Source organism: Hyla sarda, chromosome 2 (assembly GCF_029499605.1).
Source record: "Hyla sarda isolate aHylSar1 chromosome 2, aHylSar1.hap1, whole genome shotgun sequence".
Taxonomy (NCBI): Eukaryota; Metazoa; Chordata; class Amphibia; order Anura; family Hylidae; genus Hyla; species Hyla sarda.
Window position 1 is genome coordinate 435417223 of NC_079190.1, and position 121896 is coordinate 435539118.

Genomic DNA, 121896 nt, shown 5'->3' on the forward strand with positions numbered 1-121896 from the left:
AGATTCCACACATTAGGTAGCACAGATTCCCCACATTAGGTAGCAGTTTTCCCACATTATGTTGCAGCTTTCGCACATTAGGTAGCAGTTGTCCAACATTAGGTAGCAGTTTCCTCACATTAGGTAGCATAGATTCCCCACATTTGGTAGTAGTTTCCCCCCATTAGGCCGCAGGTTCCCTTGCATGTTCCCCACAATAAGTCAAAGTCTCCCCACATTAGATCGCTGGTTCAAACAAACCCCCCCTCCCTCCACACAAAAAAAAACACACACACACACCACAGAGACACACACAGATAGATAGAGAGAGAGACACACACACAGTCAGAGATACACACACTCACAGACAGAGAGACACACAGACTGAGTCACACACAGTCACACACAGACAGAGAGTCACACACAGACAGAGATAGCGACAGACAGACACACACACATACATACACACAGAGACACACACTCACAGACAGAGAGACACACACACACACACACACAGAGACAGAGAGTCACACACACACACAGAGTCACACACACAGAGAGTCACACACAGACAGAGACACACAAATAGAGATAGAGTGAGACAGACACACAATCACTTACCCATCCAGCGCAGCGCTCCTTCTCTCCGGCGCTCTGCGAGTGACGTCACGTCCTCCTGCGCGGCCCTGCGGAGTTACGTTGGGCCGGCGCAACAGAAGACGTGGGGGCGCAGGCCGGTTCACTGTGCAGGTGACGGGGGAGGGGAGGGTGCTTCTACTACTACGGAGACAAGTGAGACAGCGAAAAAGTGAGGACGGGGGGGAGGGTGAGGGGTGCTATTACAGAGGCAGCGCAAGTGAGGAGCGGGGGCGTACCTGGTGTCACCCCATCAGGATGGTGTCACCCGGTGCGGGCCGCACCCCCCGCACCCCGGTCGCAACGCCACTGCTGTCCGGGCATGCTGGGAGTTGTAGTTTTGCCACAGCTGGAGGCACACTGGTTGGGCAACACTGATTTGCAGTATTAGAGGAAAGCAGTCATGGGGAAATCCTATTATTCTCCGCAATTCACTGAAAACAGGTTCCACAAACAGTGAATATGGGGGAAATTTATCAAAACCTGTGCATGTACTCCGGATGCATGGGGGGAAATTCTTAAAACCTGTTTTGTTTGTTGACTTTTACCATGAAAATCTGTAGGTCCTATAGGAGCTGTAGACACAAAAGTACTCATATAAAAGTGGTCAAAGGGGTTGTCCGGTAAAATGCATTATTGTCCTATTACCCCTAGCCTGCCGAGAAAAAGAAACACTTTCAAGGGTGCGTTCACATGAGCGGATCCCCAGCTCGTATCATGCTGCGGATCTGCCGCTGAAGGACCGCTGTATGCTGCCTTTACAGGTGCCTGCTCGGAGCGACAAAAACAAACACACTACGCTACGAGCAAACACACTGCAATGTGCGATATACTCGCACATTGCAGCAGCTCTCGGCCTAGCAGCAGGAGCAGCAGCGATGTGTACGAGTACACAGCGCATGCGCAGCGACTCGCACATCGCTTCAGTGTGTCTGCTTGTAGCGGCGTATTGCCGCTCCGAGCAGGCACCTGTAAAGGAAGCATACAGCAGTCCTTCAGCGGCTGATCCGCAGCGTGATACGTGCTGGAGATCCTCTCGTGTGAACGTACCCTAAGGTGGATCCACAGTGTATGTTATGCTGCGGATGCACTTACGATGGACCCCTACAGTGTATTTCAGATGTGCCTGCTTAGAGCGGCAATACGCCGCTACGAGCAGACACACTGCGATGTGCGAGTCAATGCGTGCATGCGCAGTGTGGTAGCTTGGGGGGTGTAGGGTATGGGGAGTGTAGCTGTGCCGGTAATAAAGGGTGTTTGTTAACCCTTGCCATTCATGATGCCAGGGTGAGGGCTCCTCAATAAAGCTTTTCCTACCGTTGCCCTTCCCAGGAACGATAGGGAGGTAGATGATAGTGAGTTTAAGTAGGTAGTAATAATGGATTGTCCACAACCGGAAAGCTTCTGTAAACAGCGTTAACTTTACTGAAGATTTTCTGTATACTTCAACAACATAACAGTCTCTCATCAATACAGCTTCCTTTTGGAGATTGACAATGGTTGGGACTTTAGCTTTAAGAGTCTCTAGACTATTGCCCTGCTCCACTGCCTTTGGAGAATTAGTTGCGGTCCAGTAGTCAGGCTAGTATTAGCAGGAATTAGTATAAGACTCAAGATTTTTGGTTCTGCTGAGGCGGTAGGTTTTGAGGCCTAGCGTGTCGTTGAAAGTTGCATAGCACACCGTCCTGTTAGTCCACGAGAGCAGCAACCGAGAGCAGCAACCCAAGAGAGCGATAATTGGACGCATTTCCCTTATATGGGCAGGGGCTGGACTAAAGCTAATTGGTCCATACGGATGTCAATCACAATTACAGTTAATGCTGGGTATCACGTGACCCAAGGACCTCCAAAGGTCCTGCAACATACCATAGAGGTTACTAGCTTGGTCACAAGACCGAAGGTCCTGCGGCGCTGAACAAGGTAAGTACTATACATTCCTATATAATACAAATAGAATTACTAATATATACATTTATTACTATACAAGTTAAACTTAAGGAGAGGCGACTAGGGAATGTCCCACCTGAGGAACCCTATCTGAACGTAGTTACTCTGACTTTGGGGACCTCTACACTAGGTGCTGGATGCAATACAGTACCGGGACACCACACGCACCACATCACGGCTGCTCACAGCCTAGCTCAGGGAGCAGGGGGAGCGGCCGGGATATGGACGAGTACACCGCGCATGCGCGGCGACTCACACATCGCCGCAGTGTGTCTGCTCGTAGCGGCGGATTGCCGCTCCGAGCATGCACATCTGAAACACACTGTAGGGATTCATCATCCGCGGATACGCAGCATAAAATATGCTGTGGATCCACTTGTGTGAACGAGCCCTAACTCACCTTCCTCTGCTCCCTCATAGCTCCGGTATCTATGGAAACTATAGAAGGTTGTGTATCAATGCATATTGATGTTTTTCCACAAATAACAACATACGGTAGGGGGCGCTGTTGGAGTAATCAACCTTGTACCAGCTGATACTTCTCGCCTGCACAGACAGACACCTTCTAAATAGTAGGTTTTATATGCAAGCGCACTCTGTGTGAACAATACCACTACCAGCTTCATTTTTCAACCAGATAAAACCTTGTTTAAGAACAGGGACTGATCCACTGGAAATATATGATAAATATGACTTTCTATATTTCAGAATATAAAAATATAAGAAACATTTATTTTTCTTCTTAGCTTTGGTGACATAAACAGAAAACATAGTAAGTGATTTACAGTTTATTTAATTCATATACACAATGATGCCATGGTAATATAGATGATATCTTCATAAAATGTTTTTCAGGAAGACTAATGTAACTTGAAAATATTGTAACTTGGGACCACAATTCTATAGAAAGAAATATCATAAAAAATAAAATGAGACGGTAAACAACTACGAATCTAATAAAACAAGAATCAATCATAAGAACAAGTAGGTCCAATCTAGTAGAACAGCTGCATTTTTTATGTATAACAAATAAACACAAGGCACTAAACAGCTATGTAGCCATAAAAAGAAACAAATATTACTGATAAGACTGCAAGGCTAAAAAGATTGAGATCATTGTGTAACCCAAAACTGTTAAATTAAAGTAAATTTGTCATATTTAGGCTAGGCACATACACAACTTTTTTGCATTTTTTTGGGGGGGTGGGGGGGGGGGTGTAGAAAAACTACCCTTCATTTTTTACACCCAAGACGCAGTTTTTTTGTGCATTAGTGTATTAGTATAGGAATCGTTTTTCTTTGGTGTTTTATACCCTTCTTATTTTTTATTGCTAGTCATGTGATTTAATCATGTGATGGAAGGATTTTTATTAAAGAATTGGGGGAAGAATTTCCTGGCATTTTTTTTTTTCCTTTCATAAAAGTCTATGGGAGGAAAAACACCAATATTTCATGGAAAAAATGCAGCAATTTTGTTAAACTACCACTGAGCCTAAAAATGCCCAGAAAGGGTGAAAAAAAATGCCCAAAACTATAACACCATGTGGATCTGACATTTCATATTTCTCTACTGACTCCCAGCTAACATTTAACTTCAACGTTTCGGCTCGCAAAAAAACATGCGTTGAATATGTCAGGTTTTTCTTTTTTTTTTTTTGTGAGGGGGGTTGTTTTTCAAACAACACTTGTCTGTTTCCAGCCTCAAAGGCTACACCGCAGAAGTCAACAGGACTGCAGAGGCAGAATCAACTCCAATAGGCACCAAATAAGCCATGTGTGAACATCATCGTAAGCAGACATTTGTTACACAACATCTTCAGTAACAGTTGCGGAGATCTGCAATAATTGTATGGACAGCGATTGGTAAGGTAAGTATTCCTCCCGCTGAGTATTGAGGTGACCAGTGGAAAGGTGTGCCACTAATACTATGCCACTCTCAGATGGAAAATGTTTTACTGGGGGTACTAGATTACCCTCCAGATGGATCACACTCTCATTACAGGTGTTATGTACCACCTTATTTAATCCACTGATATTAATCGGTCTCCCTCCACTTATTATGCGTAATACCGCTATGGCTGGTAACTCAATGTGGAGTATAGACTCAGGTATTAGACTGTGGAACAATAGTCACCACCTGCCGAATTCCCAGTTTGAGTGGATATCAGCCACTAATATACTTTAGATTCCATATTGTGATCACTGAATAGTAAAGGACGCAATAGGGTTGCAATTATAATGTAGTACTGTCACACCCCGATATTTTGCCACTACATGTAGCTTTATCAAGTGGCCCCATTTATAAAGTGTCACCTTGACATCACAAATTTTTGCTCCAATAAGAGACTTCATATGAACCAACCAATACCAGGTCTCCATCTTACATATATGTCCCAATCAAAATCCACCATCATACAATTGCCGATCCTAAACCAATCAGCCTGTGTGTTGTTATTCACTAACATCACTCGCCATCTGTTCCATTTACCCGATATACATGAATACAATTGCTCCATCAGATGTCCAATCAGTGCCTCTTACTTAGTAAACATCCGTTTATGTCAGAAACCTTCAGATCTACTATGCGGCGACTCTTAAAGAGTAGCTCCCACCCTCCTTTTTTTTTTTTTTTATGTCCCTGCCCCCTCCCTGCCTTAAAAATTTTTTTCTAGATTAAAAAGGCCTTTTTGTCTGCCTGGTAGTGCGCTCACTTACCAGGCAGACTTCCTCAGCAGGCACGACGTCACTGATGCCTGCTGGGGCCGACACTTTTGCCCTTAGTACATCTATACAGGGTGCCTCCAGCTGTTTCACCACCACAACTCCCAGCTTGCCCTGACATCTATTGGCTGTCAGGGCATGCTAGGAGTTGTAGTGGTGAAAAAGCTGGAGGCACCCTGTGTTGAAAACAATAAGTTAGGGCCATGGCCGCGGTGCTACCCTGTCCCCCTGTCCCCCCCCCCCCCCCCCGTGTTTTTAGGGCCATGGCTACTGCGCTACCCTGTTCCCTTCTCCCCCCCGGTGTTGAAAACTCCGAACCCCCGCCCCCCCCCCCCCCGTGTTGAGAACCCCGCTCTCCCCCAACCCCCGTGTTGAAAACCCCGAACCCCGCTCTCCCAAGACATACCCTAGTGCAGAGTTCTGAGGCAGCAGCGTGTAAATCCCGGGAGGCGGGGTCAGCGTGTGAGGCCAGGGAGCCAATGCACTCTCAACGCTTGCTCCCACCTGTCTGATTGACAGGCAGGGAGCAAGCGCAGGCTGAATGAATTAGAACCGATTTCCCGGACGGCATCGGTCCGAATTCAAGTGTGACGTCACGCCAGCCTGCAGCCCGCCACTAGAAGGGAGACCCCTAGTGGCCGGTTTTCAAAATTAAAATAAACTATTTAAATAAATAAAAATTAATGGATCTATATTAGAGATATGTTGTAGTACATAAGTACTACAACATATCAAAAAAAAGTTTGGTGACAGTGCCCATTTAACTACAATAATGTTACCGTCACGTGATCAAAACAACTGCATGTGGTGGATGTAAACAAACTGACAGGTTAGCGTGTGCGCATGTGCCTACCTTGCTGGCGCGATCTCCAACTTCGGCCTCTTTTACTTACTGACGGTTATGCACAAACCTCTGCGCTCGCGTTTTGATACCCACATGGTGTATGTAAACAGAGTAACAACCTGCCACATGCGCTCTAACGCCCGCGATCTCCTATTAAGGTAGTACCTCTGCACTCACACACTAATCAGCTGTTTGAGCACTTAAATAAATTTATTTAATCACAATATTAGCCTTACACTTTCATCCTGAATACATTTCCACATAAGAGCTCACAATTGAACCTATATTCCGCTTTATTAGAAATGGAGTTTCATATGTGTTAGAATGGTATGCATCTTTACAATTATTCTAAATGAACAGCTATATGTTATAATACAATACAGTGGGGAAGGAACATAATAATTACCCCATTGTTAAATTGTATTTGAGGATTAACAATTCAATTGTATTTAAGGAGGGACTGATCCATGGGGGGCATTCTGCCTGACATCAGGAGAAGCACCACCCCTGACCTGGGGCTCTACACCAGCCCTGACCTAGGGCTAATGTTGGTTTGTCCCTTGAGGAACACAGATATTGATAGGGGGAAACACGTCGAGACTAATTTGTTGTAAATAATAATTGGGCTTGAGTCACTATAGATCACTTTATGTTGTAGTTATTTTCTATTAGTGGCAATTGTGTACTATAGGTCAGTCAATTGTTGAAAACCCTTAGGCTAGGTTCACACTACAGAATCTCCGGGCAGAAAATTTCCGGCCGAAGATTCTGAGTGCGGCCAGCGCCGACTAAATCAGTCGGCGCTAGGACCGCACGGACAATGCAGTCTCCACTAGACTGCAATGTGTTCCGTGAGTATTTCCGCCTGAAGAATGAGCAACGCCATTCGTCAGGCAGAAATTTCCAAGTGGATTTTCCTTTCACAAATTCCGAAGTGTGAATTTGTGAACGGAAACCCATTCACTACACTATACATTTTAGCAAGCGGAATTTCTGCCTGCAATTTCAAAGCAGAATTGCAGGCGGAAATTCCGTAGTGTGAACCTAGCCTTAGCGTTTTTTTCACTGAAAAAAAAACACCAGAAAAAACGCCAGTGCAATTTCCTGCATCTGACATTTTTTCTGGCCTTTTTTCTGGCCTTTTTGCATTTGAGTTGAAACTGCATTTTTGGCCCCTTTGACGTTTTTTTCAAAATGTGTTGGGTACAAAAAAAAAAAAAAAGGATGCAGTAAGGAAATTATTTTTTATAATGAAGTTTTAATTAGTTTTTAATAAAGTGTGTATCTGTATTTCAATTTTTTTCTCTATTTTATTTTTTACATTTTTTAGGTAGTACTACTACTCCCAGCATGGAACAGACTGCTCCATGGTGGGAGTAGTAGTACCTGTACTGATAGACATATCGCCTCGTGTGTCAATCCTGACATCCAATGCGATCGTCCATAATATACACTATACTCCGGCCAGTGATGTGAATAGAACATCAGTCATTCATATTTTCCGCCCAGAGTGGTGATTGGTCGGATGGTTGCAGCCAATCACAGCTCTCAGAGGGAAATATGAATGAGGGATGTTCTATTCACATCACTGGCCGGCCCGGAGTATTGTGCAGAGATGCGAGCGCTGTATAGAGCTGCTCCACATCTCTGCAATAGATAGGACGATCACAGCGGATGTCAGGAGTGACACTTGCTGTGATCAGGTACTACTACTCCCAACATGGAGCACGCTCTGTTCCATGTTGGGAGCTGTAGTACCTGCAGTTAAGGACTGATCACAGCGGATGTCACTCCTGACAACCGCTGTGATCCTTCTGTATAATGTATAAATGCGGCCGCTCTTCTATGGTCCCCTGCACTGACGTATATATACACCTATTCATATTTCCCGCAGAGAGTTGTGATTGGCTGGAACCATCTGACCAATCACAGCTCTCTGCGGGAAATATGAATAGGTGTATATATACGGCAGTGCAGGGGACCACAGAAGAGCGGCCAGCCCCATCTATACATTATACAGAAGAATCGCAATGGAACCCGGGGCGATCTGTCAATTAGTACAGGTACTACTACTCCCATCATGGAACAGTGTGAGTTCCATGCTGGGAGTAGTAGTACCACCTAAAAAATAAAAATAAAATAAGTGAAAAACACACACATTACATTTTTATAATTGTATATATATATATATATATATATATATATATATATATATATATGCTATATTTTTAGGTCCCTGCCCGCCCACATAAATGAATCCCTGTTTAAAAATTAATAAAAATGTGGTTGAAAAAAAGATAAATTTCTTTAAATACGCACCCTGGTGTCACGACATTCAAGGGTTAATACCACCAGACCCTACACTACCACTGCAACACCCCAGTCACCATTACTCTCCTGCTTCACAACAGTCATATATGCCTTTCTGCATTACATTTTTTGCCACTTTGTTTCACTTTCCGTGCAGACATTCCACAGACGGTGAAGCACCGGCAGGACCGCTTGGAAATGCACCATCTAATAGACGGCAATGCATTTCCTAATGGATATCTGCAAAAACATTAAACAGGTTCAATGTTTTTGCGGATGCCGGAATCAGATGTTGCTGCCGCGGAAATTCTGGCGTGTGAACAGAGCACTAGAATCCCATCGAAACCAATAGGACTCTGAGGCAGCGGAAAGTCTGTGCGGAATATTCCGTGCGGACATTCTGCCCAATTTTTGCCTGTGTGAAAATTTTATCAGTAAAAGGTTATTTTGGATGAGATTTATCAAAACCCGTCCAGAGGATAAGTTGCTGAGTTGCCCATAGCAACCGATCAGATCGCTTCTTTCATTTTTGAAAAGGCCTCTGAAAAATGAAAGAAGCGATCTGATTGGTTGCTATGGGCAACTCAGCAACTTATCCTCTGGACAGGTTTTAATAAGTCTCTCCCATATATGTACTGTGACTAGAATATTGGTTTTTAAATTGTGTTGCTGTGAAAAACTATGCCAGTGTTTCCCAACGAGTGTGCCTCGCTGCTTAGACTGCTCAATACTGCTTAGACTTAGACTGCTTAGACTGCTCAATACTGCTCTATAACGTCCTCTGTTCTGCTGATGCTTCTTGTTGTTTGCTATAAATATATATGGCAGTGTTTTCCAACTAGCTGTTGCAAAACGACAACTCCCAGTATGCCCGGACAGCCTTCGGCTGTCCGGGCATACTGGGAGTTGTCGTTTTGCAACAGCTGGAGGCACACTGGCTGAGGAACACTGAGCTATGCTGTTGGATCAACTTAAAATAGAGAATTTAGCGTGTAAGCTCATTCGCTAGAAAGCACTCTGCAATAAACTGTAATAAAAATAAAATAACAAAAAACATAGCGAAGCAATTAAATGAATTTGGGAAGTAACAAAGCAGCAGCTGAGTGCTAAAGAAGCCAATTTCAGTTTGTTATGTTGGCCTATTTAAAGCTGTCCAGTCAATCGAACCAAAATGTACATTTCCCAGTTGGTTAATAACATCTGCAAACTCTGATCCCAATTTATCAGCTGTTTTACCAAAGAAGACATAAAAAGGATGTAGAAAAAGGGGGGGGGAGAGAGAATTAAATGGGGGACCCCTATCCTGATGCTCGATGTGCCCACTTCCAGCACTTCCACAAGACTCTGCCATGTTGGGCAGGACAGCTCTTTTATGGCATTGAGGAATGAAGAGTTGTTTGAAATTTTACTTTTACAATTTTTATTTAACATTTTACTTTAGATTATGGGGGAGATTTATCAAAACCTGTGCAGAGGCAAAGTTGCCCAGTTGCCCATAGCAACCAATCAGATCGCTTCTTTTATTCTTAACAAGGCCTGTGAAAAGTGAAAGAAGCCATCTGATTGGTTGCTATGGGCAACTGGGCAACCTTGCCTCTGCACAGGTTTTGATAAATCTCCCCCATGTACTAAATATTGGTAATCTCATTTTGCTTTATTAATATATAAGTATGAATTTAATAATTTTTCCAATTGTTATTTTATTTCTTATTTTCTAATCATTTTGTTTTATGATAACCACCTATTATTATATTACGCTTGTGATACTTAATGTGATATAATGTGTTACTCTCTGAAATCTGCTGCACCCCTTCATGGGCCCCATAGCAATAATCCATCCTCCAAAGCCTCTATGGGAGCAGGGTAATGTATAGGGAGCTGTCCAAGGTTGCAAGTAGAATTTTTAATTAGTGAAGGAGGCGTGAGAAGGAGAGGACTTAAAGGGGTACCCCCGAAGAAAACAAAATGTATTCAAATCAGCTGGTGCCAAAATGTTATAGGTATTCGTAAATTACTTTTATTTAACTATCTTAATCCTTCCAGTATTCATCAGCTGCTGTATACTACAGAGGAAGTTGTGCAGTTATTTCCAGTCTGATCTCAGTGCTCTCTGCTGCCACCTATGTCCATGTCCAGAACAGTCCAGGGCAGGAGAGGTTTGCTATGGGGATTTGCTCTTGCTTTGGACAGTTGATGACATAGACGGAGGTATCAGCAGAGAGCACTGTGGTCAGACAGAAAAGAACTCCACAACTTCCTCTGGAGCATACAGCAGCTGATAAGTAGTAAAAGGATTAACATGATTTTAAACCCCTTAAGGACTCAGCGTTTTTCCATTTTCATTTTTTCCTCATCACCTTCTAAAAATCATAACGCTTTCAATTTTGCACATAAAATTCCATATGATGGCTTATTTTTTGCGCCACCAATTCTACTTTGCAGTGACATTAGTCATTTTACCAAAAAATCCATGGCGAAACGGAAGAAAAATTCATTGTGCGACAAAATTGAAGAAAAAATTTAATTTTGTAAGTTTTGGGGGCTTCCGTTTCTACGCAGTGCATTTTTTGGTAAAAATGACACCTTATCATTATTCTGTAGGTCCATACGGTTAAAATGATACCCTACTTATATAGGTTTGATTTTGTCGTACTTCTGAATAAAATCATAACTACATGCAGGAAAATGAATACGTTTAAAATTGTCATCTTCTGACCCCTATAACTTTTTTTTTTTTACACAGCTTTTTTTATGGGAAAAGGGGGGTGATTCAAACTTTTATTAGGGAAGGGGTTAAATGCCCTTTGTTAACCTTTTTTCACTTTTTTTTTTTTGCAGCGTTATAGCTCCCATAGGGGGCTATAGCACTGTACATACTGATCTTTTACCGTGATCCCTGCAAAGCCATAGCTTTGCATGGATCAGCGAGATAGGGGTTCGATTGCTCAAGCCTGTAGCTCAGGCTTGGAGCAATCAAACGCTGATCGGACACGACGGAGCAAGGTACGGGGACCTCTGCTCGCATCTAAGCTGATCGGGACATTTTATCGCGATAGTCCCGATCAGCCCGACTGAGCTGCTGGGAAGCGTTTACTTTCATTTTCAGTCTGAAGGGTCAATAGCACGTGGCACAATGATTGGTGCCACGTGCTGTTAGCCCAGGGTTCTGGCTATGAATAGCAGCCGGGACCAACCCGGTGTGATGCGGGGTCACGGCGTGACCCCGTTTTAAACACCGAGACCAGGCGCAGGGCGTACAGGTACGCCCTGCGTCCTTAAGAGGTTGAATAGAAATAAGAAAAAATCTGTATAATTTTTTGGCACCAGTTGATTTGAAAATATTTGCTTTCCTCCGAAGTCCCTCTTTAAGTTGAACACAGCAACATGGGGCAACATATGTTATGCTAGCAGTTAGGTATGTGGGTTGAATTATAATTTATAATTAAAGGAGTTATGTAGTGATCTCCTGAATGAGTCCCCGGCAGTCTGCTGGAAGGGGGCGTGCCAACCCCCGCACGGAGCGGCAGCTGACACGCCATCTCCACGTATCTCATAGAGATACATGGAGAGGGTGTGTCAGCAGCGGCTTCCTTCAGGGGATGGAAGGGCTGCTTTCGGCAGACCGCCGGGGCCCTGTTTAGGAGATCAAGGGGGTCCCAGCGGTCGGACAACTCCCCCCCCCCCTCCCCTCCCGCACAATCTATAACTTATCCCCTATCCTTTGGATAGGAAATAAATTATTTCTCACTAAAGAACTCCTTTAACCCCTTAACGACGCAGGACGTATATTTACGTCCTGCGCCGGCTCCCGCGATATGTAGCGGGATCGCGCCGTGATCCTGCATCATATCGCTTCGGTCCCGGCGCTCATCAACGGCCAGCACCTGCGGCTAATACCACACATCGCCGATCGCGGCGATGTGCGGTATTAACCCTTTAGAAGCGGCGGTCACCGCTTCTAAAGTGAAACTGAAAGTATCCCGGCTGCTCAGTCGGGCTGTTCGGGACCGCCGCAGTGAAATCGCGGCGTCCCGAACAGCTGATCGGACACCGGGAGGGCCCTTACCTGCCTCCTCGGGGTCCGATCGACGAATGACTGCTCCGTGCCTGAGATCCAGGCAGGAGCAGTCAAGAGCCGATAATGCTGATCACAGGCGTGTTAATACACGCCAGTGATCAGCATAGGAGATCAGTGTGTGCAGTGTTATAGGTCCCTATGGGACCTATAACACTGCAAAAAAAATGTAAAAAAAAAGTGTTAATAAAGGTCATTTAACCCCTTCCCTAATAAAAGTTTGAATCACCCCCCTTTTCCCATAAAAAAAATAAAACAGTGTAAAAAAAAAAAAAATAAACATATGTGGTATCGCCGCGTGCGTAAATGTCCGAACTATAAAAATATATCATTAATTAAACCGCACGGTCAATGGCGTACGCGCAAAAGAATTCCAAAGTCCAAAAAAGCGTATTTTGGTCACTTTTTATACCATTAAAAAAAGGAATAAAAAGTGATCAAAAAGTCAGATCAAAACAAAAATCAAACCAATAAAAACTTCAGATCACGGCGCAAAAAATGAGTCCTCATACCGCCCTGTACATGGAAAAATAAAAAAGTTATAGGGGTCAGAAGATGACATTTTTAAACGTATAAATTTTCCTGCATGTAGTTATGATTTTTTCCAGAAGTGCGACAAAATCAAACCTATATAAGTAGGGTATCATTTTAACCATATGGACCTACAGAATAATGATAAGGTGTAATTTTTATCGAAATATGCACTGCGTAGAAACGGAAGCCCCCAAAATTAACAAAATGGCGTTTTTTTTCGATTTTGTCGCACAATGATTTTTTTTTCCGTTTCGCCATGCATTTTTGGGTAAAATGACCAATGTCACTGCAAAGTAGAATTGGCGACGCAAAAAATAAGCCATAATATGGATTTTTAGGTGGAAAATTGAAAGGGTTATGATTTTTAAAAGGTAAGGAGGAAAAAACGAAAGTGCAAAAACGGAAAAACCCTGAGTCCTTAAGGGGTTAAAGGGGTACTCCGGCGCTAAGACATCTTATCCCCTCAATGCAAGCCTATGGAGGGGACGTGACAGCTCCCATAGGCTTGCGTGCCCCCTCCCATAGGCTTGCATTGAGTGGGCGGAGCGTGATGTCACACAGGGGCGGAGTCGTGACGCCACTATGCTCCGTCCCCGTGATCTCCAGTAATCAGACCCGAAGCGAGCACGCTCCGGGGGCTGATTCTATCGGGGTAGGGGATAAGATGTCTTAGCGCCGGAGTACCCCTTTAATTATACATATAATTCAACCCACAAACCTAACTGCTAGCATAATATTTGTTGCCCCATGTTGCTGTGTTCCACTTAAAAAGGGACTCTGGAGGAAAACAAATATTTTCATATCAACTGGTGGCAAAAAATTATACTGATTTGTAAATTATTATTTTTAAAAATGATCTTAATCCTTACAGTACTTATCAGCTGCTGTATGCCCCAAAGAAGTTGTGGGGTTCTTTTCAGTCTGACCACAGTGCTCTCTGCTGACACCTCTGTCTATGTCATGAACTGTCCAAAGCAAGAGCAAATCCCCATAAAAACCTCAAACCTCTCCTGCCCTGGACAGTTCTAGACATGGACAGAGGTGGCAGCAGAGAGCACTGATATCAGACTGGAAAGAACTACACAACTTCCTCTGTGGTATACAGCTACTGATAAATACTGGAAGGATTAAGATTTTGGGTTGATATATACACAGACCTGCCCCCCCCCCCTTTTTCCAATCTCAAATCGAGATCTTGGACAACCCCAAATTTTGGACAGTTTCATCATATTCATACTTTTGTCCAGATGGTCACTACAGAATTGGCCAAATTGCGGCCTAAGAAAGGATTTACTAATTTAACAGCTCAAGAAAGTCATGCACTTCGGGAATTGGAGAATAACAAACTAATAATAGTGAAGTCCTCCGATAAGGGGGGCAACATTGTTCTGATGAATAAAGAGGATTATGTCAGTATGGTTCGGATAAAGACACGTATTTACATCTAGAGAGAAATCCTACTGATCAGTTTGTTTGTGAATTAAAAGAAATTCTACTGGTAGCAAAAACGCAGAATCTCATTACGGACGATGAATTTAAGGTTATGTTTAACCCAAAACCGACAATAGCGACAATGTACGCGCTACCCAAAATACATAAAAAGAAGCATCCCACCGGGTCACCCAATTATATCTGGGAATGAAAACCTGACTGAAGGGATTAGTTTATATGTCGATCAAATACTGGCACCGTTTGTTTCAGCCTTACCATCTTTTATAAGGGACACCAGTGATGCAGTCTCCCGACTACAAGAAATCTCTTTTGTGCCTTCAACTTATATTGCCAGCCTTTATGTTGAGACATTATATACTAACATACGACATGATTTTGGTTTAAGGGCGGTTGGACACTTTTTATGCACGAGAGGCATACAATTCACGGATCACAATGATTTTGTTTTGACACTTTTACAATTCTTACTCACGCACAATTATTTTATATTCGACGATCACACCATGGGCGCCCAATTTTGCAAATTTATTCCTAGGGTGGTGGGAAGACACTGTAGTATTCACCGACACCTCTGTCAGATTCACTGAGCACATTTTATTTTGGGGTTGTTATATCAACAATATTTTGTTATTTTGGGATGGCACTAGCACATTATTTCAGGAATTTGTCATGGCACTCAACACTAACACAATTATTATGTTGTTCACTTCTGAAATCCACAAATCCACACTTAATTACAAATAGGGATGTCCCGATACCATTTTTTTTAATACCGAGTACCGATGCTTTAACCCCTTAAGGACGCAGGACGTAAATGTACGTCCTGGTGAGGTGGTACTTAACGCACCAGGACGTACATTTACGTCCTGTGCATAACCGCGGGCATCGGAGCGATGCCCATGTTATGCGCGGCTGATCCCGGCTGCTGATCGCAGCCAGGGACCCGCCGGCATTAACCCCTCAGGTGCCGGGATCAATACAGATCCCGGCATCTGCGGCAGTGCGCGATTTGAATGAATGATAGGATCGCCCGCAGCGCTGCTGCGGGGATCCGATCATTCATAACGCCGCACGGAGGTCCCCTCTCTTCCTCCGTCCGGCTCCTGGCGTCTCCTGCTCTGGTCTGTGATCGAGCAGACCAGAGCAGAAGATGACTGAAAACACTGATCTGTTCTATGTCCTATACATAGAACAGATCAGTATTAGCAATCATGGTATGGGGACTATTCAAGTGTAAAAAAAAATGTAAAAAAATGTAAAAGTAAAAGTAAAAAAAAAGTGAAAAATCCCCTCCCCCAATAAAAAAGTTAAACGTCAGTTTTTTCCTATTTTCCCCCCAAAAAGCGTTAAAAAAATTTTTATAGACATATTTGGTATCGCCGCGTGCGTAAATGTCCGAACTATTAAAATAAAATGTTAATGATCCCATACGGTAAACGGCGTGAACGAAAAAAAAAAAAAGGCCAAAATTCCTACTTTTTTAATACATTTTATTAAAAAAAAAATTATAAAAAATGTATTAAAAGTTTTTTATATGCAAATGTGGTATCAAAAAAAAGTACAGATCATGGCGCAAAAAATGAGCCCCCATACTGCCGCCTATACGGAAAAATAAAAAAGTTAGAGGTCATCAAAATAAAGGGATTATAAACGTACTAATTTGGTCAAAAAGTTTGTGATTTTTTTTAAGCGCAACAATAATATAAAAGTATATAATCATGGGTATCATTTTAATCGTATTGACCCTCAGAATAAAGAACACATGTCATTTTTACCATAAATTGTAAGGCGTGAAAACGAAACCTTCCAAAATTAGCAAAATTGCGTTTTTCGTTTTAATTTCCCCACAAAAATAGTGTTTTTTGGTTGCGCCATACATTTTATGATATAACGAGTGATGTCATTACAAAGGACAACTGGTCGCGCAAAAAACAAGCCCTCATACTAATCTGTGGATGAAAATATAAGAGTTATGATTTTTAGAAGGCGAGGAGGAAAAAATGAAAACGTAAAAATTTAATTGTCTGAGTCCTTAAGGCCAAAATGGGCTGAGTCCTTAAGGGGTTAATTCTAGTACTCGCCGATACCAAATACGAGTACTTTTATTTTAAAGGGAATCTGACACCAGGGTGACCCGGTTTCTGGCGCTGTTTACCGTATGATATGTGGGTACCGTGTTGTGTACAATGGAGGCGGCTGCTATGAGCCAAGATTTCTCTCTTCTTCATTGGACTGAACAGGGAATTTGCATTGGCGGCAAAACCAATGTCTCTGGAGCGTTTGCGCTGACGATCACATGGTGAGCAGCGGTAGAAACCGGGTCCCCTGCACTATCTACCTATAAATTCAAGTTAGTGCAGGTGACTCAGCAGTAAGATTGCCTTTAATAGTAGATAGTATCCCCTTGTAGGTAGTATTGATAGTTGCAGACATTAGTAGCAGCCCCCCTGTAGACCGCAGCCCCCCCCTTGAAGACAGCACCACCTCTTGTCCCCCTTGTAGACAGCGCCCCCCCCCCCCTGTGTCCCCCTTGTAGACAACAGCCCCCCCTTGTAGACAGTGCTCCCTCTTGTCCCCCTTACAGACAGCAAGCCCGCCCTTGCAGACATTGGGCCCCCACCTTGTAGACAGGGACCCACCCTTGTAGACAGCACCCCCCTACCCGTTTTAAACAGCACCCCACCCCTTTGTAGACAGCAGGCCCCCCACTTTGTAGACACCAGGCCCCATCCCCTTGTAGACAGCAGGCCCCCCTCCTTGTAGACAGCAGCCCCCCCTTGTAGACAGCAGACCCCCCCCCCCCTTTTATAGACAGCAGCCCACTTGGTACATAGTTTGTTTTCTGACAAACAAGAGGATATGTGGCTTAGATCAACGATTACAGGTTCCTATCCATGCGGAAATTGTTCATTGTGTAGATTGGTGCCTAAGGTTAAGGAATTCATCAATCCAATTGACAATCGTAAATATGTAATAAGAGACTTAATCAATTGTCAATCAGTTGGGGTAATCTATGCCGCCCAGTGCGGATGTGCCAAGCTATATGTTGGTAAGACCATCCAACAGCTTAGAAGTAGGATCTCCAAGCGTATTAGCACAATCCGCACTAGGGTGGATATACCCTTAGCTAGACATATGGTGGAAGTGCATGGAGCGGATTTGTCTAACCTCAAATTTTGGGCTACTACATGATTCAAGTTGGGCCCTAGATGAGGGAACCTAGATAGGAAATTGTTCCAGGAGGAAGTGAAATGGATTTATAGACTCCATACCTTGAGCCCTTATGGTTTAAATGAGGGATTTGCTTTTTCAGCATATATTTGATCTGGAAATTCTGCCAATTTATTTCAATATAATATTGCTTCAATTCGAATAACTGCCACATAAGCCAATAGACTGACATCAGTTGATGTCGGATTTACACCCACCCAGCTATAAAGATTTTCTCCCCAACCCTCCTTTCTTCCCCTCTTCTTACCTTTCAATCCTCCAAGTGTGATCATGGGCTGGTTCTTTTTGGATGATATAGGTTAATGACACTTATGTTGCCAGATAGTGTAGCATATAACGTTGTGATGAATTGTGAATTATGCATACAAATGTCTGATATTACCATGTTTGGTAAATGATAAGCGGGATGAATAATTAATAGGCAATAACACTGTGGATTGATGAAATGGGGAAATAGTGGGACTATTTATTGATTTAGTGCCAGAATGCATTTTTATATACATTTTTTCTTATTTATTCACTTCTTCTTGAATATATGCATTTAATTGAATAGTATACCAAAGATTCCAAATATATCATAATAATACCAGCCTATTGCAGAAATGCACTGTTTGATTGGATTCAGCCTAATATAGAGATGATAGGTTTAAGAGAATACACACTAATAGAACTTCTAAGTCCGTATGCATAGGTATGCGCGCAGCACACCACTGACATGACGAGCTTGCTAATGCAGACGTCGGGATTGTGGTGTAAGTATTTGTGCAGAGGTCACTGCGTAGCGCGTCTCTGTAGCACATCTAATAGAAGCTCCATAATAGACAACCAGAGTCTAAGTGCTGGCGCAGGGGTGATCGCGCAACACGTCAGGAATGTGCATGATCCAATGATGGTTTTAAATCCCCTTGCACAGCCTTTTCTCTCTCATTGCCCTGCGTCCTCTTGACAAAGCAACATCTGTAGCGAAACATGTCGAGGGAGCTGAGAGATAGAGTTTTTAATACAGTGCTTCTCCAAATAGCCCTTCCGTTGTACGTTGCAGGTACACATGGTGAATCGTTACCTGAACAACTGTGAGATCTGTAGAGCCATAGTGAATTACAAATAATGTATATGGAGAAGTGAGCACAATTTTTAACCCTTGTTTTTTGTTTGTGGCTTCTAATAAATATATTGTTTAGGGATATATGGGAAATAAAGGGCTTTAGTGTATCACCTGCTGGTGGTGATCTATAAGTAAATTAGTAAGTTATTTTTCACAGCACTATCACAGTCTGTGATAGTATGGGAACTATGTATTCAAGTGCAGTCACATGAAGTGTAAAAAAAAAAAAGAAAAGATGCTTCCATAGGATTCTCACTAGGTCATGCAGATGCTTTACATGCCTTTTTTTTATGTGTCTAGCATTTGTATTTGGCTCACAAATCCCTCTGTACTGCTGCTCCCTTATTCTGACACCCACTGCTCAGGAAGCGGAGTGTTTGAGCCATGCACTGAGCCTGCCTTCACTCACCATGCATTCACTTCCTCCCTGAGTCTGCTGTGTTGTGCTTGGTCTCTTTATCCAATCACTGCAGGCTGCTCTGCAACACCCCCCCCCCCACCCTCCCTCCTAGTTTTCAGACAGGAGTCTGATAAGACAGGAGTGAGCACAGAAGAGTGCAAGTCTCCCTCAGTTTACTGGAAAGGTTAATGTTTTGCCATGATGTACAACACATAAAAAGTTCTTTATTCAAACAGTTCCCATGGTTCCATCTCACAAATATATAGGGGTTAAGACAAGACCTTACAATCAAGGTACTGAGAGGGAATTTCAAAAACACACAAGAGAGAAAGACATTTGAAGCTAAAATTATACTTTTTTTAAATTCCAAAAACAGAGGACTGAATGTGGACTTTTCGCATTATCAAAACTTCCTATAACCTGTGCTGGATTGTCTTCTCCTTTGCATCTCACTATGTCGTGCATCTCTCCCATGCTTCCCCCTCCCTCCCCCTTTTTCTCATCCTTTTCTATGTAGTCTTTATGTTCCTATAGCTGGTCAATTTATGACCTATCTTAGTGTGAATTCTCCACATGCATTGTCTTAAAGTGTACCTGTCGTCAATAAAACTTTTTATATAATGTAGAGAAAACCATTATATGTATATTTGTAATATACATAGGTTAAAAAATGTTTATACTTTTGTCCCTGCAGCTATTACCTGTGTGTCTCTATGAGGAGTCCAAATACAGGAAGTGAGGGTGGGAAATCAGGGCTCTGTGTACTAAGAAAAGTAGGACAGTGTGCACTGAGGCTCTATAACACGCTCCCGGCTCACACATCAGGATGATTGACAAGCCAGGAGCCCGCACAGAGCCCTGCCTGTCCTGTCCTCACTTCCTGTTTTTGGACTCATCATAGAGACACACAGATAATAGCTGCAGGGACAGCCTTTTTTCACCCAAAAATATACACAATTTTCTAATCGATTTATATTATAAATATACATATAATAGTATTATCTACATTATATAAAATGTTTTTGTTGATGACAGGTATACTTTAACCCCTGCATAATTATGACATATAACCTGTCTTCTGCTTGTGAGCTTAAATTTGCTTTTGACTTGATAAAGGGAGGAATCCCGAAAGCTTCGCTACATAATTCTGTTAGTCCAATAAAAAAGGTATTACAAGATACTGCAACATTTTTTGATTACGCATCTATATATAGATTAGCATACATTTATTGGATTATATAATATTGTAGACTACAATATTTCATTCTAAAAATATACAAAAAATTGTCTATAGTAAATGGTATTTTACTCTATGTCCATATAGTGGAGCAGCCTTCTGCCAGAGGGCTCAAATGTAATGTGAACACAGCCTACGTTCTAGATGGGTTTTATTGAGTTAAAGGGGTACACTTCTATTAAAAAAATCTTAATCCTTCCAGTACTTATTAGCTGCTGAATGCTACAGAGGAAATTCCTTTCTTTTTGGAACACTGATGACATCACGAGCACAGTGCTCTCTGCTGACATCTCTGTCCATTTTAGCAACCATGCATAGCAGATGTATGCTAAGGGCAGCATGGTGGCTCAGTGGTTAGCACTGCTGCCTTGCAGTGCTGGGGACTTGGGTTCAAATCCCACTAAGGACAACAATAAATAAAGCGTTATTATTATTATAATAACCTGTGCTCGTGATGTCATCAGAGAGCATTCCAAAAAGAAAAGAATTTCCTCTGTAGTATTCAGCAGCTAATAAGTACAGGAAGGATTAAGATTTTTTTAAAGGAGTAGTCCAGTGGTGACTCAGTGGTTTACAACTTATCCCCTATCTTAAGGATAGGGGATAAGTTGCAGATCGCAGGGGGTCCGACCCCTGGGGCCCCCCGCGATCTCCTGTACGGAGCCCCGACAGCCCGCGGGAAGAGGGCGTGTCGACCTCAGCATGAAGCGGCGGCCGACACGCCCCCTCAATACAACTCTATGGCAGAGCCGAAGCGCTGCCTTCGGCAATCTCCGGCTCTGCCATTGAGATGTATTGAGGGGGCGTGTCGGCCGCCGCCTCGTGCGGGGGTCGACACCCGCTATCTCGGCGGAGAGCCGGGGCCCCGTACAGAGAGATCGCGGGGGGCCCCAGCGGTCGGACCCCCCGCGATCTCAAACTTATCCCCTATCCTTAGGATAGGGGATAAGTTTTTCACCACTGGACTACCCCTTTAATAGAAGTAATTTACAAATATGTTTAACTTTCTGCCACCAGTTGATTTAAAAGAAAAAAGGTTTTTACCGGAGTACCCCTTTAAAAGTGTATGGTATTACCAGTGGACTGAGTGTGATGCAAGGTACTCTGGACCCCCCATGACCATGGGCCTCTGGCACTGCCCTTATGCCTGAATAGTTACCCCCACCCTTTAAGTAGTATATTGTAAGTGATCTAAATTAAAGAACACCCCGGGATTTGATTTTCTCTCATTAACTATTAGCTAAATAGTTCCTCCTGGCAGTGGGTGTGATCCAAACACTGTCATTGTCTGAGCTTCACTACTAGTCACCAATTAGTAGCCCCCAAAAGTAGTTAAAAAAAACAACAAAAACTATTTATAATATATTAATAATAAATGTATTAGCTACCAAAATCTGGAAAAAGAAATGGTAATATGTTAATAAATAAAAATAATAACAACGATAAAAACCGTTTCACCACACAGTGTGCCTCCAGCTGTTGCAAAACTACAACTCCCAGCATGCCCGGACAGCCTTCGGCTGTCCGGGCATGCTGGGAGTTGTAGTTTTGCAACAGGTGGAGGCACACTGTTTGGAAAACCCTGCACAACTTGCTTTATATGTAAATGATATTTTTTTGGTACAAATACAGCATAAGTTTCTTTTCTATAGTGTCTATGAGTAACCCCCCATAAGGAATGCCAGTCTAAGAGCACCCCAGTGCCAAGGAAATGTCCTTATTTTGCCACCTAGTGAGCACGCCCATTAATAGTGCCAAAGAACCTCCTACTATATATCATCAGAGAAGCACAAGAGAGCACCCATTACCAGTGGCAGAAATTTCTACTCTCACTGTGCCAGTAAAAGAGCACTCTATCTCTTTGCCAGCCAAAGGTCACCCCATTATTAGGACCAGAGATTCTTCTTCTCACTGTGCCATCCAGATTGTACCCCACTCCCGATGCCAGGATATCTCCACTGTGCCAGCCAGAGAGCACCCCCATTATTAGTGCCAGAGATTCCACCTCTCACTGTGCCAACCACAGAGCACCCCCACTACCAATGCCAGAGCAAATTCCATCATAGCAGCAAGAACACCATATTATCCGTGCCACAAAAATCGCCACTGTGTCAGCCAGAGATTACCCCCATTATTGATTCACTGTGCCAACTAAAGAGCACCCCATGAGTGCCACTGTGCCAGCCAGAGATTACCCCCATTATTGATTCACTGTGCCAACTAAAGAGCACCCCATGAGTGCTGCTGTGCCAGCTAGAGAGCACCCTATTATTAATGCCAGAGAAACATCCACTGTGCCAGCCATCCCCACTATGAATGCCAGGGAACTCTCCCTCTGTGCCCGCCATAAGGTGGCACTGTTACCAGAGAATGAGACTCAGAAGTCTTCCAGAAATTCAGGGTCCATTGCAAAACTATGTGATGCCAGCCTTGCCAGCTACCCGACCCTGGCAGTGCCATCCGCCAAACGGAATACCATGACATGGGAAAGAAACGTTTATATCGGGACTACAGGAAACAGCTGTGCCTCTGACTACAAATCGGAGCTTGCACGCTGTTCTGCCATGCTGGGAGTTGTAGTTCCACAGCAGCTGTAGAGCCATAGGTTGCAGTTGAACAAAACTACAGAAGTGTCTGAGAGATGTGCAGGAGGCTCGTGTGTGAACAGCGCTTTATAGCAGGGTCCTATGTCATCAGCCCAAACCAGCAGCGCCCTATAGCAGGGTCCTATGTTATCAGTCCAAACCAGCAGCGCCTTATAGCAGGGTCCTATGTGATGAGTCCAAACCAGCAGCGCCTTATAGCAGGGTCCTATGTGATGAGTCCAAACCAGCAGCGCCTTATAGCAGGGTCCTATGTGATGAGTCCAAACCAGCAGCGCCCTATAGCAGGGTCCTGTATGAACAGCCCAAACCATCAGCACCCTATAGCAGGGTCCTATATGATCAGTCCAAACCAACAGCGCTTTATAGCAGGGTCCTATATGAGCAGTCCAAACTAGCAGCGCCCTATAGCAGGGTCCTATGTGATCAGCCCAAACCAACAGCGCTTTATAGTAGGGTCCTATATGAGCAGTCCAAACTAGCAGCGCTTTATAGCAGGGTCCTATGTGATCAGCCCGGACCAGCAGCGCTTTATAGCAGGGTCCTATATGAGCAGCCCAAACCAGCAGCGCTTTATAGCAGGGTCCTATGTGATCAGCAGCGCCCTATAGCAGGGTCCTACGTGATCAGTCCAAACCAGCAGCGCTTTATAGCAGGGTCCTATGTGATCAGCAGCGCCCTATAGCAGGGTCCTATGTGATCAGTCCAAACCAGCAGCGCTCTATAGGAGGGTCCTATGTGATCAGTCCGGGCTAGCAGCGCCCTATAGCAGGGTCCTATGTGATCAGCAGCGCCCTATAGCAGGGTCCTATGTGATCAGTCCAAACCAGCAGCGCTCTATAGGAGGGTCCTATGTGATCAGCCCGGGCTAGCAGCGCCCTATAGGAGGGTCCTATAGTACCGGGGGAGGGGCGGGAGCGTGTATTGACGCGTTTCCTAAACTCTGCCGTGTGTACAGTGTATAAGGGCAGGATCCGAGTGCACACTCCACAGCTGCTCCTCCTGACTGCTCCTCCGCCCCGCACATCACACATTGTGGATTACTGGATAGAGCTGCCGGAATCCTGGAATACGTCCTATGTCTCCTGACGCGGTGATGCCCGGATGGCACTGCGCCTCTCAGGGGGCATCCTGGCACAGGGGCACCTAAAGGGCTGACACCTGCTTGTCTTCTCTGCTCCTGAAACCTGTGATGAAGGTCGGATCCCTTGGTGATGCTCCTTAGCCCAGGTCCCATAAGGGTTTGGGATGACAAGTGAGATTATGAAGGATTCCACTGGGGACAAGAAGTGACAGGTGGGCACAGCCGGTACCCCCCACTCTCAGGACATATAAGCCTCCTTGTCATTGCTGCAGCTGACTGGACATTTCTCCCAAGAAGTTACAAGACAGGAGTTGACTCTTGCAACTCCCTCCTTTCCCAGCCACAGATGCCTGAACCTGTCTCCTTATGTGTTATGAACCAGTAGTGGAAATGAGCATAAATCCGGCTTACATAGCTCTGGAGGTGATCATTGCTGTCCTGTCCATTGTAGGGAACGTGTTGGTCTGCTGGGCAGTGGCCATTAACAGCACCTTGAAAAATGCCACCAACTATTTCCTGGTGTCCCTGGCAGTGGCTGATATAGCAGTGGGTCTGCTTGCCATCCCCTTTGCCATCACCATCAGCATTGGCTTACAGACTGATTTCCATAGTTGCTTGTTCCTTGCCTGCTTTGTGCTGGTGCTGACCCAAAGCTCCATATTCAGCCTGCTGGCTGTGGCTATAGACAGGTACCTGGCCATCAAGATCCCTCTCAGGTAAGAGGCACCTGTGGGGGCGGTGGGATGGGGGGAGAGAGGAGGAATGGCTTGTTCTTCACACTGTCATTAAAGGGGTTATCCAGGAAAAAACATTTATATATATATATATATATATATATATATATATATATATATATATATATCAACTGGCTCCAGAAAGTTAAACAGATTTGTAAATGACTTCTATTAAAAAATCTTAATCCTTTCAGTACTTATGAGCTTCTGAAGTTGAGTTGTTCTTTTCAGTCTAAGTCCTCTCTGATGACACGTGTCTCGGGAACCGCCCAGTTTAGAAGAAAATCCCCATAGCAAACCTCTTCTAAACTGGGCGGTTCCCGAGACACGTGTCATCAGAGAGCACTTAGACAGAAAAGAACAACTCAACTTCAGAAGCTCATAAGTACTGAAAGGATTAAGATTTTTTTAATAGAAGTCATTTACAAATCTGTTTAACTTTCTGGAGCCAGTTGAGATAGATAGATATATATATAAAGTTTTTTCCTGGATAACCCCTATAAAGTTGGGGAAACCAATAATTAAAATCATAGAATAATAATTATGGGCTGGAGGTAAAACTGCGTAGGACAGTGGTCCCCAAACTGTGGCCCTCCAGATGTTGCAAAACTACAATTCCCAGCATGCCTGGACAGCCGTTGGCTGTCCAGGCATGCTGGGAGTTGTAGTTTTGCAACATCTGGAGGGCCACAGTTTGGGGACCACTGGCGTAGGACATGTCACCAAACCTGATGTCTATGGATTCACACCAGTAGCAATAATGCTTATATTTATGGCAGTGATCCCCAACCTGTTGCCATCAGTGCATGATGTTTTGCATCAGGAGAGCCACAGGTTGAGGATCGCTGGTCTGTGGCGGTATTTCACAACCAGTGTGCCTCCAGCTGTTGCAAAGCTACAACTCCCAACATGCCCAGACAGACGAAGGCTGTAGTTTTGCAACAGCTGGAGGCACGCTGGTTGAAAAAAAAAACTGGGACAGAAAAGGTGTTTTATATATTATATATAAATATAATTTGTGTCTTTTAATAGCCAAATATTTTGCATTCATTATACATTTTTTTTATTTATCCATTTTCTTGTATTTTAATACCCAGCATGCCTAGACAGAAGGCTGTTCAGGCATGCTGGGAGTTGTAGTTGTCAATACCGGTTGGGAAACACTGATGTATAGTATCAGGTTCACTCCAGAAGCAATACTCCTTTTGTCTATGGCAGTGATTCCATGAGTCTATGCCATGATGGGAGTTGTAGTTTTGCACTAGGTGGAGAGCCACAGGTTGGAGATCGCTGGTATATGGCAGTATTTTCCGACCAGTGTGCCTCCAGTTGTGGTGAAACTACAACTCCCAGCATGCCCGGACAACATGCCAGGAGTTGTAGTTTTGCCACAGCTGGAGGCACACAGGTTGAGAAACACTGGTCTATGGGATAAGATTCACTCTAGGTGCAGTAATCCTCATGTGCCTCCAGCTGTTGCAAAACTACAACTCCCAGCATGCCTAGACAGACGAAGGCTGTAGTTTTGCAACAGCTGGAGGCACGCTGTTTGGGAAAAAAAACTGGGATAGAAAAAGTGTTTTATAATATATATATATATATATATATATATATATATATAATTTATTTATCCATTTTTCTTGTATTTTAATACCCAGCATGCCCAGACAGAAGGCTGTTCAAGCATGCTGGGAGTTGTAGTTGTCAATACCGGTTGGGAAACACTGGTGTATAGTATCAGGTTCACTCCAGAAGCAATACTCCTTATGTCTATGGCAGTGATTCCATGAGTCTATGCCATGATGGGAGTTGTAGTTTTGCACTAGGTGGAGAGCCACAGGTTGGAGATCGCTGGTATATGGCAGTATTTTCCGACCAGGGTGCCTCCAGTTGTGGTGAAACTACAACTCCCAGCATGCCCGGACAATAGTTTTGCAACAGCTGGAGGCACACAGGTTGAGAAACACTGGTCTATGGGATAAGATTCACTCCAGTAGCAATAATTCTCATGTGCCTCCAGCTGTTGCAAAATTACAACTCCCAGCATGCCTGGACAGCCGTTGGGAAACACTGGTCTGTGGTATAAGATTCACTCAAGAAGCAATAATCCTTATGTCTATGGCAGTGATTCCAGGAGTCTATGACATGATGGGAGTTGTAGTTTTGCTTCAGCTGGAGAGCCACAGGTTGGGGATCACTAATCTATGACAGCATTTACCAACCAGTATGCCTCCAGCTGTTGCAAAACTACAACTCCCAGCATGCCCGGAAAGCCAACAGCTGTCCAGGCATGCTGGGAGTTGTAGTTTTGCAACAGCTGGAGCAACACAGGTTGAGAAACACTGGTCTGTGGTATAAGATTCACTCCAGTAGCAATAATCCTTATGTCTATGGCAGCGATTCCAGGAGTCTATCACATGATGGGAGTTGTAGTTTTGCTTCAGCTGGAGAGCCACAGGTTGGGGATCACTAGTCTATGGCAGCATTTTCCAACCAGTGTGCCTCCAGCTGTTGCAAAACTACAACTCCCACCGTGCCCGGACAGCCAACGGCTGTCCGGGCATGCTGGGAGTTGTAGTTTTGCAACAGCTGGAGCAACACAGGTTGAGAAACACTGGTCTGTGGTATAAGATTCACTCCAGAAGCAATAATCCTTATGTCTGAAATTCACCACCTGGAGAGAAACAGGTTGGGAAATCACCGGTCTATGGTATCAGAACATTCAGCTTCAAATCATCAGAAAATTCATCAGATCTTCATTCGTTCTTGATCCTAACCATGATACGCATTTGGCTTCTGACAGATCAAACAGAAACAGCGATGCATTGGAAAAGCTGGTTGTACATATTTAGTGGAAGATTAAATATTTATATTTAATCGTTACATTAAATGTAACAAAACATCCAGTTAGTGTGGAGACAATCCTGTCCTGGTGGCAAATCCACTGTATCACTTAATAACAAACACTTATAGCAAGTGATGTTAAGATAGGTTGTAAATCAGAATAAGCCTTCAGCTATCAGGGCATGCTGGGACTTGTAGTTACGTTACACTGTCACGATTGATTGTTGTGTTTACAAAATATCCATTTAGTGTGGAGACAATCCTGCGCTGATGGCAAAACCGTTGTATCACTTAATAAAAAAAACACCATAGGAAGTGATGGTAAGATACATTGTAAATCAGCATTCCAGGACATGCTGATACTTGTAGTTCTTCAACAGCTGGAGAGCCACAAGTTAAAGACCACTGCTATAAATGAATGATCATTGGTGCTCGGACCGATGCCAGTCCCAGAGATCTGTAAACAGAGGTGCCAGTGGTGCTTTTATGAGTCAGCTGTGCTTATTTAAGATGGGAGAATCAAGTTGGCATTTAGGCAATAAAAGCTCAACCTGTTGTCTCTCAAGTAAAACTGAAATCATAAAGGCATGGTGCTCGGAGGAGACCAGCAAACCTAGAGGATCATACATTTACATCATATTCTATTGGTTTGTCTTGAATAGGTTCCATATCTTACACATTTATGCTGTGTTTTACAAACAGTGTGTCTCCAGCTGTTGCAAAACCACAAACCCTGAGCTTGAAAGCTTAGACTGCTCAATACTGCTGTATAACGTCCTCTGTTCTGCTGCTGCTTCTTGTTGTTTGCTATAAAGATATATGGCAGTGTTTTCCATCTAGCTGTTGAAAACTTCAACTTCCAGCATGCCCGGACAGCCTCAGGGGATCCTTGCTTGTCTGTCTGGGTAACTACCATAGACTTCAATAGAGGCACGTGTGAACATGTTAAAGGGGTACTCCGGTGTAAAACTTTTTTTTTTTTTTTTTTTATCAACTGGTGCCAGAAAGTTAAACAGATTTGTAAATTACTTCTATTAAAAAATCTTAATCCTTCCATTACTTATTAGCTGCTGAATACTACAGAGGAAATTATTTTCTTTTTGGAACACAGAGCTCTCTGCTGACATCATGACCACAGTGCTCTCTTCTGACACCTCTATCCATTTTAACAACTGTCCAGAGTCGGAGAAAATCCCCATAGAACACATATGCTGCTCTGGACAGTTCTTAAAATGGACAGAGATGTCAGCAGAGAGCACTGTGTTCCAAAAAGAAAAGAATGTCCTCTGTAGTATTCAGCAGCTAATAAGTACTGGAAGGATTAAGATTTTTTAATAGAAGTAATTTACAAATATGTTTAACTTTCTGCCACCAGCTGATTTAAAAGAAAAAAGGTTTTTACCGGAGTACCCCTTTAAAAGTGTATGGTATTATCAGTGTACTGAGTGTGATGCAAGGTACTCTGGACCCCCCATGACCATGGGCCTCTGGCACTGCCCTTATGCCTGAATAGTTACCCCCACCCCAGAAGTAATTTACAAATCTGTTTAACTTTCTAGCACCTGTGGATTTAAAGTAATAATAGTAATATGTTTTCCACCGGAGTACCCCTTTAAGCATCCCCTCCATTCATTTTACCCCTAAAATACAGTTGTGTGTTATTCCAGTTTGTGGGGTTTCCAAAGATAGGACCCCCACCCATAAACATTAGAAGAATATTTACTGAACCTTCTGATGTTTATGGCAGTGATTCCAGTCTATGAAATGAAGGGAGTTGTAGTTTTGCATCAGCTGGAGAGTCACAGGGTGGGGATTTCTGGCCTATGACAGTATTTCCCAATCAGTGTGCCTCCAACTGTTGCAAAACTATAACTCCTTCAACTGTCTGGGCATGCTGGGGTTGTAGTTTTGCAACAGGTTGGGAAACACTGATCTAATGTGTATGGAGGCGGTCCTCACTTAGGGGAAAGAAGGATCGGGCAGTTGGAGTTCACCCTGCCTGATCCTATTATCCTTAAAGCAAAGATGTGTTGTTGTTGTTATTATTATTCAATATTCTATAAGTATAACATTTTTATTATTATTAATAATAATAATAAAATAATGTGTATTAGTATAGGCGTTTTTTATTTAGCGTTTTATCCCCTGCAATTTTCACATTACACATCTTGTAATTCTTTCATCATGTGACTCAGGGATTTTCATATAGAATAGGGAGGAAAAAAACTAAACAAATAGCTAACATACATGCATAAATATTCATCTATAGAAACCTACGTGAACAAAAGAAAAATATAATAAAAAACAAAAAAAAAGTGCCATACTCAGAGGACCTGCAATTTAAATATATAAAGCCACTAAAGGGTGAAAAACACACACACAAGTAAAAACAAACAAAAAAACATGTAGGTCTGGTGTTTCATATTTCCCTATTGATTCTTAGCTATCATCTGGCCGCAGTGTTTTTGGTCAAAGAAAACGCTATGCCGCAAGTATGCATTATCAGTTTTCAGCCTAAAAAGCACACACAGTTCACCATAAATCACGCTTGTCTTCATGGTGATTATTGGCGCTATGCTTTTTTTTTTTTACAGGCGAAATTCATTTTTAATGCATTTTACCTGTAGGAACTGTGCAGCCAGCAACCACATTTTAAGGGTACGTTCACACGAGTGGATCCACAGCGTACTTTACTCTGCGGATCCGCCGATGAAGGACCCTCTGTATTCTGCCTTCACGTGTGCCTGCTCGTAGCGGCAATACGCCGCTATGTACAGACACACTGAAACGATGTGCGAGTCGCTCCGCATGCGCGGTGTACTCGCACACGTCGCGGCTGCTCCCCCTTCTCAGTGAGCCAGTCCGAGCGCTGCCGCGATGTGCGAGTATACTGCGCATGTGCACGGCGACTCGCACATCGCACTGTGTCTGCTCGTAGCGACATATTGCCGCTATGAGCAGAGGCACATGTGAAGGCAGAATACAGAGGGTCCTTCAACGGCAGAACCGCAGTGAAATCCGCTGCAAAAATCCGCTCGTGTGAACGTACCCTTATGGTAGGGTCACACGTGCCGTAATTTTCAGCCGCAGATTTTGCTACCCATTGACTTCAATGGGTAGGAAAATATAATACCTAAGACTGCACTGCATGGCAAAATAGATGCGTTTCTTTGCGTTTTCCTTTTGCCTTTCGAAAGTGCAACACCGCAGCATGTGAGTCCAGCTTACGTTTAAAACTTAGCTAAAAAAATGTTTTAAAATGTGCAAAAGAGTTAACATAGAATTCATTGTGAATTATACGTTTTTTTGTTATTTTCCCAAATTTGGATGCATCTTGTATGGTATTTTGCCCATCCCTTACTTCCTACGTTAACAAGGTTGCCCAAACCTAAATGTCACAGTGCTTGTCTTGTGGGCTTTGTCTATTATGTAGGATATACTTCAATTCACATGTTCCTGGAGATCACATGTGCCAACTATGAATAGACAATAGTTTAAATATTAATACCAGCATTTTATGTCGTTCTAGCCTAGAGGTGTAAAGCCCTGTAAAGAGCGCACACCCACTCATATTCCTATCTGGGATATGTGCGCCCCAGCCTTGAGCCCCGGATCTCTAATCCAAGACGTATGGGACAGAGATTGCACTGACAACAATCTAAAATAGTTTTTTAACCAGCGTGCCTCCAGCTGTTGCAAAACTACAACTCCCAGCATGCTGGGAGTTGTAGTTTTGCAATAGCTGGAGGCACCTTGGTTGTGAAACACTGATATAGACTTAGTGTACTGTAGTCTGCTAGTGACTACATTCAATCTGTTTCCAGAATGTATACTTTCTTTTGCAGGACTCATAGTAAGGCTAAGGCAACAATCTAGAGCAGTGTTTCCTAACCAGTGTGCCTCCAGCTGCTGCAAAACTACAACTCCCAGCAAGCCTGGACAGCTAACAATTTAAAGGGGTACTCCACTGGAAAACATGGCAGTGCACAGTACATTGTCATAGTCTGTGTGTGTTTACACCTGCTGGGTCTTTAAAGGGGTACTCCATTGGAAAACATTTAATTTTTTTTAAATGAAATGGTGCATGAATTTAGGACAGTTCCTAAAATGGACAGAGGTGTCAGCAGAGAGCACTGTGGTCAGAAGGAAAGGAAATTCAAAAAGAAAAGAACTTCCTTTGGGGAATATAGCAGCTGATAAGTACTGGAAGGATTAAGAATTTTTAATAGAAGTAATTTACAAATCTCTTTAACTTTCTGGCACCAGTTGACCTTAAAGAAAAAATGTTTTACAGTGGAGTACCCCTTTAAAGACCCAACAGTCTATGAAAATGTACTGTGCACTGCCTTAATGTGCATTATAATGCAGTGTTTTCCAACCAGTGTGCCTCCAGCTGTTGTAAAACTACAACTGACAGTATGTAGTTTTGAAACAGCTGGATGCACCCTGGTTGGGAATCACTAATCCAATGTGATCTCATCTTAATCACGTTTGCCTGGATAATGAATGGGATGTTGGTCAGAGACCAATATTTACAAAAAAAAAAAAAAAAGATAGCTCTTTATTCCCATAGGTCACTATCGGCTGTAGGAATCATGGTGATAAGATAGGGGTCATCCAGGTCACAAAGTGATCCCAAAGTATCCAATCATCTATAAGTAGATATTGTCATTGCAATCTGACCATCTCAGTCACACCATGCCCAAACCTGCTACGTGGAAATCCACATAGTGATACAATGTTACCTTGTAGTAATATTCATTATGTTTATAAAATAAACCCAGTTAGTCTCTATCACGTGTGCAATGTTTAGTATTGTTTGTTTATTCTACAAACTTATGACATGTCAATTAGATGTGTAATAAAGGTTACAACAGTGTATGCCAGGAAGATGGAACCCCCACCGATATGGAGAATGGGGGTTCTAGACCCCCTTGTTTCTGTGATTCCCAGATGCTAAACAACTTTCAGTCAGACTTGATGTATCTGAAGCCCTAATCAGCTTTTAGGATTTTTCAAATGTTACTACATTTCATATATGCTTTGTTTACGCAATAGAAAAGCATAATCCACTATACATTTCACACTAGGACAGTGTTTCCCAACCAGGGTGCCTTTAGCTGTTGCAAAACTACAACTCCCAGCATGACCGGCTGTCTGGGCATGCTGGGAGTTGTAGTTTTGCAACAGCTGGAGGCACGTTAGTTGGGAAACAGTGAACTAGGAGATTGTGTTTGGTTTATGAAAGTCTATCACTATAGTAGACAATACAATAGAGGACAGTGCACTGTGTATAGTAGACAATACAATAGAGGACAGTGCACTGTGTATAAAAGACAATACAACAGAGGACAGTGCGCTGTGCATAGTACATAACACAGTAGAGCACAGTGCACACTCTATATAGTAGATAAGGCTACAGTTACATATGCGGAGCCCGACTCCGGTGGAACTGGGCAAAAATTGCCACAACTGATGCCAGAAGTGCATCAGTTGTGTATCAGCTGGCATACATTGTTTGTGATCACAGGACAGGGGAAAGTAGCAATATGTGTTCCCATGTCTGTGCCAGTCCGGTGAGTCCAATCATCCAGCGTCCAAACTGAGATTCCGGATGATTGTGAACTATCCCATTCAAATAATTGGGATCAGTTCATCCATCATTTTCCCTCCAGTGCATTTTCTGCAGCGCTGGAGGGGGTAAAAAAAAAACTGATGACGCACATATGTAAAGGAAGCCTAACACAGTAGTGGACAGTGCACTGTGTATAGTAGATAACCCAAAAGAGGACAGTGCACTGTGTATAGTAGACAATACAATAGAGGTCAGTGCACTGTGTATAGTAGATAACACAGTGGAGCACAGTGCACACTGTATGTAGTAGATAACACAATAGTGGACAGTGCACTGTGTATACTAGATAACACAATAGAGGGAAGTGCACTGTTACAAATTGATCTGAATAGTCTGGAAAGTAGCAGATAAGGTTCAACACCGATAAATGTAAGGTTATGTACATAAGGAGGAAAATACAGGCTGGGGTTATGTATTAAGTTGGAAAACACTGGGGCGACTGACATGGAAAATTTACTTGTAGCAAACAGTGTCAGGCAGCTGCTGCCAAGGCAAATAAAATCATGGGGTGCATCAAAAAGGGCATAGATGCCCACGACAAGGAAATTATTCTACCGCTGTACAAATCACTAGTCAGACCACACATGGAATACTGTGTACAGTACTGGAAAAATAAAGATATAGTGGAGCTGGAGGACTAAAGGAGGGAGGACTACAGTACCCAGAAAGATTATCAGAATTAGGGTTATTTAGTTTAGAAAAAAAGAAGGCTTAGGGGCGACCCAATAACTATGTATAAATATATCAGGGGACAGTACAGAGATCTCTCCCATGATCTATTTATACCCAGGACTGTATCTATAACAAGGGGGCATCTTCCACATCTTGAGGAAAGAAGGTTTCTACACCAGCACAGACAGGGGTTCTTTACTGTAAGAGCAGTGAGACTGTGGAATTCTCTGCCAAGGGAGGTGGTCATGGGGAACTCAATAAAAGTGTTTAAAAGGGGTCTGGATGCATTTATGGCGAGTGATAACATTACAGGTTATGGGTATTAGATCTATAGAGACAGAACATTGATCCAGGGATTTATTCTGATGCTATATTGGAGTCGGGAAGGAGTTTCCCCTAGTATGGGGTAATTGGCATCAGCCTCATAAGGTTTTTTTTTCTTCTTTTTTTTGCCTTCCTCTGGATCAACAAAGTAAGGACACAATAGAGATAGAGGTTTGTCTTTTATCAGACGATTTTCTTTTTTATGTCTGATTAACTATGTCACCGTTATGAGAGTTTCCTTGATGATGATCATCATTCCTTCATCAGATGAGGATTTTCAGTTTTCCATTCCAATTTCCTGTTTTCAATTTTTCCTTTGTTGCTACAGTTTATTACCTTTTGTTCAAAAAAAATAAAATAAACCTCTACTAGTGGTCTTCAAGTCCATTTATATTGTTGCATTTGTTTGCTGTGAAGTTGGCATTATGTTATATATTATATGATAAGCTCCTCTGAGCTTCACGGTATGCACGGTATTCTTAGTGCATTATTGCAGAAGTTTTAGGGGTTTTCTAGGATTTAAAGATCTGCTGTGTTTTTCTATTCCTTGATATCCCCCTTTATCCAATAAACACAATGAATACATCTGACTTGGGTAGTGATTATATTGTTTATTATGTACATACTTCACCCCAGTGTTCTTTAAGCTGTGGCTCTCTGGAATGCTGGGATTTGTAGTTAAAAAAAAATAGCTAAAGGTCGTGTTCAGCCCCGCTGCGCACTCCCATTCTATCGGTTTACAGCTACCGATGTGTGAACAGCGAGACATTTTCGCATTTGTACCAGATGTGAACTCGCGTTGATAGTTCTCCAGCTGCACATGGAACGGGTCCTAGTGATGTTTGTTTTCCATCCCCAACTTCTGTTCTGTCATTTAAGATCTGACTTTTTTTTATTCGTGTCACCGGCCCCTGGTTGCTGAAAATTTCTCCAGATGTAGTCTTCTGGATGGTCGGCGGGAATTCTGCTTTGATCTGTTTCTTGTAAACATTTTCCAAAAAGGTTGTATCATGTAGAGGTGACTTTGTGCGGGGATGAATAGAACAATGGAAACTTAAAAAATGAAAATACGTTTAGAACTCAAGTATTATACAAAACCGCCATTCCTTATCGAGTAACAGGTTGAATAACATTGTAGACATAGGCAACGTTCACACGGGCGGAACTTCTGCGGTATGTCCGCACTGACTATTCCGTACGGACATTCCTCTGCCGCAGAGCCCCTTTGATTTCAGTGGGATTCTGCGGCGGCACTGTTCATGCAGCAGAATTTCCGCGCCAGATGTTTCTGGTGCGGAAATTCGGATTCTGGTGTCCGCAGAAAGAATAGTCAAGTCTATTCTCTCTGCAAGGAAATGCATTGCCGTCTATGAGACTGCACATTTCCGAGTGGTCCTTAGTCAAACATGCCGAATGTCAGCATCTGTTTCTCTTGCGGACATTCCGCACAATTTCCGGCCATGTGAACATAGCCATACTCCTGAGTTCCAAAGATCATCGATCAGATGTGGTCATTAGTAAGTTTGGTTTATTAAAGGGGTATTCCAGGAAAAAATTTCTTTTTATATATCAACTGGCTCCAGAAAGTTAAACAGATTTGTAAATTACTTCTATTAAAAAATCTTAACCCTTCTAATAATTATCAGCTGCTCAAGTTGAGTTGTTCTTTTCTGTCTGGCAACAGTGCTCTCTGCTGACATCTCTGCTTGTCTCGGGAACTGCACAGAGTAGAAGAGGTTTGCTATGAGGATTTGCTTCTACTCTGGACAGTTCCCGAGACACGTGTCATCAGAGAGCACTTAGACAGAAAAAACAACTCAACTTCAGCAGCTCATAAGTACTGAAAGGTTTAAGATTTTTTAATAGAAGTCATTTACAAATCTGTTTAACATTCTGGAGCCAGTTGATTTATATATACATATATATATATATATATATATATATATATATATATATATAAAAGTTTTTTCCTGGAATACCCCTTTAAAGTCTATGGCCGCCCCATGGGTACACCAAAGTATATGTCAGAAAACCTTTTTGAAGGAGACGCAAAGCATGTTTTTTATTTTAATTTTAGGAAAAGACTCTCTTTCCTTACTACGAGTCCTGCAAAAGAAAGTATGGGTCCTGGAAACAGACTGAATATAGTCACTAGCAGAATACAGTACATTCAGTCTTTATCAGTGTTTCCCAAACAGGGTACCTCCAGCTGTTGCAAAACTACAACTCTCAGCATGCCCGGACAGCCTTTGGCTGTCCGGGCATGCTGGGAGTTGTAGTTTTGCAACAGCTGGAGGCAGCCTGGTTGAAAAATACTGGTCTATATAGTTGATGGGCGTACCATAGGAACACTGAGATATATGTCTGAATGCCCTTATACTGGCAATATACTGTGAAAACATGAAGCAAATATGGCCGCACATAATTTCATTAGTCCACCTCCTCTCCCTCTGTATACAGTAACAGATTGTTGCTCAATGTCGCACGTTCAACAAGGCTTCCGCAAGCACGCTTTTGTCTACGGATCATGTAAAGCAAGGGTCATTGGGTACATACATTTCCCTTATATTACCATGTCAAATCAACCACTGGAAAGCGGCAGTCAGACCATCTGGAAATCATCTACGTCATGTTTTTATCTCTTTTTCATCTCCGCCTTAGCGAGAGGAATCATACCTTGGAATTTCATTGTGTTTCTAAATCAAAAGGCAAGTTTTCAAACAAAGAGAACCGACAAAGAGTAATGTAAATCAGAGGAGGAGCATGCAGAGGTGCCGCATAGGCTTCTTTCACACTACCGTCATGTCCCTGCATTTTAACAGCCGTTTTTCTGCTGCAAGAGGTCATGAAAATAACGGACATGTTCCATCCGTTATCACCCGTTATTTCATACGTTCTAGTCCGTTATTTTATTTCCATGTTCTGAGCATGCGCAGTACAAATAACGGATCATAGTGGACGTTAAAATAACGGACAATAATGGATGTGAAATGTGAACATCCCTCACCCGTAGACTTCAATGTTAACATTTTAACAGCCGTTATTCCACCGTTATTTTTGACGGGACAAAAATTTGAACATTCATCGTCTTTTGTGCCGTCAAAAATAACGTCCGTTAGTCATAACGGGACATAACTGGTGCTGCAGGACGGTCAAAAAATCCCATTGACAAGAATGGGATTTTTTGACGGACGTATTAGGGACTTTCAGACGGGAGTCCATGACGGGAGTTTTTGCAGGGTGACAACGGTAGTGTTAAAGGGGCCATGAAGAGGTGGAGCATAAAGAGGTGGCGCATAAAGAGGTGGTGCATAAGGAGGTACGGCATAAAGAGGTGTCACATAAAGCTCTTGGGGCCCAGTACTAAATCTGTAGCATGGGTCCTTACTATATATATATATATATATATATATATATATATATATATATACCAACAATAAGTCCAACAGCACTCACGGGTTCAAGTAAAAAACACAACAGTGTTTATTTAAACCATGTTCAAATGCAACGTTTCAGTGATATCCACCACCTTTTTCAAGCATGAAAAAGGTGGTGGATATCACTGAAACGTTGCATTTTAACATGGTTTAAATAAACACTGTTGTGTTTTTTACTTGAACCCGTGAGTGCTGTTGGACTTATTGTTGGAATTTATGGATGTGGTCTGCGACTGGGACCACGTTTCTTTCCTATTGCACCCGGATTACTATCTCAAGACTTACAGTGGTTGTGCTATCCTCCGCCATTTGGAAATATATATATATATATGATGGCTAGGCAGACAAAGAGCTATGTAAATTAGGGGTGCCGCATGAAAAGATGCGCCTGAAGAGATGCCCTATGAAGAGGTGGCACATAAGGAGGTGCCACATAAAGCTCTTGGGGCAAAGTACAAAATCTGTAGCATAGGTGCTTACTATATATGATGGCTAGGCAGACAAAGAATAATGTAAATTAGAGTTGGCGCATAAAGTGGTGCCGCATGAAGCTTTTTGGGCCCAGTACAAAATCTGAAGCATAGGTCCTACCCTTTATGATGGCTAGGCAGAGTTTCACCAAGCATGCGCCCTGCCTTGGCCAATGGTACTGACAGCAACAGTCAAGTGCTATGACCTCCACCAGTTTTGCATTCTTCAACTTAGGCAAAGTCCACACTACAGAATCACTGCCCGAAGATATTCCGGAGGGATATTCCGTCTTCTGTGAGCAGCGCTGAAATCCTCTGGCATTAGGACCGCGTGGACATGCGCTGTCACCGTTGTGGGAAATGTAGTCCACCACAGGGAATTCTGCTGAAAGAGGAAATGTGTTCATTCTTTCCGTGGGTCCAGAATTTTCACAGTTTGAACGTAGTAGAATTGAAAACAAATTTTAAATTTCAAATGTTGTATTGCGGACCTAGCCTAACTGGATGACTGATAAATGCTTTTAGTTGGAATGCTCCTTTAAGGCTAGGTTCACAATACGGAAGATTCCGAGTGCGGCCAGCCCCGACTTACTCTGTGTGCGCTAGGACCACGCGGACATTGCCGTTACCATAGACATCAGTGTCTGTGAAGCGGATTCCACCTAAAGAATGAACAAGACCATTCTTTTGACAGCGGAATTTCAGCATCAGAACGTCCGTATTGTGCACTGAGTAGCGGAATCCCATTGACATCAAAGGGACTCTGCTGCACCAGAACTTTTGACCAAAAGGGGAATTCTGGTCAAAAATTCCATAGTGTGAACCTAGCCTAAGAACCTCTTTAATATCAATGTTTTTTTTTAATACATATATTTACATATTTACTGTATAATTTGTATAACTTTGCCTTTTGCTTACTCTTTCTATTTACTGTACAGCCTTACTACGGACTAGATGTCTTTAAAGTGGTTTGGTGAGATCGGGGAAAAAAAAATCAAGTGGGGAAAATACCATCAAAAAATAAAAGGCCAATTACTCATCTAATACATCCCTTTCCATTACAGTGCTGCCGCTAGATCCCAGCAGTTTATTGTCCTCTGTGACCATATACTCACATGACTGCTGCAGCCAATCACTGCCCTTGGCGGTCTCATGCTGTAGTCAACTCAGACCTGTGATTGGCTGCTGCAGTCATGTGGGTTTGCAGGCGCGTAATCCACTGGAGCAGCAGTGCTGGAACGGCACTAGATTCATCAAGTCTTTTGTGATTTTATTCCATTACCTTAGCCAAATTTTTTTTAAAGGAGTACTCCACTGGCCAGCGTTCGGAAGTGAGTGTTCCCATAGCTGTTTACACGCTGCGGGGGGTTGGTCACGCCCCTTGTGACATCACGGCCAGGCCCCTCAATGCAAGTCTATGGGAGGGGGCGTGACGGAGTCACGCCCCCTCCCATAGACTTGCATTGAGGGGGCCTGGCCGTGATGTCATAAGGGGCGTGTCCAACCCCCATGGCACAAAAACAGCATTCGGAACATTCACTTCCAAATGCTGGCCAGTGGAGTACTCCTTTAAGGGAAAACCTGTGTAACTCTGCTTTGTACCTAAGCCTCTAATTTCACTCGAGTTTTAAGAGGTTTTCCGAAGAAAGTCTTTTATGATGTGTCAATGACGGCTGTGAACCTAGAGGTGTGATTGTTTGATAAGTCACCTGGCGGATGAGACACAGGCCGCTCATTGTGTCTGTTATTGCACACTTGTATTTGTAGAGTGGATTTATTATGGTTACCAATCTATCTTTATATTATTTCTCTTTTAGTTACACAAGTAAAATCACAGCAGGTGTGCTTGGCATGAAGGTGTTCACCACCGGCCAACAAGAGACATTTTGTACTTGCAAGCCTGATACATTACACCATCACACATTGAAGTATGTCTACTATTGCTATGTACGGTGTCCATTTTAGGACATCGTCAGTCGCCAGCCGTACCTCCGTCCTCCGTCAGGCAAAACAGCGTCCCGACTCCTCCCTCGGACCAATTGCCATCAGTTGTCAGCTGCAACTCCGCCCTCCCTCAGGTAACACAGCGTCCCGTTGCCCATAGCAACCAATCAGATCTGAAAGAAGTCATCTGATTGGCAACTGGTTAACTTTTCCTGTGCACAGGTTTTGATGAATCTTCCCCCATGGAGTGAGAAGGGGTGGGGGGGGGGGGGGGGGGGGTTGAAAGGTTGCAATTTTTTGTCAGTGGTTGCAATTTCTTCTCTACAGCTGGGTTTCCACTTTTTTTTAATGCCCACAAAAATGCCACAAATGCCGGGCTGCGTTTTTTGTTGAAAAAAAAAAGTGCGCCCAGTTGTTAGCTGCAAGTCAATGGGGATTTATGAAATTCCAGTGATTTTCAAAATTTTGAGACTATGGCTTTTATCATTTTTTTCATGAAATCTTGACATTGCTCTCCCATAGAAGTCTATAGAAATGCAAAAATGCCATTTAAAGAGCAATGTGGGGTTTGCATTGGCGTTTTCTTGTCTTTTTTTTTTAGGTTAAGAGGCCTATGGAAGGGTCACACAGTGCGCATCCGCAGCGTATTTCATGCTGCGGATGTGCCGATGGCAGTCAGAGAGACTGCAGGGTGAACTCCCTGCTGCGCTGGGGAGCCCTGTGTGTCCACTCGTAGGGGCAGATTCCCCGCTCGTAGTGGCGAATGGGCCCCATGTGACCCTGCCCTTAGGGTACATTCACACGTGCGTATTTTCTGCTGCAGATTTGCTTCAGCAGATTTCAATGGGTAGCAAAATCTACCACAGCAGACCTTCAGCAGAAAATACATGTGTGAACTGACCCTTTACGGTCCGTTTCCACGGGTGAATTTCCTGCAGATTTTCCGCAGCATAATTGGTGCAGAAAATCCACTACAAATTTTTGCTACCATTGACTTTAATGGGACAGCAGAAAATCTGCAATATTTGAAGATATGTAGATTTTCCACTGCCCCAGTCAATGGTAGTAAAATCTGCTACTGATTTTCTGCAGAAAATAAGCTGAGGAAAATCCACTGGAAATCTGCCCATGTAATCGGACCCTATGGTTACGTTCATACTATGGGAAAATTTTCCTGCATGAATAGCTTGGTACTCAGCTGGTAGTGGGATAATGGAGGATACAGATTTATTCTCATACTTGTGTACAAATACGTTCAACACAATTGTATTAAGCAGAAGTAATGTGCTTTTGTAATAAAGGAATAAAATGCAATACTGAGTTTTTGCACTTGTGCATGTACACATGCAACGTAATGCGACCCTTCAGACTTACAGAAAATGATATAGGCAATAATCATATGCTTATCATTGCCCAGGCCTGAGGCCACTTTCACACGGCAGTATTTTGGTCCGTAATCTGCATTCGTATTTTTAGCCAAAACCAGGAGTAGAAAATACACAGAGAAAAAAACTATAATGGAAAGATTTGCACTTTTTCTGTTTCTTGGACCCATTCTTATTTTTAGCAACCGAATTCTGATGCAAACTACTGACTGAAATACTGCCGTGTGAAAGGATCTTGCTTTAAATGGGTACGCCGATGGAAAACAATTTCTTTTAAAGGGGTTGTGCGCTGCCCTAATTTTCGGAGCTCCACTCACAGCGTCCGGAAGTTCATTACTCCGAACACTGTGTGCGGGCTTCCGTGTTCGCGGCCGCCGGGCGTGACGTCACGCCCGGCCCCTCGCACACCCCCTTGTGACGTCTTGCCAGCCCCCTCGTGACGTCACGCCTGCCCCCTCTACCAAAGTCTATGGGAAGGGGGCGTGACAGCGGCCGCGCCCCCTTCCCATAGACTTTCGTTGAGGGGGCGGGCAAGACGTCAAGAGGGGGCGGGCGAGACGCCGCGAGGGGCCGGGGCGAGACGTCGCGAGGGACGGGGCGAGACATCGCGAGGGGCCGGACGTGATGTCACGTCCAGTGGCTGCGAACACGGAAGCCCGCACACAGTGTTCGGAGTAATGAACTTCCGGACGCTGTGAGCAGAGCTCCGAAAGTCAGGGCAGCGCGCAACCCCTTTAAATCAACTGGTGCCAGAAAGTTAAACAGATTTGTAAATTACTTCTATTTAGAAAACCTTAATCCTTCCAGTACTTATCAGCTGCAGTATACTACAGATGAAGTTCTTTTCATTTTGAATTTGTTTTCTGTCTGACCACAGTGCTCTCTGCCATGTCCGGAACTGTCCAGAGTAGGAGCCAATCCCCATAGCAAACCAATCCTGCTCTGGACAGAGGTGTCAACAGAGAGCACTGTGATCAGACGAAAATAAATTCAAAAAGAAAAGAACTTCCTGTTAAGCATACAGCAGCTGATAAGTACTGGAAGGATTACGATTTTTAAATAGAAATAATTTACAAATCTGTTTAACTTTCTGGCTCCAGGTGATTTAAAAATAATTGTTTTCCACCGGAGTACCCCTTTAATAACCTAAAGCACTATAGGAAGCGAATGATAGCTTGTAACCTGGCCTGACAAGTGTGAGCAGTGTTTCCTAATCAGCCTGCCTCCAGAGGTTGCAAAACTACAACTCCCAGCATGCCCGGACAGCCTTCGGCGTTCTGCTGAAGGCACACTGATTGGAAAAAACTGAGATAAAAAGTGTGTGTATGTCACCTGGTAAACATATTACTTATATGTAAAAAAAAAAAATAAGATAGTTAAATTAACCCTTACCTACACCCTTATATAAAAGATGGGTTTTTGTTTCAAGTCCCATGCAAGTATATTGGACTTCCAGTACCTTACTCCACAAGCTCTGCTCTGCATCTCCTGGTAAATGTGTCAGTCCGGCTTGCAAGCCACACCCCATCTCACAAAGAGACGTCCACTGTGTAAGCCGCACCCCTTTTATTCTCTATCGGTCTGGCTTGCAAATCACTCCCAGTCCCATATGAGGATGGGACACGAGGACGGGATATGAGGTCATGACATGAGGACGGAACATGAGGACAGGACATGAGGATGGGACAGGAGGTTGGGACAGGGGGTCGGGATATGGGGTTGGGATATGACGACAATATATGAGGATTGAATATAAAGTCAAAAGCTTCCTCCTTTGTTGATTCTCCTCCCCAACAAGCATTAGGAAGGAAAAACCGGGCAACGCCGGGTACTCAGCTAGTATAAATATAAATATATGTGTGTGTGTGATTTTTATTACTATTTATTTAATATTATGTTATTTATTTTTTATTATATATTTATTTATTTCATTTATTTATTTTTCTTACTATGTGATTTAATGCCCTTATATTAAAAACAAAAACAAAAAAAAAACATTACTTTAACATGATAAATGAGTGATACCCTTGCTTGGAGCAGCGAACGGTATAATACTTGCCCTTTTTGTGCTGTTGTTTACATGCCATTATAGAACTATATGCATTTTTAATGTAAGTAGAAAGACCCTGTTTGTAAATTCAACGGGAGAAGAACGTTTCCTATTTGTAACTGTCGAGCCCCTGTCTGTTCTAAACCAGATGAGCAGTTTAACCTGATTATAGAGCCCTTATTCCCTGGAAAAAAATCTTAATCAAATGCTGGATGGTACATAAAAGATGTTAACAACCCTTTACAGTGTTTTTCCAACCGGTGTGCCTCCAGCTGTTGCAAAACTACAACTCCCAGCATGCCTGGACAGTCCGAGTATGCTGGTTATGAAAATACAAAAAAAACATAGAAAAAATGAATAAAGAAATTAATAAAGAAATAAATATACAATATATGTTAATATATTAAATATAATAAATATACAATATAATAAATATACAATATATAATATATACAATATATGTTAAAACACACACAAAAAATAAATAGAAAAAATTAATAAATAAATAAATAAATATATAATACATGCCATAACAATAAAGAAGAACTAAGAAATACAATAGAATCATAGTCGAGGCTGTGATTAACTTTAAAAACGCAGGGGCCGCCGAGAAATAGGGCACGTAGGGACGTCACTGACGTTGGCTGATGGGGAAAGGGGGGGGGGGACATTGTGACAGGGGGAGGAATGTGACAGGGGGAGGAATGTGACAGGTGGGGAGGAATGTGACAGGGGGGGGGAATGTGATGGAGGGGGGGTGTGACGGGGGGAGAATGTGACAGGGGGGAATGTGATGGGGGGAATGTGACGGAGGGGGGGTATGTGAAGGGGGAGAATGTGACAGGGGGGGAGAATGTGATGGAGGGAGGGGATGTGATGGGGAGAATGTGATGGAGGGAGGGGATGTGATGGGGGGAAGAATGTGACAAGGGGGAAGAATGTGACAGGGGGGGGGGAGAATGTGACAGGGAGGGGAGAATGTGATAAGGGGGGGAGAATGTGACGAGGAGAATGTTACAGGGAGGGGAGAATGTGATAAGGGGGGGAGAATGTGACAGGGAGGGGAGAATGTGATAAGGGGGGGGAGAATGTGACAGGGAGGGGAGAATGTGACAGGGAGGGGAGAATGTGATAAGGGGGGGGAGAATGTGACAGGGAGGGGAGAATGTGACAGGGGGGGAGAATGTGACAGGGGGGGGGAGAATGTGACAGGGAGGGAGAATGTGACGGGGGTGAGAATGTGATGGAGGGAGGGGATGTGATGGGGGAGAATGTGACAGGGGGGGGATGTGACGGGGGGGGAGAATGTGACGGGGGGAGGGGAAATGTGACGGGGGGGGGGGAGAATGTGACGGGGGGGGGGAGAATGTGATGGGAGAAGATGTGACCATGAGGTGAGAATGTGACAGGGGAGAGATAGAAATTACCGTATTTATCGGGGTATACCACGCACCGGCCTATAACACGCACCCTCATTTTACCAAGGATATTTGGGTAAAAAAAGTTTTTTACCCAAATATCCATGGTAAAATGAGGGTGCGTGTGTGCGCGTGTATACCCCGATATACCCCCAGGAAAGGCAGGGGGAGAGAGGCCGTCGCTGCCCGCTTCTCTCCCCCTGCCTTTCCTGGGGTCTAGAGCGCTGCTGTTGGCCCTTTTCACCCCCTGGTTATCGGTGCCGCTGCCCGTTCTGTCCCCCTGACTATCGGTGCCGGCGCCGATAGCCAGGGGGAGAGAAGCGGCGCCGACAGCCAGGGGGAGAGAAGGGGCAGCGGCACCCATTGCCGGCGCCACTGCCCCGTTGCCTCCCCCCATCCCCGGTGGCATAATTACCTGAGTCGGGTCCGCGCTGCTCCAGGCCTCCGGCGTGCATCCCCTGCGTCGTTGCTATGCACGGCGCGGCGCACTGACGTCATGCGCCGCTCCGTTCAGCGCATAGCAACGACGCAGGGGACGCACGCCGGAGGCCTGCAGCAGCGCGGACCCGACCCAGGTAATTATGCCACCGGGGATGGGGGGAGGCAACGGGGCAGCGGCACCGATAGTCAGGGGGACAGAACGGGCAGTGGCGCTGATAGCCAGGGGGTGAGAAGGGCCAACAGCAGCGCTCTAGACCCCAGGGAAGGCAGGGGGAGAGAAGGGGGCAGCAACGGCCTCTCTCCCCCTGCCTTTCCTGGGGCGGTATCGGCGTATAACACGCACACAGACTTTAGGCTAAAAATTTTAGCCTAAAAAGTGCTTGTTATACGCCGATAAATACGGTAAATTGGGGAGATGTGAAATAGGAGGTGGGCATAGAATGGGTGGGTAGTTGTAAAACGGAGGAGATTGGAAATGAAATGGCAGGATTTCACCATTTATTTATTATATCGCATCGCATATCGAAATCGCAATATTTAGACCCATAATCGCAATCACACATTTTCCCCATATCGTGCAGCCCTAATATACACATGTTTATTCCCTTCGTGTGTATTGGAACTAAACCAAAAAAGGGAGGAAAAAAAGCTAATTGGACATAATGTCACCAAACTCTAAAAATGGGCTGGACAAAATTATCGGTAGCCTTAACTTAATATTTGGTTGCACACCGTTTGGAAAAAATTACTAAAATCAGTCGCTTCCTATAACCATCAATAAGCTTCTTACACCTCTCAGCCGGAATGTTGGACCACTCTTCCTTTGCAAACTGCTCCAGGTCTCTCTTATTGGAAGGCGCCTTTTCCCAACAGCAATTTTAAGATCTCTCCACAGGTGTCCAATGGGATTTAGATCTGGACTCATTGCTGGCCACTTCAGAACTCTCCAGTGCTTTGTTGTCATCCATTTCTGGGTGCTTTTTGACATATGTTTGGGGTCATTGTCCTGCTGGAAGACCCAAGATCTCTTATGCAAACCCAGCTTTACAGTGTACAGTGCGACCCAAAATCCGTTGGTAATCCTCAGATTTTATGATGCCTTGCACACATTCAAGGCACCCAGTACTAGAGGCAGCAAAACAACCCCAAAACATCATTGAACCTCCACCATATTTCACTGTAGGTACTGTGTTCTCTTCTTTGTGGGCCTCATTCCATTTTCAGTAAACAGTAGAATGATGTGCTTTACCAAAAAGCTCTATCTTGGTCTCATCTGTCCACAAGACATTTTCCTAGAAGAATTTTGGCTTACTCAAGTTCATTTTGGCAAAATGTAGTCTTGTTTTTTTTATGTCTCTGTGTCAGCAGTGGGGTCCTCCTGGGTCTCTTGCCATAGCATTTCATTTCATTTAAATGACGACGGATAGTTTGTGCTGACACTGATGCTCCCTGAGCCTGTAGGACAGCTTTAATATATATGGAACTTGTTTGGGGCTACTTATCCACCATCCGGGCTATCCTATGTTGACACCTTTCAACAATTTTTCTCTTCCATCCACGCCCAGGGAGATTAGCTACAGTGCCATGGGTTGCAAACTTCTTGATAATCTTGTGCACTGTGGACAAAGGCAAATCTAGATCTCTGGAGATGAACTTTTAACCTTGAGATTGTGGATATTTTTCCACAATTTTGGTTCTCAAGTCCTCAGACAGTTCTCTTCTCCTCTTTCTGTTGTTCATGATTCATGTGTGGCACTCACAGACACACAATGCAAAGACTAAGTGAACTTCTCTCCTTTTTATCTGCGTTCAAGTGTGGTTTTTACATTTCCCACTTGCCCCAGGTGAGTTTAAAGGCACATCACATGCTTGAAACAATCTTATTTTTCCACAATTTTGAAAGGGTGCCAATAAATTTGTCCAGACCATTTTTGGAGTTGGGTGTGACATTATGGCCAATTTGTTTGTTTTTTTTCCTCCCTTTTTTGGTTTATTTCCAATAGACGCAAAGGGAATAAACATGTGTATATAGCAAAACATTTGTTACTGCAATCCTTTTCTGTGAGAAATACTTCAGGGGTGCCAACATTTACGGCCATGACTGTATGTATGTATATATATACTTTCTATCTCAGATTTTTTTCCAACCAGCTTGTCTCCAGCTGCTGCCAAACTACAACTAACAGCAGTTCTGGAAAGTCCAGGATTGCTGGGTATGAAAATACAAGAAAAATAAAAAAAAGGAATAAAGAAATGAATACATAATGTATGCTAAGTATTAGGGTATTAAAACACAAGAAAAAAAATATATAAATGAAATAAAAAAATAAAATAAATTATACTTTCTATTCAAATTTTTTCCTTCAGCGTACCTGTTGCAAAACTACAAATCCCAGCATGCCAGGACAGCCTTCAGCAGTCTGGGCATGCTGCTGGGAGTTGTAGCTTTGCAACAGCTAGAGGCACATTGATTGGGAAACACTGCTTTCCAGGGATGTCAGACAGTCATCGTGATAGACAATAGACAATAGCGCTGTTTGATTTTAATATAACAAGTGTAGAAACCAATAAAGCTTATGGGAATTTTAATCACAATAAGTAGTATATGGGAAATTAGGGTTCTTTTGGATTCCCAAAGGGGAATCTATTGGAAATAAATATATAAATGTAACCCTCCATATGCTGGTCTTACCAGGTATGGTGAAGACAATAGACAATAAACACTACTTAGTCTTTGATTGCTATTACCCATCTTGTCAATGAACTTGCGTAATTTGTGGGGAGCGAGCGCGCATGTTTTCTGATGGGAGATAAGTGTCTGTCACAGATCTGTGTAACCGCTTATCACAGGGGGGAACCCAACTAGGCAAAACCTTGCTTGCTGGCAGATGTTACAGGGCTATCTAAATGTTCTAATAAGAATTAGATTAGTGGTGGATAGAAAGGATCTACTAAAACAAACCTAATGTCTTTAGTCAACTTCCATGGATATATGAGGTTAGAAAAATACACAGATTACTTTTCTGGTGACAGCGCCACTCTTCAGTATAGTTTGTGTCTGTTATCACATCTAAGTAAGCACCATTCAAGTGAAAACCAAATATTTGCTCATTCTTCGTTAAGTAGTCAAGTGGGTGGAGCTTATCAGTGATTAAAAGTTTTCTGTGTTTATGTGCATACACACACGATGGAGCTACCAATCACTAAATAGCACAACACTGCCCAGTTATATATATATATATATATATATATATATATATATATATATATATATATACACTATTTTTAACAATTTATTAAAAAAAAAGGGGAAAGCTTGGATGCCATAACAATAAAGAACTAAGAAGTACAATAGAATCATAGTCCAGGCTGTGTCTCAGATGTATACCAGGATTTTTATTTTTTATTTTATTGCTTATATAGTGTAGTATAGGCTATTATTAGAGAATAATGTAGAAGTTCTTTTGTAAACCTTGTGCTTACCTGTTTTAGCTGATGTGGCATGCATTGGCTAGACTACATTTGGATTAGCAAATGCACAATGATGTGGGTTCTGTAATGAAGCCTACATTTTCTATGAATGCTTTGGCTGAGGGTCAGGTGTTTGATCATTGCATTTGTTCATATATTCAGACTGCTACTGCTGGAGATCACCCTGGCGAATTGAGGTCAATTCACATTACATGCAGTTAAGATACATTTCCTTATTCAAAGTGTGTTTTGTTTTATTAAAAATATTGCAATGAGGCGAAGGTGATTTGACCTACATTCGCAATTAAGGTGTTTTATAAAGATTTGTAGTTTTTGAGATGTATTCCCTTTTTTCACATGTTTTTACTGCATGTTTGCCGCGATTTTAAACAATCATGCTAACAATTTGCTAAAGATTTTCACAATTGCGGTACAAAATCCAGCCTCAGATGGTGATTGGCTAAGAGGTTGTCACTGCTATGATCATTACGTCTCAGAACGTGGGGGCCGGAGGGTTCACCAGGGAGAGTCAGGCCCTTTCCTATGGATAGGGGGGATATGTTTTTAATAGATGGATAGGCCCTTTAAAGGGGTACTCCGGTAGAAAACAATTTTATTTTAAATCAACTGGTTAAACAGATTTGTAAATAACTTCTATATAAAAATCTTAATCCTTCCAGTACTTATCAGCTGCTGTATGCTTCACAGGAAGTTCTTTTCTTTTTGAATTTATTTTCTGTCTGACCACAGTGTTCTCTGCTGACACCTCTGCCCATGTCAGGAACTGTCCAGAGCAGGAGCAAATCCCCATAGCAAACCTATACTGCTCCGGACAGTTCCTGACATGGACAGAGGTGTCAGCAGAGAGCACTGTGGTCATATTAGAAAAGAAATTAGAAAAGAAAAGAACTTCCTGTGGAGCATACAGCAGCTGATTAGTACTGGAAGGATTAAGATTTTTTTAATAGAAGTAATTTACAAGTCTGTTTAACTTTCTGGCACCAGTTGATTTAAAATAAATAGTTTTCCACTGGCGTACTCCTTTAAAGGGGTACTCCCCTGCACCAGCATCCAGAACATTTAGTTCCAAATGCTGAGTGCGGGTTGCAGGGGTTGTGACTTCACAGCTACCCCCCCTCAATGCAAGTCTATGGGAGGGGGCATGATGGACGTTACGCCCCCTCCCATAGACTTGCATTAAGGGGGCGTGACGTGACATCATGAGGGGTGTGGCCGTGATGTCACGACCCCCGCAGCCTGCTCCCATCATTCGGAACTAAATGTTTCGGACGCTGGGGCAATGGAGTACCCCTGATAACTACAATGAAGATGAGATAATGTACATTGAGATGAAATACAAGTGAAAAAGTATCAGTCAAGTATGTATCTATCTTTTGTCAAATGCTGTACTGAGAATTATACTTTAGAGCAGTGTTTCCCAACCAGTGCGCCTCCAGCTGTTGCAAAACTACAACTCCCAGCATGCCCGGACAGCCAAAGGCTGTCCGGGCATACTGGGAGTTGTAGTTTTGCAACAGCTGGAGGCACACTGGCTTCGAAACACACTTTCAGAGAACTTTACATTTGATACATTTAAATAATAGAGAAAAGATGTGAGTTTTCCTGGGATCCCCTTCACCTGTGATCCCCAGTTCCTTCTTGGATAGTTTCCACTCAGTATATCCGCTTATTATAATGCCGGTATGCTAGGATATAGGTATATAGGTGTAGATTTATAAGTACACACTCTATGCTGTAGGTGCATCAATCCTTCGAGCCAGAACGCTGCCGTTTATTATGAAATATTCTCTTACGTAAGCTAAGACACTTGTGTGAATCAGAGGTTAGGAAATGTAGACCGTAAGTGCTGAGCACATAAAGTGAGTATGTTCATTGCACCATGGAATTGTGACTAGTGGCCCTGCTCCTATGTGACCTCACAACTAGAAACATATAGCAATGGTGCTATAAGGACATATAAGCCCACGTACCCGGGATCTTATGTAGGACCTGTATGATATATGATATAGAGAAGTGCTTTCCAAACTGGGTGTCGCAACACATTCGTGTGCCAGTGGGGGTCCACAGGGGTGTCGCGGGACCATCCTGCAGCAGCAGTCGCTGGTCACTGCTCTTAAGTGGCCACGGCCCGTGCTGCAGATCTTGAACTGGCAGCTGGCACCAAGGTCACTTTAAATTAGTGAGTAGCACTGGCTGGCAGGAGGACGTCACCTGTCAGACCTACCAAGCCGCCGAGCCTGCAACTCAGTGATACTGGACATGTGAGAAATGGCGCAGAGGGAATCAAGGTGGTGGTGGTGGTGGGGGTTGTAAGTGACACTGGGGAGATCAAGGGGGGAGTGGAATGAAATCCCACCGGGGGGGGGAACAAGGGGGGATAAGGGGATGACACAGGGGAGATCAAGGGAAGGGGGAGGGGAATGAAATGCCACAGGGGGAACAAGGGGGGTGGGGGGTGACACGGGGGAGATCAAGAGGGAGGGAAATAAAATGGTAGAGGGAGTGATCACGTGGGGGGATGAATTGGTACAGGTAGGGATGAAATGGTAGAGGGGTGATGAAGGGGGTGAAGAAGTAGCAGATGGGGAGATTTAGTGGCAGAAGGGGTGATGAAATGGTACAGGGGGTGATAAGTGGGGGGATAAAGTGGCAGAGGGGGTGATAAAATGGCCAGGGGGTGATGAATGGGGTATTGAAATGGCACAGGGGGTGATGAAGGGGTAAATAAAGTGTCAGAGGGAGTGATGAAGTGGCAGAGGGGGTGATGAAGTGGCAGAGGGGGTGATGAAGTGGCAGAGGTAGTGATGAAATGGCACAGGGGGTGATGAAAGGGTAAATAAAGTGTCAGAGGGGGTAATGAAGTTGCAGAGGGGGTGATGAAATGGCAGAGGGGGTAATGAAGTGGCAGAGGTAGTGATGAAATGGCACAGGGGTGATGAAGGTGGTGATGAAGTAGCACAGGGGGTGATAAAATGGCACAGGTAGGGATAACGGGGGTTATGAAATGGCAAAGGAGGGATAACAGCCACATTTGTAATGTTGATACTGGTATGAAAAAAAATTGGAAAGCTCTGATATAGATTATATTAGGAAACACAGGGATCAGTCAACTATAAAAAAGGCAAATGTAAAGGGGTGGGATGTAGTAGACAGCTATGGAACACTCAATTCTTAAAGCTGACACAGCAGCTATTGTGCCCCTGGAGTGCAGTGGTTAGTACCAAGTAAAACTGGCCAAAGGAAGAACAACCAATAAACCAACAGAGTCACTGGCATTGAAGGCCGTTGATAGAAGTCGGAAGCGAAGGCTAGCCCGTCTGCTCCAATATTACAGATGAACTACTGTAGCACAAATTGAAGAAGTTACTTCAGGCTATGATAGAAAAGTGACAGAACACACAGGACATCAAAGCTGCTGTGTATAAGTATGTGCAGCAACAGAGCGGTCAGATTACCCATGATGACTCCTGCTACACCGATAAAAGCATCAATGGTGGACAAGTGAACATCAGAACTGGACCATCCAGCAATGGAAGTAGATGTCCTGATGTCATGAACCTCATTTTCTTTTACATCTTGTAGACAGATGCCATGAAGTCCAATGTTTCAGGCCTGTGTGATCATCAGCTCCAGCACGGGAAGATGCAGGCCACAGCGGGTTGCCATGGTAACTGTACCACCCAGTGCGCCCTTAGTCTCCCCATCCTGGAGCTGATCTTTGTACGGTCTTAACACTTTGGACTTGTGCTTTCAGGGAAGATACTGTATATATTTCCACACTGCCCCACAATATTGGAAACCTCTCGCTGCTAAAATAAATAATTCAGAGAAAAACACTTTCTTTAAGGAATTACCAATAAAATGGTTCTGTAATGTGTTCTGGATCCCAAATGCTCAATAAAGCACGATAAACATGTGGCTCCATAATCTCTTTTCCACTCCAGCAAAATCTGTGAAATCTCTCTCGACATCTAAAACCCGGTTAAAATGATTTAACATTTAGCCAGATGGAAGGTCCAAGTCCCATAGTGACTTAGACTACAGCTCAGATTGTGTGTCATTATATGCAGGTAATGACATTACTGCCTTCTTATCAGATGATGGGCCACCCAGTGCCAGGCAGAAGCCATAAAACCATCCTGTAATGCAAATCTATTATTTAGTATTTGTCAATATCTGTAGCATAGGAGGATATCTCGTTTATTTCTCACTTGCGGGGTTTGGCTTGTTACTGTATCTCAGAAGACCATTTATTTTTCATCGAATGATATAATCACATTTTATGTATGTGAGGAGCTATTTGACAACGCCCAGAATGAAATATGTTAGTGAATACTGTTTATCAGCGTGCAAAACCAATCACTGTCACCCAAGGATGGATACACCGCCGCTTCTGGATCCCACATATCTTATATAACTAGATCTGAGTGCAATGTTTACAGGCTGGGAAGGTTCAAAATTATCCCTTAACTCTGGCTAAATAGACTATTATATTATTTATAAAGAATTTTTTTCCATTTTAGAAAATAGTTAATATTTTAGAGGAAAGATGCAATAATACCATAAAGAGTGCTGTTTCCTTCAGACTCCGTAATACAAGTGCTTGCTGACTGAATAGGTTTGTGCTGGCTCAGATATCGGCCAGTGAGGACAATGAAGGTAGTGGAGAATGATGTGGGCACCAGTGTCATCACTAAATCTGTGTGCGCCAATGGGCAACCTAAAGTCACACCCTAACATTAGCTGGCATATTTTTAAAAGAAACACACACATTATCATCATACATGTCAATCAGAGGTGACATGCGTAAAAACATATGCCTTGAGGGACCAAAACCTTCATCTCTTATGTACCTAGTCCTGCTCTCATATGTACCTAGTCCTTTTGTCTTATGTACCTAGTCCTGATCTCATATGTAGCTAGTCCTGTTCTCTTATGTACCTAGTCCTGTTCTCTTATGTACCTAGTCCTGTTCTCTTATGTACCTAGTCCTTTTCTCTTATGTACCTAGTCCTGTTCTCTTATGTACCTAGTCCTTTTGTCTTATGTAGCTAGTTCTGATCTCATATTTAGCTAGTCCTGTTCTCTTATGTACCTAGTCCTTTTGCCTTATGTAGCTAGTCCTGATCTCATATGTAGCTAGTCCTGTTCTCTTATGTACCTAGCCCTGCTCTCTTATGTACCTAGTCCTGTTCTCTTATGTACCTAGTCCTGCTCTCATATGTAGCTAGTCCTGTTCTCTTATGTACCTAGCCCTGCTCTCTTATGTACCTAGTCCTGTTCTCTTATGTACCTAGTCCTGTTCTCTTATGTACCTAGTCCTGTTCTCTTATGTACCTAGTCCTTTTGCCTTATGTAGCTAGTCCTGATCTCATATGTAGCTAGTCCTGTTCTCTTATGTACCTAGCCCTGCTCTCTTATGTACCTAGTCCTGTTCTCTTATGTACCTAGTCCTGCTCTCATATGTAGCTAGTCCTGTTCTCTTATGTACCTAGCCCTGCTCTCTTATGTACCTAGTCCTGTTCTCTTATGTACCTAGTCCTGTTCTCTTATGTACCTAGTCCTGTTCTCTTATGTATCTAGTCCTGCTCTCATATGTAGCTAGTCCTGTTCTATTATGTACCTAGCCCTGCTCTCTTATGTACCTAGTCCTTTTCTCTTATGTACCTAGTCCTGCTCTCATATGTACCTTTTCCTGTACTCTTATGTACCTAGTCCTGTGCTCTTATGTACCTAGTCTTGTTCTCTTATGTACCTAGTCCTTTTCTCTTATGTACCTAGTCCTGCTCTCTTATGTACCTAGTCCTGCTCTCTTATGTACCTAGTCCTGCTCTCATATGTACCTAGTCCTGCTCTCTTATGTACCTAGTCCTTTTCTCTTATGTACCTAGTCCTGCTCTCATATGTACCTTTTCCTGTACTCTTATGTACCTAGTCCTGTGCTCTTATGTACCTAGTCTTGTTCTCTTATGTACCTAGTCCTTTTCTCTTATGTACCTAGTCCTGCTCTCTTATGTACCTAGTCCTGCTCTCTTATGTACCTAGTCCTGCTCTCATATGTACCTAGTCCTGTTCTCTTATGTACCTAGTCCTGTTGTCTTATGCACCTAGTCCTGTTCTCTTATGTACCTAGTCCTGCTCTCTTATGTACCTAGTCCTGCTCTCTTATGTACCTAGTCCTGTTCTCTTATGTATCTAGTCCTGCTCTCATATGTACCTAATCCTGCTCTCATATGTACCTAGTCCTGCTCTCTTATGTATCTAGTCCTGTTCTCATATGTACCTAGTCCTGCTCTCATATGTACCTAGTCCTGCTCTCTTATGTACCTAGTCCTGCTCTCATATGTACCTAGTCCTGTTCTCTTATGTACCTAGTCCTGTTGTCTTATGCACCTAGTCCTGTTCTCTTATGTACCTAGTCCTGTTCTATTATGTACCTAGTCCTGTTCTCTTATGTACCTAGTCCTGTTGTCTTATGCACCTAGTCCTGTTCTCTTATGCACCTAGCCCTGCTCTCTTATGTACCTAGTCCTGTTCTCTTATGTATCTAGTCCTGCTCTCATATGTACCTAATCCTGTTCTCTTATGTATCTAGTCCTGTTCTCATATGTACCTAGTCCTGCTCTCATATGTACCTAGTCCTGCTCTCTTATGTATCTAGTCCTGTTCTCATATGTACCTAGTCCTGCTCTCATATGTACCTAGTCCTGCTCTCTTATGTATCTAGTCCTGTTCTCTTATGTACCTAGTTTTGCTCTCTTATGTACCTAGTCCTGCTCTCATATGTACCTAGTCCTGCTCTCATATGTACCTAGTCCTTCTCTCATATGTACCTAGTCCTTCTCTCTTATGTACCTAGTCCAGCGCTCATATGTACCTAGTCCTGCTCTCTTATGTACCTAGTCCAATGCTCATATGTACCTAGTCCTTCTCTCATATGTACCTAGTCCCGCGCTCATATGTACCTAGTCCTTCTCTCATATGTAACTAGTCCTTCTGTAATATGTACCTAGTCTGGCTCTCATATGTATCTAGTCCTGTTTTCTTATGTACCTAGTCCTGCGCTCATATGTGCCTAGTGCTGCTCTCATATGTACAGTGGGGATCAAAAATTTGGGCATCCCAGGTAAAAATTGTGCATAATGAAGCCAAGGAAAGATGGAAAAATTTCAAAAAATGCATCAAATTACAGATTAGGCATTCTTATAATATGTCAACAAAAGTTTGATTTTATTTCCATAATTTACACTTTCAAAATAACAGAAAACAAAAAAATGGCGTCTGCAGTTTTAGTTTGGGCACCTTGCAGAATTTATAGCATGCACTGCCCCCTTTGCAAAGCTGAGACCTGCCAGTGTCATAGATTGTTCTCAGTCATCATCTGGGAAGACCAGGTGATGTCAATCTCAAAGGTTTTAAATGCCCAGACTCATCTGACCTTGCCCCAACAATCAGCACCATGGGTTCTTCTAAGCAGTTGTCTAGAAATCTGAAACTGAAAATAGTTGACGCTCACAAAGCTGGAAAAGGCTATAAGAAGATAGCAAAACGTTTTCAGATGTCAATATCCCCTGTCCGGAATGTAATTAAGAAATGGCAGTCATCAGGAACAGTGGAAGTTAAAGCAAGATCTGGAAGACCAAGAAAATATCAGACAGAACAGCTCACAGGATTGTGAGAAAAACAATTCAAAACCCACGTTTGACTGCACAATCCCTCCAGAAAGATCTGGCAGACACTGGAGTTGTGGTACACTATTCCACAATAAAGAGATACTTGTACCAATATGGTCTTCATGGAAGAGTCATCACAAGAAAACCTCTTTTACGTCCTCATCACAAAAATCAGCGTTTGAACTTTGCAAATAAACATATAGACAAGCCTGATGCATTTTGGAAACAAGTTATGTGGACCGATAAGATTAAAATGTAACTGTTTGGCTGGAATGAGCAAAGGTATGTTTGGAGAAGAAGGGGAACAGAATTTAATGAAAAGAAACTCTGTCCAACTGTTAAGCATGGGGGTGGATCAATCATGCTTTGGGGTTGTATTGCAGCCAGTGGCACAGGGAACATCTCACGAGTAGAAGGAAAAATGGATTCAATAAAATTTCAGCAAATTTTGGATGCTAACTTGATGCCATCTGTGAAAAAGCTGAAGTTAAAGAGAGGATGGCTTCTACAAATGGATAATGATACTAAACACACCTCGAAATCCACGGGGGATTATATCAAGAGGCGTAAACTGAAGGTTTTGCCATGGCCTTCACAATCTCCTGACCTCAACATAATTGAAAATCTATGGATAGACCTTAAAAGAGCAGTGCGTGACAGACAGCCAGAAATCTCAAAGAACTGGAAGACTTTTGTAAGGAAGAATGGGCAAAGATACCTCAAACAAGAATTGAAAGACTCTTGGCTGGCTACAAAAAGCGTTTACAAGCTGTGATACTTGCCAAAGGGGTCAGTACAAGATATTAACTCTGCATTCTGTTATTTTGAAAGTGTAAATGATGGAAATAAAATCTAACTTTTGTTGACATATTATAAGAATGTCTAATCTGTAATTTGATGCCTTTTGGAGATTTTTCCATCTTTCCTTGGCTTCTTTATGCACATTAATACAAATTTTTACCTGGGGTGCCCAAACTTTTGATCCCCACTGTATATAGGCAGAACCAAACCTATAGGCAGAACCAAACCCCCCTCCCCCACCCCATGTATATAGGCATACCCCCAACCCCCTTTCCACTCGATGTGTATAGGCAGGCCCCACCTCCCCTAAACTTAGGAGTCAGCAGCCTGGGCCCCTCACTGGACACTTATACCTGGAAATTGCAGACTGGACTTGCAAGATGTATGTAAGTTATCTACTTAAGTTAGACTATTTACATACATGTAGCGATAGCTGTGTTGTGGCGGGTGGACCCTTTCTGTGGCTGGTTCTTGGTCCAACTGATGAACGATAAGTCTGCCCCTGTCCCTACATCCTTTGTTTGAGCATGCTGGGAGTTGTAGTTCTGCAACAGCTGTAGCCACCTTAGTTGGGAAACACTGATTTAGAAATAGTAAACTCCTGAAGCCATGACCTCCTACTGTAAGTGAGAGTCTTATGAGAAAATGACTAGAAATCCCCTTTAGGGTACGTTCACACGGGCAGATTACCTGCAGAATTTCCGCAGTGTATTTGCTGCGGAAAATCCGCAGCAGATAATCTGCTACCATTGAATTCAATGGGTCTGAAGGAAAATCTGCAAAACTGCCTCTATTGCGGATTTTGAAGTCAGTGGTAGAAAATTCGCTGCGGAAATTCCGCAGGTAATCCGCCCGTGTGAACGTACCCTTAGGGTACTTTCACACGTACAGGATACTGTGCAGATTTGATGCACAGGATTTGTAACTACAGATTAGAAGCTGTGCTCAGTCATTTAGTTTACATTGAAATCTACAGCAGAAAATCCTGTGCATCAAATCTGCGCACCCTAAATGATAATTATTAACCTGGAAGGATTTCCTTGTGGAATGTAATCCTGTTTTATTCAGACTTGTTATTGTGGTGGCCCAGTATGGGAGGTGTTACCCCATACCCTTGCTGCCCTACAGGCAGCCTCCTTACAGTGTCCCCTCCCCCCCCCCATGTGAATATCTTTCTAATGTATTATACCGTGTAATGTGTTCAGAAAGCGTTGTCACTTTAAGACTGTTTACCATGTGACTTGTCATGTGATTGTTACCCAGGAGGTACCAGTGACCAGGTGATTCCAGGGGTGACCTATGGGCTCCCTGCTAGTCTCCCCCATATAAGCCCTGGGTGGAGCTAGCTTCCCTCTTTCCTTACAAGTCTTTGCTGAGGTCAAGACGAGTCCTAGAGAGTGTCCAGAGTAATAGGAGGCCTCAAGTCCAGTCTGCTGCCACAAGTAAGCCACAGTCTCAGTATTGTCAGTCACAGTCATCATTTGTCCAGTCAACGTGGCCTGCATTAAATTGACCCCATAATTGACCCCATCTACTACAAGTCCCAGCAAGCCCTTAAGGTCTCTGCGTCATTGGTCTCCTCATTGGGCCCTGGCTGAACTGTATGGACTTTACCATCGGTCTACCCTCAGTAAAGGTACTGTTTCCGTAACTTGGCGTCGGAGTCTTTATTACCCCCATGCCTAGCCCAGGATCTAGGGTTATACCTTTGGGTGGTATTGAGGATAAACCACGCCCTGGCATCACAAATACAAGGGGTCAATGCCATCTGCCCCTAGGGTAATTCCATCTGCCCTTTGCATCACACCCTCTACCACATTATTGCTCTGTGATATTTTATTCAGTTGTTAAATGCATATATATATATATATATATATATATATACGGTAGAAACGTAACCCAATCATTCTTCGGCTGGACAGACGCGCCGTCTTCGTGTAGCTTATTGTGTTAAGATCTGTTTAATAACCACAGAGTGTAATGAGGCAGCCCACGGAGGAGAGACCGATCAATACTGCGGGTCCAGCAGGGAGTGATGGGACAGTAATTGGCCGCATATTAAATAGGCTGTGGACAAATGATCACTATTAATCATTGATGGATTAGAACAAGGAGAGGATTAACTCAGCAAAGAATTTCACTCTGTGCTTTAAGCTCTGAGCTGTCCAATGACGGGTCTAAATAATATTGTGGTGTCCCGGTACCGTAGTGCATACAGTACCTTGGTAGGGGTCCCCAAAGTCAGAGTTCCTAGGAACCGTGGGGTCCTCAGTTCTAGTCTTCCTCTAGTCACCCCTTAAATAGTTAATATATGACTTAGGTAAATGTAAGTAAATGTATATAAAAAGTGTACTTACCTTGCGCTAGCGTCGCAGGACCTGCGGGTCACGTGACGAGGCTTTAGTCTCTATGGTAGGTAAAAAGGACCTTTGGAGGTTCATGGGACATGTGATACCCACAATGCTTTGTGAAGCTGATTGACAGATGGCGTGGACCAATCCTAGAACGGCCAGCCCCTGCCCATATAAAGGAGCTGCGGCCATTATTCTCTCTCTTGGGTTGCTGTCACTGAATGAGGTAGGACCTCCGCAACTTTCAACGACAATTACTAGGCCAAAGCCTTGCGGCCTCGGCTGAATTACACAGTGAGTTCTTCTAAATTTCCCCGCAATTATTGGCAAGGACCTTGGACCTAAACATAACCCTAAATCCAGCGGATCTGCGCATACTAAATCCCTACAAGCTAAAGAACTTACTAAAAGTCCCAACCAATGGTCAATCTAAGCTAAGCTGTTCATAGACTCTGTTACAAAGACTGTTCTTATGTTCGCATGTTACAGAAAATCTTCAGTAAAGTTTATGCAAGTTTTCAGCGAACCTCTGGTTGTGGACAATACTTTATTCAGCAAGCACCTATTGTCCTTGAGAAGGGTGGCGATAGGCCGAGACATACAGCATTTAACCCTCACCCTGGCATCACGACTGACAAGGGTTAATAGCACCCTTTATAACTGCTCGGAAATGCATCAGATGTCAATAGAATGTCCACCGGGAAATTTTCAGGGCAGACATTCTGATGTCTGAACATAACCTAAGGGTCTATTCACATGGCCGAATTCCGCCTGTAATGAAAGCCCAATACACGTCTATGGGAAGCCACACTGGGATGTGTGCGGAATCCCATAGAAGTGTATTGGGCGGAAATTCCGCCGTGTGAATAGAGCCTAAGGTTGTATATTGGACCTTACTTTCAGCCTTGTTTTCACCCATTTTTATATTCTATCACTTTATTAGTCTTTTTTTAATTTTTTTGCATTTTTATTTTTTGGTCCATTTTTCCATTTTTTACGGCTCAAAAAACATCCCAAAACACTCTTTACTGCCTTGTACACTCATAAAATGAAGTGCCTGCTTAATGGAACTTTCTTTTTTTTTTTTTTTTGCACTCTTTTTGGGTCACAGGGTTTCAGAAAACATCTGGTTAAGCGAATTGCATAATAGCGTTCGCTGTAGTGAAAAATAGGTATTATAAAATCTGAAAAAGATTACACAAAAAAGGAAATTTAATTTTTTGCAATTTTTTTTCTTTTTTGTCTTTATTCAGAAAACTGAATATGCACATAGCCAAAGACTGCAAAGGGGCTACAGTGCTAAATGAGCTCAGTGGCCCCTTCTTTTTGGGATCGGCCATGGGAACCTCACCAATCGTAAAGTAATGGCTTGCTGTGTGATGATTTTATGACGGTGGTCTCCAAACTGTGAACCTCCAGCTGTTGCTAAACTACAACTTCCAGCATGCCCGGACAGCCAAAGGCTGTCCGGGCAAGCTGGGAGTTGAAGTTTTGCAACAGCTGGAAGGCCACTTTTTGGAGACCACTGCTTTATGGGGATTCTCCTTTAATCCGTACAAGATGTTTTATGATAATAAATCTTTTGACGAATGAGTTTTCTGTAACTTTTCATATTTTCTATGGAAAAGTGTCTGCACACAGGTGGTGATGGCTCCATTAATGCCGATGTTGGGACCTGATCTCAGACGTCTCAGCTGCTGGACACATCTATTACTAAAAAATGCATTTACATAAACTCATGTTTCATTGAGGACTGAATTAGATTCACTGGAGTTGTGAGACAAGGGTATTACAGTCATCTGTGTTATTTCACAATGTGCAGTATCTTTTATATATCCATAATTGGCCTGGAATTACTCATTTTAGGCTTTTGACATTTAAAGCTTTCAGTGCTATAGAATTCGGATCCTGTGTATATATATATATATATATATATATATATATATATATATATATATATATCCATCTGTGACCCCTGTGAGATACATACTATAATGGTAGGGTCCCATGTAGCGTATAAGCAGCGTATTTTTCTGCGTATGTGCTGCTGCATATTTTCCTACCCACTGAACTCAATGGAAATACCTTTTAGATGAGTGTGTGGTAGGTGGCCGTGGAATGTGCTGTTAGAGGCGATCAGGCATTTTGATCTTTACGTGACATTTAAGAAATGAGGTTGAGAATGAGGTGACGTAGTGACCTGTAGTGACTGGTCAGTGAGTGGACGACCTTTGTTGGAGGTCAGGGATCCGACATTGTTCAGGCAACCACCCCGGATATGGGATCTATAGCAGTGACAAAGAGCAGATCGTGTCATTATATAGCACATATATATGTGTATACCCTTTCTTGTTTATCATGCGCCAGAGCGAAATTTGTGGAAAACATGTATACTGGTGAAACGCAGTGGTAAAAATATAAACATAATGGCAACACTCGGTAGTTTTGTTTGCAGGACTGTATTGCTCCTTCATTGCCACTGAAGGTTTGGTGCTTTTTTTCCTGTCACGTTCTCCACAGCGCTGCAGACATACACATAAAATAGCATACATAGAAAGACAAAAAGGTACCCGCACTCACCGCAAGGAAACAGCAGACCGACTTCTATGGCATCTCAGACAGATCCGACTTCAGGCTGACAGCAGGGCGCTCAGAATGGGGGCAACTGCTGACAAAGTTTCGCACGTACGGGGCCGGAAGAAGCGCGATCTGCGCGAAACTTTGTCGGTCTGCTGTTTCCTCCCGGTGAGTGCGGGTACCTTTTTGTCTTTCTATGTATGCTATTGAGTGACTTTGGGTTTCTTGATTCCCACTACCTCCGGACCCACAGGCATCAGGACTCTGCATTGCCATAGTGACAGAACGCTAGCCTCCACAGTACATGCTGACATAATTGGTCTTTCTCCACAGCAGTGCCCTCTAGCTTGTGTTAGTTAGTATACACATAAAATACCTGTCGGCCTAAAGTCTGGTGTAAATAAGATCCAGTTTTTTTACGATGCCACCTCTACATACAGGAAGATTACACCTGAGTATAAAGTATATGTTCATAAGATAGTCGGAACATAGTCAACAGTAGACTATTCTGATCTAATAAACCCAAGAGGCTCCTCATGGGTATATGCCATGGTTGAAATATTAGTGTACTGATGTATATTGGGAGATATGATTATTTTCCTGGTGTAACAAGGAAACTAACATGTTAAAATCCCTGTGACTCACATATATTTATGCTATGTATATGTTCATCTTAAAAAACGTTTGACATGTGGTAGGGATCTGCCAAAAGCTTTTATCGGTCTAGTTGATGGGACCCCGACCAATGATGAGAATGAGCAGGAAGATAAGTAGACGAATGCGCGCTCCTCTCCCCGCTCTGAGTCTTTGAGACTTGGATGGCCCCACATACTTACATTGTAAGCAGGGGCGGACTGACACCACCGGGGCCCCCGGACCAAAGAAAGCAAGGGTCCCCAGCAAGACTCCACCCCTGGCCCCACCTCTGCCCCACCCCTATTCCCGCCCAGTATGCATATGCATATTTGCCATAGAAATGAATAGGGGGTGCAGTGCGCTTGAGGCTATGGGGTACTTTGAGGGATGGTAATGCCAATCACCTTAACTACACCGAGGGGGAGATTTGTCAAAACTTGTGCAGAGAAAAAGTTGTCCAGTTGACAATAGCAACCAGTCAAATTGCTTCTCTCATTTTTCGGAGGCCTTTTCAAAAATGAAAGAAATGATCTGATTGGTTGCTATGGGCAACTCAGCAACTTTTCTTCTGGACAGGTTTTGATGAATCTCCCCCCAAGTGCCTTAAAACACTGAACACCTCCTTTTGGTGCCAACTTGGGATCTCTGTCTGTGATACCCAGTCCAACTTGGCTCCAGCCTCCACTCACCTTTAACCTCTTAAGGACCCATGACGTATGCATACGTCATGAGTCCCGGTCCTGCGATATAACGCGGGGTCACACGGTGACCCCGCAACATTTCGCGGCGGGCCCGGCGTCATAGTGAAGCCGGGACCCGCCTCTAATAGCGCGCGGCACTGATCGCTGTGCCGCGAGCTATTAACCCTTGGAGGACAAGCAGGCCCTGTACACTGAGGACACACGGGGCCCTGTACACTGAGGACAAGTGGGGCCCTGTACACTGAGGACAAGCGGGGCCCTGTGCACTGAGGACAAGCGGGGCCCTGTACACTGAGGACACGTGGGGCCCTGTACACTAAGGACAAGTGGGGCCCTGTACACTGAGGACAAGCAGGGCTCCGTACACTGAGGACAAGCAGGGCTCCGTACCTGAGGAAAAGCGGGGTTCCGTACCTGAGGACAAGTGGGCCCTGTACGAGCGAGCAGGGCGGTGGGCTCACAGTGAGCTCCGACGTGGATGCGGTGACGTGACCTTCGACGTGGCCATGGTGACGTAACCTCACGCGCCGCGGCGCCACGCCGGAGTTCTAAGCGCATCTCCCAGGCAGCCACTGCGGTTCTCTTACAGGGCTGCCGTGGCTGTTTGGGAAACAGCAGCCAGCAGCACCGTTCTCCGGGTCCGGGTGTGTGCCAGGCCTGGGTCTGGGTGTGTGCCGGACAATTAGATAACATTTTTATTTTATTTAATGTGGCAGGCGGCGGACAGCGGGACCTTTCCCCCGTCCGGGCCTTCGGAAGAGGGCCGAATGGACCGGCCTGTCAGTCCACCCCTGATTGTAAGTCTCTCCAGATTACAGGACACAAAGCCAGAAGAGAATGTGCTTAGCATAGTTTTCTCCTGGCTTCTTGTGATCGGTCGGGGTCTGAACACTCAGACCTTTAATGATCAGAACTTTTTATTGACATATAAGCTGAATGTGGATGTGTTTTGCATGGGGATAAGGGAGCCAAGCTGCTTCCAGACAGTTCTGGTCAATGTACTTATGTGAATTAATGGATTAAACACAACCGACGTGCACTATGACCTACTATATCCATAGCACAATAAACGCTGTTTGAACATACTGCCTTAAACTGGACGTATACTTCAGATAACTGTTGGATAACACTTACCACCTACACTCATTAGTGGTCATGCTAAAATGGACCGCTATTAATCTAATATGTATGGCCAGCTTTAGTCAAATATATATGGTCATAACATGACAATTAAGAAGAATAAGGTCCAATAAATTACAAGTTAAAAGTAGTTACAGATCTGTCTATGACCGGGTCATGAAATTATTATAGGTGGTGTTATGACTTCTGTTACTAATAACCAGGGACCCTAAGTGTTATCTTTGGCTTGAGCTTTGGCCGGTCACTTTCTGGCTGTTTCCGTCACTATCACTTAATTTCTATTTGGGGAAAAATATCTAGTTGTCACTGTCACTCAAAATATACACCACTTCTAGAAATCCCCATTCTTCAATGACCTGTATTTAGTGGTGAAGCAAAGGCTGAGTTACTGACTTATCCTCACATAAGTCACTGATCTGCTTATGGAGACATTCTCCAGCCAAATAACTCAATATTTGCTGAGCATATTAAAGGTTTCAGGAAAACAAACTACAGTACTACGTTCTGTAGAGTGTTAATGCCAATATAGCAAAATTCTACTAATCTGGATCAAACGGGGATGATTTTTTTTCCAAATTATAGGACTCATAAAAAGAAGGAATAAAAGTTTATGTGGGTGAAGATTCTCCAGAATATCCTGCGTCGACTAATTTTTAGTCTTCAAAGCGGCTTTGCTCAGCCATGTCTCTCTACACCATGTCTCCTTCATTTCCTGGTTATTCGATTTTCCCCTTCTTCTGTTGAATTCTGGATGATTTTGCATTTCCAGATTACAATTTTCTATGAGATTGTTATTTAAAGGGTACCTCTCATCAAATAAACTTTTGATATATTTTAGATTAATGAATGTTGAATAACTTTCCAATAGCATGTTAATGAAAAATATGCTTCTTTCTATTGTATTTTTCCCGATCAGTCCTGTCAGCAAGCATTTCTGACTCATGCTGGAGTCCTAAACACTCAGAGCTGCCAGCCTGCTTTGTTCACAGCCAAACAGGCTGTGAACAAAGCAGGCTGGCAGCTCTGAGTGTTCTCCTTTGTGAACAAAGCAGACTGGCAGCTCGTAGTGTTTAGGACTCCAGCATGAGTCTGAAATGCTTGCTGCCAGGACTGGTAGGGAGACCCCTAGTGGTAATTTCTTCAAAGTGGAAAATTAAATAGAAGCATATTTTTTTAATAACATGCAATTGTAAAGTTATTCTGCACACATTAATTTATAATATATCAAAAGTTTTTTTGATGAGAGATACCCTTTAAGTATGCCGAGCCTTTGGGTTTTCTAGATGAGTGCCAGATAAAGCTGAAATTTACTATATAGTCTAATGATAATTGATGCATAAAAATGTATTCATTGTCATTTTCCATGTATCAGAGCCATGTATAAACGTATAAAATGTATGGATCACAGATGAGTGTTAAATTGTTGGAGTATTGAATATGAATTATTGGTGTTGTGTGAACATCACTGTCTCAGTAGTTGTCAGAGCGGCTAAACAACTTCTGTTCGAAGCAACTCTCAAGTCAGCAAACTCTGAGAAGAATGAGGGAGATTAACAAAGATAAATACTACAACAGAATTCTGGCTTTGTTTTTGGCAAAAAAAAAAAAAAACTGGCGGACATGCCTTGGATTTATTTCATGCTTAGGAGTGCATTCACATCATGTTATCCGGTGACCTGATAAAGCAGAAGGATTTCAACTTCACCTGCTGCCATATCCCTACCAGACCCATGCAGGACCCCATTTATTTCAATGAGCTGAACGGAGTCCGCTTGTGACTCCGATTGTTTTTTTTTTCTGCAACAGGCGGTTTCGAAATTCTCCTGATGGATCCAGCTGCTGGAGGGACCGGGTTAGATAAGAACTATAGACAAAGGGAGACGGCGCTCCTAGTGTGATACCGTAAATAAACAAGGTACAATTTAAGCAATATTGCTCACCGATGTCGGTTGTACTGCGACCAAGTACAACAATGGTGTAGGCATAAACCCTATGTGGGCGAAACTCGGCAGCCGCTCCTGGCAACACGAAGTGAAGCAAAGACAGATCCCTCCAGGACAGCACAGGATAGAGCTGGCGCACAAGACTTCAAGGTAAAAACAGATTTATTTTACCCGGCATGCAACGCAGATGAAGCTGGTTATCCAGCGAAACGCGTTGCATGCCGGGTAAAATAAATCTGTTTTTACCTTGAAGTCTTGTGCGCCAGCTCTATCCTGTGCTGTCCTGGAGGATTAGATAAGAGACCTGTTTAGCGAGAAAAGGGATGTTACTTGGCGGGAAGTGGCATGGCACTTGAGATGCACTACATTGCATAAAATTGTGGCATGAAAAAATTGGTCTAAAGAAAGACAGCCAAGAGGTGGTACAAAGTTAGAAAAAAAGAGTTGGAGTATGGTCTACTGTGATAAAATTGACAGATCTAGTCTAGTTCCAAGCCATCTCACTGTATGGCAGTATTAATTAATCTGCTCCAATATCTTTACATGGTGATGGTCGTTATAAATATCCAGACTCTATTAGGTCTTTATCAACTTTATCTTAGAGTATGCGTATAACTGTGAAGGAAGACACTGGCTGCAAGTGTTTCTGTTTTATCTTAATTGCCCCTATTAAAGGGAATATAAAGTATGTAAACTTCCCAATATAAAACATTACATTGAAGACACAATGAGCCATTTTAAGAGGATTTGCCGGTCTTGAGAGGATCGAACATGGATATGGTGGTAAAACTAAAGAAGAGATCCTATTAAGATAAGAAACTAAATGGAATCTTCGATTAGAGGTCTAAATGAACGTACTGAACTGAGTGCATTATTATAAGATTTTTTGTATCACACAGTTGGTTTTAACATGTTTTAATTGCACTTACTTTTTGTTTGGATGGTTCCCATGTCAAGAGGGGAGGGATATTTAAATGTGTTTCCGGCTGTATGACGCTGTGGGCGAGTTGAAGCATATCCTGCGAAACAGCACCGTAGCCCCGAACGCACGTCCCCCTGTCTATCATCCACCCGTGTGCTGCACTGTTTGTACCCTTCATGTTTGAATAAAGAAGTGGTGAAGATATCGCATTTGGTGAGTTGCTCTGGTTTTTCTCTACTTGTTGAGACCGGAGCCGGTTACCGGAGGCCCCGGGGGAGCGAAGGAAGGTATGTACATCTTTATTTTTTTTCTGCCGGCAGTATGGAGGACAATTTTTATATTCTGGAATTCTCCTTTAAAATAAAATGAAGGCAAAATAAAAGTACTGTTCCTGTATCTGAACAGGATTTTTACAGAAGCCTAGTGTTTGATGGAATACAAATCATTCAAAATATAGACGATTTCCTTCTCCATCCGCCTGCATCATGCCACACTGTCTGTTTACAGGTTTCCTGTTGGAAAGTTGGCAGACAGAGAGGGGCCGTCAGCAAATTGTGCCGGGTTTTGCTTCTTTTTTCCCCTCCTGAATGAATATTTGAAAATGGTATTTATATATAAATATACAATATTACTGGTTTGTGAAGTTTCTGGATCAGTAGCAGAGGTTGTGGGTAAATTGCTGGATGTCAGCTATTTCGGCACACATTGATGTCGGTGGGGGGTCGTTGGTGACGGTAATATTTGACGTGTTCAGAACTTATTACTCACATCAATCAGTTATCTCCTGAATATGTGTCCAATGTCAAGGCAGGTTATTTCAGCTACAGGTCTATAATGCTGCTAAACAACTTGGCAAAACATTTTTGCTGTTTAGGTGATAGGAGCAGTGAAAGAATACAACCTAATAGTTAAATGTCGAATGTATTCATGAAGGGTGAGTCTGCAGAGACTGACAGGCTGCTGTTCAGTGTGTGTAAATACATAGTACACTGTCCTATGTACTATGTATAGGTGGGGGGAAGGTAGGGGGATTGCTACCTACATGAATAAAGCAAAATACAGTACCACGCCCCCTCCCATAGACATAAAGGGAGGGGTGTGGCATGACATTACGTCTCCAGTTGGGTGCGGTTGCTGCACAGAGATCACAGCGGGCCCCCCGTGATTAGGCATCTTATCCCCTATCCTTTGGATAGGGGATAAGATGTATTTGGCCAAAACTCCGCTTTAAGACCTTTATATCAGGTACCTATTGTACCTATTGTGACAGCTTGGACCATTAAAGTGTCCTTGTCATAAAACAGACAAGTCAAGAGTTTTGATCAGTTGGGGTCTCAGTGAGACCCCTAACAGTTTCTAGATATAGATGGGAGAATGAGAATGGGAGTCAGATCAAGCAGCGAGGATTGAAGTGCACAGCCACACTCTCTACCCTACTCGTTTTAATGATAGGTGGGGTTCTCAGTACTGAAACCCTGACCAAGCAAAACCTTTAACATGTATGTGTGAGTGCTGTTCTTTGTGTAATGTCTGTTTATCTGTATTTTGCATTTTTCTGCTTTGGGTCCTCTTCAGACATTGGCCCTGATTTACTATTGCAAACCCGATATGTTTTGTCGGGTTGTGCGCCAAATTCTGGCACACTGCGCCAGAAATTCTGTCTGTGCCAATATTGAAAAAGCCCTACTAACCTTCTATTTTACTGAGAAAATGGAAAAGGGGCGTGGCTGTCCAGGAAATTGGGCATGGTCACCAAAAAGGGGGCGTGTCACCGACATTTTCACAAAAACACAACATATTTACTAAGGTTTACACAGAAAATGTAGTGGATTTGAGCTGAGGAAAACCTGACAGATCAGAGCATGTGTAAAAAAAAAGCAAAATGTCGGAAAAAGTGCAAAATGTAGGGAAACCTTAGTAAATACTATGGAAAAAATTGTAGGGAATTAAAACCCACAAAGAAAACTAAACTCTTAGTAAATCCGGGCCATTATGTTTATGTCTGAACAGTTTCTGTGTTTATTCTCCCTGGTTTGGGAAGAGTTAAACTTCCAGCCCTTCAGCACTGGGAGTTTTTATAAGGCCTCTTCAGTTGCTGCTTTGGGCTGGTAAACACACCTGTTACTTTGACCAAGTTGACATTATGTTCACTATGTATCCTGAGTTTTAACCATGGTTATCTGTCCTATCTGCTATCTAGATTTTAGCTTGTTTTGTTTTAGTATCTCTGTCAGATTTTAGTATTCTTGTATTGTCCGTTCTGCATATGCTTTGTGTTTCCTGAGTCTGTATTCACATTGTGCATTTTTCAGTCCTGTTTTGACCTTGTTTGATCCTGGATCTCCTAGGATAGAATCCTCTTCTGAGCCTTGTGCTAATCCGTCTATCTAGGAGTGAGTTAGTCTTGTGGCTGTACCCATGTTTGCTTGTATTTAGGATTTTTGTTCCCTCCTTGGCTAGTATCCTGTTCACACTGTGGCGTGTGCCCCCTAGCAAGGAACCTATTTGGCTTTAGTATTGATGTCCCTACATGATTGGAGTGTGGTGTCCAATATGTCTCTTGTTCAGATTCCAGTGATTTTCTGACCTGTTTAGTGTTCTGACATTCAGTTAACCCATTCATCCCCTGCATCTCCTGGTTTTGTCTGCTGTATACACTTATCCTTATATCTAGCCTTGTTAATACTATCATATCTGCCATTAATCTTGATCCTGGTTCTCGAACTGTTTGTTAGTATGCTATATCCTGCCTGGTATATCTTTTTGTAGCTTTGTAGTATTCCTGACTTGTTTCCCAGCATGTACAGATTTGTTTGACTCTTACACCCATGCACTTTAGAGCAGTATAGGGTCCATCCTTGTGGTTGTTGATCCGTTGTTTAGGGTGGATATGCAATAGGAAGGGAGAGCTGTTGTAGGGACAGTTAGGGCTCACTACTCCCTGTTCCCTGCCCTCCTGTCATGACACTTTGTTTGTATGCTGTTATATAATGACAAACAATTGGCCTAAAGCATTGCTTAGAAGACGTGTCCATTCACAGATGCCTTAAACCTGTGGACAGTGATTGGGGATTGATAACATCTGTTGCCCAGTAGCCCAGTCTTTAGTGCATCCTTGTTAAGAGTATGTTCACACGGTAGAATTTCTGTGCGGAATTCTACCAAAGAATTTTGCCCGAATTTACTGCTCATTACTTTCAATGGGATTCCACACATACAGTAAAGTCCACCGCAATTCTGCAATTCTGTTGCACTAGCTTTTCTAAACAGATTTTTTTATGGGATTGCGGAAATTCCGCCTTGTGAATATAGCCTAATACAACTCATTTAGTCAATCCCTAACAAAAAAAAGTAGCTGTACTTACTTTTCAGTATTTCTGTAAGATTATGTCTAACTACAAGGGGTTCCTGGTGATGCCCATTTTTCAGTGCCAATCCCCTATGATTGCCAGTGTACAATATAGAACACTGCATCAAGACAAGTATACAATTCTATATTTCTCCCAGCCTCTTCGAAAAGCAAAAGACCTTAAGGACTTTGGACCGTGAGAAATGTTTTAATGTCAAGCATCTGAAATAAACACACCCTTGGGGAGCTATGGTTTACCCAAGACCACAAAGCTGAAACTTTCATTCACTCTAAGTTTAAACTGTAATGTAAACCAATAAATGCGGTGACACACAATATTACAGATCCAGAACAAGGCCGGATAGCTAATACAGAGAGCTTTGTATTGATCGCTCTATATATTGAATTACAGGTTTGGCATCCTACGGAGTTAATTCCTTTGGGTAAATGTTCCCGATAAGATTTAAAGGGGTACTCCAATTTATTTGAAATCAACTGGTGCCAGAAAGTTATACAGATTTGTAAATTACTTCTATTAAAAAAAATCTTAATCCTTCCAGTACTAATCAGCTGCGGTTTACTACAGAGAAAGTTATTTTCTTTTTGAATTTCTTTTCTGCCTGTCCACAGTGCTCTCTGCTGACACCTCTGTCCATGCCCGGAACTGTTCAGAGCTGGAGCAAATCCCCATAGCAAACCTCTAATTCTACAGACAGTTCCTGACATGGACAGAGGTGTCTGCAGAGAGCACTGTGGACAGACAGAAAAGAAATTCAAAAAGAAAAGAGCTGTAGTAAACAGCAGCTGATAAGTACTGGAAGGATTAAGATTTTTTAATAGAAGTCATTTACAAATCTGGGTCATTTTCTGGCACCAGTTGATTTAAAATAAATTATTTTCCACTGGAGTACCCCTTTAAGGCAGATTACACGTATAGTAAGTGTGTGGTCAGGTAATGAGGCCCTGTTCACTTTACGTTAGAGCACACTCGTGCTGTATGCAATGGAAAATGCTGGAAAAGTGTATACTATTGGCTTCCGCCGTACCAGGATATGATGTATACCTTATTTATTTATTTTTTTATACGATTTTAAAGACTATTATGTTTCTGTATTATGTTCCAAAGCCTAAGACTGTAGTTTCGCCCGAATGTTTGCAAGTGATTTGCAACATGCAAAACCTGCTATTGGCCATGTAAAATATTGATGCCGCCTTTGTATAATCTCTACTAATCAGCTTTATACTACCGTATAGCATTACAAAATGTTCATTCATACAGTGAGATTGCTTTATCTAGCATAGATTATATTGTTCATTTAGAAGAATTCAATGCAGCACCTTTAATGTTTTGTGGTATCCAAGTCATTGTTATCAGTGATAGAGTAGTACAGTGCATAGGGGTCCTTTTAGATCCTAGGTCTCCAAACTGTGGACCTGCAGCTGTTGCAAAACCACAACTCCCAGCATGCCCGGACAGCAATTGGCTGTCCGGGCATGCTGGGAGTTGTAGTTTTGCAACAGCTGGTGGTCCACAGATTGGAGACCACTGTTTTAGACAGACCCATTCACGATACAAGCGCCTATTGATTTATAGTGATATCGTATATTTGACAGCAAGGATAGCATATGCCATAGAATAGATGTGGTCACAGTTAAAGGGGTATTCCAGGCCAAAACTTTTTTTATATATCAACTTGCTCCGGAAAGTTAAACAGATTTGTAAATTACTTCTATTAAAAAATCTTAATCCTTCCAATAGTTATTAGCTTCTGAAGTTGAGTTGTTTTCTGTCTAACTGCTTTCTGATGACTCACGTCCCGGGAGCTGTGCAGTTCCTATGGGGATATTCTCCCATCATGCACAGCTCCAGGGACGTGACATCATCATTGAGCAGTTAGACAGGAAACTTCAGAAGCTAATAACTATTGGAAGGATTAAGATTTTTTTATAGAAGTAATTTACAAATCTCTTTAACTTTCCGGAACCAGATGATATATATAAAAAAAAGTTTTTGCCTGGAATACCCCTTTAAAGGAAGTGCAATGTTATCCAAACATTGCTCCCACAGGATTTGGTAATGGCTGAAAATGTGGATAGATTTAAAGGGAATGGATCACCTTTTTATTTATTTGTAACAACATTTAGAGATATCCTATATAGCATATAAATGGATTATGGAGACCCTGCTCCCCTGTATCCCGCAGCATAGAGGACATCGTAGAGCAGTCTATGCACTGGGGTGAGATTGAGTACTCCCTATAGGCTCCTTAAAGGTGTACTCCGGTGTAAAACTTTTTTTTTTATGAACTGGTGCCAGAAAGTTAAACAGATTTGTAAATTACTTCTATTAAAAAATCTTAATCCTTTCAGTACTTTTTAGCAGCTGTATGCTACAGAGGAAAATCTTCATTTTTTGAATTTCTTTGTTGTGTTGTCCACAGTGCTCTCTACTGACACCTGATGAAAAATCCCATAGCAAACCTATGCTACTCTGGACAGTTTCTGACACGGACAGAGGTGTCAGCAGAGAGCAATGTGGACAACACAATAAAGAAATTCAAAAAGTAAAGATTTTCCTCTGTAGCATACAGCTGCTAAAAAGTACTAAAAGGATTAAGAATTTTTAATAGAAGTAATTTACAAATCTGCTTAACTTTCTGGCACCAGTTCATTTAAAAAAAAGTTTTCCACTTTTCCCGTTTTAAGTCTTTCTGTAGTCTCTTTGTTTGCTTCTCCAGCTAGTCCTCCCTCTCACTTTTTAATTTTTAATTTTTTGGGGATTTGTTTGGGCAGCATGCAATCTGATCCATCAAGGAGTTGCTAGTTTGTCTTGCCTCTCAGGACAGATTTAAGCTGTTATTCAGAGTGAATGATGAGTTATGAAGGAGCAGGAAAGGAGCCTGAGAAGACAAGAAAGACACATTTTCTCTTATAAGACGTATTACAACATTTCTTATGTTCATTTCACTTGTACTATTGATTGATGTCAAGTTTGTTGAAACAACAGTGCCCATTTCATTTAAATGATATATGGGGTTTTTCGTACAGCCCACTAAGTAATTATTAAAGGGGTACTCTGATTGAATTTTCAAACTCAGTATTTTTCAGGGACCAGTTCAGGTTTGAAGTGGATTTGAAGGGTCTTCATATTAGAAATACCCCATAAATGACCCCATTATATAAACTACACCCCCCAAAGTATTCAAAATGACATTCAGTCAGCGTTTTAACCCTTTAGGTGTTTCACACGAATAGCAGCAAAGTTAAGGACAAAATTCACAATCTTCATTTTTTACACTTACATGTTCTTGTAGACCCAATTTTTGAATTTTTACAAGGGGTAAAAGGACAAAATTTTTACTTTTATTTGTAGCCCAATTTCTCTCGAGTAAGCACATGCCTCATATGTCTATGTAAAGTGTTCGGCAGGCGCAGTAGAGGGCTCCGAAGGGAAGGAGCGACAAGGGGATTTTGGAGAGTACGTTTTTCTGAAATGGTTTTTGGGGGGCATGTTACCTTTAGGAAGCCCTTATGGTGTCAGAACAGCAAAAAAAAAACACATGGCATACCATTTTGGAAACTAGACCCCGCGGGGAATGTAACATGGGATAAAGTGAACCTTAATACCCCACAGGTGTTTCACGACTTTTGCAAATGTAAAAAAAAATTTTTTTTACCTAAAATGCTTGTTTTCCCCAAAATTTTTAATTTTTAAAAAGGGTAATAGCAGAAAATCCCCCTAAAAATTTGAAGCCCAATTTCTCCCGATTCAGAAAACACCCCATATGGGGGTGAAAAGTGCTCTGCTGGCGCACTACAGGTCTCGGAAGAGAAGGAGTCACATTTGGCTTTTTGAAAGCAAATTTTGCTCTAGGGGCATGCCGCATTTAGGAAGCCCCTATGGTGCCAGGACAGCAAAAAAAAAACCACATGGCATACCATTTTGGAAACTAGACCCCTTGGGGAACGTAACAAGGGATTAAGTGAACCTTTATACCCCACAGGTGTTTCACGACTTTTGCATATGTAAAAAAAAAATTATTTTTTTACCTAAAATGCTTGTTTTCCCAAAAATTTTACATTTTTAAAAAGGGTAAAAGCAGAAAATACCCCCCAAAATTTGTAACACAATTTCTCCCGAGTACGGCGATACCCAATATGTGGCCCTAAACTGTTGCCTTGAAATACGACAGGGCTCCAAAGTGAGAGTGCCATGCGCATTTGAGGCCTAAATTAGGGACTTGCATAGGGGTGGACATAGGGGTATTCTATGCCAGTGATTCCCAAACAGGGTGCCTCCAGCTGTTGCAAAACTCCCAGCATGCCTGGACAGTCAATGGCTGTCCGACAATACTGGGAGTTGTTTTGCAACAGCGGGAGGCTCCGTTCTGGAAACAGTGGCGTACCAGACGTTTTTCATTTTTATTGGGGAGGGGGGCTGTATAGGGGTATGTGTATATGTAGTGTTTTTTACTTTTTATTTTATTTTTTGTATTAGTGTAGTGTAGTGTTTTTAGGGTACAGTCGCACAGGCGGGGGTTCACAGTAGTTTCTCGCTGGCAGTTTGAGCTGCAGCAGAAAGTTTGCGGCAGCTCAAACTTGCAGCCAGATACTTACTGTAATCCCCCGCCCATGTGAGTGTACCCTGTACGTTCACATTGGGGGGGGGGACATCCAGCTGTTGCATAACTACAACTCCCAGCATGCCCGTTGGCTGTCGGTGACTGCTGAGAGTTGTAGTTTTGCAACAGCTGTAGGCACACTGGTTATGTATCACTGAGTTTGTGACCTAACTCAGTGTTTCACAACCAGTGTGCCTCCAGCTGTTGCAAAACTACAACTCCCAGCATGTACGGTGCATGGTGTACGGTGACTGCTGAGAGTTGCAGTTTGCAACAGCTGGAGGCACACCGGTCGTGAAACACTGAGTTAGGTAAAAAAAAACTCTGAGTTTCACAACCAGTGTGCCTTCAGCTGTTGCAAAACTACAACTCCCAGCATGCACTTTAGCTGTTTGTGCAAGCTGGGAGTTGTAGTTATACAAAAGCTGAAGGTACACTTTTCCATAGAAAGAATGTGCCTCCAGCTGTTGCAAAACCATAAGTCCCAGCATGCCCATAAGGGAATGCTGGGAGTTGTGGTGGTCTGCCTCCTGCTGTTGCATAACTACAGCTCCCAGCATGCCCTTTTTGCATGCTGGGAGCTGTTGCTAAGCAACAGCAGGAGGCTGTCACTCACCTCCAACGATCCAGACGCTGCAGGTCAGTCCTGCCGCCGCCGCTGCTGCTCCTGGGGCCCCGATCCCAACATTAACGCCGGGGATCGGGGTCCCCAGCACCCGGGGTGCACGTCCCGCACCCGCTCACGTCCTCCGGAAGAGGGGCAGAGCGGGTGCGGGAGTGACACCCGCAGCAGGCACCCTGATTGGTCGGCCGGTAATCCGGCCGACGAATCAGGGCGATCGTGAGGTGGCACCAGTGCCACCTCACCCCTGCAGGCTCTGGCTGTTCCGGGCCGTCAGAGACGGCCCCGAACAGCCAGTAATTCCGGGTCATCGGGTCACTGGAGACCCGATTGACCCGGAATCGCCGCAGATCACTGGACTGAATTGTCCAGCGATCTGCGGCGATCGCCGACATGGGGGGGCATAATGACCCCCCTGGGCGATATGCCGGGATGCCTACTGAACGATTTCAGCAGGCATCCGGCTCCGGTCCCCAACCGGCTAGCGGTAAGGGACGGAATTCCCACGGGCGTATGGATACGCCCTTGGTCCTTAAGGACTCGGGATGCTATGTCCTGAAGAGGTTAAAGGAGTATTACCGTGGAAAACTTTTTAATTTTTTTTTCAAATCAACTGGTGCCAGAAAGTTAAACAGATTTGTACATCACTTCTATTAAAAAATCTTAATCCTTCCAGTACTTTTTAGGGCCTGTTTACTAAAGAGAAATCTAAAAAAGAAATGCATTTCCTGTGATGTCCGGACCACAGTGCTCTCTGCTGACCTCTGCTGTCCATTTTAGGAACTGGAGAAAATCCCCATAGCAAACATATGCTTTTCTGGACAGTTCCTAAAATGGACAGCAAAGGTCAGCAGAGAGCACTGTGGTCAGGACATCACAGGAAATACATTTCTTTTTGGATTTCTCTTTAGTATACAGCCCCTAAAAAGTACTGGAAGGATTAAGATTTTGTAATAGAAGTGATTTACAAATCTGTTTAACTGTCTGGCACCAGTTGATTTAAAAAAAAAAAGTTTTCCACGGTAGTACCCCTTTAAGCATATGTGAGTCCCTTCTGTTATTATCCTTAACAGGCACCAGTATCTATTGCAACTTATATAACAACGCTCTGATTTATTACAAAATAATTAGTAAAATAATGTGCAAGTAAAAATTTTGATAGATGTCTCTGTCTGTTGGATCGATGTCTGTATTCAGTCCTATCTAGGGCTACACAAGCTGTACATATAGCTCTTGGTCAGGGCTGATGCAAGGATTTTTGCCATCCCCTTGATTCTGCCCATTTGCCCACCTTTTGACACCCCCCCCCCACATTACTACTGGGGTGACACACTGTAACAAACCTCCTCCTCATGCTGCTGACTGAGCGAATGGTTCGGATGCTGGTTGTCTAACTTTCTTGTGGCACACAGAGCGGCGCCCCCCATCAAGACGGCACTCAAGGCGGCTGCCTATTTTGTCTATAAGGCAGATCAGGCCCTGCCCTTGGTACAACCCCAACAGGAACATATTTAAAAGAGCTGCAAAAACTGAACAAAATGTACTCCAAATTATCAAAAAATGGCGCTGACAGCCTCGAAGCCAGCAACGACAGTTCATATAAAGAAAATATTTATACTTCATATATGAAAACTGCTCAGAGAAAATAGTGCTCCTGGGCCCCACAGCAGCCAGTCCATGGCCACTTATTTTTATTATTTTTTGCTGTCCTGTTCAGACAGTGAAAGCCGAAAACTGAGATTAAACTAAAATGAATAGAGCACGCTTCATATCATGGCAGAGATATTATTATAAATGATTCTCTACTGAGCGCCCTTCTATCTGTTTAACACAACAGATACAAATAACCTCCTCTAATACAAGGGTGATATCTGGTAATGGGTTAAAAGGCTTCTCTATGGAGATTGGTTTGAAGCGCACGTTCAGAACACCATTAGTTATACTTCAAGGCCAGGTAAGCAAATATGTCAGAAATGTCTTGTGCTTGGTTAAGTAGTTTTCTCCCCTGAAGATAGCGAGAGGATATTGCAGAGCTCCCCTCTGAGGTCGCTAGCTGTGGGGGGCAGGTTTGAGTTGGATATTTGATGTGGATATATTGCATTCTACTGTATGAGTCTTGTTTGATGTTATATGACTTGACAGTAGCCTAAGGTTGGGTTTACACAATCAGAAGAACACACAGTTCTTATTTTTTTATAATTATTTTTTTTCTGGAAGTATTGTATTGGATCCTCAAGAGGGCAGAGGAATAGTGGGAAGATTTATCCTTGTCCTCTCTCTAGTATTTATTCTCTTTTTACAATGAAACATAGATACAAGCAGAGTATCAAATGTCAAGTGCAGAGAAGAGGACCGCTGGGGGCAAGGACAAGGGGCTTGTATAGCATAGAGGCAGACAATGAAGCTGCTATGGGGCTCTTGGAAATAGAGGGTCCCCTTTTGTTATGACAAAGTCCTATGCAAGACTCCCCTCTCCAGAAGGTGGCAGGAAAAGGCTTCTTGTGGATGGTAAAATTAGGCACCATAACGGGGGCCCATATTAATCCACCCTTTGGGTTCCCCTCTCACCAATTAACTTTAGTGCCTAAAGGAGTATTTAGGGTTAGGGGATAAGTGTCTGATTGCAGGGGGTCTGACCACTGGAACCCCCCCCCCCCCCCCACGATCTCCAGAACGGCGCCCCTGCTCTCCTCATGAAGGGAGTTGTGTTGGCCACTGCACAAGGAAGTTGACGACACACCCCTTCCATGCATTTCTATGGGAGCCAGAGATGCCTGAGAACAGCGCATGGGTTCTCCCACAGAGAGGAGCATACAAAAAAAAAACCCTGGGTGGGAACCGATAGATGAGGTGTTTGAGAACCCAATTGAAAGGCACTCACCTGTGAGTGTTGTGCAAATAGAGGCACAACACTCAGTACGCTCGATCAGGATCCCTAGGATAGTGGCTGCTGCGGCTTCCAGCCTCCAAGCGCAAATGTAGATAGAGAGATCCAGGAAAAAGGAGATGAATTGTGCTGCCAACAAAGCAAAAAGTTGAAGGTAGATAATTTATTACACAATTCAGGGATCCACGCAACGCGTTTCAAAGCCACTCTGGCTTTTTCTTCAGGCTCGGTGTGTCAGCCACTGCCTTGTACGGTGGTCAAAACGGCTTCATTTATTAAGATAGCCTGGGCTCTGTACGGAAGATCGCAGGGGGTCCCAGCAGTCAGACCTTCCACATTCAGACACTTATCCCCTATCCTTAGGATACGGGATACATTTCCCTAACCCGGAGTACCAGGGAGATAAATAGGCCTAAAGTGATGCATTTTGTAAAATTAAAAATATTTCCAATGCCCAAGCATTTCTGAAAATGTACTGTTTGAGATATATTACTTATATATGCTTTTGTTTTGGTTAACTGTATATTACTTGTTAGTCTCTACTATGTATGCAAGCACAGGGAATTGTGGGAAAGTATGTGCTCTGTTGCCTGGCAACAGCAGGGTCACAGTTCAGTGAGAAAACCAGAAAGTAATCAGATTCATGGGGGCGAAAAGTATCGGGATGGAGGTAATTTTAAAAAGGTATTTCAGGGAAAAAAAACTTTTTTTTTTTTTTTTCCATATCAACTGGCTCCAGAAAGTTAAACAGATTTGTAAATTACTTCTATTAAAAAATCTTAATCCTTCCAATAATTATTAGCTGCTGAAGTTGAGTTGTTTTCTGTCTGACAACAGTGCTCTCTGCTGACATCTCTGCTTGTCTTGGGAACTTGGGAGTAGAAGAGGTTTGCTATAAGGATTTGCTTCTACTCTGGACAGTTCCAGAGACCAATGTCATCAGAGAGCACTTGGACAGAAAAGAACAACTCAACTTCAGCAGATCATAAGTACTGAAAGGATTAAGATTTTTTAATAGAAGTAATTTACAAATCTGTTTAACTTTCTGGAGTCAGTTGAGATATATATATATATATATATATATATATATATAAAAAGAGTTCCCCCCCCCCCCCGGATAACCCCTTTAACAAAAAAAACTGCATGTTAGTCCGGTGGTGCACATCTGATTTTATCCCCTTTAAGGATCTTTATTAAATGTCAGCATTGTTACTATTCTAAGAAAAGATTATCTGGAATTTTCGTCTATTTGCATTGTTTTTTTTAATTCAAAAAAGGCTGATCATGTGAACAGTCCCCTATCCCAACATTCCCCAAAAAGTTATTATTTTATGCAGACTACGAAACCTAACCAGAGAGAAGATGTCAGCTTATACTAACAACAAGATATCCCTCCTCATACAGAGCAGATCAGAGTTTTCAAAGTCACTGGTTCTAGTATCCTCGGTATAGTATATTATTTTTAGGAAAATGTTGGTCTCCTATACAAACGCTGATATGTTAGCAGCATGTGGTGATGGTTATTATGTTGTTTCCAGCAATCTGCCAATAGGGCTGCATTTATAGGGCTTTATTTTACCCCACTGATCAAAGCTTAGCGCACCATATGGGGCATTGGCCCTTCGGCCATAACACGGACACTAAAATACAGATGCATATAACAAGGTGAAACCAGCTTTTTTCATAGTGATTCAGTTTTTTAGCACTTTTGACTGACAACATTGGGTTTCTGTTTTCGATTTTGATAAATGGCAACATCTGCATGGAATTTCTTCCCGGGCTTGTGTAGGTTTTCCTCCCAGACTCCAAAAACACAGTATTAGGTTCCAATCAAGTTTGCTCTAGTGTCGTTGGCTGACCAGGCATGGGAGTTGTTGTTTTGCAACAGCTGGAGGGCCCAATTTTAGAGACCACTGCTTTAGAGTGTATGTGACAGATGGGGAAGTTAGATTGTGAACAGGGACTAATGAGATTACAATCTGTGCACAGCGCCATAGAATTAGAATGTATTATTGAATGACAATTGGGTGAAATATACCAACAAAAAGTTTAGCTTATAGAGGAAAAAAGAAATGGCACTCACCAACAGAAGAAATATTTTTTTATTATGACTTGGGTTGGTGGATACAGACAGCAAACATGGGCAATGCCCAATTTTCAAATTACCTGCATTACTATTTTATTGTTTATTAATAATAGTTTTATAACCAAAACAGTTCAGTTATGGGCTGGGTCTTTTGATAAGGGGTTTTACACTCCGTATCCAGGGAATCATCCATTGGATATTCTGGGTTTGGTGTTCCTATGTTCCACGGCCTTAAAGGACATGTCCGGTGCCCACTTTTCTTATTTTATCCGTTCCGGTGCTTCAGTACAGGTGTTCGGTCCCCGGGCTGTATTCTTCTTACTTCCTGTTAGCCCGGCACGTCACACGGAGCTTCAACCTATCACCGGCCGCAGCAATGTCCCGCCTCGGCCAGTGATAGGCTGAAGCTCCGTGTGACGTGCCGGGCTAACAGGAAGTAAGAAGAATACAGCCCGGGGACCAAACACCTGTACCGGAGCACCTGGGGAGCGTAGGCAGACAAGAGAAAGCTTATTTTCTTTTTTTTTTTGCAGCCCGGAACGGATACAATAAGAAAAGTGAGCACCGGACATCTCCTTTTAATAATGATGTTGCCATAGGGGACGTTTCAGAAGTTGCCTCCCTTTCTCGAGAAAGGGAGGTAACTTCTGAAACGTACCCTATTACTTGCTCGCCTTCCAGCAAGCACTTCCATCAGCCCAAAAGAAAGCAACTCGCGATGGCCAGGAACGCTATGGCCCGTATTGGCATGAACATGTTCTGAAGACACCGCGCTGAGTTTAGTGGACTGCAATCTATCCGCACTGGGTGATTATTCTGTTCTGTATCCTGCACACAAAAATTATGGATAAAGTGAACATTCTATCGCAATCCCTGTGGATGTGTCTTTTCTTAATATGAATGGGTCTATGGAGCTGGGGAGACGGAGTCTCTAGCCAAGATATAAGGGGGCCACCCAGTAGTGCATTACACCTGCCGTCCGTTCATAATTGATTGTATGTGTGTGGTACCGGCCTGGTTAACTTTGCTTTTTTGCTACCGGTGTATAAAAGCTCATAGCAACCAGACATTTCTTTTGTTTTCCAACCAACCGAGGATCCAACTCTTCCTGTAGGAACCTGTTCCACTTTCTATGTGCTCTGGTTTTCATACATGAGGCCGCCTGTTTGCCTTCACCTTGTGACAGAACATTTTATAAGGCATTGAACGTTCTGCTCTATAGAACTTCGTACCACGGTATTTCTCCCAGGATTAACAGATCGTGGCTTCTGGTAATTGTTCGACAGCAGGGGAGGATAGCGTTTTCACCTACTGTCTTGGCTGACTATGCAGTTTAATACTTTATCAGGATTCACTGAGTAGACATTGAGCAGATCCCATCCAGTTTGTGCCGGTCGCGTTGCCCTCCATTGCACCTAATGTTCTTTTCAAGCTGAGTGCACTATTAGTAGGTTACCTCATGTTTAGTGTAACATCTTCTTCGCTTCACTGATCTGAAACAAGACCGGTCCTCAGTTCTAAAGACAAGATAGCCTCTGTGCAGCAAAGGAAACATTCAGGCGGTAAGAGGCAGCCTCTACCTTTTTAAAGCAAATAATCTTTAGTCAGTGCCCTATACAATAAAATACATCTACAGCGTCAACAGGTGAATCTTAACAAGACCACAAAATACTTTACCCTTCAAAATCTTTCCAATGAGAGATCTCCTTGTAGTACTAAGCAACCTTTACAGAGCATTTTTCTCTAAAATCAACAATTCGCCAAACATTCCTAGACAAATGTTCCTGACATGGACAGAGGTTTCAGCAGAGAGCACTGTGGTCAGAGAGAAAATAAATGAAAAAAGAAAAGAACTTCCTGTGGAGCATACAGCAGCTGACAAGTACTGGAAGGATTAAGATTTTTAAATAGAAGTAATTTACAAATCTGTTTAACTTTCTGACACCAGTTGATAAAAAAAAAAAAAAAATACAAGTTTGTTCCAAATGAGGAGCAGCGGAGTACCCCTTTAAGTTAGGTAAGATGGTCACAGCTATCAGAGGGGTCACCTAGCTTTCTTAAAGTAGCCAAACACTTTTAATAGCTGTCAGCTGAACATTCAATTGGCCAAAAGCTTCCTCTCAAGATCCCCCATACACATCAATGTTCAGAGTGCCCAAATGTTCTTTGCCAATGGACAGAGGAGGGGTTGGTTGCTACAGCTTATATCTCTGGCGACAAAAGGGGCTGTCAGTTAAAATCAGACATGCTCGGGCCTTATTTTCCCCAACATCATCTGTCAGGAGAGAGTTAGGAGTCAGTGGCTTGGCCAATTTTTTTGTCTGTAAAGGTCTGTAAAGTTAGTGTAGTTCATAATACAGTGTCTGTACCTGTGTTTGATGGCTGGTCGTGCAGTTCTTATGTAATCTTTTCCCTGATGTTCATTTTTATCAGCAAACAAAACTGTCTCAGCTTTTCCCAGATTGCAGTGTGGCTCAAGACATTACATCAATAGTCAGGTGTTGAAAAGCAGCCTGTGGAAGGGGGATCATTATCCACCGGGAAGCAGGGAACTGTAGTTCTTAAGCATAGCAACAAATTATCCAAGATAAGTAAAGAAAGAGGCGGATCACTCACCGGTCCAATGCTGTGCACTTTAGAAGATATTAGAAGGTGAGTACAGTGGCTACATACGGATAGATGGAACAGCAGGGCAGGAGGTGTTACAGAGCCCCGTCCGAAGAGACGTCCCTCTGGGCGTTTCTTCAGGCCCGGAATTGTGGAAGTTGTGGGGCCTCCCTTGCTTACTCTATAACCCAAAGCAGATCCAATGGATCTGGCAGTGCCATTAGAACTAAATGCTCACATCGTCCCTGGCAATAACAACTGATCATTCTGAGTCCATGTAGTGGGTGTCATATCATCAAGGAGGTGGATAGGGGATGTCCAAGCTGAAAAGCCCTTTTTAGAACTTACAATTGCTGGGAATTTCTTATATTTATTTTAACCCCTGGTCAGGAACCCCAAGTAGAGACTGATAACTTTTACATGGGATTTTCCAATTAAAAGCTCCTTTTATCCCTTTTTAGTATTTCAACAAGTAAGGTCTCTAGTAAAACAACTCGGTCCCTAACCTGCTGCTCCAGTTACAGCACGTTTTACAATCTCTTCCTGTTATTATGTACGTTCTTGGCTGCAAAGATGTTTATTTTTTTGTCACAGATTGGGCTCTTCATTCAATTCATGCTTTCCGCTTATAAGCATATAGTAGTGAGAACCAGGTTTATCTCTGGTCTACATGATTTTACGAGCAATGACTTTGCAACTAGTCCACTCTGTAAAATGTGGTCACTTTAAGTACTATTCTGTATTATTGTCTAGTTTTGTTATTAGGCTAAGTTTCCACTTGGTTATTTTCTGGCAGTTTTTGGAATACCGCCACTGCAGTTTTTGAGCCAAAGCCAGAAGTGTATTCAAAAGGAATAGTATATATAAAGGAAGGACTTACACTTCTCCTCCCTTATGGATCCACTTCTGACTTTGGCTCAAACACTGCAGTGGCAGTATTCCAAAAATTGCCAGAAAAAAAACCAAGTGGAAACTTAACCTTACTGTAAACCTATCACCACAATCTAACCATGACTTGGCCTGACTGCCCTTGTGGCTTGGGGCACCTCAGTTTACAAATTATTTTGCACAGTACTACCAATCCTTAGTGCCCTGTTAGATGGCCTGATGTGTGCAGTAAATGAGTGCTGATCTCTTAGACGTTCGTTTACAGAGCCTATTACAAGACTCGACAATCTGGCATTCAGGGCTGTGTATTTAATGTCCCTATTACACAGGGTAATATCTGACTGTTTGGCCAATATTTGCCCCGTGTAATAGGGCCCTCTGATTTACTTGGACAAACCCATAAGCTGAGTTGACATAGTTTCTTATGGAGATGGTGGTATGGAATATTATGGATAACAGTGCCCACAGATCTATTTAGAGCTCCATCTTATAAGGTCTGTGTACACAGTGTAGCATGTGTGTATGAGCCCTAGGTTTGTGTTACTTAAAGGAGTTTTCCAGGCTAAATGCATTGATCTATCCACAGATAGGTCATCAATATCAGATTGGTGGTGTGCTGACATCTGGCACCTCTAACCATTGGCTGTCTGCCAGAGCCATGGCATTTACCTATACAAAGACCAGAGAAAGAAGCAGACAGCTACGTGTACTGTGTAGTGGCTTTGCAGTGTCGCTGTGGCTCAGCTACCATTAAAATGAAAGGAAGATGAGCTGCAGTAACCCAGCACGGCCACCACAAAATGTATGGAGCTGTTTGCTTCTGGCTCTGTTCTTTATGTATTCAGGAGCCACGACACTGAAATTAGGACAACAATATCTTTAACCCCGGAAACCCTTTTAATAGCTTTAATGACAGAAACTACAGGAAATGAAACACTAAAATATCATAAACCCTTGTTACATTTATAGGTGTATTTAAATAGGAACTTCTTAAAGGGGTACTTCTGGGGAAAACTTTTTTTTTTTAATCAACTGGTGCCAGAAAGTTAAACAGATTTGTAAATTACTTCTATTAAAAAATCTTAATCCTTTCAGTACTTATTAGCTGCTGAATACTACAGAGGAATTTATTTTCTTTTTGGAACACAGAGCTCTCTGCTGACATCATGACCACAGTGCTCTCTGCTGACATCTCTGTCCATTTTAAGAACTGTCCAGAGTCAGAGAAAATCCCTGTAGCAAACATATGCTGCTCTGGACAGTTCCTAAAATGGACAGAGATGTCAGCAGAGAGCACTGTAGGTATGATGTCAGCAGAGAGCACTGTGTTCCAAAAAGAAAAGAATTTCCTCTGTAGTATTCAGGAGCTAATAAGTACTGGAAGGATTAAGATGTTTTAATAGAAGTAACTTACAAATCTGTTTTAACTTTCTGGCACCAGTTGATTTAAAAAAAAAAAAAAAAATCCCACTGGAGTACCCCTTTAAATTCTTGGGAAATTTATTACCTGAATACAGATAATAAATCTGACATACAGTCTAAATCATTTTGACCCAAAACTGAAAAAATCTTGGAAAGCCAAAACAAATTCTATTAAAATATTCTGTACAGTTATACATAGAAAAGTACTGGGAATGGAGTTCCCAAGTCAGGAATTGGAATTTCCCTGATTTAATAGATGTAAAAATGGATAAAAAATTAATAAATAAAAACATCTGCTATGTACATGCAATAAGAGGCCTTTAGTTTAACGTCTCGCATGGGACTATTCTGTCATAGATCTAGTACTGTTTGCAGATTATTTTATAATATGTTTCCCCAGAAATGGTGTCTTGGCGGTGCTCACATTATGAAGTAATTATTTCACTGGAATTTTTTTTAGAATCCTCTATTAGTCAGAAGCAAGGGGTCACGGCAGAGGTAAAGATTTCCTCCTGCACCCTGCTGGGATCCTTGGTCTTGAAAACACTAGTGTGAGAATTGGCAAACCTGATATCAAATACCAGATAATACAGAGAGGGTGAGGGCATGTACTCTGGGAGTTCTGCCACCTTGGGGGCCTCCAGCACCCTCCCTAGCTGTTTGGTAATTTTATCCAGAGAAGAGGTGGCCATACACCTTAGACTAAGGTTGGCCAAACCTGCCTCCCGACTCTCCACCAACAGATGAATTAGGGTCATTTTATTGTGTTGGGGCTCAATAAAAAAGGCACTATTACTGTGTGGGGCCTTAGGTATTAGGCACTATTATTTTTGTGTAAGTACAGCATTTGTGGACTCTTTAGTAGGCAACAGGTCCATTCATGGACAAAGCAGCAGGATGTTACTGTTAAACAAGTGGCAAAATGAAGAGTTTGTGTAGAGGGTGTGGAATGGTGAGGGGGCTGTAAAAGAGAGGAGCCAAAGATGTGTAGACAGTAGACTCTGTAGAGACAAATCATGGTCAAGAGAATGTGTTCCCCAGTCATTGGCTATAACTGTAGAGTAATCCTTTATAAGATCCGCACGGTATACCACTATATATATATATATATATATATATATATATATATATATATATATGCACTGTATGGGGGCAGTATTTATTTAATAATTTGGGGGTGGCTTTATGCCTTGAGGACTCTAGCAACACTCCTGGTATGGGGGTGGAAGTGGGGTCAGGAGAAATAGTAGTTGCCCGACATTTATTGCACATGTATGGCCGACTTAAAGGGGTACTCTGCCCCTAGACATCTAAAGGATAGGGGATAAGAAGTCTGATCGCGGGGGTCATGCCGCAGCGCTGGAGGCTTGTGACGTCATGGCTGTGCCCCACTCATGACTTCACGGCCATGCCCCCTCAATGCAAGTCTTTGGGAGGGGGCGTGACGGCAGTCACGCCCCCTCCCATAGACTTGCATTGAGGGGGAGTGGCCATGACGTCACTGGCGAGGCGTGACTGTGACGTCACAAGTCTCTGTCCCGCATCACCAGTCATCCAGAGTGAAGTTCGCTCCGTGCTCTGGATGTCTGGGGTGCCGCAGCCGAGATCACGGGGGTCCCCAGCGGCGGGTAGTCCGCGATCAGACATCTTATCCCCTATCCTTTGGATAGGGGATAAGATGTCTAGGGGCGGAGTACCACTTGTCAATATTCAACTTTACATAAAGGGTTAATTCACCACTTATGGTCCAAAACAATTCACTGCCAAAACTATTTTACATGCAGACATTTCGAGCAATAGAACAGAAACTAATGTTTAACCTTGACTGGTTTGTGTAAATACACGAGAGGGTGGCGGGAGTGATTTACCACTTGTATTCTGTAACAAGAGGCCTATTAAAAGCCGGAGACATTCCTGGTGTGAGAGTCTGTTCATTCTACAGCGGCAGGACCTTGGGGAAGGTGTGTAATGCGCTTCAAATAGTCAGGACAAACTATTGACCAGTTAATCATTCCTTAACCTGGAGTGTTCCCTTCGAGTCTACGAATCCTACTGACCAAATATCTAGTATAGTCTATAATACAGACATGTATCCATGGTTCAATTATTACAGCATGACGCTATTTTCTTTACTTACAGTGTGTTCTTTTGAATTGTGTTGTTCTGTACTTATTCTAAGGCTAGTTTCACACCACTTTTGCAGTGTACGTAAAAGAGACACACAAATACACCAAATTACTCGATGGAGGGCAAAAGTAGGAATTATTAATGGCTTTCCGTTTTCTAGCATATAAAAAGTTGCAAATTTAGGTGCACAGTAGCCCTCATTTACTATGAGTGGAGTATAGTTTTTTTTGTGGGTCTTTTTTTCCCAACAGGTATTTTTCCATGGTATTTACTATTGCATCTTGTATTTGGTGATTTTTCCCCACGCTTTGCTTTTTTTTACACCTGTTCTGTGCTGTTGGGCTTTACCCAGACCTCAAATCCACCATATTTTATGTGGAAACATTAGTAAATTTGTAGGTTTTATTAAAAATTTAGTTTTTTTGTTTGTTTTTTGTAGACACTCCCCTTTTCCCTGATGACCACACCCCTTTTTGGATTTTCCGTGTAAAGTGGAGCCTTAGTAGGGTTTTTTTGGGGATTCAATTGTCCATGAGATGAGCAGGGGATGTCCAGACATGCTGGGTGTTGTAGTTTTAAAACAGCTGAAGACACACTAGTTGGAAAACACTGCCCTATATCTTTATAGCAAGAACCTAGAAGCAGCATCAGCATGGAGGACATTATAGAGCAGCACTGAGCAGTCTAAACTGTGAATCAAGTACTGGGGTGAGATCTTGTACTCACTGTAAACTCCTGCAGACTCTCTGCACCCCTGCACCTCTCTCCATAGACTTCTATAGCAGCATGTAACTGATCTCTCAGTGAGCTGGCATAAGCTGTTTGTCAAAATGAATGGTGATTTTATTAGGGCAGGGGAGTAGAAAATATATGTTTTATAGCTTCTTATATTTACATGGACTATTGATTTAGGCAGTTTGTTAATATATTATTGGCTATTTAATGTTGGTGTATTTTGTTGTTTACATGATCGGTGCAGAAAAGCTGTTTGCTCAATTGCTGTCATTTTTGTATACTTGCATGGCCATATAGATATGGAGCCCATTGAATTCAGTGGACTCATATTGTATCTTTGTTTTTACATGGGGCCAGTAAAGTAGTCTGTGCACCAGCTGCAGATCCACAGTGAAGTCTGTGCTGTATTAGTATACATGAATCTTTATTCAAACCTTCCATATTTTTATATGTATACAGAGTTTCCCCGAAAATAAGACTAGTAGAGGTTTTGCTGAATTGCTAAATATAAGACCTCCTCCGGAAGAAAGACCTAGCAAAGTTATTGTTTGGAAGCATGCCTGCCGAACAGAACACCAGAGCATGCAGTTGTGATTCTTTTTAGCCCACCGCCGTTGTCCCCTACCTTCACTGTCCATTGCAGAGCAGCTGCATGCAGGACATGAAGACCATCGCCCACCACTAACCCCAATGTTCCTTTCTGTGCCCGTCACTTGTAAATGTGCAGGTAAGGCTTCAAGAGGCCAGGCGCCTGCCACCATCCTCGTTGTCCCCTATCGCCAGATGTAGAACTGCACACAGTCTGCCGTTATCCTGTCATCTGCCACCATACCATACACTGTCCCGTACAAGTGTGCTGTGGTGAGCTCCCCCTGGTGGCCGGAAGCCGCAATACCTTCCCTGCTGTACAAGCAGTCCAGGAACTGCTGTGGGAGATAGTTACAGTCTCCAGACTGTGTGTGGGAGCCAGGTACTTTACAGCCCTTATATAAATGTTCATTTTTTTTTTTCCAACAATAAATGTGAATTCTTCTTCATGGAAAGATAAGACATCCCCTGAAAATAAGATCTAGCGCATCTTTGGGAGCAAAAATGAATATAAGACACTGTCTTATTTTCGGGGAACCATGGTATATATATTTTTTTGAAACAAAAATAGAGGAAAAGAAACACAGCCGCACATCCACCATTTGTAATTTGATCTACTTGTTTTTCAGCATAAATTCAAACAGTAACAGGTTGTTAGTATACATTTTGATCAAAAAGTACAAGCCCACTCGCCACGTGGCCTTGACGTGGCCACGTGGGCTTGTACTTTTTGATCAAAATGTATAATAACAACCTGTTAGTTTTTGAAATTATGCTGAGAAGCAAGTAGATCAAAATACAAATGGTGGATGTGCGGCTGTGTTTCTCTATTTTTGTTGTACAATGGTATACATTATGTAATCACTTACGACGGCAAAGGTCACACAAGATAAGGAGCTGTGTCCATTGACTTAATGATATACTCTATACAATGGTGTTCTAACAAATAAAAAAAAATTCCAAATAAAATAAATTTAATTTACTTCTCCTTTGATTTGTTATAGATTTTGTGATCCTCACATTTGGCTTCTTGGAGAAAACAATTACAATTAAGGAGCCCAATCATATTAGCTTATGTAGACAAGATGTGATGGAAACAATATACAAGTCATGTGGACTGCTGGGTATAGCAGACGTTAGCTTATTTTCATGTATAGGTGGCTTTTTTTATATATAGTTTTTTTTCTTGATGGATCTATCGACAGATCTTATTTATTTGTACAGGGCTTGATCATTGAAGTCACTGGGTAATAGGCTGGAAATTGGATTTGGACTGATGTCAAGTTGTCATCGGTTTTCCAATCTGTTTAGATGAGTAGTAATAGAGGAAATGTTGAAAAAGAAGCTCGTAGCAGAACCGAAGCATAAACCGAAGCCGAAGTGTGAAGAACATGATAACTATGATGCCCTATTTCTAACATCTTCAGGAGATGGTCATAATGTTCTTTAGGGTCAATTGCAAACCCGATATAGGAGTTGGCAATGTTTTCGGCAGACAGTTTCTGTCACGCATGATTTACATGTGCAGACTACAGATCATATGAAGGAATAATAAGGTTTAATCCACGGTCAGGTTTACACAGGGCAGTTTTTTACAGCTACGGTATTTCTTCTGTCTCCACCGTACATATTATCCATAGACTCATACTGTACTGTAAAATAAAATGCATAGATTTTTTTTTAAGGGGTTATCAGGGGCATCTCTCCTTGATTCTGTGTCCTTAAAGTGTACCTGTCAACAAACAATTATCTTTAACTTGTCACAAAGACATATCCAAGGTTTTGATAGGTCAGGATCTCAGTGCTTAGACCCCTACGATTAGTAGAATGAGCAGGGACAAGCGTGCACTTATACTCTTCACTCCCCAGCTTGCTGGTAATCTACCAATGAAGAATAGTCATAGTCATTAGAAGCTTGTCTGTGTATCCTGGCAATTTTGGCTGAGCCAAATGGATCCACTGCCCAATTCGTGCACCAATCTAGTTAATTGATGCTGGTTAATAGAGGTTTTTGCAGAGGCCAATTATTGTGAGTCTTCACAAACTACTGTTTGATCCAGTAGTGTACATAGAATAAAGAGAGACCCATAGTAAATATTGATATGGGCCTTCTATCTGAAGTTTCCCACTAGAAAGGCCTGGTGTTTATTTTCCTTTGCTTTCCATGATCCATTGGTCAATAACCCCCTCCCATTAATTTGCTGACAATGCGGTTTCCGTAAAAGAGGAGTTATATATAGTTTCTTACCAATAGAAAAAGGAACGGGACGAACCAGGACGGACCTCTTCTCATGTAGCTCACAGGATTACAAGGAAACATGACACAAGTATAAAATAAGATCAGGCTATTCACAATGGGTGATGGTAATCGCTCCCTTCCTTTTCTTCCCTGAACAATGTCCTCTACATAGGTCACAGAGCATGTCTAGAAATCACACCCATAGAAGTGAATAGAGTCCCCTCAGTCTATTGTTGCCTATGTCCATGGGGCTTGCTGTAAAGAATATATCCAAGCATATATCTTTAATTTGCTGTTAAAAAAAAGCTTAGCCAAGATGGCTGCCCCATAACAATGTACAAAAAAAAAAAAAAAAAAAAAAAAAGGAATTGAAAAGGTTACAATGACAGTAGAAACAGATTATAAAAAAAGAACATATTTCAGAATTTAAAAACCGCACCCATTGTACAGCCTGACATTACTTATGTCCTTACCCTTCCAGTGAAATGTCTCATGACTAATTTTCGATTTCACTATGTAACAATGTGTACTAGAAGAGCGTCACTTTAGAAATAGCAATGTTTGTTTATAATGGGCCCCGTCTTCAGGGATGATGAGGACCTGCTCGCAGATCCCAGCTGATAGAGCGCTGATCTGGTGTCATTACTATCAGCTCCTCTATTTGCAGATGATAAGAGCTAAAAACAACTTTAGCCATTGGACTGAAATCCTCTTAACACCTCATTAGCTAATGAAAACTATGGCTCTGATGTCTCTGCTGGATGCGAACGCCCTATCGTCTCCAGCTCACAGATTCCAGCTGTAGAGGAGAGCTATAAATATGGAACATATGTGTTGTGTTGGGTAATGGGGTCATTTTTTTTATTGCCGTTGTTTGTATTTGTTTGTACGGTTTGTATTTACAAAAACATCATAAACATCATTTAGGTTAAATACCTACTAATGACAACCACAAATACATATACAGAATAGACTCATATAGAAGAAAAGAACAGTAGCCAGCACTCACCATCCAGGGGTCTCTTTATTACAGGATACGGTGCATAATCGGACACACAGCGGGCAGGGTGTAGAGGATAGGGGTATCAGGACAGCACTGTTTCGTGCCTCACCTGCGCTTCCATGAGCCTTCGGCACTGTTTCGCTTGTCACCTGCGCTTCCACGAGCCTTCGGCTCGTGGAAGCGCAGGTGACACGCGAAACAGTGCTGTCCTGATACCCCTATCCTCTACAACCTGCCCGCTGTGTGTCCGATTATGCACCGTATCCTGTAATAAAGAGACCCCTTGATGGTGAGTGCTGGCTACTGTTCTTTTCTTTTATATGAGCTTAGTCTATGTTGTACAGCATTGTGCACAACCACAACCAGGGGAGGTTTGAGAAGTTTTGGCTACTCATGCGAGGGAACAGTGTAAATACTATTAGTGGAGGTGTCGGTGTTCATACATCTCATTGAACTCATATACAGAATAGAGTCTGTACCACATTAAGAAAAGTCATTAGTTCTTACAGCACCAGAATAACTAGCTGGCTGTCATGGTTTATATATAATTATATTGTCAGCAAATTACTAGGTTTGTATGATGGTGATAACAGGCAGTGTCTATTCCTTCACACCATCAGCAGGCACAGACACTAGAGGGCACTTGTACTAGTACAGTTTGTTAACCCTATGCTTTGGATCTGTTTATTGCTGGGCTCCAGGCGTTCAGGTATTTTGAGCCCGCTCCAGCACTTTTGTGGATAAATATATGGGTACACATATTACTCCAACACAGAGTGCAAATTGCCTTTAACCATTAGAGCCCCAGTGTGCAGGTTTTTTCATTCTTGATTTTTTTCCCAAATGCACAATGAAGCAACTTTCTAAATAGTCCTGATTAGAAATGTGCTGCCTTTTAGCTAGAAATGCTCTTTCAGTTTTAGGGCTCTTTCACACTGCGGACATTCCGGTAGATGAATTCTGCTTGTAGCCGAGTCCCATTAGTTTCAATGGGATTCTGCTGCTCTGTTCAGACTGTGAAATTCCGTCAGCAGAATAGAGATGCTACACGTCCACGCAGTCCTACCGGTGGTGCCTGCTGAAAGCAGAATTGACCCAGTGGAATTCGGCTGGCTTAATGTCCGTAGTGTGAACGAGCCCTTAGAGATAACAGCAGAGAGAGGGCAATGAGTTTCCCACTAGCTCAATGAAAGAAAAGAGAGAGTGATAGAGAAATAGAGCTCACACAGCAAGTGCACTAACTAGATTTGCACATTTCTGGTCACTTCAAATACCATTAAAAAAAAATAATAAAAAGCAATTGAAAAGTCCAATCAAAACAAAAAATTCACAAAAAGTCACCTTTCCCCGTATACAGAAAAATAAGAGTTATAGGGATCAGAATAGGACAATTTTAAGCAAACTAATTTTTGTACAAAAAGTAAAGTAGTAAACAAAGGAAAAAAAAACTTATATAAATTGTGTATTATTGTAACCGTACGGACCTACAAAATAAAGATAATGTAGTTTTACCGAAAGGTGCACTGTGTAGAAATGGTGGCCCCCCATTTTACAAAATGGTGTTGGAATATTGAGGTTCTGAATCAGTGCATGGCATGAAATGGCATGTTTGCTACCCATCACCACTACAAGCAGCCACTGCTCTTTGTGGCAGAGGTCACCATCACAGTTGCATCTGATCTTAACCCCTTAAAGACTCAGCCCATTTTGGCCTTAAGGACTCAGACAATTTAATTTTTACGTTTTAATTTTTTCCTCCTCGCCTTCTAAAATCATAACTCTTTTATATTTTCATCCACAGACTAGTATGAGGGCTTGTTTTTTGCGCGACCAGTTGTCCTTTGTAATGACATAACTCATTATATCATAAAATGTATGGCGCAACCAAAAAACACTATTTTTGTGGGGAAATTAAAACGAAAAACGCAATTTTGCTAATTTTGGAAGGTTTCGTTTTCACGCCGTACAATTTATGGTAAAAATGACATGTGTTCTTTATTCTGCGGGTCAATACGATTAAAATGATACCCATTATTACATACTTTTATATTATTGTTGCGCTTAAAAAAAATCACAAACTTTTTAACCAAATTAGTACGTTTATAATCCCTTTATTTTGATGACCCCTAACTTTTTTATTTTTCCGTATAAGCGGCGGTATGGGGGCTCATTTTTTGCGCCATGATCTGTACTTTTTTTTGATACCACATTTGCATATAAAAAACTTTTAATACATTTTTTATAATTTTTTTTTTAATAAAATGTATTAAAAAAGTAGGAATTTTGGACTTTTTTTTTTTTTTCGTTCACGCCGTTAACCGTATGGGATCATTAACATTTTATATTAATAGTTCGGACATTTACGCACGCGGCGATACCAAATATGTCTATAAAAAAAAAATTTTACGCTTTTTGGGGGTAAAATAGGAAAAAACGGACGTTTTACTTTTTTATTGGGGGAGGGGGTTTTTCACTTTTTTTTTACTTTTACTTTTACATTTTTTAATTTTTTTTTTTACACTTGAATAGTCCCCATAGGGGACTATTCATAGCAATACCATGATTGCTAATACTGATCTGTTCTATGTATAGGACATAGAACAGATCAGTATTATCGTTCATCTCCTGCTCTGGTCTGCTCGATTTCAGACCAGAGCAGGAGACGCCGGGAGCCGCACGGAGGAAGGTGAGGGGACCTCCGTGCGGCGTTATGAATGATCGGATCCCCGCAGCAGCGCTGCGGGCGATCCGATCATTCATTCAAATCGCGCACTGCCGCAGATGCCGGGATGTGTATTGATCCCGGCACCTGAGGGGTTAATGGCGGACGCCCGCGATCTCGGCCATTGCCGGCGGGTCCCTGGCTGCGATCAGCAGCCGGGATCAGCCGTGCATGACACGGGCATCGCTCCGATGCCCGCGGTTATGCTTAGGACGTAAATGTACGTCCTGGTGCGTTAAGTACCACCGCACCAGGACGTACATTTACGTCCTGCGTCCTTAAGGGGTTAAAGGACATCTGCAGCGTTTTAAAACTTATCCCCTATCCTCGGGATAGGGGGTTAAGTGTTTGATCGCGGGGGGGTCCGACTGCTGGGACCCCCAGCTATCTCCTGAATGGGGCCCCGCGCTAATGCGCGTAGCGTTGACCTAGAGAGATTGACAGTTACGCCCCCTCCACATACAGTTCTATGGGAGAGGCGGGGGGGGGGCACGAACGCTGCCCCCCTGCCTCTCCCATAGAACTACATGGAGGAGGTGTGTCGGCCGTGACGTCACGCTTCGGCCAGCACGCCTCCTGCTCAGGAGAGCCGCGGCAGAGCCGTGGCCCCATGCAGGAGATCGCGGGGGATCCCAGCAGTCGGACCCCCAACAATCAAACACTTATCCCTTATCCTGCAGATAGGGGATAATTTGTTTTCGCTCACAGATGGCCTTTAAGGGGTGACGTTTGTGTTATGGAGTTCCGTGTTCCACATACAAATTTGCGTCTGCTCCTCCCTCTCTCCGACATTTCCAAACCGGCTCTTCAATAAACATTCCTTGCCTCCTCCTCCCGCTCTGTATTACTGGCTACTGCATGTGTGCTGCTGCAGCCTCCGATCCTCTCACTTGCCTGACTCCCATCATCCTGACAGTTTTCTGAAACATTGGGTCTCATTTACTAAGCTGAAACTTACCAGTTTTTGTCTGGTTATTTTGGCGCAGAGTGTCTGAGACATGTCTGCGCCAGTGTGCGCCTGGAAAATCCGACAAACCCGACATTGCACTGTGAAAAGCCGGAAAAGAGGCGTGGTCCGTCGCAAAGGGGCGTGGGTAAATGGCTGGAAATATCGACCTAAAAAAAGCTGGTCAGAAAATGTTCCGACTTTTCCCAATGGTAAATGGAGTAGATATTTCCCAATAGTAAACTTTTCCCACTAGTAAAAACCCGACACTCGTAGTAAATGAGGCCCATTGTGTTGAAAGCTTTTGTAACAACTAGAGACACAAAACTGTCAGGGCATGCTGGGAGCTGTAGTTTTACAAAAGCTTATGACACATTGTTTGATAAACACTGAGATATATATCAGTGCAAAATTACAACTCCCAGCATGTCCGGACAGGATTTAGATGTCTGGGCATGATGGGAGTTGTAGTCTTGAACCAGCAGGCAACACACTGTTTGGAAAACACAGGAAGAATATATATATATATTTGAAGGCAGGCATATTGCTAAGGATGCTTCTTATACGTCCAAGATGGCTACTGTTGTGAAGCTGCGCTGTGTGTTAAAGGAGCCTGGCCTTTCCCTGCCACCACTATGCAAATGGATGGCCTCTGCTGAGAGGCTTTAACCCCTTAAAGGGGTACTCCGGTGCTTACACATCTTATCCCCTATCCAAAGGATAGGGGAAAAGATGCCTGATCGCGGGAGTCCCGTAGCTGGGGATGCCCGTGATCATGCACGCGGCACCCCGTTTGTAATCAGTCCCCGGAGCGTGTTCGCTCCGGGACTGATTACGGTCGACCGCAGGGCCGGTGGCGCGTGACGTCACGCTCCGCCCCTCAATGCAAGCCAACGGGAGGGGGCGTGATAGCTATCACGCCCCCTCCCATAGGCTTGGATTGAGGGGTGGGGCGTGACGTCACACGGGGGCGGAGGCGTGACGTCACACGCCGCCGGCCCTGCGGTGGACCGTAATCAGTCCCGGAGCGAACACGCTCCGGGGACTGATTACAAACGGGGTGCCGCGTGCATGATCACAGGCGTCCCCAGCTGCATCTTATCCCCTATCCTTTGGATAGGGGATAAGATGTGTAAGCACCGGAGTACCCCTTTAACGACGCAGGACGTACATTTACGTCGAGTACATGACCGCGAGCACCCCCAGTGTCATGCGCGGCAGGTCCTGGCTGCTATCAGAAGCCAGGGACCCGCCAGTAATGGCTCACATCAGAGATCGCGCTGATGTGTACCATTAACCCCTCAGATGCCATGACCAATACAGATCAAGGCATCTGCAGGAGTTTGGTCAGAAATATGGATGATTGGATCGCCCACAGCTCTGCCGCGGGGATCCGATCATCCAGAATGGCTGACGGAGGTCCCCTCACCTGCCTCTGCCGCCTTCCTCGGGTCTTCCACTCTGTTCTGTGATTGAGCAGACCAGAGCAGAAGATAACCGATAATACTGATCAGTGCTATGCACTATGCATAGCATTGTTCAGTATCTGCAATCAAGTGATTGCAATAAATAGTCCCATATGGGGACATAAAAAGTGTAGAAAAAAAAGTAAAGAATAGAAGGAAAAAAATTAGAAAAATCCCCATCCCCAATAAAAAATGTATATTGTCCCTTTTCCCCATTTTACCCCCAAAAAGAGTTTAGACATTTACAAACATGGCAATACCAAATATGTTTATTAATAATTTTTTTACAATCAAAATATAATGTTACTGATCCCGTACGGTGAACGTCGTAAATGTAAAAAAAACAAAAAGTCCAAAAATGCTGCTTTTTTGTCACATCATATTCCAAAAGAAAAATTTACTAAAAGTTTTATATATGCAAATGTGGTGCCAATTAAAAGTACAGATCATGGCGCAAAAAATTAGCCCTCATACTGCCACTTATACAGAAAAATTAAAAAGTTATAGGTTGTCAAAACAGAGAGATTTTAAATGTACTAATTTGGTTAAAAAGTTTGAGATTTTTTTAAAGCGGTACAATAAGAGAAAAGTATGTAATCATGGGTTTCATTTTAATCGTATTGACCCAGAGAATAAAAATAACATGTCATTTTTACCGTAAATTGTACAGTGTGAAAACAAAATTGTACAGTGTTAATTGTTAACAAAAATAGTATTTATTTGGTTTTGCCATACATTTCATGGTAAAATTAGTGATGTCATTACAAAGGACAACTGGTCGAGCCAAAAACAAGCCCTCATACTTATCTGTGGATAAAAATATAAAAAAGTTATGATTTTTAGAAGGCGAGGTGGAAAAAACAAAAATGCAAAAAGAAAATTTGCTGAGTCCTCAAAGGGATACTCTGTCCCAGGACATTATATCCCCTATCCAAAGGATAGGGAATATGATGTCTGATCGCGGGGGTCCCGCTGCTGAGGACCCCCGGGATCTTGGCTGCAGCACCTCGCTTTTATTATTGCACAGAGCAAACTCGCTCTGTGCGTAATGATGTGCGATACAGGGGCCGGAGCATCGTGGCGTCACGGCCCGTCCCCTTAATGCAAGTCTATGGCAGGGGGAGTGGCAATAGACTTGTATTGAGGGGGCGGGCCGTGACATCATGAGGTGGCAGAGCCGTGACATCACAATGCTCCGGCCCCTGTATCGCCTGTCATTATGCACAGAGCAAGTTTGCTCTGTGCAGTAATGACAGCAGGGTGCTGCAGCCGAGATCCCGGGGGTCCCCAGCGGCGGGACCCCTGCAATCTGACATCTTATCCCCTATTCTTTGGATAGGGGATAAGATGTCCTGGGCCAGAGTACCCCTTTAAGGCCCAAATAGGCTGGGTCCTTAAGGGGTTAAGAAGCAGCGAGGCTCAATTCTAAATGGTAATGGCTGCACTCCCACACTCATTACCCCGAGCCACAAACACTGTAGCAGCAACAGCGGCCTTCTGGAGGATGGGGGCCCTGGGAGTTGCCCTGTTTGCCCCCCCCCCCCCCCCCCCTTAACGCTGGCCCTGATCATAGCAATACATGTACATGTATACACTACTGCAAGGAGTGGGACCTGTAGATTTTTTTTTTTTTTTTTTTGCTGAGGCACTGTTGGTACCTCAGCTTGATCCCTGAGGGGCCCCTAGACTTCAGCCTAGTCAGCCTTATGGATACAACAACCATTCCTATAAGGTTCCTGGCAGAAATCAGTTATTGAAAGTCAGTTCCTTCCAAACATCAACAGTTTGGGGGATTTAGCTTACCTTTATAATACTTCTTCTCAATGCCAGCATCTAAAAGACCTTGTAGGTACAGGACAGAAATACCATAACCTTTCCTGCCCTTGCCCTCAGGGCCTCTGTGCAGCTGAAGTGGCTCTATAGTTCTATGCCAACCCCTGCATGAGGCCCCCCAAAACAAGAGAGAGAATTTGGTTATAGGTTTTCTCTTTCTTTTTACCAAATATCCAGTCCCTGATGTGTTCAGGAAATGTCTTCTTTCAGTCTGCACTTACTGTATATCTGAGAAATGATGCATTCTGGCATAGAAAACAGACACGTGTAAAACAGTAAAACACATTATGGTTATGTCTTGTCGGCTTAGTGTAACAATTTACAGTAAACCTCTCCATTCCACAGCAACATCTTTATTTTAAGACCACATTTCTGAAAGAGTATTTACTAACCTATAGAATTGGAAGCTGCTGAACCTGGCAGATATCTCAGTAATGCCGGTTAATCCCACCCCTACAAATTGCTGTAATAAGGACAGCATTCAGCAGTGTCAGGTCCAGGCAGGTGCCTACAGAATGACTAGTTGTCCTGTCTGCCAACAGAGGGTATGCTGGTTAAATGGCACTATTCAGGCCTCTGGGTGACACAGATGTTTCTAGCATGCTGGTCTTTGCACATAAAGTGACATTTCTGCATATCAGGACAGTCGTGTCTCTTATAAAGAAAGACATAAAAAGTGTAAATTTAGATGTTTATTAACACCTGTCAAAATACAGATGTACATGATCAGTCTACATTCAGCGGTAGCATGTCATTTGTCTATTTCATACAAGGTGTTATATAGTTGCTGGGTATATCATCGTATGGTACGTATGTTTAGAAAAATACATTTAGGCACCCATTTAGGTATTTTAGAGTTAAAGAGAAAACGTCACCTGATTTTTATTGATTTGAAACAGATACTGAAACTAATTCTTTTTTCAAATATGCATCTTTTTTCTGTTTGTAAATGTTTTATTTCATTTTTATATATTTTTTATATATTTCATATATAATAATTTATATGAATCATTCATGCTATGCTTTATAGCAGTCACATAGACTGTTGGAAACAATAGTCTGGAGCTGACCCACTGAATTCTGTAGGAGCATGTTCTAGGCATGCTCTGTGACCTATGCAGAGGTCACTGTGCTGAAAGGGACAGAATGGTAGCTGTGACCATTACCCATCGTGAATAGTGGACTCTGTCCTATGTATACATTGGTGTCTCCTTTTGCTTTAATTTTGCCTGAGATAATAGTATGGTTAGGTGAAAGCTGAAAAATGATCTCTACAGAACAAGAAGTTATTAGTCCTAGTGGTCAAAATAAGACAAGCAGAATTGCAGGATTATTGAATAATTTAAATAGTAAAATAAAAAAATACATATAAAGAGTGTGGGCAACCTTCCCCCAAAAAATGAGATTGCATTATATTATTGCATTAAATAGTTTAGAGCACCCTTGACTACCCGGTCATGCTGGGAGTTTTAGCTTTGCAACAGGTGAAGGCTCTCTGGTTGGGAAACACTGAGCTACAGTGACATATGTTCGTGCTTTACAATGTACTATGTGTGCTGAAAACACGCTGTTACTATCTCTCCCTGGATTGAAGAAACTTCTAAATTATTTTATATTAACATTTATAGTAAAGACTTTTTCATAAAGTCCAATTTGTACCAGTAAATAGGGAACTTTTATAGTAGATACCTAACATATCCTATTCAGTTTTAGGACCAAAAAGGGTAGTTTCTCCCTGATAAAAGCAACAAAAGGCATGTGGAGTCTTATAGGCTAGTGGTCCCCAACCCAGTCCTTAAAGGGGTACTCCGCCCTTAGACATCTTATTCCCTATCCTTTGGATAAAATGTCCGATCGCGGGGGTCCTGCCGCTAGGGACCACCACAACCTCCCTGCTGCACCCGTCACAAAGGGAACCTTTGTTATAGGCCATGCAAACTCCACTGGGGAAAAAAATCTAATTAAAGAGAACCTGTCAGGTCCCCTAAATGCTATCAGCCCTCCCAAGTACCTTTGAGAGGAAGGGTACAGTGTTCGGACGCTGTGCCCGTAAGCTTCTTCGGATGCTGCAAGTTGTTAAAACCAACTTTAATCGCCACTGGATAAGTAGTCTCTTAGGCGTCCTCACTCTTTTTAGCCTCTCCTGCTTGTTCGACATTCCAAATGCTGGTAACTCCATGCAAAGCCCGGCACTCTGAATATCAGCGGAGGCCTATGGGACTACACTGGAACCAACCATTGAAGGTTTTGTCTGTGAAAATTTGTGCTCGGTCCTATTAAAGAGCTGTGAGACATCATGTTTTAAGGGTCTTTGAAGGGCTGAGCACTGACTTGCAGGGACGCTACTTACTCAAGCTCTATTCCTTCTGGAGGAGGGCTACTTTTACTAAATAGTTTTAGAAGTTGAGCAAAATGACTTCCAAATTGTAGATTTTCCAAAGTCCAGTGCCAACCTTCCCAGGAAGACTATAGACTACCAGTTGCATTTTATAGTAATCTGCAGTCATCCCATAGACGTCTGACTACAGACTGCCACTAAACCTCTCAATTGTGTAGAAAGAAGGGAAAGAGAATATCTAAATGTTTTCATCACATATAATGTAGGTGCATCATTATTTGCTGCTTCTATACTAATTGGTTCTTTATATGTTAGTATAGTACATTATATATTGCCTGAAAACAAGGTGATCACTGATGAAAAGGTCTTTAAACTTCATTATCTGCCATTCGATCATCGATTTCTCCACTTCACGAAGGCGACCTAAAATGACCACACCATTTATATTCATCTGGAGAGGTTTCACATGACAATTGTTTATGCCTTAGATTGTGACCCATGAGAAATGAGATTATTCACAGTTGAGGTCTAAAGGGCTTCCTGTTGTATGGATGAAAGAATGGATCATTGTGTACTGCTGAGGTTGAAAACAAATCAATATGTTACACTAAGGGCAATCCGCTCTACCCATGAAGGGATCTGCTATTGATTTGTATCAGTGTCTTTTTCCATTTTCTTTAGTTTATCCTTGCTGCTATGACCTTGTTTTCCAAAACGCCCATCATACAGAGAGGATAGCATGAATATGGTCTATGCTTTAGGTTGGGAGAACTTTGAACCTCCTTGCCCTCCAGCTTGAGTTCATATGAATGGCTACGGTAATCTTTGGTCTATAAAGCAATGGGACAGTCATATTTGGATATTTTAACTTTGCCCAAATACTAGAGTGTAAAGTGGCTTTCCTTAGATTTGATTGAATTGACTACTTATCCGGAAACATTAAGATAATGTTTATGTCAGTCTCTAGTAATTGGGCCAGTTTAAATAGGACATATCCAAATTTTTTAGTGAGTTCTTTTGAAAAAGCCAAATTTACTGGGACTGGACATTTCTTACATGCAATATTAACACCTAAATGACTGCCTTTTTACAATGCTCAGCAGTTATTCATTATAGAGCAGGCTCAGCAGAGTTCACCCTGCTTTATATGGGGTGGGTGTTGGCTGTGTCATACAGCTGACATCCACCTACAACTGCTGGTATCAGACTTGAGTCCTATGCTGGCAGTTGAGCCCTCTACATACCATGATCAGTAGTGATTACTGCTAGTAGAGGGTGATCTGACAGGTGCTGAACTTGTCAGGGTCCCGATTGGCATCCCTACGACACAAACACAGGGTGCTACTCAGTTACCATGGCAGACAGAAGCCTTCTGAGGTCCTCCATGCCTTCCCCAGGCAGGCTGTACTAGCATAGTGCCAATGTCACTGATCAGAGAAAGTATCTAATGGTTGCTTAATAAACATGATATGAATATATTACAGGATTCAGGTGATGAATAAATATGTGAATGATAATTTTGTACTGAATTTATTATTTTATTTTTTTTCGCAGGTACAAGAGTTTGGTGACTGGAAAAAGGGCAAGAGCCATAATCGCAGGTTTTTGGATCCTCTCATTCGGTATAGGATTGACCCCACTAATGGGTTGGAATTGCTTGGAAGCAGACTGTGGTGGAGGAGATAGAATTTCAAGGCAGAACGGCACTGTCTCGTGTTTATTTGAAAAAGTGGTCACGATGTCTTACATGGTGTACTTTAACTTTTTTGGTTGTGTTCTCCTTCCTCTGTTGTTCATGCTGGGAATATACATCAAGATCTTCATGGTTGCCCGCAAGCAACTCAGACAAATCGAACTTAAGTGTGTGGGTGCAGACAACTCAAGGACCACTCTCCAAAAAGAAGTGAATGCCGCCAAGTCTTTGTCCATTATTGTGGGCCTGTTTGCTTTTTGCTGGCTTCCCATCCACATACTGAACTGCATCACACTTTTTGACCCCAAGTTTCAGAAGGAAAAACCAGAGTGGGCTATGAACTTGGCTATCATCTTATCTCATGCCAACTCTGTGGTGAACCCTATCATATATGCCTACAAAATAAGAGACTTTCGCTACACCTTCCGCAAGATTATTTCAAAGTACCTTGTCTGCAAAAAAGACAACTTTTCTAAGTGTCCTAAAGGCAGCATAGCTAACTCCAGGCACTTGCAAATCAGTACTGTAAGTGCGGCCAATGCTTTTATGTGACCCTTTAGACAAACTATTAAACTCAACCCACATGGATAAAGACCCATGTGTTATTGGGTAGGTTACAAGAACATGTACTGTAAATCTGTTGCTGGGACCATTAAGGATATGAGAATTGACCACTTTGCTGCTGCACTTTGTTCATTTGAGATGTTCACCATTAGTTTTTTAACTATAAGGTATTGCTGAAGGTTCCCCCTAAATCCTCTGCACTGACAACATTTCTGCTGGCGATAAGCTGTTCAATGCGTGTAGTTAAAGGAACAATTATATGAGGGATGTGCACATAATCCTCAAAACGAATATTTCCCCTTAGAGTAAGCAACCAAAGCCATGTTTAGTTACAGTGGACGGGAAGCTTCGAACCTGTAGAAGAATGTACATTAGTTTGTTTTTAAAGCACATTATTTATACAACCTTTTATACGTCGGTTGGATGTAGAGTAAATTTTTATTCTTTTGTAGATTTTTTATTTCTGAAATGTTATTTTTTTTAGATCTTACATACAGTTCAAATTATTTAATGTTCTTGCTTGTCAGTCTGTGTTTTTAGTACTTGTCCGAATGAAGGCGCATAAGGTGATCGTATCATAAGCTGATGGATGCTAATAGGTCCCAACCTGGAATACTTAACCCTAACTACAAAAATTTTAAGGTGACCTTTATTACAAATTACATATGGCCATAAACTTTATAGCAAAATAAACACATTAAACTAGTCCTGTATTGTAATCCAAAGGTGTGAGACACAAGTTGCCTATATGTATCCCAGGAGGCATCAGTTTCTCCATCCCCATCATTCTCCTTCCCCTTCTTCTAATCAGGGTCAGACTAGTTCACAAGAATACTACAGGGCCCAGGCTCTAACACATTAATTACAGGGCCCAGGCTCTAACACATTAATGGATCCATCAAAATATAACCCCTTAAAATGTCGGCCTTGGGGAAATGACTTGCCATGTCTTATGGAATAATTCACAAATAGCATATTAGACCTTATAGATTATATGGCTTACAAATAAAAGAAGAAAATCTAGTCCCAAGATGGTTCTAGCACATACAAAACAATACAAATAGGAAAACAGGCAGAGCTTAGTTCTTCTGCTGGAATTTTGTCTTCAATGGAGACCAGGGAATCTAAACCATACCCTAAAGCTAAACACTGCCTCTCGCCAAGCCAAAGTTTGGGTGGGACATCAGGAGGAACGGAATGAGACCTATTTGTTTCTAAAAGACTGTTTCTGGAATGTTTTATATCCTTGGACATAAAGAATAGAAAGACACAGCTGCATTTTTGCAAAAACAGCCCCACTATTGCCATAGGTTGAGTGCAATAATGAAGCCTAACCCTATTCAAGGGAGCCGAGTTGCTATACTACCCACAACCCATTGACAAGTGGGGAACTGTTTTTGGAAGAAAGCAGCCATGTTTTTCTTCTTTTATACAACCTTACGTTATGTTCACATTACAACTAGGTTTCACTGGTGATAAAGTCATGCACGGTTGTTGACCACAAAACTCCCTTTCGTGCCAGTGTCCAGTGTTTGAGAAATAGCAGGTCTTGAAGTCCTCAGTGGGGGTTAACAGTAATGTCATTTATGTGAACTAACTATTGCAGACACTTTCTGATTTTCTTACTAATGACTGGATCTTAAAAGCACTTAGAGTAATTCACCAACTATGTCCTGCATTGCTCTTTGCAAGGTTAAATTGGAAAACAGATGCAGTGCACCCTTGTCCCTGAAGGCTGATCTCACATTGGAACCAAAAGAAAAGGTCATTGCTTATTCAAGGTCCAGGGGGCAAAGCACAAAACCTAAGGATCCCAAATGAATTGCTGGAGTGGTTGTAAATAGATATATATATTTATATATTTGTACTATTTTTGTGATTGCAGAAGGAAAACAAAAAGCAGTCACATGGTTTAAAACCATTGTGTGATGGGTCTAATGGAAGGCTCTTACTGTGTTACAGACAATCTGAAGTTCACTTTCACGGTGAAGGGCTACACATTACTGTGATCAGGTTTATTTAGACAGTTATCAATGATATACAATATAAATAAAATGGAGAAGACTGCACTGCAGGAGAATACATACATCTATAGTGTATATCTGTATTTTCTATGTATATTTTGTATTTCTATTTTGATACATGAGGTCCTTGCCACCAACCTATGTACAAATGTTTTGTCTCTGGACATGTTACTGCTGGCAACTTTGAATAGTGGAGCTAGCCACACACGAGATATCGGTCAGGGGAAGGCTCATTTCTGCAGGCTCCACCATAACCATCTCTTCGGACAAGTGTTCCTGTTTATTTTGATGAGGAAAGATAAATAAGCCACTACCATAGGACAAAGGGCATTTTGGCCAATATGCCAATGTACAAAATTGTCAGCAAGTTTGGCAAACTTATATCTTAAGCTAGCCATACTAATTAAAGGGGTATTCCAGGAAAACTTTTTTTTATATATCAACTGGCTCCAGAAAGTTAAACAGATCTGTAAATTAATTCTATTTAAAAATCTTAATCCTTGCAGTACTTTTGAAGTTAAGGTTGTTCTTTTCTGTCTAAATTCTTTCTGATGACACCTGTCTCGGGAAACACCCAGTTTAGAAGCAAATCCCCATAGCAAACCTCTTCTAAACTGGGCGTTTCCTGAGACAGGTGTCATCAGAGAGGATTTAGACAGAAAAGAACAACCTTAACTTCAGAAGCTCATAAGTACTGAAAGGATTAAGATTTTTTTTATAGAAGTAATTTACAAATCTGTTTAACTTTCTGGAGCCAGTTGATATATATATATAAAAAAAAGTTTTTTTTTTCCTGGAATACCCCTTTAAATAGCTGTTGGCCAAACATTCATTTAGCCAACCACAATCTCTCTTGACCGCCCAATGTACATGCATGACAACAGAGAGAGGAGGCTTAAGCCGCCACGAGACAGCTCTAGTGGTGGCTCATTTTCCTCAGAACAAAAGGGTCAAGCAGTTGAATATTAACATGCCTGACCCTCTTCTTCTTTAACATCATCTGTCGGAATCTGGAGGCCCGAATACACTTAAGGGTTTTTTCAAATTAAAACGACGGGGGTTTAAAATCTAGGAATCTACCACAGATCCCTGAGGGACCCCATTCAAGTCAATGGGATCTATTGGGACCTGGTGGTCATCAAGTGGAGTCAGTTGTGCTTCGACCCGTTTTGGGGTTGTTTAGTACAAAAAAATAAAAATAAAGAGCCAAACGGACGCAGAATGAGGCGGAGCACAATGACAATGTGAACCTAGCCTTAGCTTCAGCTGAATTTTGACCAATGTGTATGGGGATCTTTATGTTTATGCCCAAATTTATCACAATGTGCCAATGATGCCCCAACTAGTTAAACGACAGATTTCTTTGTACATTTGCTGGAGACAGATAATAATTTGTATATAGAGAGGGGCCTAGTGCCTTAGCCCTTTAACACAGTTTAGGAATCCTACTTTGTCCCTATATAAATAAATAAAAAGCTCTGTAACGTATGCGAGATATTATAAAGGATATTCATAAAAGGATATGTATAGAGGACAATTTGTAATTCCTGTTTAATGGTCCCTTTACGAGCGTCTATACTTGGCAAATTGACTTAGGCTAAATATATAGAAATTAAAGCTTATGTCAAATAAAATAGCATTTCACCCCAGAAGAAGAAGAGTAATGACTTTTTAAAATCTTATTAAACGTAGAATTTGTCCAGAAACATTAATGTTGTAGGTTACATATGTTACATGTTACAATTGTGCACAAGGCCTTAGACATGACTAAGAAATGACTAAAGAGAGGAATAACTTGGCAGAAGAAGCAAGGATACATTTTTTGGTAAATTTTCAATTTTAGGGGAAAATGCTTTTGCTTTAAATTTTATACAGAGCATAATATGACTCCTTAGGGCTTAGGCTATGTTCAGACAATGGAATTTCTGTGCGATATTCCGCAGAAGAATTCTGCATGGACATTCCACTGCAGCAGAGTCCCATTGAATTAAATTCTGCTGCACCGTGCACACGGTGGAATTTCCATGGCAGATGTTTTTGCCACGGAAATCCTGATTCCAGGGTCTGCAGAAAGAATAGACATGTATATTCTTTCTGCGGAGTCTGCAAAGAAATGCATTGCCATCTATGAGGCAACACATTCCCGAGCGGTCCTAGTGCTGGCATGTTCTGCCAGCGCACCGCTATCTGTGGAATTCCACCATTTGAACACAGCCTTACAGCAATGTCTCTCAAGCAGGATGCCTCCAGTTGTTGCAAATCTTCAACTCCCAGCATGCAGCTGTCCGGGTATGCTAGAAGTTGTAGTTTTGCAACAGCAGAAGGCACCCTGGTTGGGAAACACTGCCTATATAGTATATAACAAGTCAGACAGGTAGACTAAAATGATTAGACTGACAGAAGTAACTAAATATTTTCAAGTCCTGTTATTCCCTAAAGGGGTCCTAACACTTTAAATCGAACACTATGTCAGGACTGGAAACAATGTCCAATATGCCCTTCAGTGCAGTCTAACTCCATAAAGACCAGTTCACACAATGTTACGTCACCGGTTTTTATAAAGTACCTTTATTTGAATACTGTGATTTTATTTTATTTTTTTAATACTCTACTGTTTTGCACTTTATTGGGAAAATGCAGAATTTTACAATATTTATAAGGAACCTGATAGTTTTAGTTATGTACATTCCCAGGAAATTCATGGTGTCAAGTCTGTTTTTAAGTCTAACTTTATTTTACAAAAAATCTAAAAAGGGAAAAAAAATGAAAAATAAAATATGGAGAACTGTTTCAACAGTGGCGTTCCTTCACCTATAGAAGAGCCCTTGTAATGTGATTTCCAATGGAACCTATGGACTGCATCTTCCTGCTGGTCTCATCCGTACCCTGCAGATAGACAGGGGGCCGAGGGACCACCTGGAATATTAATGTGACTACATGGACCATCTAGGACTTTTCGGTGCACAGCTCCATTTCTCACCATGTGATGTCATTGTTGTTGTCGAGGTTTTGCACATACAAGATCGCGTTGATATGTTCAAAATGATTGGTGATGCCTCAGATCAATGAGACTTTTCTATTTTTTAATTTAACAAAAAAGCCACCTTGCCTTGAATTATTTTACGTAGGCTGAACAATATGTTACAATGTTCTCGGTAGTTCAGCACTATGCTTTTAGCCTTTTTTCATGTATAAATAAAAAGCACTAACATGGTCATCAATGAGTGTTTTTTTATTTTCTCTGAAAAATGACCTGCATGTTGTGTATATAGTACAAAGGTGACACAAAAAAACATAAAAAAGTGTTTGAGATGGAAATTAAGCGACACCATTGTCCTGAGAAGGACTCTTTAGGGCTTGTTCACACCAGTAGAATCCATGCTGATGCAGTATCAACACAAGATAGGAGACAAGTACCCAATTGTGGGGGTTCTAACCGTTGGGACCCCCAGCGGTCTCCAAAACAGGTCCAAAATATACCCCTGCACAGAGTGCTGAGTCTGCATACCTCCTTCATGCATCTTTATGGAAGCAACAGAGATACTCGAGCACTTAGAGTGTCAACCTAACAACTAAAAAGACATAGGGGGAGATTTATCAAAACCTGTCCAGAGGAAAAAAGTTACCCATAGCAACCAATCAGATCGCTTCTTTCATTTTTAACAAGGCCTCTGCAAAATGAAAGTAGCAATCTGATTGGTTGTTATGGGCAACTTTTCCTTGCACTGGTTTAGATAAATCTCCCCCATGATGCTGAACTTTTCCAAATGCCCAAAGAAAAATGCATTTCAAATAACTTATGAATTGATTTGCATCTTACAGATTGATCCCCTTTCAATCAGCAAGATTTCTGGCTCACAGGTGTCTTTAATACTTGTAATGAGCAGAGATTAGGAGCATTCTCTTAAAGCGAGTGCTCCTAATCTCAACTATAAAACATACCTGTCCACAGAAGGAATCAATCAGATTCCAAAATGTCCACCATAACTAAGACCAGAGAGTTATTCAAGGATGTCAGGGACAAGATTGTAGACCTACACATGGCGACACAACCCTCTTTAAAGCATGAGACTACAGTTCTTCATCTTTCAGGAGGGGGTGGATTTTCAGCTGTTCTACTTAAAGAAAAGCAATAGCTTAACCACATGGGGGGTTTAAATAGGCAGGAATTTAAATAGGTTAAATTCCTGCCATTTCCCTCTAATCCACCAATCAGGATCTTCATCTGCAGCTTGGGGCATCTATCCAGAATCTTCCATGGTAAGTTTCTGCCACTCTGACACAATTAGCTCAGGAGAAAAATCCCTTAAACATATACCATTCATTTTTAAACAGTTCAAATAAGTAAAGTTGATATGGTGCAATGTTCCCATGAGCCTTCTTTGTTTATCCAATGCAGAGGGCTGCATTCTATTAGGATTGAGGTTGTTCCCTCCTAATGTAATGAAATGCAAGCAATTTATGTCCCCTCATATTGCTCCTGCAGAGTATTTCATACCTACTTAGCATAGTCTCTACCCCTGTCATCTTTTGTTTAACTATAGGAATATAGAGTGACATATGTCACACAGTGTGATGCATGATTGTGAATGAAGGACAAAAACTGTAAAATTCTTCAATATATGTACAGTATAACCTTTTTGCATGGCATGGACCCCTTAAGCTAGGTTCACATGTCAGAATTTCTGTGAGGAATGCACAGAAATTCTGCAGCATAGTCCTTTTGAATTCAATGGGATTCTGCTGCGCTGTGCACATGGTAGAATTTCTATGGCAGATGTTTCCCGCACGGAAATTCCATTATCCGTGTCCGCACAAAGAATTAACTCATTCATTCTTTGTGCACGGAATGCATAGCCATCATATTATGCTTTTTCAGAAAGTAGATTTTTTACATCTTTCATTAAATTCTTTAGGAGTAAAGTCAAATGTGTATAAGAGCCTGCTTAGTTGTTTTTGGCTTTAAAGGGGTACTCCGCCCCTAGACATCTTATCCCCTATCCAAAGGATAATGGGTTTAGATGTCAGATCGCTGGGGTCCCGCTGCTGGGGACCCCCGGGATCTCGGCTGCGAGACCCCGCTATCATTACAGCACAGAGCAGACTCGCTCCGTGCGTAATGACGGGCAATACAGGGGCCGGAGCATCGTTACGTCAATACAAGTCTATGGGAGGGGGCGTGGCGGCCATCACGCCCCCTCCCATAGACTTGCATTAAGTGGGCGGGTCGTGACGTCACGAGGGGCGGAGCCGTGATGTTACGATGCTCAGGCCCCTGTGTCGCTGGTCAATAGGATAGGGGACAAGATGTCTAGGGGCGGAGTACCCCTTTAAGATCTCCTCCAGCCATCACAAGCAGACAGTGGGCCATCGTTCTGAAGATAAGTACGGGTCCCAGAAGTGGGAACCATGTCTATCAGACATTTAAGGCTTGTCCATAATGCCATAAATCTCCAGATGGGAATACCCCTTTAAGACACCAGTCGTGGTTTAGAAACAGCGAGACTCCAGCTGGTGCTTAACTGTCGCTGTTGGTAAATTACAACTCCTACGCCAAAGGCTGTCTGGAAATGATGGGGGAGTGTAGTGCTCCCTTTTTGGAAAACCTGCTTTATGGTCGCTCTTTCCAGGGGAGAGAGCCATAATTGCACCAACCATTTCCTGCATTTTTTTTTGTTTACTATTAATAAAAATGTTAATGAGCGCTTGTGGGGGAGTGCTTTTTGGAAGAAAAGTTTTTTTTTAGAAGGAGTCCATTACTAAGCTAGGGCTTAGCTTTAGCCCCAAAAACAGCTAGCGCTAACCTCCAATTATTACCCCTGTACCCACCGCCAAAGGGGTGCCGGGAGAAACCGGTACCAACAGGCCCGGAGCACCAAAAATGGAGCTCCTGGGCCCAGGCGGTAACAGGCTGGCTATATTTATGCTTGGAAGGACCAATAACAATGATCCTCACCTACCCTGGTAACATCAGGCTATGCGCTTTTTTCAATAACTATATATATAATGAAAAAAACACGGAAACTACTGAATGAGGATCTAAAAAATTTGTAATCGTGGTCTAATGCAATAAAGGACCCCACTTTACTCACACTTTTAGCGGTATCTGTGACACAACACTCAGAGCAGTGTATCCAGGTTACTCTTCCCTGATTTGGAAGTTGACACTGTTCTGACCAGAGGCCCAAGAAAAACCAGTAAAATGCAGAATGGTCCTTGTACAACTTATCTATTCCTATAGAAACCCTTCTTGGGGCTGTAGTGTAGACTGTATCCTTGCAGCGGGACTGGAGCTCAGGAACAACGTGGTTGCAGACAGGATTAGGAATGTGTAGCCTATATTTATGAGGTATGCCTAACTTTAGCATTACCCGAGGTTCACTACTTTGTCTCCTCAGGAAAAGCAGGGCTGGGGGACAGAAAAATGGCTCTTGCAAAGGCCAGGCAATTACTAACTAGACCAGGAATGAACTGTATCTGCAAACTAATTGTCAGAATACAAATACAGTGAATAGAATGCAAATGGAGATAAACCACAAGTAAGGTGGCATTTAGCAATATCCTGTTTTACTGTTCCTTTATAAGTGATGCCACTCCCAGTGAATCATGAATGGCCTAAAAGTCCCCATACGCCATTTGAAATGTTTCTCTAGAAAAACATTACCCTCTTAGTCCCACTTCTAATACTATGAAATGCGATGCAAGCAAGACCATAGAAGAAATTCACATTTAAAGAACTATTGTAAGAAAAAGGATAATCTCCATCTGATATAACAAAAAATGGTTTGGTAAAAAAATAAAGAAAAGAAAAGAAAAAAAAAGCTCACATAATATTTTGAGGAAAAAATGCCAGTAGGACATCTCTTCCGAGTAAATTCTTCAACAATTGTTACTAGTTCTATCAGAAATGAGCATACGTTTTATAAATGGTGCCAATTCCAAGAAGAAAAAAATTTAACTCACAGTACAGACCATCCTAGACTTATCAGTTCCCAGGAACAACTTGGATTAAGGAAAATTTCCCCTTCATATAACAGTAGTCGTGTTTTGTTGGCTTATCATGTCATCATAGGGCTGGGCGGTATACCGGTTCATACCGAATAAAGAATTTTTTGGGCTGCACGATATGAATCTTCCCCCATAACGCAATACCGGTTGGGCCCCTCCCCCTCGGGAATGAATTAATCAGCCCAGCGCAGCGCTGCTGTCCCCACATCGGGGAACTAACCCTATGTTACCTGCCAGCGCTGTTCTGCGCCCCCCCCCAATTAATGATCAGCCCAGTGGGGTACTACTCAAGCACTGCCCTCCTCCTCTTTGTTGGGGGCCGCCGGGCGCTGGAACTCACTGTACACCAGTGGTTTCAAAGCTGCGGACCTCCAGCTGTTGCAAAACTACAACTCCCAGCATGCCCGGACAGCCGAAGCCGGCTTCTTACATGACAGTGGGCTCAGCCTATCACTAGCCGGGGCGGGGCATCACTCCGGCCGGTGATAGGCTGACGGTTGTCCTCCCCAGTCCCCAGCGTGCTTCCGAGGTGGGTGTCCGGGCATGTTGGGAGTTGTAGTTTTGGAACAGCTGGAGGTCCGCAGGTTGGAGACCACAGGCGTACAGTGAGTTCCAGCGCCCGGCGGCCCCCAACAAAGAGGAGGAGGGCAGTGCTTGAGTAGTACCCCGCTGGGCTGATCATTAATTGGGGGGAACAGAACAGCGCTGGCGGGTCACATGATGGGGGGGGGGGTCGAACACCTTGCGCGGGTCACATGATTGGGAGGGGGGGTTGTGGGGGGCAGAACAGCGCTGGCGGGTCACATGATTGGGGGGGGGGTGAAAATACTGTTATATACCGTGGAACCGCCATAAGTAAAAAAAAAATACCGTGATACACATATTTGGCCATACCGCTCAGACTTTCTTTGTCCACTTGGGATATTAGTAAAACGTGAACAATTTATACGGCTTTTTAACACAATACCTGATGCAATGTATGTGCTATACTTATAGCTATAACTTCATGTAGTCTAAAAACATATCTCTCAGAGGTCATCGTAGTTTATAACATAAGGCAAACATGGAAGAGGTGTCCTCCTCCCTCCCAAGGGGCTCTCACACACAACCAGGCAATCCGGATTAGATCTAGGAACATAAGGGACTGATACATGTTTGCTGATTCATGCTGTAATATTTCCCCCTTTGGGTATACACTGCATTCGGGCAGTACATTGGAAGCTTCTTTCAGGATACCAGTATAAAGGTATGCCTTGTATACACTGTGTACTAGTGGCATTACCATTGAGTAGTCATACTTCTATTTTGATTCAAAAGTGGACAAGTCATGGTCTAGATCCATCACAGAAACAGTATACATTTCGGAAAAGGACCAAAGGTAGTCATAAGCAGACTTCATTGAGTTTTTAAACTTCACTACATATTTACGTTGGTATAACAATTTATACCAACACAGTATCAACCACAAGAAATGGGACAACTTACCCCGCCCATGAGAAGAAGTGTGGGGTCATATGGATTTTCAATTCTCATAAGACCAAAAAGGAATAGAAGCATCTTGTATGATCGTACACCCTTGATGGATTTTGCATCTGACTATATAATGTACTAACTTACCAGGCACTATCACAATGATTCTTATGGTGGGCTGGCAGGAAAACTAAGCCCCAGATGCATGGCTTCCTGGTTTTTAAAACGGCAATTTCCTCCCTTTTTGGTTTAGTTCCAATACACACAAAGGGAATAAACATGTGTATAGCAAAACATGTGTTACTGCAATCCTTTTCTGTGAGAAATACTTAATTTTCTAGAAGAATTTCAGGAGTGCCAACATGTACGGCCATGACTGTATAGATAAGGGTGGGGTAACATCACAATTTTGTTGTACTGTTTTGAATCAAGTTTTTTTTTTTTTAGGAAAACGTATGCTTCAATAACTGACAAGACAGTAAGCAAACTCGTGCTCATAATTTAATCCGTATGCGGTTTGAATTTTGATGTCTGGTTGCATCAGTTATTGTAAAAAAATAAAAATAAAGTATACATTTATTTTATTTAAAAATAATAAATTAATTCCAATAAAAATTCCATTGTTTTATTGAAATTCCAAGGGAAGTAGCAAGTTCTAGTATTTTTCAGAATAATCAACACTTCTTCTAAGCATGTGCAAGACAACGCCATTTACAAAAAAACATATGCCACTGCTGACACATACGGTTTGCATTGACTTCAATGCTAACAAAAACCGTATGTGGTGCATATACAGTTTTGAAACGGGACATAAAACCATAGTAGACTATGGTTTGCTGTCTGGGAAAAACTGTACAAGCACAAAACCGTACACAATCACATGCATCTTGGTGTGTACAGTTTTGAATGGAAAGTCAATGTACTGTGGAGCAAAAAAGTATTTAGTCAGCAACCAATTGTGCAAGTTCTCCCACTTAAAAAGATGAGAGGCTGTAATTTTCATCATAGGTATACCTCAACTATGAGAGCTATAATGAGAAAAAAAATCAAAAAATCACATTGTCTGGTTTTTAAAGAATTTACTTCCAAATTATAGTGGAAAATAAGTATTTGGTCAATAACAAAAGTTCATCTCAATACTTTGTTACATACCTTTTGTTGGCAATGACAGAGGTCAAACGTTTTCTGTAAGTCTTCACAAGGTTTTCACACACTGTTGCTGGTATTTTGGCCCATTCCTCCATGCAGATCTCCTCTAGAGCAGTGATGTTTTGGGGCTGTCACTGGGCAACCTTCAAAGGTTTTCTATGGGGTTGAGATCTGGAGACTGTCTAGGCCACTCCAAGACCATGAAATGCTTCTTATAAAGCCACTCCTTTGTTGCCTGAGCGGTGTGTTTGGGATCATTGTCATGCTGAAAGACCCAGCCACATTTCATCTTCAATGCCCTTGCTGATGGAAGGAGGTTTTCACTCAAAATTTCACACTACATGGCCCCATTCATTCTTTCCTTTACATTGATCAGTCATCCTGGTCCCTTAGCATAAAAACTGCCCCAAAGCATTATGTTTCCACCACCATGCTTCACAGTTGGTATGGTGTTGTTTGGACGCAACTCAGCATTTTTTCTCCTCACAACACAAAGAGTTGACTTCTTACAAAAAAATTCTACTTTGGTTTCATCTGACCATATGACATTCTCCCAATCTTCTTCTGGATCATCCAAATGCTCTCTAGCAAACTTCAGATGGGCCCGGACATGTACTGGCTTAAGCAGGGGGACACGTCTGGCACTGCATGATTTGAGTCCCTGGTGGCGTAGTGTGTTATTGATGGTAGCCTTTGTTACTTTAGTCCCAGCTCTCTGCAGGTCATTCACTAGGTCCCCCCGTGTGGTTCTTGGATTTTTGCTCACCGTTCTTGTGATCATTTTGACACCACAGGGTGAGATCTTGCTTGGAGCCCCAGATCGAGGGAGATTATCAGTGGTCTTGTATATCTTCCATTTTCTAATAATTGCTTCCACAGTTGATTTCTTCACACCAAGCTGCTTGCCTATTGCAGATTCAGTCTTCCCAGCCTGGTGCAGGTCTACAATTTTGTTTCTGATGTCCTTCGACAGCTCTTTGGTCTTGTCCATAGTGGAGTTTGGAGTGTGACTGTTTGAGGTTGTGGACAGGTGTCTTTTATACTGATAAGTTCAAACAGGTGCCATTAATACAGGTAACGAGTGGAGGACAGAGGAGACTCTTAAAGAAGTAGTTACAGGTCTGTGAGAGCCACAAATCTTGATTGTTTGTAGGTGAGCAGATACAGTTACCCCCCGACCTACGATGGCCCCGACATATGATGAAATCGACATACGATGGCCTCTCAGAGGCCATCGCATGTCGATGTCAGCATCGACATACAATGCTTTTATATGTCGGGGCCATCGCATTAACTGCTATCAGACAGCGCAAAATGCTTAAGCTGCTGTCGGACAGAAGTTTAAGCATCCCGGACAGGTTCACTTACCCATTCCCGCTGCTCCGGGTCCACTTCGCGATCCTCCAGTGTCTTCCGCATCTCCTCCAGGGTCCGGGCCTCGCTTTCCGGTGTCGTTATTACGTCACTACGCACGCCGTGCCGGCGCAGCAGCGTAATAACGTCACCAGAAAGCGAGGCCCGGACCCTGCAGAAGATGCGGAAGACACCGGAGGATCGGGAAGTGGACCCGGAGCAGCGGGAGCCCCTGGGACAGCATCGGGAGCCCCTGGGACAGCATCGGGAGCGGTGAGAATGCGGTCCGGAGCGGCGGGAACAGGTGAGTATAACTTCCTATACTTAACATTGCACGGATCCCTCAACATACGATGGATTCAACAAACGATGGGTCGTTTGGAACGAATTACCATCATATGTTGAGGGACCACTGTACTTATTTTCCCCCATAATTTGCAAATAAATTCTTTAAAAATCAGACAATGTGATTTTATGGATTTTTCTCATTATGTCTCTCATAGTTGAGGTATACCTATGATGAAAATTACAGGCCTCTCTCATCTTTTTAAGTGTGAGAACTTGCACAATTGGTGGCTGACTAAATACTTTTTTACCCCACTGTATATAGTTTTGAATAAGGCACCAAGCGGTTTTCATATACAAAACCGTATAAGGGAAACGAAGGACAAAATTGTGATGTGAATGCACTCTAAGTAAACCCTGTTACAGCATTTGAATCTGCTTTTTCCAACTTCTGGATTGCCTGACCACTTTTCTCTTCGCATTTCTTTATTACAACCCTCCTGGACTTTTTGCCCACAGCAGCTTTAACCCGTTGGCGACGGAGGGTGTATGGATACGCCCTTGCGTCCCGGTACTTAAGGACGGAGGGCGTACCTGTACGATCACCGCAGCCCGCCGGGCAGTGATCAGAACGAGATGCCTGTTGAAATCCCTGGTAAGGCAATGACATGCAGACTACGGAAGCCGGTGAGTTGCCTAGCAACATCTGGAGGCCTACAGTTTGAGACCACTATACAGTGGTTTCTAAACTGTGGCCCTTCAGATCTTGCAAAACTACAACTCCCAGAATGCCCAAACAGCAAACAGCTGTCTCGGCATGCTGGGAGTTGTAGTTGCATACCTCCAGCTGTTGCATAACTACATCTCCCAGCATAGCCTTCGGCGATCGGTACATGCTAGGAGTTGTAGTTTTGCAACAGCTGGAGGCACACTGGTTGGAAAATACTGAGTTAGGTAACAGAACCTAACTGAAGGTTTTCCAACCAGTGTGCCTTCAGCTGTTGCAAAGGTACAACTCCCAGCATGTATGGTTTGTCAGTGCATGCTGGGAGTTGTAGTTTTTCAACAGCTGGAGGTTTGCCCCCCCCCCCCCCATGTGAATGTATCGGGTACATTCACACAGGTAGGTTTACAGTGAGTTTCCAGCTTCAAGTTTGAGTTGCGGCAAGTTTTCCGCCGCAGCGCAAACTCCTAGCGGAAAACTCACCGTAAACCCCCACCAGTGCGAATGTACCCCAAAAACACTACACTACCACAAAATAAAGGGAAAACACTACATATACACCCCCTTACACTGTCCCCCCCCCCCCCCCAATAAAAATGAAAACGTATTGTACGGCAGTGTTTCTAAAATGGAGCCTCCAGCTGTTGCAAAACAACAACTCCCAGCATTTCCGGACAGCCACTGACTGTCCAGGCATGCTGGGAGTTTAGAAATAGCTGGAGGCACCCTGTTTAGGAATCACTGGCATAGAATACCCCTATGTCAACCCCTATGCAATCCCTAATTCAGTCTTCAAATGCGCATGGCACTCTCTCACTTTGGAGCCCTGTCGTATTTCAAGGAAATAGTTTAGGGCCACATATGGGGCATTTCCATACTCGGGAGCAATTACACTACAAATTTTGGGGGGCTTTTTCTCCTTTTACCCCTTATGAAAAGCAAAAGTTGGGGTCTACACCAGCCTGTTAGTGTAAAAAAATTAAAATGTTTACACTAACATTCTGGTGTAGCCCCATACTTTTTATTTTCACAAGAGGGAAAAGGAAAAAAAGACCCCCAAAATTTGTAACGCAATTTCTCCTGAGTATGGAAATAGCCCATATGTGGGCGTAAAATGCTCTGCGGGCGCACAATAAGGCTCAGGAGTGAGAGCGCACCATGTACATTTGAGGCCTAAATTGGTGATTTGCACAGGGGTGGCTGATTTTACAGCGGTTGTGACATAAACGCAAAAAAATAAATGCCCACGTTTAACCCCTTAACGACGAAAGACTGTGTCCCCGCAGCATATCGGGTCGGTCCCGGCGGCTATCATCCAGGCACGAGCAGTCAAGTGCCGATAACACTGATCACAGGCGTGTTAATACACACCAGTGATCAGCATAGGAGATCAGTGTGTGCAGTGTTATAGGTCCCTATGGGAGCTATAACACTGCAAAAAAAAAAGTGTAAAAAAAAAGTGTTAATAAAGGTCATTTAACCCCTTCCCTAATAAAAGTTTGAATCACCCCCCTTTTCCCATAAAAAAAATAAAACAGTTTAAATAAAAATAAACATATGTGGTATCGCCGCGTGCGTAAATGTCCGAACTATAAAAATATATTGTTAATTAAACCGCACGGTCAATGGCGTACACGTAAAAAAATTCCAAAGTCCAAAAAAGCGTATTTTCACTTTTTATACCATTAAAAAAATGAATAAAAAGTGATCAAAAAGTCCGATCAAAACAAAAATGGTACCGATAAAAACTTCAGATCACGGCGCAAAAAATGAGTCCTCATACCGCCCTGTACGTATAAAAATAAAAAAGTTATAGGGGTCAGAAGAGGACATTTTTAAACGTATACATTTTCCTGCATGTAGTTATGATTTTTTCCAGAAGTACGACAAAATCAAACCTATATAAGTAGGGTATCATTTTAACCGTATGGACCTACAGAATAATGATAAGGTGTCATTTTTACCGAAATATGCACTGCGTAGAAACGTAAGCCCCCAAAATTACAAAATTGCGTTTTTTCATTCGATTTTGTCGCACAATTATTTTTTTTTCCATTTTGCCGTGAATTTTTAGGTAAAATGACTAATGTCACTGCAAAGTAGAATTGGTGACGCAAAAAATAAGCCATAATATGGATTTTTAGGTGGAAAATTGAAAGGGTTATGATTTTTAAAAGGTAAGGAGGAAAAAACGAAAGTGCAAAAACTGAAAAACCTTGCGTCGTTAAGGGGTACTCCCGTGGAAAACTTTTTTTTTTTAAAATCAACTAGTGCCAGAAAGTTAAACAGATTTGTAAATTACTTCTATTAAAAATTTGTAATCCTTCCAGTACTTTTTAGGGGCTGTATACTAAAGAGAAATCCAAAAAAGAAATGCATTTCCTCTGATGTCATCACCACAGTGCTCTCTGCTCACCTCTGCTGTCCATTTCTGGAACTGTCCAGAGCAGGAGAAAATCCTCATAGCAAACATATGCTGCCCAGACAGTTCCTAAAATGGACAGCAGAGGTCAGCAGAGAGCACTGTGGTCATGACATCAGAGGAAATGCATTTCTTTTTTGGATTTCTCTTTAGTATACAGCCCCTAAAAAGTACTGGAAGGATTAAGATTTTTTAATAGAAGTGATTTACAAATCTGTTTAACTTTCTGGCACCAGTTGATTTAAAAAAAAAAAGTTTTCCACGGGAGTACCCCTTTAACCCCTTAACCCCTTAAGGACCAGGCCATTTTATACCTTAAGGACCGGAGCGTTTTTTGCAATTCTGACCACTGTCACTTTAAACATTAATAACTCTGGAATGCTTTTAGTTATCATTCTGATTCCGAGATAGTTTTTTCGTGACATATTCTACTTAAACTTAGTGGTAAAATTTTATGGTAACTTGCATCCTTTCTTGGTGAAAAATCCCAAAATTTGATGAAAAAAATGAAAATTTTGCATTTTTCTAACTTTGAAGCTCTCTGCTTGTAAGGAAAATGGATATTCAAAATATATATTTTTTGGGTTCACATATACAATATGTCTACTTTATGTTTGCATCATAAAATTTATGAGTTTTTACTTTTGGAAGACACCAGAGGGCTTCAAAGTTCAGCAGCAATTTTGAAATGTTTCACAAAATTTTCAAACTCGCTATTTTTCATGGACCAGTTCAGGTTTGAAGTGGATTTGAAGGGTCTTCATATTAGAAATACCCCATAAAAGACCCCATTATAAAAACTACACCCCCCAAAGTATTCAAAATGACATTCAGTAAGTGTATTAACCCTTTAGGTGTTTCACAGGAATAGCAGCAAAGTGAAGGAGAAAATTCAAAATCTTCATTTTTTACACTCGCATGTTCTTGTAGACCCAATTTTTGAATTTTTGCAAGGGGTAAAAAGGAGAAAATTTTT

The 121896-nt window shown here is 42.6% G+C and overlaps 1 protein-coding gene across 1 annotated transcript; it reads left to right on the top strand.

Annotated features, from left to right (window-relative positions):
• The first annotated feature begins 23964 nt into the window (after positions 1 to 23964).
• Positions 23965 to 107123, top strand: ADORA2B (adenosine A2b receptor). Its single transcript, XM_056559151.1, has 2 exons — positions 23965 to 24874; positions 103783 to 107123. Exons 1-2 carry the CDS (start codon positions 24525 to 24527, stop codon positions 104471 to 104473), a joined length of 1041 nt encoding a protein of 346 aa, XP_056415126.1. The 5' UTR covers positions 23965 to 24524; the 3' UTR covers positions 104474 to 107123.
• Positions 107124 to 121896: the final 14773 nt, after the last annotated feature.

Excerpts from the sequence above, each read along its gene's own strand:
- ADORA2B (XM_056559151.1), top strand. The coding sequence starts at position 24,525 with ATGTGTTATGAACCAGTAGTGGAAATGAGCATAAATCCGGCTTACATA. Across the intron at positions 24,875-103,782 it reads GCCATCAAGATCCCTCTCAG|GTACAAGAGTTTGGTGACTG; the intron begins GTAAGAGGCACC and ends TTTTTTTCGCAG.